At 42.4% G+C, this 144,179-nt stretch overlaps 1 protein-coding gene and 1 long non-coding RNA gene across 3 annotated transcripts; one reads left to right on the top strand and one right to left on the bottom strand.

Moving 5' to 3' along the window:
• Positions 1-23,983: 23,983 nt before the first annotated feature.
• Positions 23,984-139,873, bottom strand: rad50 (RAD50 homolog, double strand break repair protein). The gene is made up of 26 exons (XM_063203177.1): positions 139,787-139,873; positions 138,516-138,679; positions 136,990-137,073; positions 135,931-136,082; positions 134,684-134,869; positions 126,385-126,589; positions 125,731-125,859; positions 120,218-120,383; positions 115,980-116,173; positions 112,851-113,057; positions 110,770-110,952; positions 103,233-103,390; positions 74,466-74,641; positions 59,026-59,269; positions 58,680-58,869; positions 56,325-56,451; positions 55,262-55,455; positions 51,833-51,943; positions 46,833-46,925; positions 46,603-46,716; positions 46,019-46,146; positions 38,590-38,814; positions 32,969-33,054; positions 30,763-30,905; positions 26,140-26,273; positions 23,984-24,513 (listed from the first exon to the last, which is right to left on the bottom strand). The coding sequence occupies exons 2-26, from the start codon at positions 138,642-138,644 to the stop codon at positions 24,327-24,329; spliced, it is 3,945 nt and encodes a 1,314-aa protein (XP_063059247.1). The 5' UTR covers positions 138,645-138,679; positions 139,787-139,873; the 3' UTR covers positions 23,984-24,326.
• Positions 139,128-143,307, top strand: LOC134452674 (uncharacterized). Of its 2 annotated transcripts, none has more exons than XR_010035502.1 (5): positions 139,128-139,453; positions 140,481-140,630; positions 141,078-141,125; positions 141,222-141,383; positions 141,510-143,307. It is a non-coding gene; the product is annotated as an uncharacterized LOC134452674 (long non-coding RNA). The 2 variants fall into 2 exon arrangements; XR_010035501.1 differs by having other exon boundaries at positions 139,128-139,962.
• The last annotated feature ends 872 nt before the right edge of the window (positions 143,308-144,179 follow it).

Raw genomic sequence — 144,179 nt, 5'->3', positions numbered from 1 at the left:
TGAGGATATGCAGTCCTAGTCACAGGCAGCGTGTTTCGCCCCTCGCTCCCCCAACCCCATACCCAGGTGACTGCTATTCTCTGGCACTCCGGTTAAAGCGCAAACGGGGAATGCGGATGGCAGAACCAAGAACCGCCCCCTAAATTATTCATCTCACGCCAGCAGCATAAAATTGCGAATGTGAGCGATGCGCAGGCAGACAGTGGGTTTCAAGTGCGTTATTAGTCTGCTCCTATCATCGTCACGGGCCAAGCCATTTCAGGACTCAACCCAGCCATCTGCACCGCTCCACTGTGCTGCACGCTCACACGGTGAGATTCGGTTACAGCGAAACATGAGGCTAGCCTTCTGAGGTGAAACTGGGGCGTCTTTTCTATGTCCTTGAGGATTTTCTTAAGTTTCTAAAAGGTCTCGAGCCCCCTGTGTGCTTGATGTTTGCTGAAGGCTGAGTGAAAGAAATGTTCAAATTAAAGCCCATTGACTTTTTTTTTTACATATCCCTTTTCTATTAAGCCTATTATAGTCTATGCATGGAATAGCCTATGTGGAAAGCTATGAAAATAGGGCTGTTATGTTTTTAAATGATTTTATTTTAATTTCTGATTTCTTCATATGAATTGCAGATGCACCGTCAGTGCTTACAACGCAAATTCTAACTGTGTGTACTTAAGGACCACTGTAAAAAAAGAAAAAAGGTTTTATCTCCCCCTCTCCCCAAGAACCAACTTAGTAGCCTATAGAAAAGCCATATTAACTGAAAAAGACTGCATTCTAGCGTTTTGATAAAATTTAAGACAATGTTATTATACTACTTACTATTTGATGAACCAACCAAAATCATTGAATATTCATAATGTTTAAGTATGGAATCTGTTTAATGATTCATGGCCTCTTCACAGACTGTCACAATTCGTTTGAGGGTCAAAATTCTGTCATGTGTATTACCGCCAAACTTTTGGTTAAAAAAAGAAAATTTCACCCACCCTTTGAACATTAATATTAAATATAATAGCACAGACAGACTAAGACATTTTATGATATTTCCTTTCAATTTAAACATTTTCAATCAAAGATTGCTTTCCCAACTCGATTGTATAACATATAGGCACTTCTATTAGTACTTGCATCATGAAATCCTAACCAATACATTTGTCAGTTCATGCTTTTGCCCACAGCCACCCAGATTGCTCATTTGGGCAACAGTCATGTAATCATGGCAAGTGTGACTGTGGTAGGGGTGGATAATGCCACGACGCCACGCTACCCAATAATCCTGGGAACCTGTGATATGGTGGCGTGGGTCACAATGCCACCTGTCCTGTCTGCCTGCAGACCTGTCGCAACCAGGCAAGCAAACTAAGCAATGGCCCAGGGGCCCTTAGCTGAAACGGGCCTCCCTGCAATGAGTGGTCATGCCCTTGTATTCAAATGACATCAGTGACATGGGAAAGAAAGGAGTCACTTGTTTTATTGGGCAAGTGCCAAGACTAACGTTTCAATGTTCTCACGTCTTCTTCAGAGTCAATATGGCAAACAGACATCATGCAGTGACAGCTTTGTGACCGTGGCAGGCAGCACCTTTCAAAATCCAATGACCAAAAAGTGAAATGATACTGCTAACGAAACCTCTCCCCCCAAGTCCCCCTTTTGCCAAGGACCCCCTTATACCTTGAAACGACCCTGCCCACATTCTTGCCCCTGCCGACTTGTGTGTGGTGGTGTGGCTGAACTGGCCATCTGGCATATCGGGCATTTCCCCCTTCTGGGCCCCTATTTTCAGAAATGTACTTTTTTTTTACAATTCTGAAAATAGGGGCCCACAAGGGTGCGGTGCCCACCAGTGAGTCAAATCTGCGCTGCTTATTATGAGGGGCCCCTTGAAGCCAAACGTGCCCGGGCCCTATTTCTCCCCCAGGCCAGCCCTGTGTGTTGGTGTGGCCCTCTGCTGTGAATGTGGCTGGCTGGTTGGCCATGCTGCCTGCCTCCATACATTATTTAAACGCTGCCCGTGTTCCCAGCAAGTGTCCATGACAATGAGATGCAACCAGTTTGACATCCACACTGGGACCCGCTCAGCATCACTCCAAAAAAAAAAAAACACACGGTCACAGTAAATTTTTGCAGTGTTAATTCACCACTCAAGAGAGTTGGGCTTAACACTTGTTAAGTTGGGTCTACTCTTTAAATGTTAAATTAACACTACACCATTACCATGCACTCTGTGTTTGCGTCCGTGTGTGTGTGTGTGCATGCATGATTGCTTGTGTGTGTGTGTGTGTGTGTGTGTGTGTGTGTGTCCGTGAGTGTGTGTGTGTGCGTCCGTGTGTGCGTGTGTGTGTGTGTGTGTGTGTGTGTGTGTGTGTGGTGTTATGGTGCTTTCAGGGGGGGCATTTGGAAAATAAGGGCACGCACCTTCCTCTTGCCAATATCTGCTTCTTAAAGGTTCCGCGTCTAACATTTCCCTTCGGTTCTTCATCCTTAGCACGGCCAAGAAATGATGATGCCAACTCAGTCTCACCCCAAAAGCATATGACGCCAGTACTGTATATTTATTATCAGGGACCTCATGCACTTGAGTGGAATTCCAACTGAATCTTTGTGTATGTGACAATCTGCAAGGATGTAGATGCACCAAAAACAGATGCATCAATCCATGCACGTTTTCACATACATTCTCCTGGTACAAGCAATATAATGTAAATTACAGTGAACAAGCACTGTTGAGTACAAGTTTGAGTACATTGGAACGTTTGTGTGAGAAGTTAGGTACGTATAGCTTTCATTGTACGTAAGCAAGGTTTGTACAGGAGGCTCCAGGCGTCAATATACAGTATGAGGCCAACAGGGGCGCTGCAAAAATTTTGGGCCCCATGAAAGATTCAAATTTTGGGCCCCCAAAATGACAAATTATGTTATCAGCATCCTTCCAGGGGCTCTGTCAGTGCTGTCGGGCCCTTAGAATATGTAACACCTTCTCCCCCCTGGCATGAGACCAAATAACTCCTCTTTTGCATCTTGACCCATAATGCCTGGTGGTCTAGACTTAAAGGGACACTGTGCAGGAAATGGCTGCCTATTGCCAAATTTGATCTTTACATGAAAGTTTACTAAGTAATAAACAAATATTTTCTAGTGTGGTCCAAGTACAGTCATTTTTGCAGCTAAAAATGGCTATTTTTGGACATTCAAAATGGTGGACCATGGAGAAGATCCCCCTTTCCATCTATGAAAAGTGCAATTTTTCCAGTCATAGTGAATACTTAGAATTTGATGGTGGTGGTAAGTATTCATGAAAAAGGTAACATTAGTGAATGGGCAGCATGAATTCTGGAAATAAACGACTAAAAATCTCACACAGTGTCCCTTTAAATCTTTCCCCATATTTAATGCTCACTGGTATGCTTGTCACAGTGGCTGCCTTTTGCATTACTTCACAACACAAAGGGGGGTACCTTTGCACGATGGGGGGTGGAGTGGGGCGTACCTTTGCCTTTTTGTGTCATGATGTGAAACAAAGGGGGAACCTTTGGCATCATTTGTTGAGTAGTCCAAGTGTCTGATGAGTTAGGGTGTAAGACTGTAGAGAAAATATCAATGTCCATAGCGTCTGTGTTGAGAGTCGAGACAATACTACTTTGAGGTTATACCGGAGATGTATTAAAGGAGAAGCAGAAGTACTGATAAGGATGCAATTACAAAAATCAGTCCTATGCGATTACATGGTTGCAACTCTGTAATGTGAAGTGAACACCGCTGGTGTGTATAATGTCATAGGAAGCTAATGAGCAGGGCTGGACTGGGGGAGAAATAGGGCCCGGGCACTTTTGGCTTAAAGGGGCCCCTCATAGTTAGCGGCGTATAGTTGATTCATCGGTGGGCCCCGCACCCTCATGGGCCCATATTTTCAGAAATGTTAAAAAAAAAAAGTTTTTCTTGACATTTCTGAAAATAGGGGCCAACGAGGGTGCGGGGCCCACCGGGTAACGCCTGCTATGCCAGATGGCCAGTCCAGCCCTGCTAATGAACACTTCTTCAGCTTTTTATTGGGGCACTTTACCAGTGATTTTAGATAACACACTATTTGTCTGGACAGATTACATTAGCTTCAGGCATCTTTTCAAAACAATTCCATTTAGGTGTCATCATGCCATGTTTTGAAACACAAAAGTAAACTTTTTTTAAAAAGTATTTTAAAGGGACACTGTGCAGGAAATGGTCAAAAAAGGTACTGCAACTATGCTGCTCATTGAAACTGGCCTGCCTATTGCCAAATTTGATATTTACATGAAAGTTTATTAAGTAATAAACACATATTTTCTAGTATGGTCCAAGTAGAGTCATTTTTGCAGCTAAAAATGACTACTTTTGGAAATTCAAAATGGCGGACCATGGAGAAGATCCCCCTTTTCATGTATGAAAAGTGCAATTTTTCCAGTCATAATGAATACTTAGAATTTGATGGTGGTGGTAAGTATTCATGAAAAAGGTAACATTAGTGAATGGATAGTATAAATTCTGGAAATAAACAACTAAAAATCTCACACAGTGTCCCTTTAAGTAACAGTTAACTGAGTGGATACTCTTTGTCTTTAATTAGTTGCTCTGCTATCGTTTCATCTTCAGTAACAATGCTATGTATATTACATGCTAAAATATAGTTTAAAGGAAACCGTTTGCATTCATTTACATGGATTAAAATGTTACTCCAAAGTATTTTTCAAAGAGCATCCTCATTTTTGGGTGGGGGTGGTCAGGGGGAGATTACGCCCTTGTCCTTATCAGAAGTTTGAAATGTAAAGTCGCCTAGTAGTGCTACTGCCCCTGTGCAGGAGGCTATTGCTCACATCCACTCTGCTTTCACCTCTTGCACTCCATCACGTCCATCAGGTGCGTGTCCCTGGCAGCAGGAGGGTGGGGGGCGGTGGAGGTGGTGGCTCATGGGTGTGTGTGTGCTAGTGACACTGAGGCCTTCTGACAGCACAGGGTTAGTCCATAGAGGCGCCTCTGGCCTGTCCCTGGGAGTGGGGATGGGAGTGGAGTGGACCGCAATACCCCTAGACAGGGAAGCTGACAGCTGTTGGGGGCAAAGGAGTCAGTTGTCCCAGGCCCACGGAGAGACAGGGCCCAACATCTGGCTTTTTCATGAAATTGTATCTATTGGATGCGGGGGGGTTCTTACATATGGCTTTGTCCTCAGCTCAGCAAATGCTGTCAGTGGCACTGCACCTAGATGCCAGTAGTTTTCTACATAGGACCCCAGAGGAGAGGGAGAAAGAGGAGGAGTGTGGGGAACAGAGGGAGGAAGAGGAGGGGTATGGTGAGGACGAGAAGTAGGTGAATGGAGAGAATAAGGACTAGGAGGATGGGAAGGACGAGGACGAGAAATTGAGTGGCAGTCGTGTGTGTGTGTGTGTGGGGGGAGGGTCATGAGCAGGAGATAGATAGATAGATAGATAGATAGATAGATAGATAGATAGATAGATAGATAGATAGATAGATAGATAGATAGATAGAAGAGGAGAGAGGCAGAGGATGGGGGGCGGAGCATGGGCAGGTAGGTAGCCTAGATAGTAAATAAACAGATAAAAGAGAAAGGGAGGCGGAGGAAGAGGATCAGGAGTTGGGGGGTGAGGTAAAGACCGGGGGGTGGGGGGCAGATGTCTCCATGGGGACCCATCCGTATCCGCCGGCAACAGTAGCAGCGGAATCTTCCCAGTGCACCGAAAACACCTCCAGCACCTCCCCAAAACCCCCACACGCCCTCTGGAGTACCCTGAGGCAAGAAGCCTTCATACACACACGCACACACACACACACGCACACACACAGAATCTGACAAAGACAACAGCAAAACCGGGAGGATTGGCACACTCACAGAGGGCTGGCTACCGTGTGTGTGTGTGTGTGTGTGTGTGTGTGTGTGTGTGTGTGTGTGTGTGTGTGTGTGTGTGTGTGTGGAGTGTCATGGTGAACAGATTTCCTTTGTTTCTTGTGGCATTTAGGGAAGCTAGAGAACAGATGATGTAGTTGAGAGAGAGGCCAACTGGCAGTGCCCAGGGCCGATAGATAGATAGATCATTTGATCACTTTGATTTACTGCTGAGAGCTCTAAAGAAAACTCAGGTGACGCTTAGTGTGTACCAGGGGGACAGCAGCACAGTACTGTATGCAACACCATGCCTCTTTACAGTACTTCCTGTCACATCATTGCACACGCGCGCACACACACACACACACACACACACACACACACACACACACACACACACACACACACACACGTGTGTGTGTGTGATATGAATAGCAATTATCATAAAAGATTTTAGATTTGTGAAGAAATTCAGTACACAAATGTGCATAATTGTAGTGAGTCTACAGGTATAATGGATAAAACATGTTCTGTTGTAACATCCCCAGCCTCCAAAAATCAAATGACGCCCATGATTTTTGTGTAATAAAATTATTAATGAGTGAAATGAATTATTGAGTGGCTATTAATTATTCATCAATGAATAGATTAATTATAATGTAATTGCAAGAATTAGTTTGCCACCCAAAGAAGGAAAATGACATAAGTTCACAGGAGATGAGTGTATTTGTTTAATATTACAATTACAAATTCCATAATATGGTCACAGTTAAAAAAAATTTTTTTCCCTAATTATATGCTATGAAAGCTTGTTAATATTTTCTGCTGGTGGGATTCTTTTCACTTTCACAACCTTAACATTTTGTGGAGAAACACTGCCCCACATAGGCAAAAGGATGCAACTACATTAGCTGGTGAATAATGCTCGTCATGGTCTTACACTTATTGCTATTTGGCCACATTAAGAAAAGCAGCGACAAACAAATTGAACCGTTGCAAAAATATTATTATAAGGTATAAATAAATGACTGTGTTGCTTTCAGGTTTTCTCTGTGGGGATCCTAGGCTTGGCTAAAATGACACCACAGGCCAGCCTCAGGCTTGAGTTTGACATCCCATCAATGGGAACAAATCAATGGTTGGCCTCAACTGTGTCTCATATGGCTAAGGCACTGTAACGCCTATAGGATTACAGTTTAATTCCAGCCCGAGGTCATTTCCCAACCCTACCCCCCCATCTCTCGCTCACAACCATTTCCTGTCCACCTCTCCAGTGGTCCTGTCATAACAAAGGCAACACCCCCCCAAAAAACAAACAAACAAACAAAAACAAATCAAAAACAAGGGCAATGGCTGGCAAATTATGAATTTCCTAGAATGCACTGCCAATGCCTGCAGTTAAAAATACAGTGTTAATTCAACACTTAGATAATACGCTTGGAGCAAATACCCTAAGAAGTTAAATTGACTCTAGGACTCTAGTTGATGAGACCCACCCAGCACACAACCTGATTAGTCTCCTGCCCTCCGGAAAGAGGTACAGGAGCCTCCGGTCCAGAACCACCAGGCTGGCGAGCAGCTTCATCCATCAGTCCATCAGATTGCTGAACCCCCTCCAGCTCCCTCCCCACACGGACTGCTCCAGCCACCAAGCAGACAGGAAGCTAAGACCCTGCACCCCCGCCCCCCCCAAACACACACACACCAACAGTAACTAGGGTCTTTCGTGAAGTCTTTATGAGAAAAACAGGAAAAAATCAACTTTAAGCCTCGTGGTGCCTTTGCGAATAGCCTCGATTCTCGTGGTTGGGCGACGAAAGGGGGAACTGACAATTGGGTAGTTTTGGTTCTGGGGGGAAGAATAATGCGGACGGACGTCAACAATCAAGCGCGAGTGAAGGCTAACTGGAAACGACGGCAATTAGGGTGGCCATCGGTCTGTTTTTACGACCTGTTTGCGACGTCCGTGTGTCCCTCTCTTTGACTTTCCTCTCCTACTTGCCTTATGCTTGTAGCAACCCAATGTAAGTAGGCTGCCGGATGTGAGTGCCCGGATATCCGCCCGAGTATTTACGTCTATTTTACCTCAGCTACTCGATTTCGGTCGTGTATTTACGACAGTTTAACCTCAGCTACTTGATTTCGGTCCGATTTGAGTCTGACTGAAGATGGAAGGGACATAGGTGCCGTGCGTAAAGAGCCCACAGCACATCGCCGTTTCGGCGACACCAGAGAGTTCCTTGATCTCCCAGTCAAAATAATAGGCCCGGTGACCAATAACATCAAAATAATAAAACAAAAAATAGTAGGCCTAAAATGAAATTATAACTTAAAACCGAATTGATTTGGGTGTGAAAATTAAACTGTCTCAACCGGGCACCAAAAGGGAATCCATCAAAAGATAACGGCATTACTTTCTCGTCGACATTATTTTGTTTTTATTATCCAGGAGGACTGAGCTGAAAACTGCAGCAGTCACCTTGCACCGTTCTAGCTGCTCTGAAGCACGTGCGTGTCTCATCCTGCCCATTCGCAATGTTAAATAAAAAGTTTTGCACAAGACTATAGCCTAAAATAGATGCACTGTCACAGACACTGGCCCGTGTCGGAAGGCATTAAAGTCACGAGTTTACCAAGAGTAAATGTAGCTAGCACTCGGGAAGTTTCTGAATTTTACTCCTTACATTAGTGAAACATAACATCAGGATATCCTACAAGTTAAAAGAATATCTGGGCATAGCCTTCTCTCTGAGTTAGAAAACAGCAGGTATGCCGCATATTGTGTATTATTTGGTGGTGCAATAACAACACCCGAAACCATGCCGCATATTGTGCCATATTATTGGTGATGCCGAAACAACAAAGCCAGATTGGTGACTAGAGCCTGCCTAGTAGGCTACATTTAGACATAGCCTACTGATTTGATTGTGCCATGTACTTTTAAAACTGTCAGTGCAGAATTAAACTGGGCGCTGAATATAAATATTGGAGCCATTCTCCCTCCGTGTCTAGATACAGTCAGAGGCGCGCGCGTACGCTCTTATTTCTGTAGCCTATTATATGAAAATATCCTAAAACGGTGACAACATCAGAGGACCTTCGTGGTGGAGGATACTTACGGACACTCTTAATATTATTGAAGGGACAGACCATGCTCGATAGGCTACTTTACCCGGTCTAAATGTAGCACTCGAAAAGTTATGCATATTGTGCAGATTATTTGGTGATGCCAACCACACTTGAAAACTAGGCACATTGGAGACTACAGCATTAGACTACATTTTAGACATAGCCTATTCATTTGATTGTGCTACGTGAACTTAAAAGTGTCAGTAGCCTGCAGGATATTGTGCAGATGTGTGTGCGCGCGCACAACTAATTTCTCTCCCACCTCTTTGCTCATCAAGCCTCCCATCTCCAAAAAGACACGGGCACTCAGGATAACTGTTTACACGAGATGTCTAAATAATGTGATGCACGTTCTTCATGACATGGCATGGTTTGTGTGCGCGCGCACAACTAATTTCTCTCCCACCTCTTTGCTCATCAAGCCTCCCATCTCCAAAAAGACACGGGCACTCAGGATAACTGTTTACACGAGATGTCTAAATAATGTGATGCACGTTCTTCATGACATGGCATGGTTTGGCCACCCTAAATTCAACATGACTGCATTCGCACATATGGTTTAAACATCCATGATTGTGACTCTTAATGTGCAAGTATTGGATATGAAAAAAGATCCTAAAACGGTCACAACGCCAGAGGACCCGTGGTGGTGTGATGGATATTTGCGGCGGGGGGCGAGGCCGAGTTGTTACGGTAGGCTACAATCATATTACAGAAGGGACAGTCAGGCGACACAGCGCGACTCACATCGGGTAGCTGTGGTACCGCAAAGCATTCCTGATGGTGGAAATGAATGCAAATGCCTGCAAATACTCGGGCGGATATCCGGGCACTCACATCCGGCAGCCTACTTACATTGGGTTGCTACACTGCTTACTGGCCTCGAGATGCGAGGCAACGTCATTGAAACATACTAGACTGACAGTCGCTCGTGTTTCCGATAACTGCGGCCGCCATGTTACTCCAGACTTTGAACAAAAAATTGACTATATTGCTTTAGCCTAATGTCGGGGAAATCTGCACGCGATTTGTGTTATTTGCGGTCCATAGTCTACGTGAAATAACTTGCTTTGACTGAGTGTATGAAAAGTGAAATAAGGTTGCTATAGCCTATTATTGTCTCCTACTGTTTGTTTCCCCCATTTTTTTCCCTGCACTGGCAACGCATGGTGCAAGTAAGTTTGTCCGCTGAATGCATTTACAACGAGGGCTCTCACAACTTTGCAAACAGGGCAAAAACAGAGTATTTCTGCATGTGCGCTTTGTCTGTATTTTGAGCTCGTGTTGTTGCTATGGTTATCCAAGCGTCCGTCTGCATGAAAAAAAAAGTTGACAGAAGCGGTCGCCTCTCGTTTTAAAACACCGCTGATAAAAACACTCCTGACCAACTTTGAGTAAAGTAAATAAAATAACTTGTTGGCTATTATAGGCCCACGCATGCATGACTACCCAAAATACATGAAAACATAGGCCTATTTATGAAATAGCCTAATAGATAACGGAAGGATTTGCCTGCCGTCTCCGATACAACATTAAGTCAGCGGTAGCCTACTGATTACTCCTTTATTGGAGTGAGATAATGACATGCGAAATCCTTCCCAAGTTTTACAAGTAAAACTGTTGTTGGCAGCTGCGTTTGTCTGAGGTAAGATGGCAGCGCTGCTCCCTGATTTCTGCCTACAGTTTAGAATGCCGACTTCACTGTTTTCTCCACGGAGGCGGTGAGGCGGCAACTCGAAGCAATGGGTACGGCGCGAGGACGCAAGGTTAGAAAGTTAAGGGGCGGGGTTGTCCGGCCGAAGTCCGGACAGCTGGTCACCCTAACGGCAATCAAACATTTCAAACAAGTGATTTACGGTTAAGTTTAGGGTTAGGGTTAGGGTTAAGGTTAGGGATAATGTTGGAGGAAGGGAGACATGGCATGAAGCTGACACAACGTCAGCGCTCCCCTCCCGGAATTCACGCTTCTCGCTCACCCACTCTCGACGACAGCGCGCGTAGCCCAAACTACGAAAAATGAGGCTATATCGTAGCGGCACCACAAAGCATGTAGTTCATTTTTTCCCAAGAATGGGCTCCACACACACCCTCTCTCTCTTCTTTCTCTCTCTCTCTCCCTCTCACACACACAACACAAAACTCACACACACGCCACGCCACAACACAAAAACACACACACACAACCTATGGAAATGCTCCATGTGATTGCACCTTACCTGCACCCTCAGATCTCCACTACCAAGAACAGCTTGCACTGAGACTTGCACCTCCAACTATGCTGCTAAATGCTGCTACTTGACCGCTGGCCTACAATTGCCACTTGACTTTTGTATTCCACTATTGGACTGGACCTGCACTACCAACCACACACACACGCACATGCATACACACACATAGGGGTGGGCGGTAACCGCGGTATAATATCGTGTGCAGTATTTTTTCATCAATGATAGAGATTTTGTCTCATACCGTCTACCGCAATAGCGCATTGCGTCCTGTAGATGTAGAGGTATAGTTTTAGATTAAAAGTTTAAAAATATGTTTTCAAATGATTTGAATGACCAGAATTCCCACATAAAAGATAAAACAATGTCTGACCAGTTATTTCCAAAAAATAAAATGCAAAAAAAAATGTGTTTTGGTCATTTTGCCACAAAGCGCTTAATTTTAACATTTTATACACAAATGTACAATACCGTGATATACAGCTCCAGGCCTTTTTATTAGAATACCATGAAAAAGTTGATTTATTTCCATAATTCCATCAATAATGTTAAACTGTCATGGATTGTAGATTCATGGCCCAGTTTTTTAACTATTCCAATCATTATTTTTTTTCTTTTTATATACGTTGGCCTTCCAGCTCAAAAAACCCATGAATTGGGGAATTCGCATTATTAGAATATTGTTATAAAATCACATTTTTCTTCATCAAAATTTGGGTCACATTAAATCAGTTGAAATTTGGTACTTTCTACATAACATGCAATGGTCAATACTTGGTTAGGACATTCTCTGTCTTCATAATGGCCATGATGCGTTTAACATTGAAGTCAATGGCAAAAACAGTGCATGGGAGATATGGAAGCCCAGATATCCTTGATGCTTTGCTGTCAGCTGTTCTTGTTTGTTGACCTGGTGCCTTACACTTCCCTCTTCAATATACCCGAAGATTTCCATGCCACGTTTTGGTGTTAACTCACCAGTTTAATTCTAACTCAACAGAAATTAAACCCCATTCATTTTCAATGGGGTTTCATTTCTGGTTATTTAGAATTAAACTGGTGAGTTAGCGCCAAAACGTGGCATGGAAATCTACAAGGTATATTGAAGAGTGAAGTGTGGGGTACCAGGTCAACAAACAAGAACAGCTGACAGCAAAGCATCAAGGATATCTGGGCTTCCATAACTCCTATGCACTGTTTTTGCCATTGACTTCAATGTTAAACGCATCATGGCCATTATGAAGACAGAGAATGTCCTAACCAAGTATTGACCATTGCATGTTATGTAGAAAGTACCAAATTTCAACTGATTTAATGTGACCCGAATTTTGATGAAGAAAAATTTGATTTTATAACAATATTCTAATAATGCGAATTCCCCAATTCATGGGTTTTTTGAGCTGGAAGGCCAACGTATATAAAAAGAAAAAAAATAATGATTGGAATAGTTACAAAACTGGGCCATGAATCTACAATCCATGACAGTTTAACATTATTGATGGAATTATGGAAATAAATCAACTTTTTCATGGTATTCTAATAAAAAGGCCTGGAGCTGTATACCGTGATATATACCGTGTCTAAAATTATACCGAGGTATACATTTTTGGCCATACCGCCCACCCCTACACACACACACACACAGTACTGGACCTTACCTGCACTACCTCAGTCCTTGAACAATAAGACAATACAACATACAATGCTGCTACTCCAAATCAACTACTTTGATATAGGCCTAACTATAATTATTATGACTATACTATTGCTATTGGTCACTGTTACTATTGTCTATTATTGTAATGTTTACATTCTATATTCATCTTATCTTCTGTCTACATGTTCAACGTTTAATAATTGTTCATTTGTACTGTGGCCTATTTATTATTGATCACTTATTGTTACCAGTCCATCACTGTTACCTGTCCTGTCTTGCACTTTATGCCAATCTGTAAAATGTCAGTATTGTGTATGTCTATGTCTTGGCATGGTATAGAGAGAAAACGTAATTTCATTTTCCCTGTATGACTTATGAAGAAAGTGACAATAAAAGCTGACTTGACTTGACACATTGGCTTCATCACAACATCAGTAGGCCTAGCCTACATGTCATTCTCCCAGCGCTATCTGTCCAGCTAAAAACGATATACAAGTTTGTGGTCATGACAGTGCCCATGTCAAATAACCCTGTCAACGTACACAGTATTTCATGTAACAAATATGTAAACCTTAGTGACTTGAGAAGGAAAAACAAATCGTAGTCGGAAAGCCTTGAATTAAAAGACAATTCTCTAATTTTCAAAGACAATTTCCTTGGCAAATGTTTTTAAATTTGATTTGAAATGAAAGGCCAAGGCATCCCCCTCTTATGCTTTGTTTGATTCCCCATGTTTTAAAAACCTCAGATTTTCAGTAGAGCGTAGTCCATAGGCTCGATTGCACAACACGTGCACAGCACATTCTGCAATGGCTAATCTGAGAACGGAAGTGTTATCTTGAGGATATGTCATGGGTAGCCTAGATGGCCACCACCAGCCATTCACTCATCGAAAGCAAAGATCGCACATTGGCAGTTTGTAGGGGTAGGATATGTTGTAGTCTCAAAAAGAAAAAGAAATCTATTGTGGTTTAGAAATGTGCTTATACTTTTTTTAACGTTTCAGTGCAGTTTACATCTTTGCTTTTTTGACATGATGAGTGAGAATCCTCACAGACAGGTTTATAGTGTTACTACACTGGAGGGTGCTCTTGAGCAGAGAGCCTACTGTAAGGTGTCAGAGATAAAATGGCATCTCCATCAGGAGACCACTCCTTCACTGACATCCATATCTCGCCACTGAGAAATATGCATTTGTACATATATATAATCGTACACCCTGTAATGCAGCACCTACTGTATGTTTTGGGTTTATTATACCCTTGTGGTAAGGTAATATATTTATATCATCTGCCACCTCTACTGGAACGGACGGATGGACGGACGGACGGACACACACACACACACACACACACACACACACACACACACACACACACACACACACACACACACACACACACACACACACACACACACACACACCTTCAATCAAAAGACAAAGTTCTAATATGGTAACATATATTAGACAAAGACAAAGAGACATTAATTGAATTATTTGATGTGCTATTGACTACGCAGCCATGTAGGCACAGTAAATCCGTGTGTAGGCCTACATTCCGGCTATGGTCACTGTCCATCAATCCACCTCGCAGGCACGCCCTGTCATTGCTCAATTCACCTCGACCACCTTGTGGCAGGCCTCGAAATAGCATGCGAACTAACAGACGGACAGACATGCCAACACAGAAATCGGGCGATCACATAACCTCCTGGCGGAGGTAATAACTGTATTTGTATAGCACTATACAGGGCATGCAGCTCAGAGTGCATAACAAATGGGAAAAACATCAATGCTAAAGATGGAATTAAAAACAAAAGTAGAAAGGAGAGACAGAAACAAGAGAGAATAGCAAAAAGACAAAAGAAGAAGACATAGAAAGAGATTGCAGAGGCATAAGGTCCCCATAGGTTGGGCCAAGGATTCTTAGAGGCATAAGGTCCACAGTGGTTGGGACCAGGATAAGTGATAGATAGTCAGACTGATATTGGGCACTCAGATGTGGCCCCTGGTGTCAACAGGGGTGAGGAAAAACTCCCTTTTCACTTGATTCATGGTTTACAGGGGGAAAAACTCAATGAGGTCTGAGAAAAAAAACATATAGCCAGAAAGAAATCTCTGGCAGAGACCAGCAGCCACCTAGGAGCCCCCTGCCAGGGCTGGTTATGAACAGATTAAGGATGCTGTGGCGACTGGGACGCTGTGGCGCCTGGGCATCTAGGAGTAGGCAAGGGTGAAAAGGTGGGTCTTCAGCTGCTTCTTGAAGGAGTCGATGGAGCTGGCTGATCGGATCTCGATGGGGAGGGCATTCCATCTCTTCGGTGCATAACGCACGAACACAGCGTCGCCGATCTTCTTTCGTGGAGGGGTAAAAGATACAACTTTAACATGAAAAGAAAATCTAAAGTGTTGAGTTAAACAGTTAGACATACTGAACGTAATACATATGTTCTTGGTGCTCATCGGTGTAGGGACTCCCAAACTTGTGCAGGACAGAAGAAATCCGAGGCACTTGTGATTTCCAATGGCATTGTAGCCAAGATTCAAGATTCAAGAGTTTATTGTCATTGTCAAAAAAGTCAACAAAATTGTGTTTGACTGGAGTACAACACTCTGTAGCAGCAGGTTTCAAGTAAAGTGCACAAGAGGTAAAGCCAATATCGTCTAAGAGAGAAAGATATGTGCAAACCCGCCCGTCCAATGCAAAGGAGTGCGCTTAAAATTCAGTCTCCTTAGGGGGCGTTGACCCTCCTTCTTATTCTCTTTTCATGGTGTTTGCACAAGACGTACGCTACTGCCATCTAGGACTACAGCGCTAAGGGGATTTATTCTCAACCTCAAGACTCCGAAGGTCTCCCAATCGAAGGTCTCCTAAAGGGGCGTTCACCCGACGTAAAGTGGATACCAGAAAAGAACCCGCTTGATTTATCTCTCTCTCTTATACGATTCTCTGGGTAAAGTGCAACAAAGATTTTCAAGTGCCAAATAAAACGTCTAAAAATGGCAACCTTGAGTGCCACTGATTTCCTCTACCCTGCGATTGTAACAGAGTGGAAAGTTTTGTGCCCCATCATCAATGCCCTCCACAGTTTAAAAGTGGGCCTACATCTGATTTCAGTTGTCATGTACAGTCCTTCCCATACGTTTCGTTGCCTGTCCATGTCAGTGGAACAACAGCTAATTATGGGCAGTCATGGGAAAGCGGTTAGGGCGTCAGACTTGTAGTTCGACTCCCGCCCTGCCAGGTTGGTGGGGGGAGTAATTTACCAGTGCTCTCCCCCATCCTCCTCCATGACTGAGGTACCCTGAGCATAGTACCATCCCACCGCACTGCTGCCTAGCGGCACCATTGAGGGCTGCCCCCCTTGCACGGGTGAGGCATAAATGCAATTTCGTTGTGTGCAGTATGCAGTTGTGTGCTGTGGACTGCTGTGTCACAATGACAATGGGAGTTGGAGTTTCCCAATGGGGCTTTCACTAATTACCTGACTTTCAATTCATCAATTGGCTTCAGAAGTCACTCATATGAAAGTTACAACCCTTCCAAACGAAGTTGTACGTGCTAAAATAAATGTGTAGCACTGAAGAAAAATTGATAATTTAATGAACATGGAAATGACAGATTTGTCCAGACAAAAGATGTGTCGCCCAAAATAAGGTGAAAAATTAAATGCACAAATACCCAGATCAGGTGTCATACTTCAATCACTGAATCACTGTCACCTCCTCAGAAAAATCAGCATTGACCATAGGTGTGTATTTTGGGTCACTGTCAAAAGAGTGACTTCTGAAGCCAATGGATCAATTGAAAGTCATGCTATTGACTGTTGTTCCAACAACATGAATAGGCGACAAAACATAGGGGAAGGACTGTACACTGTACAGTAATGTATTTACTGTAAGAGGTAGCAGAAGACACAACCGATCCCCATCACCAATGCCCTTCACAGTTTAAATCCAGACAGGGTGAAATGGTATTTAGTCATATGCTGCCAAATGCTGGAGCTAGCTTCCTGTCAAAATTACAACTGCCCAGCACATTTGGTTTCAGTTTTAAAATAACCCTTTGAAGACACAACCAATCCCACAAATGCTTTTGAGGGAACGCACACATTTGGTTTGATTTTACTCAGCAGAGCTCCTGCTTCTATGATGTCATTTGCACAGAAGGCTGCAGTATTGATAAAAAATGAATTATTATTATTGTTACAGTAAAATAAAAAAATATTTAATGACTCACTATTGGTCTTGATACATTTCACTTCAAGATTTGCTGTGAGACATTTTTTTTTATTGCAAACAGGGAAACGCATTTGAAATACATAAATACATACTCTCAGAAAGTGGCATGAAATACCATGCAATACATTTTTTCCCCCAAAATAAATTAAAAGTATAAAAGTATTACAGCTACTTAGTGAGGGTGCCTAGGCACACTGCGCCAACATGCCGTGCCATGATAGGGACCCAGGCTTGAGTCATTTTCCCAATGCTACCTCATCTATCTATATCTCTACCCCCCACCCCACAATAATAATAGTAAAAAAAACATTCAGTTGGACACTTCACGCCTCTCCATTATTGAGTTGCACAGACGGTGAACAATTTCTTGGAGCAGTCGGCCACTTTTGACAGGAATGCTTGTACCGGTATCTCTACCAGTGCTGGTTTGTGACTCTCAGGGACAGCAGCACACTGGTTCTGGTAGAAAGAAAATGTACATTAGACAACAACACAAGAATACAGTACAGAGCACATAATGGATGAGCAAATTGCTGCTCTACGTGGCAGAGGAAAGTAGCAGCTGAAGCACTTAAAATGCAATCGGAAATTATTTAATGTCAACCATGAAAACATCAATCATCCATGTCGAAGCAACAATCATTGAGCGAGCTAAAGTGACTTGGCTGTAGACGTATATACACCGCATCACTCGTCTTGCTAGTGAAATAAAAACATTCCCCAGACTATCTCTCTATGAGCAGCACACAACAAATGAGAGGGAAATCCACTTACCCGATGATGATGGCTGTAGGACTTCAAAACCCTGAGCAATCCATTCACCCGTGTGCTATTGATAACCTCTTGTGTCAAGTTGCGAAGGATCACGTTGGCTCTGCATAATGTAATAATCTGTAATGCAACAGAGAATTAATTTATTACTCACACCCACCAAACAAAAACAATGATATGCAAATAAGTGGAACTTTTAAAGCTTGTAAGAGCAATGCAGTCTCTCACCTTACAGTCCAAGTTGTGATCATTTGGTAGCTTCAGATCCTCCACAAACAACTCAGTCACATTAACCTTTTGAAAGAAAGAAAGAAAGAAAGATTAAATGTTGATCAAATCCATAAAATCAAACACTTAATCATTGTTTTACTGCATTTGAAATGATATAAATGCTAAAAAAGGTTCTAATAAGAAATCACTGAACCACAAAAAAAGAATCTTACAGTTTTGCTGTCATTCTTCCAAGCTTTTACTTGGTCTAAGATCTGGTGTAGCAGGGCACAGTCGTGGTGGCGACGAGGGGTCGGTACTCCGCTGATGAGAGCAGCAGTGAGACTGAGGAGGAGCAGACTAATCATCCTGACGCTACTGGCTTGCTGATGGGAGTTGCTACTTTTGCTGGTGGCGGTGGTGGTGGCGGCAGTGTTGTTGACAGTCCCACTTTAAAGTTAAGCAATTCTTCTCGAGTGTGTGTCTTCTTTCTTTCTTTCTTCCTTTCTTTCGTGAGGGTGATTCCACCAAGGGCCCAGCAAGCACTTGCTTTGGTCGTCTGCTTAATGAAGAGTCTTGGCTCTCTTTATATACAAGAGGAGGGAGGGCAGATTCTGCACATCAAAGCATCCTCTCCATCGGAAGATGCTCACAGGAGCATTCAGAAATATCTTGATTGAGATTGTGGTAGATACACCCCAAGAAACCTCAACACAACCGGTGTGCACAAGGCCGGATTACAATGGCCTGGGGCCCCTTGGCTACAGGTTGCTGCGAGGCCCCCCAGAAGGCAAATTTCGTGAAAAAAGGTACTGAGACAGTGTCATAATTACGAGCTAGAAATTCAGGATGACATGTCTACCAATTGTACTACTCAACACGAAGGATGAATTTTTCAATATTGCAACTTGTCACAATTCTGCATTTTTTTTTGGCACTTTTGGGCAACCAGGGCCCCCTGGCAGGTGGGGGCCCTTAGGGTGCAGCCATATCGAGCATGTGCGTTAATCCGGCACTGGGTGTGCAAACTGAGTAACACTCATTCTTTGAACACTGGATCACAGAGATGAGAAAACTACCAAGAGCACACTGCGTCAGGGCCCTGTGTCAGTGTGGAAAGTGTTAATGAAGAAAATAATTGTTTATTGACCAAATTAATTGACAGACTGACTGAAAGTACACCTGCCCTCGAAAAATACAAAACTGTTCCTTGTGGTGCACCTGTGTTAGTAGTAATGGAGTCAGATGTGCTGTTGTGGATTCTAACATGCTGAGGTCTACCTGTAAGGTAGTCAGTGATCTAGCTAACAGTGGAGTTGTGCAAATTAAAACCATTAAGCTTTTTAGATAAAATGTGAGGTTGTAAAGTATTAAAAGCACTAGAAAATTGCAAATTGCAATGGGTCCTGAAAAGCACTGACCTGTGTCCTCAGGTGTCCCAGCACCGTCCTCTCGAAGCACTTCATCAAATGAGAGGTCAAGGCAATGGGTCTCAAGTCTTTCAGGGCCTTGGCATTTGGTTTCTTAGGCACTGGTACAATACAGGATGTTTTCCATATAATGGGGATTTCTGACAGTGACAAAGAGAGGGAATACAAATAAGGTAAAATCCCACACAACTGATCAGCACACACTTTGATGACACATGGCATGATCCCATCCGGACCAGGGTATTTAGCCTTCTTAGCTGAAAGCGTACCTCAACAGTGATGGTTATTGGAGGACAGAGCGATGAATGCCCCTCTTCCTCCTCTAAATGTGCAATGTACTGCGCTGGTGTGTGATGGTCAGTTGTGTTCACAGTAGAGTCAAATCTAGCATAAAACTGATTAGCCTCATCAGGCGTGAATATTCCCACACTCATACTACTAGTGACAGGGCCAAAACCTGTTATGGATTTAAGGCCTTTCCATAGCCCTCTGGTGTCACACTCTTGTAGTTTATGCTCAACCTTGTCCTTGTCCTGTAGTTCCTCTTCCCTTGCCTTATGGCAGCTTTTAGATTCTTCTGTGCCACTCTTAGCTGCTTCATACCTCTTCTGAAAAAGTATATATTAGTTAACATTCATTTAATATAATGCTATTAAAACCTCAGACGGTGTTGACAGTTTATGGTTGGGACAGTACCAATGCCCAAACAAATTAACAAATTGAGGAGAAAATAGTAAACTTACAGGAGCTTCAGTGATGGTTAAGTATGCAGTAGAGCTAAAGGTTTGAAAAGGGGTCCTCAGTATGACCTTGTGCATACCTGATTTTAATGTCTTAAAAAAATCTGACGGCGGTGACGAGTATGCATTACACATTTTGAGCAATCAGAAAATGATGGTAAATATTGTTTTACACTCACTATGTGCATATCTGTAGAACCACTTCAATACGTTCTCCCACGTCACGATGATATTATTCAATTCCACCAGTGATTTTTTTTTTTTAAAGTCAATTGAAATCATGATGTCTGTCCTTGAACAGCCATTTTTACAGGGTGTAAAAATGAATTACAATTAGCACGTTTATTGCTGGAACATGTTTTTGCCAAACTTTCAAAAATGTAAACGTTTTTAATACCTTTTCTAACCTTTTCATCAAGTTGGAAAGTTAAAAAGTAGGTATCACGATATAACTAACTTTTGAGATATGTGTATCGCAAGCCGTGATATCGCGATATCGATACATTTTCGATATATCGTGCAGCCCTATTCGACATAACGTTCCATTGGCACATCCGGGCATTTTTAGGTGAAACTAGCCCCGTCAGTTCAATGGCACTCTATGAGAGAGTCGATACATCACGGCTTTCTACAGAGTGACACAAGATAAGCAAGCAATAAGCAAGAAACGCCACTTAGAGATTACAATAAGTGGGACTTGCTGGGGCAAGCCCACTTAAGCCAGGCTCAAACGACACCGAAAACCCCCCTTACGACAATCGCTGGAACGTTACCCCCCAGGACCATCGCAAGCGATTGTCGGGAAAGATTTCGTCGTCGTGGCCGACGTTCTAAGATAGAACTTTGGCAGCTCAAAGAGTCGCCGATCGCAAATCGTAGAAATCAAACACTGTTTGATATTTGCGACTGGAAATAGAACGTTGGGTCTCGGTGGCTGCGAGCAGCGATAAGATTGACAGTTGCGATTCTCTTCTAATGTGCGGTGCACCCCGATGTCAAAATCGGACACGCAATCGTGATTCGTGTAGTTTGAGCCTGGCTTTACTGCCAGTGTCACTGGGCAGGGACACATGATGGGGGGGATGACCAAAAAAGGAGACAACGGTAACACTTCCAAATAAGGGGCCATAATTAATAGTAAAGTAGCTACAACCTAATACTTAAGTAAGGGTTAATAGTCATTACTTAATGCCACATTACACACATATTAATTGTTATTAATGAATTAGTAAGCAGTTACTTAACTATTAGATAACTGTTACCTTGTGTTACAAGTTAATAGCATATTATTATTTAACTAATAGATAAGTAAGGGCACAGTTAATAGTTAAGTAGCTATCAGGTCATACTTAACTAAGGACCAAAATTAACACTTACTTAATACAAAAGTAAGGCATAACTAATGGTTAATTAATACATAAATATTGGGTTTTGGGACCCTTATATTAGAGTTGGCTGAGGATAACTAATGGTTAATTAATCGATAGATATTGGTGTTTGGGACCCTTATATTAGAGTTGGCTGCGGATAACTAATGGTTAATTAATCGATAGATATTGGTGTTTGGGACCCTTATAATAGCGTTGGCTGAGCATACCTAATAGTTAAGTAATTAATCTACTGTGACATCAAGTTTTCACTCATTCAAATCATTGTAATAGTGGCAACAGGAGCCATTAAATAGCAAGGTTTGGACGTACACTTCTCAATGATGGTGGGGTGATGCGATGTAATTTTTTCATGTACCACTTATTAATTTTAATGGTAAAAACCCTACAATAAATGCAGAACATTATGAAGAGTAATAGTTTTGAAGCGAAACTAAACCATTCCTTTGTAATAATTAAGTTAATGTTTGAGAATATTAGCTCCAAGAAGTGCAGTGCATGATGGGTACGCAATCTACAGACAACAATATTTCGGTATTATTTAATCATTAGATATGCCTTGCTTTTGTATTAAGTAAGTGTTAATTAAGGTCCTTAATTAACACTTACTTAATACAAAAGCAAGGCATATCTAATGATTAAATAATACCGAAATATTGTTGTCTGTAGATTGCATACCCATCATGCACTGCTCTTCTTGGAGCTAATATTCTCAAACATTAACCTAATTATCACAAAGGAATGGCTTAGTTTCGCTTTAAAACTATTACTCTTCATAATGTTCTGCATTTATTGTAGGGTTTTTACCATTAAAACTAATAAGTGGTACATGAAAAAATTACATCTCATCACCCCACCATCATTGAGAAGTGTACGTCCAATCCTTGCTATATAATGGCTCCTGTTGCCACTATTACAGAGATTTGAACGAGTGACAACTATGTCACAGTAGATTAATTAATTAACTATTAGGTATGCTCAGCCAACTCTATTATAAGGGTCCCAAACACCAATATCTATCGATAAATTAACCATTAGTTATCCGCAGCCAACTCTAATATAAGGGTCCCAAACACCAATATCTATCGATAAATTAACCATTAGTTATCCGCAGCCAACTCTAATATAAGGGTCCCAAACACCAATATCTATCTATTAATTAACCATTAGTTATCCTCAGCCAACTCTAATATAAGGGTCCCAAAACCCAATATGTATGTATTAATTAACCATTAGTTATGCCTTACTTTTGTATTAAGTAAGTGTTAATTTTGGTCCTTAGTTAAGTATGACCTGATAGCTACTTAACTATTAACTGTGCCCTTACTTATCTATTAGTTAAATAATAATATGCTATTAACTTGTAACACAAGGTAATAGTTATCTAATAGTTAAGTAACTGCTTACTAATGTTCAACATATGCATTAATAACAATTAATATGTGTCTAATATGGCATTAAGTAATGATTATTAACCCTTACTTAAGTATTAGGTTGTAGCTACTTTACTGTTAATTATGGCCCCTTATTTGGAAGTGTTACCGAGACAACTTCCTCTCATCTTGAGTCAGATGCCTCAAAAAGAGGGCAATGTGTTGCATAACAGGACAGCCGACGCCCAATTTTCACAGGTAAGGTCTGGAAAAAAGTTTTCAATGAGCATAACAACCATATTGTTGTGTGGATATACATGGAGAGACAAAGAAACAAATGATTTGGTGTCCCATTATAGGGGACAGGATAAAGAGCTTCCCAAATAGCGCCTCTGGAGCTTATGAAGCAGGCCCTGGTGGAGCTGGAGATCTGGAGAGAGAGCGTAGCTAGTCCCATTGCAGGCAGTAATCTAATTCAAATCCCTATAGCACTTCATGGGACCTGCTCCACCCTATCGCAATAATATGATTGAGTTTTGTGTCCCATCTAGATGACTCTAGATGACTTGGTGTGTTCACAAAGACTAATTGTTGTGTGGGCTGGCTTCAAACACTGTTTTTTTTTCCTTTTAATTTTGCGTCATCTCAGTAGACGTGACGTACGGAATGATCTTGTTTCTGCGCCACAGAATTTCCATTTCCATAAAGGTGCCTGGGCTCTAATGTGATAACCTACCTAGGAAAAAAACTGATGCTGATAATCTTGCTGCTCGTTCTTCCACTCATTATTGCCAATCAAAATGTATTACCATGGGGGTACTAATGGATCTGATCATCCCTACATCTTGACATAGTGTGGTTTGAAAGTGACCTTCAAGGAACTGAAAAAATACAATTAAATGCATACCAATAAATAAATAAATAAATATAATGCAAAGATCACAGCAGTTTTGTTGCTTGGCTCTGATTTTAATTACCATATAGTAGGAGCAGCTTCAAGCACGTGTTTGACAAAATTCATTATATTCATATAAAATTCATAGAAAAGTTACATCAGCAAGTTAATTATTTCTCTCTGAACGGTGAACAGCTTTGGTTAAATGCCCAACAACAACAAAAAAGGGGAAAATGACAGATTTTCCCTACACAGCTAGGGTTAAACAGAGGACTCTGAATGACACCTGAATGGCGTCAGACAGTTAATCTACAGTATTGCAACGAAGATTAATTATTATTATTATTAGTGAATGACTCTTGGCCAAGGGTGATGCTGCACAGCTTCAGTGTTGTTCTAGTGCAGGTAAGTGTTAACAGAAGAGATGTCACATTTGGTGATCTCTGAGCACTGCTCCACGTTCTTCTTAATGCGGTAGAAGTACTGCATATAGTTTGAGCGACCCAGCAGTTCCACAAAGTCTTCGTCGTGGGTGATGATGAGCAGCTGAAAGTTCCGCTGCTTCTGGCGGATCTTTGTGATTCTGTTAATAACAATAATAATAATAATAATGATATTAATGATAACAATAACAACAACAACAATAATAATAATACATCTGTTTTTATAGCGATTTTATAGTGCTGTTGATGTTTGAAGGGTTTTAAGTTAACAAATGGAGTGATCACAACAAAATGAGCTTCACTACAATAAAAGAAAAGAAAAGAAAAGAAAAGAAAAGAAAAGGAAGCCCTCCACATATGAGGTTGCATGCCCATGGGGCCACAGGTTCAAGTATGGCTTGGGTGATTTCCCATTTGCCATTGTGTGTGTGTGTGTGTGTGTGTGTGTGTGTGTGTGTGTGTGTGTGTGTGTGTGTGTGTGTGTGTGTGTGTGTGTGTGTGTGAGCAAAACGTAGACATGAGGCCCTTTTCAATTTCTTTCGGTGGTACGTATTTATCATGGCAGGGTTGACTGTGAGGGGGCCCTATGGTTCCCAACCAGGGGTACATGTACCACTAGGATACGCAAGCACACCAGGGGGTTAGGGAGACTAAAAACGTTGGGAAACACTGCCCTAGACAATACTATAGTCTAGGCCGGTTCTAAACCTTTTTTTCTTAAAGCAACCCCTTCCCTGTGCCCAAGGCAAGCTGCGCACCCCCAAGCCAAACTTCTACAAGTGTATTTGCACAAAAACTCATGTAAGCGATTCATCGCTTGAGACATTAATCAATATCTCAATGATTTTACTTGGGGATTAAAAAGGCTTTAAATTTGGTTTTGATTTGGCCTACTGTAATTATAATGTTCCCTACCAAAATTCCAACATTAACAAAATTCTGTGCACCCCCTGAAATCTCTGGCGCACCCCAGATTAAAGGGTAACTTCAGCCAATTTCAACATGCAGTTGCAATGCTCACACTACCCTGGACTTGTCAGTACATGAGTTTTTTTCCCCCCAGCCTTTTCCAAGATCCTGGTCATTGTAATGGGGGCAGGTGTTTGTTAACATTAAAAAAAAATTTTTTTAAATTCATTCCCAAAAACCTCCAAAAGGTTATGCAACATCAGCAGACAACTAGCAAACAGTGATACCTTTTGGGAAAATATTTGGAGTAGGCCTATGTTTTTTTTTTTTTCCAAATGTTTTTTATGGGCTTTTATGCCTTGACAGGACAGTGTGAGAATGGGGACAGGAAGCGAGTGGGGCAGAGAGACGGGGAGGATCGGGAAATGACCCCGGCCAGACTCGAACCGGGGTCCCTGTGGGTATGCAAGCCCAAATGTGGGGGGCTTAGCGCGCTGCGCCACAGCGCCTAGTCCGGAGTAGGCCTATGTTAAGATTGTTTTAAATGTACACAAAAGCTGCAATAAATGATAGAAGTCCGCAACACTGTTAATGCTCCCAGTGATTTATTTGCACGACGTTTCGGACCTTCGTCCTTTTTCAAGTGCAACCATTAGAATAGCTCAGATCTTGGAGAGGGTTGAGCCGAAAAAATGTGGCATCACCGGGTACTGACAAGTCAAGAGTAGCGTGAGCAATATGACAGCATATTGAAATTGACTGAAGTGGTCCTTTAAGAACTGCTGCTCTAGGCCCTAAGTTTGCCTATTGGTAAAAGTGTCTGTGAGGAGGATGGGGATGTGGAGTGGGCTACTCACTCGATGAGGGCGTGAGCAAGGGACTCGATGTTCTCGCGGTCCAGGTTGGTGGTGGGCTCGTCCAGGGCCAGGATGCCACAGTTGAGGCAGAAGGTTTCAGCCAGAGCCATACGAATGATGAGGGAGGCCAGGACCTACAGTAGGGCATTACAAAATGAATTCTTCAAAGGTACACTGTGCAGGGAATGGTCAAAAGAGGTACTGCAACTATGCTGCTCATTGAAACTGGGCTGCCTATTGCCAATTTGATCTTTTCATGAACATTTACTAAGTAATAAACTAATATTTTCTAGTATGGCCCAAGTAGTCATTTTTGCAGCTGAAAATGGCTATGTCTGGAAATTCAAAATGGCGGACCATGGAGAAGATCTCCTTTTCATGTATGAAAAGTGCAATTTTTCCACTCGCAATGAATACTTAGAATTTTATGGTGGTTGTAAGTATTCATGAAAAAGGTAACATTAGTAAATGGTAGCATGAATTCTGGAAATAAACAACTAAAAATCTTACACAGTGTACCTTTAAAGTTTCTTTTGTTTCAGGCAAAGTTCTTATCTTTTACCTGACATGATTTGACGGTTACCGTGAAAAGGTAAATAAAAAGATAAAAAAAGATGAAAACTTTTACATGCATGTCTGAACAGAAACTTTAAAGGTGCACTGTGTAAGATTTTTAGTTGTTTATTTCCAGAATTCATGCTACCCATTCAATAATGTTACCTTTTTCATGAATACTTACCACCACCATCAAATTCTAAGTATTCATTATGACTGGGAAAATTGCACTTTTCATACATGAAAAGGGGGATATTCTCCATGGTCCGCCATTTTGAATGTCCAGAAATAGACATTTTTAGCTGCAAAAATGACTGTACTTGGGCCATACTAGAAAATATTAGTTTATTATTGAGTAAACTTTCATGTAAAGATCAAATTGGCAATAGGCAGCCCAGTTTCAATGAGCAGCATAATTGCAGTACCTTTTTTGATCATTTCCTGCACAGTGTACCTTTAAAGTTTCTTATGTTTCAGACAAAGGTTTTATCTTTTACCTGACATGATTCAACGGTTACCGTAAAAAGGTAAAGAATGAAAAGATAAAAGATAAAAACTTGTCTGAAACAAAAGGGTCATTTCACATGAAATCAGACACTTTGGGACCCGACCGACACAGATTTCAATCATACTTGGTGTGCCTGTTTAGTAGCAAGGTAGCACCCCAGAACTGCATTTGAGTGAATCTGACACCAATATTAAGGGAGAAACAGACTAGCAAAGGTTTACATATGAGGGTAGGACACTATACATTCAGCCTTGATTATATCAGTCAGTGTAAGTCACAAAAATATGTCTGTGGTGTTATTTGAAAGCTCTTTTCTGGCTCTACAAATTATACAAACCGCATGGAATACAACAACCCTCAGAATATGAATTATGATAAATTGAAAAATTAAAAATTGAATATAAGAAAAAAACTATATTTTAAAATGGCCAGTTCATGAACAACATCTGAAATGCCGGTGTTTGGTTCTTTAGTCATGTCAGAGATAATGGGACTCAAAAATATGGAATCATACAGATCACCTAGTAATTATATGGTAATACCATAGTAATACCACATGTCGGCATTGTAATCCCTCCCACTGTCTTGACCGTTCTCTGACCACTGACATCATCGTCATCCTCATCTTCATCCTCATAATCATTACCTACGGGTTCCTGAAGGATCTCACGTTTCGTTGCTTTTCTGCCATTCATGTGTTTATTTACTGTTTTTGCTATCTTTAAATTACAAAGACAAACTTTGCCTATCTGGCGTTTGAATCACAAGGCCGCACAGCAAGACAATGCTCTCTGTGCGAAGACGCCAGCTGTTCAAACTCGCCCCCTCTGGGGTGAGAAATTCGACCCTCCGGGGAGAACAGGTATCCAGTTGTTGCGCGTGCACAGGAATACCACGTGCCCAGGAGAGACGTGGGCCAGATGTATTAATATGTGTGGTTTAAACGCGTAATATGATGTATTGAGAATTCCATGATGTGTTTGGTATCAATCTGATGGTCGTGATGCGAGTGGTGGCAAGGTCTTGGTTTTGAAACGGTCTTTAGGCAAATTATTAAAGATTTAGAATCATAGGGGTTCAACGAGGAGTCAGGCAAAGGCCGACCCCTCGAAATTACAATAACACTGCCCAACGAAATATTCGTAGCTCATTGGTTACCTGACCAAGGTGTCCCACGTGACAAATATGCATTTAAGATGGAAGTAACATATTACGAGAGGTGACTGTATTCAGGACCTCCTCAGATATCTTGTGTGTGTAGCCCATTCTTCCTTGTTCAGGTATGCATTAATTTCTTTCAACATTGTATTCTGTCGTAGTCGTATTGCTGACAAAGTAGATCTTGTCTTATAATAAAACATTCATACAAATCTGGGGAAGAATTCCGTTTGGTCTATTCATATGTTTATTGATCTGGTTAAGTAGGCAGTAAGGTTTATTCGCTGTGGATGGAGCGAGGCACACATACTTTGGGCTAACAAAGATTTAGATCCGACGTCAATGGTGTTTACCTAGCTTGAGATATGTTATGAGAACCGAGACAAGTGCGGGGTGACTTAATCTTCCGGTTGCCGTGTACCCATAACCTGTTAGCCTGAGGCAGTCGATCAGGTGCGGGATGTGGAGACACCTCTCTCGGCGGATACGGTACCTTCTCGGCATCATAAACCCCTGCCTCATCTCTTAACGACTTACATGCAGTTAGGACCCCCAAATAAACAATAGTCGCGCGCTGGGAGGTACCGATGTAATAAATTGTTTAACTAGCTGAACCCAGACGTAACAGAGATTGGTAGACTAATCAATTTTAACAGTAATATAGTAATTAAGTACAAATACATAATTACATAGGAACTAGAGAGATCCTACGGCTGGGACTCTAATAATTGCGGTATTGGATAATAGGTTATAATGAAATCTTTTCTACAGTCCAGAGCGGAAGCGGTCCAAGGGCCTTGAATTTCCGTCGTTGGGTTTTTGGCCTTATTACAGCATGTCTATCGGAATATGTGAAGGATGGAGATGGTCCATGAGGATGCAGGAAGTTCAGTTTCATCTCTCCAGTGCTTGGCATACATTCCTCAACACATGATAGCCACCAGTTGCCATCATATACAGCTACAACATACCCTTTCATGCATAAACATTTAAACAATTCCTTTACTGAGCTTATTCTTTCAACCCTGCCTTCTCTGATTGCTGAAAATGCTCTAGCTTCCACTGTGTCCATTGACAATGGGCAGAAGCTGTGTAGTTTTTGAGTACCTGGAATAGGGACAGACGAGGGTGCAGGGCCCACCGGGGAAATGCCCGTTATGCCATATGGCCAGTCCAGTCCTGTCCCTGACACTTCTCTATTAGTACTTTATTACAACTCATTTCAACCTTTATGTCCCATTATCTCTGAAATGAATAAAGAACCAAATACCCCATTTTCATGACCCTGGCCGGATTCGAACCCTGGGTGCAACCCTTGGGCATGCAAGCCCAAATATGGGGGGAGTATGCGGCAGTTATGGAACAGACAGATACATTTTTCAATAATCTATATACAGAAATCTTGGTATTAGGCAACAATCAAAATAACCTTACCTGCTCTCCTGAAGGACTATCCTACTAAACACTTGGATCCCATACAAACAAGCATTGTCTGGTATTGCACCATACTGTACGATTACATACAGGTACATCTCCATTTGAAAAGTACAACGTAAGGAATTACTTAAAAAAAATAAAAAAAATGCTAAGCCCCCCACATATGCTGCTGCTATTCTTTGCAACAATCTGCCCGACCACATCCAGAATGCCCCTTCACTGGCCATGTTTAAGCAACACCTTAAGACACATCTCTTCCTGGAGGCTTATGGCTGCTAGGTCCACAGGCACTTTCACTTACATGCATTCACACACACGCTCACGCACTGACGCACACACACACTCACACTTTCCTACACGATACAGCGACCATGGGTGTTTTGAAAGGCACTATATAAAACGAAAGTATTATTATTATTATTATTATTATTATTATTATATGGGCTTGCATGCTCATGTGGACCCCATGGGGGCCCAAAAAGAACGAAACAGTAGTCCCCTACATGCATTCAGCATTACTGCAGCAATTACTGCTCAACAGCTGCAATACAACTACTAATCAGTAATATCACAGTCTTAAAGTAGTGTGTGTTTTCAAGCACCAGTGTCAATGGATTACTCAAGAAATAAAACAGCTTTGTGTTCAAAGTTTCTTTTTCAGGTTTTGGCTATGCTTATGTACAAGTTAAACAATAGTAGTTTTCCACTTTTGTTGGCCATGAAGTTGGAAATGGATTTGTCACTCGTACAGAACGACTGATAAAAAGACCCTTTAAAAGACAGACTTCATTTGCCTATTACCCAACGGGACTGTCAAAGCCTGTCATGAATTTAAGACCCACTGAAATCATTTTGGCGGGAAAAAAACAATTGCATACCACCAAACTACAACGACTACTAGAGTATTGCTGATAATAACAGCGAGTGTTATGAGCTCTGCCGCTTGCCGTAGTGCCGTACCGTACCTTCTGTCCAGCGCTGCAGCGTCCCCTCATGTCCTGCGCCGTGTCTCCCTTCACCATCACCACGCGGTACTTGTAGACCCGCCGCTTACTCTTGGCAGACTCGCCCTCGTCCATGTCTGAGCGGATCTCCACATACTCAATGTCTGCAACAGAGGAAGAAACGACAAGTGAGGCAGGCGACCACACCTCAGGGCTTTATTGAGCAACACAACAGAATCACAATCATCTCTGGAATCAGATATTAGAATCAGCTTCTTTTTTTTTTGCAGAGTACATCTCACATACGTAGATGATATACAATAAATGGTACATCTCCATGTACAACAGAATTTGACTCAAGCAGAGTTGAGGCGTTAAATGTCAGTGGCTAGTCCGAATGGTTAGTCCGTCACTATGACATGTGGGGATAGTCGTGGCTTTGCCTTGTTATCAGACCATTAATCATCATGCCAACTAAATTGGTTTTTCCTTTTGTAATCATCAGATAACACTAAAATGGTGGCGTACATGTACTTAATAACTTTATTTGATAGCATGTCATGTGAGGACAGCCTCTTCAGCTTATCCAAATGTTTACTTGCTGTTTTTTCTGAATGTTATCATCCAGTTCATTTTGTTGTCCAGTTCATGTAAACCAAGGAGTGTATCGTTGTAAGCATGTGGACTCTCTGCATGTACAGTATACATTCCTAGAAAACATTAATAGGGCTGCTCATTCATACATACAGTAGTGCTGGAATCACACCAACTTCCGATTAGTTTCGCAGCCCTTGATGAGGCATAAATTGTGTGGATTGGATTGGCAAACATCGTCCAAATTGTACTGCACTTAAAAGGGCTGAAACCAATTAAGAAACACACACTGAACCACACACCAGAGATTTATGATTTATAGTAGTAATCGATGGAGGCGCAGCACAGTCTCAATCCATACTGTGTATGTGTGTGTGTGTATGTGTACGTGTGTGTGTGTTTGATTAATTATTCAAACAGAATAAGAAGGTTATGTTTTGACGGCCGTGTATTTATTTGTGAATATGTTTGTACTTCGCATAACTCAGTCAGAACTGAGCCAATTTTTATGAAATTTGGTGGGATGATTGGTCATGACCCAAGGAACAATCGATTCGTTTTTGGGAGTGATTGGGTCAAAGGTCAAAGGTCAAAGTCAAAATGTTTGTTTGTACTTCGTATAACTCAGACAGAACTGAGCCGATTTTTATGAAATTTAGTGGGATGATTGGTCATGACCCAAGGAACAATCGATTACTTTTTGGGAGTGATTGGGTCAAAGGTCAAGGTCACGGAATGGTCAAGGTCACGAAAAGGTCACAAACGTAAATTGAGCCGATTTTTATGAAATGTCCTGGGATGATTGGTCATGACCCAAGGAACAATCGATTACCTTTTGAGAGTGATTGGGTCAAAGGTCAAGGTCAAGGTCACGAAAAGGTCAAAAACGTAAATTGAGCCGATTTTTATGAAATTTACTGGGATGATTGGTCATGACCCAAGGAGCAATCGATTACTTTTTGGGAGTGATTGGGTCAAAGGTCAAGGTCACGAAAAGGTCAAAAACGTAAATTGAGCCGATTTTTATGAAATTTACTGGGATGATTGGTCATGACCCAAGGAACAATCGATTACTTTTTGGGAGTGATTGGGTCAAAGGTCAAGGTCAAGGTCACGAAAAGGTCAAAAATGTTTTTCTTTGCCAAGCACTATATGCCAGAACAACGTGTGCATGCTGAATTGAATAAGAGGTCAAGACTGGGCCAAAAATGTAATATTACGATATTCCGGTCCGATTCCAATGAAACTAACACCAAAATTTGGAGAATGTTATGCCCCACACTCTGAAGATGGCCAGAAAAAAATAAGTGGCGTAGGCGAAGGTTTGCGCTCTACCGAGTGCCCATTCTAGTTCATTAATCAATTAATTAATTAAGTAAATAAGTAAGTAAATAAATATATTGTACAGATGTGGTATAAACCACAGTAACTGAAGAGATTCCCTTAGCTTCGGAAATATATTTCTCAGCATTTTATGTGGAAACTAAGTGTATCTCACCAATACATCTCCATGTATTTTGAGCGGCATTCACCCCAGCACCATTTTTATGTGGGAGCAACGGTGGCCAGGGACTTTCTATTGTCCACCAACGCCCCCTGTAACATTATACTTGCAGCACTGTGTGCACACTACCTTGTCCTCTGTATGTGTTTCTCCACAGATCTCGGATAATCTTGTTGATCTCCTCCATCTTCTTGCTGTGGAACTTCATAATTGTCCTGTGAACAAAACACGCACCAAAACCAACTTAGTGGCCCTGCAAACAGAGATTTCTACCATTCGATTTAGATGATGATGATGTGTCAGGCCCGTCGCCAGCCTTGTGGTAGGGGGAGATCTTTTTCCCCCGAAAGTGGACTTCATTTGGCTCCCTATTCCAATGTCCCCAAATACACGAGCACACTTCAAATATTTTAATTTAGACATATTTTATTCATTATGAGTTTGCTGTTAGTCTGTTGCTGTCCTGAATTGTTTGTCTGTTGTCATTCTTCACATAAATGGACATTAATTGCTTCAAATTACTGCTATCTGACAGTTATTTTCATTGTTGGCCCAGTGTTGGGGGGTTCGAGTGGGGGTGGGGGAGGGGGGGGGGGGGTTCGAACGAACCCCTCGACCCCCCCCCTGGTTACGGGCCTGTGTGTGTTACTCGGACGCAACAAAACCAGGCTGCCATTTATTGATGCTTTTGTACTGTAGCTCTTATTTGTGGCCATTTTAAAATGATACTTCCTTTCTACTACTCACACCTCAGTTACATGATGCACATGTAAATGATGAAGCGAATGTAAAAGAATGAATGAATGAATGAATGAATGATATCACAACAATTTAACACCTCCCCCCTTATATGTCCAGCTGTTTACAACTAACCCCCTTTAACTTGAATGACTTAGGTGAGTTAGGGTCCCACACCCCCCACCCCTTCCAGGTATTTATACCACACCCTCTACACCTGTTCTTTAGCCCGATTCGCACGGGATAAATATTACCTATGGACCCCTGGTAATTCCCCCCGGACCTCTGTAATTTCTCGGGGCGCATTCGGACGGGATAAATAAACGTTGGTTATTTACTCAATTCACAGACATTGTAGGGGGGTGCAGACGTCTGTGTTTCGCCGAAATACCATCGGTAATTCGCGGCGGAATTATTACCTCACAAATCGCGGACATGGCACATTCGCACAGGACTAAGAACTCAGACATTCTACGTAATTATTCTGAATTACCGGGGGCCATCTAAGGCCCACTTGAAAAAGAGGCAACTGCCTAAATGTGTTTTTATCCTAGTAAAATAAAGGAGAAATAAAAGTCCCGTCCGAATCGGGCTATAGTTGCACTTGAAGAAGGACTGAGGCCTGAAACGTTGCGCCAATAAAAACTGGGAGCATTAACAGTGTTGCGGACATTCATCCTTTACTTGAGTTAGGGTCTTCTCATTATAAATAACAATAAAAAAATGAACCCTACTTAGCATCTGCACTTGTTGTTCTGTATATTTCCTGTGCACTTTTTGTATCTGCTAGTGATGTTGACTGATTATGTGCTTGATTGTAAGTCTCTTCTGTTTAAAAAGCATCTGCCAAATATAATGTAATGTAATGCAATGTAACTCTATATCCTGCTCCAAGTTTAACTGGAGGGGAGCAGAGTCATAATCTCAATGATCCACAGCTTGATTTAAAAAAAAGAAAAAAAAAGAAAGAAACCCTCTTTGGAGGCCACAGGAAGGCAGTGTGATACTAATCTACATCACCTCCATTTCTGGCAGTAAGCACTGCACAGTCACTTCCGTTGAATAAGCCTCTCTGGTTTTGATTTGACACGTTATTATATTACATGACATTACACTTGGCTGGCGCTTTTACCCAAAGCAAATTGCAGTTATTTTACAGGGTATTGGTTACAGTCCATGGAGCAATGGGGGGTTAGGCAACATGCTCAAGGACACTTCAGCCATGGATGGAGGTGTAGGGAGAGGTAAGGGTAAGATTGGAACTAGCAACCCTCCATCTTAAAACCACCTACCTAACCATTACCACGTTGTGTTTATGCATTAACACATAAAACAGTATCCGCATTCAAAAATATCCACATATATATAAACCAGCACCTATAAAAAAACTCCCATTGAGGTTGTTAGGGGCCAAGTGAAAATAAACAGCCCTCTACCCCCTATCCCCAGCGTGCCTGCCAACCACAACAGATCTTCACTAGAAACAATTTTGTGCACTCATGATGAATAAAAGCATGTCATCTTTCTGTTAAAAACATAATTTTGCATGCTGATCACACATGAAAGTAGGCAAGATGGATGGAAGAACCCTTCCTGAGTAATGTCGACTTAGTCATCCACTTATTCATCGATTACACAGAGTTCCTCAGAGGAAACGCCTATCTACTGTACGAAGAGCTTTTTTTTTTTAAAGACAATAGATAAGACACGTTCTTTCCCCTTCTGCTCTTCTCTTATTTCCTAGATCCATATTTGGTCAAGCCTCGAAAAAAGGTCTTCACGATGTTCACTATGTTCTTTCACAATAGATTTAAACTAAATATCATTCCAGACATATGTTGATGGAACAAAGTTAAAGAATGTTGAAGAATTTAAATACTTAGGTGTGGTCTTAGATTCTACTCTTAGTTTAAAAAAACACACAAAAAAGCTGGGTAACCGCAGAAATACACCAGCGGCGATCTGAGCGAGTCGAGCGACGGAAGTAATTGACTTTATATTGAGTCGCGCGACAAAAGCGATTCTGGAGACTAGAGCGATTTGCGCGACGAGCGCGACAGTTTGAAGTTGAAATCTTCTCAACTTTCTATGACGCGGTTCGGCGACAAGCCGTGACAGCCAATGACTTTATAGAGGTCAGTGACCACAGCCAATGGGAATGCTTGAATGCTTTGCCTTCTGCCTGTACGGACATACTCTAGTCTCCTCAATCGCTCGTATCGCTTGCTGCTGCACTCTGTCGCTTGAATCGCATCGCGCCTGGTGTATTTCTGTGGTAATACTGTAAAGTATAGCATATCTAATTTTAGACATATTCGTAATTCACTGACTGTTGATCAAGATGCTGAACACTCAACCCACTCTCCCTCCACTGTCAGCCTCTAGCCAGCAAGGCCACTGACAACCCCCCCCCCCCCCCCCCTGTCAGCCTCTAGCCAGCACCCCCCCCCCCCCCCCCCCCCCCCACCACCATATCTGCGACTGAACATTCCACCTGCATACTATACTGCGACTGAACTTTCACCTGCACTACTCACTTGTGACTGCGACTGACACACCACACACACTATACGCACTGAACTCACTAACTCACACACACACACACACACACACACACACACACACACACACACACACACAAGCACACTGCACTTTCTGCACTAAACCCAAACACACACACACACACACACACACACACACACACACACACACACACACACACACACACACACACACACACACACACAACGACACACACCGCACCTTCTACCTGCACTAAAACACACACACACACACACACACACACACACACACACACACACACACACACACACACACACACACACACACACTGCTGCTGGTGTACTTGAACAGACCTTTTATATTTATTTTCTTCAAAATGCTACTATTACCATGTCAGAACGCTATAAAGGACTTTTTTTAGGAAAAGCACAAAACACAACAAATACCTCTTAATGTATGTCCTCTACAAGTCTTCTGTTGTCCAGTCTTGTTGTCTTAAATGTCTTGCACTTAAATGTCTGTATGAGCACTGTCTTAAGTCCATGTCATAAGTCCATGTATAAGTACTGTCTATGTCTATACTGTCTATGTCCTTACCTTAATTAGTCTATGTCTGTATGGGAAAGCAAGAAATGTAATTTCAAATTCTTTGTATGACCAGTGCATGTAAAGAAATTGACAATAAAACCTACTTGACTTGACTTGACTTGACTGTGACTAATGTCAATGTTATGATTATGTCCCACTTGCACTATTGTTTGTCAAGCTGGTTCCAGGCCAACAAGACTGTCTTAAGATCCATTGATTCACTATACAAGCAGTCCCTGAAGGTCTTGGATAGAAGATCTTTTCAGTATCACCATTGCTCTATGCTGGGCAAGTATAACATGCTCAGTTGATAACATCATACGATTTTCTGATCTGTGGTAGGGCAGGGCGATATGGGAAAAAAAAACTATATCATGATATGGATTACTTTATATCACGATAACGATATATATATCACGATATAGCACAATTACATACGTTTTCAGTTATTGTCTTTATTTACTCTTTATTTTTTCATGTCGCAAAACAACCTTTCTTTAAAATTGATTTCCCCCCCCCTTATTTTTACAGTTACATGAACTTATAGTGTGTATTGTGACAACATAAAATGTAATTAAATTATATTAAATTGTATAAAATTGATAAAAATTACTATCACGATATAAACGATATAGGAGAAAGGTCACGATATACACTTTTATATCACAATAACGATATATATCGTCATATTGCCCAGCCCTAATCTGTGGCTAATTCATGAAATCATTCACAATGCAGCACCTCCACATCTAAAAACATTTGTTCAACCCTGCTCTGAACAGATGAGCAGAACCTCAAGATCCACCAGTAGGGGAGACTGTAGTCTCCCAAACAGACAAACTACTTTTGCTCAATCAGCCTTCTCATTCAGGGCAATCAAAACTTGAAACAGTCTACCCAGTGACCTAAAAATTATTACTGATTACCAGGCCTTCTCAAGGGCGCAGGATCACTGTCCAAATCTGGCCAGTGTTGTGATTTTATTTGTCTTGTGGGATCATTTCAAGAGTACCTGTATATTACATTTGGCCCACATATGACTTGAGCCCGAAATTTATTCTGAAGTGGTATGGGTGAGCCAAGGTTAGTGTAACAGAACATACAAGTGCATCAGTAGCGAAATCGTCCTTCTGCAAAACAAAATAATAAATAATATACAAATAATGAATCAGTTATCAGATAATTAATAACAGGATAAATCTCAATTTACATGCACTTACATGTGAGGATTAATTTGTTCCACATTTTACCAACAACAATTCGATTTCAAAAACAACTTCCAATTTATATTTACCAGTTCCAATACTGAAAATTACCAAAGGTTTTAATGTCTGCTATCTGCTATCAAATGGATAAAAACTACAGCAACGTCCCACTACTACAAGTAAGTCCCAGTTCCCAGTTCCCAGGACTCAGGACCTTTCAACCCAGGTGTGTGGGGTCACTGGTGGTTTTTAGTGGCAGACGTATAATGCCACTATTGTATGGATTTTTTGTTGTTGCTGGATTATCTAAGGAGCACATTCATAGCGTGTACAATATGTGTAGGTGTATCTTAATGGCCAACTCTTAATTCATTTACGACCATTAGCTCTGGTTGTATCACATGACATCTGCTACTAAGCAAAATGTCAATGACCCATGCACAAGTGTACTGCACTGTACTGTGTACTGTACTCACTGGAAATAGAAAGAAACGTGTGCGACACCAAGCTCCCGTTGCTCTCATTTTGATGTGACGTGTCGGACAGCATGCCCTTCATCAGTCTCGGCATGCAACGGGAGCTTGGTGTCGCAGACTTTTCTTTCAACTTTCATGGTATTTTTGCTAATTCTGCACCCAACCTTTTTGAGACGGATGTGCATGTTTTTCTCTTTTTTACAATGACTACTGTACTCACTGGTCCAGGGCCTTGTAGTAGATGTCCAGGTCCTTGTTGACCAGCTCGGTGGTCCTCATGACGATCATCTTGTCCCTGAACCTGTCGACGGCGTGGCGGTACTGGTCCTCGCGGAGTTCCTTCTGGCAGCGTACAATCTCCTCCTTGAAGCCGTTCTGCCGCCCTAGTGCCACGCTGCGCTTCCTCTTCAGCTCCTCCAGCTTGTCTTCAAGATCCTTACGCTGCCTGTAACCCACGGCAACGGCAGAGAAGAGGATTCATTAAAATGAGGATAAACCTGTCATTTCTTTCTCGCTTGTAAAAGTTGTTGATTTTCAACACGTTTGCGGCCCTTAGACATTTTTTACTGCCTTTTGACTGCTGACATCAATTTCTAAGCACTTATGGCATGGAAATGGACACTTTTGCACAAACATGAATAAGTGCATCATGCTCCATGTAAATTGTCCATTTTTAATCACTAGTCTTGTAGCCGGGGAAATCCCATGCTGATTTTGCACTATCGTTCCGATCTGAAAGACAGCATGGATGCTTGGCCCAAAGCGCTAGCACTGAGGCTAGGGAGGAAATCTGGGAGTGGAGAGTGGGGAGGGAACTTGATGACACAAATTACTCTACGAATGGAAGCTTGCAGTTTGTTTGAATACATCTGACACGATTGACTATGGGTTACATACTGTATATGGGTAGATGACAGATAGGCTGCAAAAAACATTTTTTTCACAAATCATTGTTTATGAGGGAAAAAAGTATATGTCTACGTAGTGCAGCAATTTATCTTTCAAAAAATCCAAGTGGTCACAATGTTGGTCTATTCATTGATTATTTATTTACGTTGATAAAGCAATTTGCTGAAAATATGTCCTTTGGTGTGAAGTTAAGAAATATATATATATTAAAGGGGTATGCCACTATTTTGGGGCTTAATACAGTTAAAATCGTTGGCTGGGGTTTATAAAGGTGGAAAAGTGTCTTATTTTTCATGTTAAGCGTTGTATTGCTTGAAGACAAGTTAAAAGAGGGAATATGTCGCTAAGCTAGTGAAAGTCAATGTATCCATGTAGCATGCTACAATGCTACACGGATACATTGACTTTCACTAGCTTAGTGACATATTCCCTCTTTTAACTTGTCTTAAAGCAAGACAACGCTTAACATGAAAAATAAGACACTTTACCACCTTTATAAACCCCAGCCAACGATTTTAACTGTATTAAGCCCCAAAATAGTGGCATACCCCTTTAAGTAATGTAGAAATGGCTTGATGGAGTTTTATGAACATTGTTACACTCTTCATATTTATTGCAATTTTTTAAAGTGTTAATTAAATGAGAAATTACCAGTTAAGTATTTTTTTCCCGTTAGAGGTGAGCTTATTAGAAACCTTCGAGGAAATACAGGGATATCTTTCTTTTTAAATTTTCAAAATTGTCCGAATTCATACTAACATTTCAGGGATGATAATTGGTTCTTCCCTAATGCAATATTCAGTGTTTATCAAAAATATTGTTAAGCTCAAACAAATATTTGAGCGTTTAAAAAATGTCACACCGTAGGACATTCATGTCACGCTAAAGGACAGAAATACAAAACTGAGCCAGAAACAAATATATCAACATTATTTTTTTGTTATTGTTTGTCCTTGTCTACTGTTTATTTTGCAAATGCACAGGTGATGGGATTTTTATGTTAAAATATATGTCACACTGCACTGATTTTGATTGGCTGTGTCTCTGTGTCACATGACATGGAATCCATTTTAAAAACATCTTTGCAAGAAGCAACAAAGTTTGCCCTGATGAAGACTGATTGTAGTCGAAACGCGTAGGCGTTATCCATTAAAATAAAGGATTTTTAACTTTTTTCACTAAGATCAGTGTGCCTCGGATCATTCTTCTGACTACCACTTTCAACAAGGAACCTTTTTTTGGACCTTCACACTTTGGAGATAGTCACAAGCCAATTAATGAAGATATCAACATTATTATTTTGTCTTTTGATTATAATGTAATGTTGTAGTCAATATGGACCTACACTTTGCACTTATAAGTCTTTGAATCATAGATTATCAGCCTATCGTAACACTAAATGACAACCATGAGGTCATTAAAGGGGTATGCCACTATTTTGGGGCTTAATACAGTTAAAATCGTTGGCTGGGGTTTATAAAGGTGGTAAAGTGTCTTATTTTTCATGTTAAGCGTTGTCTTGCTTTAAGACAAGTTAAAAGAGGGAATATGTCGCTAAGCTAGACGGATACATTGACTTTCACTAGCTTAGCGACATATTCCCTCTTTTAACCTGTCTTAAAGCAAGACAACGGCTTACATGAAAAATAAGACACTTTACCACCTTTATAAACCCCAGCCAACGATTTTATTTTAATTGTATTAAGCCCCAAACGATTTTATTTTAATTGTATTAAGCCCCAAAATAGTGGGAAACCCCTTTAAATGTTACCTGCAGAGCTCATAAGACTCATACTGAAGTGTGACCTTGGCATGACCATCACACCTCACCCTCTTTGTAGGTATGCTATGACTGTCACACCATTGAACCTGTAGTGTGTAGTGGCCAGTGCCTGTTTGGTATCTCGAGCTGGGAAGCACATTTATGCTATACATTGAGCTCTCCGCAGCATACTTTATTCATCTATACTTCTCTATACTCTCTCACTCATCTTTCCTTCACTGTTACCGTTATATTCTATGGTTTCAAAGCACCACTAATTACATTTTATATCCTTTGACAGTATCTAAAATCAACAGCAAATATTCATCAACAATGCATCAAAGTATAAATTCTAATGGCCAATAAAGGAATAAGCAATTTGAATACACAATATGTAGGCTATCTAGTCAAACAGCAAAACAAACAAAAAATGTACTACCAGTTGTTTCAAAAGCTATTTCTCAGATATCTAGTCCTTTAGTGTGACCTGTTTGTCCTTTGGTGTGATACTCAAAAGTGTCACACCATAGGACTTTTACCATCACACCATAGGACTTTTGAGCTTTTGAGTTAATTTAAAGCCATGCCATTGACAACTGAAATACAATTTCACCTTTAGTAAGATGCATTTTCATATATCAACATAAGAAAAAAATATTACAAATATACAGTATTGTCAAAATGTATTTTATGGCTGTCACACCAAAGGACTACCAAATGAATACATCTTGTGGTAGTAAAACGTAATTGATTGATTGAAGAACTCTGAGAGGAAAAACTAAAATCCACCCTTGCCATTGGCTTCTTAAGGGTCTGAAGTCACAATTTAAGTACAGCTGGAGCTTCAACAATAGACAATTATCCACAGAATTACCCAAAAATGTGATGTCACACCACAGGATATTGTTTTCTGTGACAAAGTTTCACAAGGCCATATGGTCTCAGAAAAACGGGAAAAAAATGTAACATTGACACTTGCCAAAATAGACACCTTGAAAAACATGCCAGGATTGTTTAGAGAAATGACTGAGCTTTGATTATTTATTTAAAAATGTTATAACATGGAGAACCGGGCTTGCCTCAGTCACACCATAGGATAAATGTGACATTTGACTCAAAATTAAGTATACTTATTTAAGCTCTGGATTTATTACACATTACTTTTTCACAACAACGACATTAGTTTAATCATTTAAAGCATTGACAATTTTGAAAGCATGAATTTACTTCATTTTAAGAGCCTGCGACAGCAAAATTTACACGTCACGTCATCTACCCATATACACCAAACGATACATTGGTAAAAGCCAATGAACGCCGTTGGCAATTGTACGCACCTCCCCTGGGAGAAATTCAGTACGTGGTATCTGGACCATGTCTCAATTGCGACACGGTCTATGTTAACCAGGCAAACTAATCATGGACATCATAGATGCATATCTGACTGCAACACTTACTCTGGTCTGAGTGATGTCAAGTGTACCTTTTAAAAAAAAAAGAAGAAAAAAAAGAAACTTCACACACTTGTGTTAACTTGTCTTACCTTGGACGTACTCATTTTTGCTAACTAAACCGCCAGCCTGTTGTGGTTTATTGCTTACTTGGATGACAAAAACCATATGTATTCTCCACCTAGCCAGGCTGTGCCATCCTAGTGACGCAACACTTTCAGCCTTGCAACTAGTCAGGTCAAGAGCAATGCAAGTACTTTCTGAGTTCCCGAAAATACGGGAACTCCTCCCACTTTGTCGGTAAGCAAACAACCATAAGCAAACCAAGGGAGGCGGGTCAACCATTCCGTTTGGGAAATGTTAATTGCTATGCTCTTGGTCAGACCAAGTCTCGAAGAGATTTGAACGTCGATGATAATCAGGCTATTCTCCATCTGCTCTGACATTATCATCGTCAATGTTAGGCCCAGGATATGTTTGCAGTGTGACTTAACCCCTTAAGACACGGCCCCTGTTTTAAAATGAGCTGTTACCAGAAGGGCAATGTCCAAGTCATAATGCATTACTAAAGGCCCTGTGCACTATCATAGTGGTGTAGTCCTAATGGAAGTTTTTTTCAGTGACTATTTGCAATATTCCAGTGGTGGAATGGTGTGTGTTAAGGGGCTACCGTACCTTACCATACACTCACCGGCCACTTCATTAGGAACACCTCTCTAGTGCTGGGTTGGACCCCCTTTTGCCTTCAGAACTGCCTGAACTGCCTACAACAACACTCGGGTAGGCTGTGGCATTCCAACAAAGATAAATTGGTACTAATTGGCCAAAATTTTGCTAAGAAAATATCCTTATGCCATTATATCCCCAGCCTGAAATGTTAATGTAAAGCAGGGTGGGCCCATGTTTTCATGTTGTTGATGCCAAATTCTGACCATTCCACCTGAGTGTTGCAGAAGATATCAAAACTCATCAGACCAGGCAACATTTTTCTGATCTTCTAGTGTCGTTTATGGTGAGCCTGTGTAAATTGTTGCCTCATTTTCCTGTCCTTAGCTAACAGGAGTGGCTCCAAATGTGGTTTTCTGCAGCTGTAGCCCATTTGCCTCAAGATTTGATGTGCTGTGTAATCAGGGATTCTCTTATGCATAACTCGGTTGTAATGAGTGGTCTTTTGACTTCATGTTGCCTTTGTATCAGCTCAAACTAGCATAGCATGTTCATTCTCCTCTGACCTCTGCCATCAACAAGGCATTTTTGCGCACAGAACCGCTGCTCACTGCATTTTTTTTTCTTTTTCGTACCATTCTTTGTAAACCCTAGAGATGGTTGAGTGTGAATATCCCAGTAGACCAGTCTTATCTGAAATTCTCAAATCAGGCCCTTTCGGCACCCACAGCCATGCCATGTTAAAAGTCATTTAAATAACCGTTCTTCCCAATTATGAAGCCTGGTTTGAACTCTATCAGATCATCTCGGCCATGTCTACATGCACAAATGCATCGATTTGCCACCATGTGATTGGCTGATCAGAAATTTACCTCAATGAACAGCTGTAACAGGTGTTCCTAATATAGTGGCTGGTGAGTGTATGTGAACTATCAAATCACTACACAAGAGACTAAAGGGCTCTGCATACTTCACGTGCGCACTTTGGCGCATTTGACGCGAGAGCCATTAAAATGTGGCAGACCATTCAGTCAAAAGCGCCATTAACAGGCTTTCGCTCGCATTTTCGGAAGTGCCCTCTGCTGTTCATGAGAGAAACGGCAGTATCTTTCGCAACTGGCAGCGTGAGTTCTACGGATGTATAAAATAGAAAGCCAAACACGGCTGCTGTAGGGCTACTGAACGTCTGACTTGTGACTTACCACATTGAAACATAGATTTTTGTTGTAGCCTACATTGCCAGATCATTCCAAGACCACGTGAGAGCATTGTTCTGGCGGCAGAATTTATAAATAGATCGCCGAACACAACGTGCTTCTGAACAAAGTAAACAATTGTTTCACTGAACAACATTTAAAGGAGAAGATAAAATAACTCTCTATGACATTTTATTATCCTCAAAATGATGCAAAATCCATTCTGTAGTAGCCTACAGTAGCTGTAGCCTCTCTTCGCAACTCCTGCTTTGTCTGCCTACCTGCATGGTCGCTGGTGGCGCGCGCCAAGTTACAAAAAATGTGGGGTGCACGAAGTCGCGCCGCGCCAGCCGCGACAGGGTCGTGTGACGTCATTTTGGGTCACGTGACGGCGCACGCCATCGTCGCGAGTGAGGTATGAAGGAGGTTAGCGCCAGTCACGACAAGTATGAATCCGCCTTAAAGGTACTACATAATCTAGGGCAGTGTTTCCCAACCAGGGGTACTTGTACCACTAGGGGTACGCAAGCACACTGCAGGGGATACTTGGATGGGCCTATGGAGCTTAGTTACATTGGGATAGAGAAAGCGATATAGAATTTGACTTGGGGGGGTACTTATGGCACAACGAAAATGCTTATGGGGTACACAAGACAAAAAAGGTTGAGAAACACTGATCTAGGGGGCTATCATTAATATTTTTCACAATTGTCCTCATAACCTGCAGCAAATATTTTCCAGGCTTTACCTGAGCCTACTACTCATGGTCAAGCCAGTAGTTTATGACTACATGCAGGGCTCAAGTTGTAGGGGGATGAGGGGTGATGCCATACCCCCTACAATGAAAATGGTCTAAAATCATCCCCCTCAATGACAATGGTCAACAATCATCCCCCTCTAAAACAGACATCCCTTCTTCACTTATTGTGTTAAAATTGCACTTTTAACAACTACTTTGTCAAGTTTTTTGGGGGAGAAACACCCAAACTACTAATCATCAGAATCCATCTCTGACCATCCAACCTGGTTTGATTTTACAACTCGACCACTGACTACATGGATATTGTTTGAGCCAACACCCAGTCACGACGCACACGTAAGAAGCGTGTGCAGTGAGAAGAGGAAGTCATAAAAATGTATTTGGACGGTGGAGTACTTCTTAGAAGATTGATTGGGATGCGCCATCAGCTACTAAATTATGGAAGCTAAATTCACTTGTGGTACTAAATGTCACCGGCTCATAAAAGCACTTGTGGTTCACAACTCTGGTCTCAATCTTATTAACAGAATACGTGATGAATCCATCACTTGTTGTAAAGGGTACAAATTAGATTTGTCATCAGATTGACAATGCTCCTGACGGGTGAGGACCACGAAGTATGGTGCGGCGCTATGTCAAATCTGATATGCTATGCATGCTGCAGACGGCACACGCCGAAATGTGTCTGTGCAATAAAAACACTAACACTGTAATGACTGTATGCAAGGTGCAACCACATGACGTAACATGATGGTTAATTAGTCTGAAATGATTTTGGAAACATGATAAGTATATATAAAAAAAACACTCCATTGCTTTTTTGGCCACATGACGTGCTTATTTGGTTAATCACGGATGCGCCGGAGTACAGCGTTCTGTGATAGACTAGAGAGGTGAACTCTTACTGTCGAAGTTCCATGACTTTCATGCTGCCCATTTCTTTCAGGAGAGCCTCTCGCTGTTTGGAGACTTCCTTCAGTTGCTCGCTGCGCTTCCTGAAGGTGAGATTGTCCTGCAGCAGACGCTCCTGGACCTGAGCAAAGAGAAGAGCGCAGAAAAATAGTCTTCAGGTCATAGTCAGCCGAAGTTGGGGTGCCGTGTGTTATTATAATAATAATAATAATAATAATAATAATAATAATAATAATGCTTCTGTCACAACCATACCTTAATTTAGGCTTTGAACAGTACACTAAAATAATGGTATGACAATTTTGAGAAGTTCAGTTTAGTTTCGGCATGTTACCGTAAAGATATATTAACCCATTGTGTCCTGGAGCGACATAATACGATGCATTCAGGTTCTTGAGATTTGAGCTGTTTTATCAAAATTGTAGGTAAGTTAGAGCTGAATGAACACATTCTAGTGCAAAATGAGTCCTAGCTTTTAAATGCAACTTATTTCATGTTTTATTGTGCTTCGGAGGCTGACATATTTAGGTTTTAATAGGGGGAAAAAAAGTGCTTAGGCTAAAATGGGTTAAGTCACCTTTTGTGTGTCTATGTCTTGTCTGATGCTGGCCATTTCTTTGTTGATCTTCTCCCGAAGTGTCTCTGCTTCATATAGTTTTGTATTTGTGTCTTGAAGTTCTGATTCTTTTTGCTGAAAAAAAGGTGGGAGGTGGAAGTATTAGAAAAAATCAACACATCTTGAAATGATCAAAAACATTTAACACAGAGTGTATTCAATTCTTTGAATGTGATTCCCAGATGTGTTACCTCTTTATATTCTTCTTTTCCCTCATCCACATACTTCTTGATGTCTCGTTCCAGTGTCATGATGTTTCTCACTTTGTCCTTGATAGCATTGATCTGCAAGAAAAGACAAGACAAGAGGGTGTACTGTAAAGATTGGAATTTGACGTGTTCACAGCTATGTAGTATTCCTACTTTATTTGATAGTATTAAATACTATCTATAGAGTTCTTCAGTAACGCGGAAGCATGTAGTAGAATGTAGTCTTTCATGTTAGCATTTAAGGACTTCCTGGTTCGTATCGGCTTCCGGCCTCCATTGGGAATGAATAGGGGTACATTTCAAATAAGCTCCGAGTGCAAGCACGCGCTTAGCGAACCCCCGCAAACTGTCGAGGGTGTTAAAAATAGGCTGTAGGTATGACATGGTTGATCATTTTGTGTCAAACTTCGACATAAATACGATGTTGCGTCCATATGCTAAACCCGGAAGCTTTTGGCGACTACAGAAGCGGCGCCTGTATCTAACGGCATGTACGTGCGGAAGTTTGTACCCATGGCAACCAAAGGAAAGTATGTAGTTCGGAAGTTTTAATGATCAGAAAGGGGTTAGCAATATTGAATTATAATCGTCATGATTTAACATGTGAATACACCAACATGATGATACGATCCGTTCCACTAATGAGAAAGGGATGCGGGGACACGCTAATGTTCGTTGTTGCCGTGCAAGTTATATTTTTCCAAACCTGAATCTCTATGGCGTTTTGCAATGTAAAAAATCGCCATCGAACCGGAAGTCCAAACGCCGCATACAAGTTGACGTCAATGCTGAAGAGCTCTATTACTGTCGAGAGTTGAGTTACAGCAAAGGAGAGTCGAGCAAAGGAGAGTCCAGTTGTTTTCCATTTTCACTTTTACAAAAAAGTGTTATGGGTAAGCGGTTAGGGCATCAGACTTGTAGCCCAAAGGTTGCCGGTTCAACTCCCGACCCGCCAGGTTGGTGCTCTCCCCGATCCTCCTCCATGACTCAGGTACCCTGAGAATGGTACCATCCTGCCGCACAGCTCCATTTCGGGCGCCATTGGGGCTGTCCGCTTGCACGGGTGAGGCATAAATGCAATTTCGTTGTGTGCATTGTTCACTTGTGTGCTGTAGAGTGCTGTCACAATGACAATGAGAGTTGGAGTTTCCCAGTTGTGCTTTCACTTCACTTTCAAGATACATGCTTCAAAAGTCCTGGCAAGATCTATATTAGTGTTTTTACAAAGTTTGAACACCTGGTTGTGTTCAGCCTACACTTAATTTAATGAAAACATTTACATTCACACAGCTGATTGCGTTACTTCTGAGGATTTCAGGATTACTGTATAACCATACAGCATGTGCACCTTTTGCATAGTTGCTTTCAAGTGAAATTAAATTCTTAAAGGATGTGGTTGAGGTGTTGAAGACTGCAGGAAACTGTCTTGAAGGACCAGGACAGGATCTTCAAGAGTCAATACAACTTTCCCTGAAGAAGTGCTAGGTTAAACTGCCTGTGGACTTCCCTCACAAAAAAACAACCTTCCTGAATACTGACCAAAAGTCAAGTGTCCCCTGTACTAAACTGGCTTTGTAATGTAATGTCTGTGAGAAATCAAATGTAGGGCCAGATATATGGGACAACATGTAGTCCTTTATCTCGCTGGCTAAATCGGCAGCCAATGACCCAAGCCACCACATCCTGCTGCCTCAAATTTGCAGATTACGTACTTCAAACATAATGCATGCGATGCGTTATTCACTTCATTATAATCCTATTTTACTGGGCTCAAAATGGTGCGTCATGAGAAAAGGGAAAACTCTGACGTATAGGGTATGGTCCGGCATTGAGAAATTTGCTTTGCCCAAATAACTTACAAGAAGACATGAATCATAGCTGAGCACCAAACTTATCAATGCTTATTTTGCAGTTACAAGGCAAATTTCCTGGTAGCAGTATGAAAACGCTTACACTTAAAATCCTCTCAATTCTCATACGATTTGCAACTACTCACTTTAGCCCATGGGTGGGGAACCTATGGTTCGGGTGTCATTTACGGTCTGTGAGGCCGTCTTATCCGGCCCCCGATATAATTTTTATGCTATGCGGTTTCAAGTGAAATTTAACATGACATTTTGTAATGCAATATTACAAATTATATTTGCAATATAACTGCTATATTTCAAGGGATCTTGTGAAGGTGGGGCCTGTTGTTAAGGTGGCCACCTTCAATACAGGCCTGAAGTACAAGGGGAAATCCTGGTTTGTGTACATTGTACGGCCCTTGAAGTGGCCCTTCCAATGAAAAAGGTTTGTCAACCCTGCTATAGCCTTTCAGGGTGGTGAAAATCCAAAATACCAGTATATAGAAAGTACACCCTGGTTGTTAAAATTTAGCAATTACAAAAAATGAGATGAGGGTGTACAAGTCAGAGTTTGGGGGATTCCTGTTGTGCTAGTGGTTGGTAGTGTCAAAAATTCAGTGAAAAAAATGTGTGTTATCATTCAGAGGGGCTATGGGCAGCCTAACCAGAGCTAGCACACCAGAAACTCAGTGAAAGCACAAAAAACATTGAAAAGAGTTGGGTTAATGTGTGTGGTAATAAGGTGAATAGATACCAAAGGTGTTGTTTCCAATTCAACCCATTTCAGCCTGATGCTGTGTATACGCTGCATGGACGTAGGCACCTAGGGCAAAGAAGGTGGAGCTAACAAGAAGCGACACTCGATACAACGTCCATTGCAACATTCGGCCCCATGACTTTCGGCCGCGGCCGTCATTCTGGAATGAATATCGGACAAATTACATTGGAATGCATTGGGAATGTGTACAGGATTTCTACATAATACGGTAAAACTACATCGATATAACTATCGGAAATTCTTCAGTTATGAATGCGTATACCATCTCATGTGTTTTTTTCAGCACAATCAGTGCAGAACTTGAGTATCTATAAGGCTAAAGTTGACAAAGTAGCAAGCCATATTGTGCTAACTTTAGCATTAGATCTGCTGCCTTTTCTATGGCCAAAGAACGTTGCTATGGCTACTGGTCATAACAGAGTGGCGTACGTGTTCATTCCAGAATGGCGGATTTGACTCAAAACTGACTCAAAACGCCCTCTATTGACTGTTTCCCATAAAAGACCTGAGCGTCGCTTCTTGTTAGATCCACCTTCTTTGCCTAGAGTGACATATTGCTGCATTCGGGTTCTTTAGATTTGAGGATTTTTTAAATAAAAAAATGTGGCTATGTTAAAGCCTGGTTCTCACCGACGGTGCATGTGTGTGCACAAACTACCGTCTGGTAGCGCTGCCGTTAACATGCTCTTCTGAATCAGAAAATAAATGGTGCATTTAAGGTCAGATTAGACTTCTGCAACTGCGCTCGTCAAAACTCGCGTGGGAGTGGCCACAAACCAACATTGTATTCATGCATCTGCGAGTTCTGCGAGGTCCGAGGTCTCGTCGCGAGCCACATTTGAAATTGCGCGATTAGGCTACTTTCACTACATTGTAAGCACTGCGGTCATTATTAAGCAATGTTGCTTTCTATCCCGGTTAGCTGGGTATTTTCACACAAATTGCAAAGGCAATGCACTGATATCTTTATTTGACATACCCAGTCTGATTTCACAAGCAGAGCACAAGCATGTAAAGACAGTTGATTCTGCCGATGTGTGTTTACATTCGGTGGAGGAACGGTAGTAAAACCGCAGGCATTGTGCCGAGTGTTCAACTGATGCATTGTTTGTTACTTAGCTTGTAGCTTTGTGTATTTACACACATTTACACACAAGGCATTAATAAAGTTTTTAACAGAATACAGCTCTGCTCTCGCAAACTACTGGTTCAGAGCTACACACACGCATCATCTGTGAGAACCAGGCTAGGTATGTTCAGAGAACGTCTAACCTATGAGAACGGTATCTCTCATTGGCTCCCATTATAGCCCCGTTGGCGAATGCAGCCAAGTAAAAGATGAATGGGAGCCTATTGGGCTAAATGGCTCAGCAGGGATTTGTGACGGTTCTGTTCCCTGGTTTGTAAAGATGTGTGCACATTCTGTACCTTATCATGGACATTGTATTAGAAGTGAAGTTAAAGGTTCCTGACATAGCTTCTCCCAGAGACGTGTTAGTTTTGTCCTGCAACACGCTAGCATTCGGCTAATACCTGCTGGCTGAGGAATCTCTGCGACTATTCACGACCAGAGCTGACGAGAGACGTACTCTGACTGATCCTCGCTGAGACGTCTACGGTCACACACTTCAAAACCCCCCACCACCGTCCAACATGTTAATTGAAGGTGTCCAAATTCTTAAGGATGAGCGCAGTCATTTCCTTTACCCCATTTACACGTACCTCTTTTCCACCACTTTAAATGCAATAAATAACAGGTGTCCGCAACAATCCTAACATAACTTTAAACACATCGACATCTGAAGTCAGACTTAAAACTCCAAAACAAATGGCGTAGTGTCGTAAAGTCGATTGTCACGTGTTATGTCATTGCTATAGTTGAAATAACGGTCATTTTCACAAATCTAACACTTGACAAGATGCAAAAGTGTCGGCAAATGCTTTCACTTACTCCTATCTACCGAATGCGACTTAATTATTTCCAGGAAAAAAATTACACGGGCAGATACAACTATGAGAAGCGTACAGCCCCATTGGCACCCATTCATTATTTACTTGGCTGCGAGAACATTAGCTGCAGTGCCCCTCCTGGCCACCAGCCAGTGGCCATTCTCATAGACGTTCTCTGGTATGTTGGAGCTGAATGAACACATTCTAATGCAAGATGAGGGTCCTAGCTTTAAATTAAACTTATTTCATATTTTTATGTGCTTCACATGCTGAGATATTTAGGTTTTTATAGGTTTATATGTTGGGAACATTTTCCGAAAAAGGCCATTCAAGAGGCATTTTTTGCAGGTCCCTTAGGCTTAAATGGGTTAAAAAAAACGAGCTAGGTGTGTAAGGGAGCTAGCTACCTTGTCCTGCCCCTCGCTCTGCCTCTGTAAGCGACGCGTGACCAGCTCCTGTTTCTCCTGCTGCAGCTTCTCCAGAGACGCAGCCAGTGGGGACATCTGCTCACGCGCTTCCTGTGGACACACATGGACGGACACACATTTGTACGAGGATCAGTGACGTTTCAGCAGTAGCACACATCAGGGCGGCGCAAAGACCACCATTGCATGGATTTTTTTGTTTGTTTGTTTTTTGTGGACTATCTAACAAGCATATTCATTGCAGCATATCAGCCACCAATTACTAATTAATTTATTTAGATTCAGTTGCCCCACCTGACGTCTGAGCCCCCCCCCAAAAAACTGTCTTTGACCTACAGACAGAGTTCTATGCAAAACTAAAAGACACTGAGTGTCCTAAGGATACATGTGGCACTTGCGTCTCCAAATGAAGAGGCTCCCAATGATGCTGGATACTGAGCAGAATTTGGTCAAAACAAAATCATGTTGTTTAGAGAGTCCACAGGTCTATAAGCCACACACAAACTAACATTTTATGGACATGGCCCAAATTAAAAAAAAATAATACTATTGTGTTCCAGTATTTTGGAGGAAAAGCACCTTTCCATGTAGCTGTTAAAACAGCAACTTATTTCTGAGAGAATAATGGATCTACTCTGCCCACTTAATGTCATATCAGGTGTATTTGGTGAGTAGAAAGGTGTTGCAATAGCCAAACTAATCATACACCGGTGAGGGCCTGGTGGTGAACCCAGGGCAGTCACCGGTAAGCGGTTAGGGCATCAGACTTGTAGCCCAAAGGTTACCGGTTGGACTCGCCAGGTTGGTGGGGGGAGTAATCAACCAGTGCTCTCCCGCCTCCTCCTCCAAGACTGAGGTACCCTGGGACCGTCCCGCCGCACTGCTCCCTCGCCATTGAGGGCTGCCCCCTTGCACAGGTGAGGCATGAATGCAATTTCGTTGTGTGCAGTGTTCATTCACTTGTGTGCTGTATCACAATGACAATGGGAGTTGGAGTTTCCCAATAGAGCTTTCACTTTCACTCTCAACTCCATGCACTGCTCCTCCATCGTCACTGTATATCAAAGTGTGATAGCGCCAGTGTTGCCAGATTGGGCGGATACCCGGAGCTGATACTTCACTATGTTCATTATTTCTAACTGTACACTACCTTTCAGGGCTGTCCCGACTATTCGACGTAATAGATTACGTCGGTTGCGTAAATAAGTCGAAGTGGTCAACATACCGTCGATTACGTGATTTGCAAAAAAAAAAAAAAAAAAAAAGTGATTTGCGCGAGCCGCAAGGTAGACGTGCTAAACAGAAGCGGAGAAAACGGCTGAGGCTGAATGTCAGTTTCAGACGAAGCAGTGGCACCACTAATCAGCCCAATAAAAAAAGTGATTTGCGCGAGCCGTGAGATACGTGCTGAAAACAGAAGCGGGAAAAGGACAGAGGCTGCACGTCCGAGGGTGTCAGTGTCAAACGAAGATGAAGGTAACAATGGCACCACTAATCAGACCAATAAACGGACAAAGAAGTGTGCATACTCCTGCCAACAGCGGGAGATGTGGAGTGAGAGTGCATGGGCCTGATTCAGAAAGGTCTTCCTTCTCGTCCCCGGTGCACAAAGTGCAACTCACACTATTCAATACTGTTTGTGCCGACTGCAGGTCTAAATAAATAGGAATACTATTCTAATAATATCATAATACTCATAATTATGTCGTACAATTACGAACTGGGTCTATATTAGCAACAGAAGGGGGATAGGGACCAGCTGGGTTTTGGTGCGTCAACAGAATGACATGGACAGAGTAGCCTCAAAGTTCTTTCCTCGTAGGCTACTCATAAAATCTCTGGTAGCCTTTACCCTAACCTATAGTGGCCCATAATTTTTTCCACTTTCCTAATACTGTATAACTTAGGCCTCTTTATATATCAGTAAATGTAGGCTAATAAGCTCACTTGATTTGAACTGAAACAAATAGATATTATATTAGGCCTGTATTTATTATAGTCTGTGAATTTATAAAATGTCCCCTTTTTTCTAAATCATTGTCCTAATAGGCCCTAGGTGCACTCTGCTTTATTTGTCTATTATTTTTCAGGTCAAAGCTAAGTGGCATATCACAGTTTTTCCTTTCCAAAAAAATAAATAAATAATCGTTTGATAATCGACTATTCGAAAAAAATTGTTGATAGACTAATCGGAAGAAAAATAATCGTTAGGGACAGCCCTACTGCCTTTGTCTTTCTGGTGCCGTGGTGATCATAAACTACCTTTATGATGTGTGATCATGTACACAGCTGCGATAGCCAGACTACTCATACTACACTGCCTTGATCTCCTGGGTGAGGGCCTGCATCTCTGTTACCGTGGTGTTCATGTGGTGATCGTACACTACTTTTATGCCTCTTCATGGGGTGTGATCATATGCACAGCAGCGGTAGCCAGAGACTAATCACTACACCATGTTTATTTTCTCCTACTGTACACCAACTTGATCTCCCTGGTGAACTACACACACTGCTATGTGGTGCTGTGGTGTTCATGTGGTGACAGTACACTACATTTATGCCTCTTTATCATCATACTACACTACCTTGATCTCGGTGGTGAACACCACACACTGCTCCTCCAGCTGCTTCTAGTGTTCATACACTATATTTGTGCCTCTTAATGGGGTGTGACTGTGATAGCCAGACTAATCATACTACACTTTGTTTATTATTTCCTACAGTGCACCACCTTGACCTCCCTGGTGTTGTGGTGACCATACACTACCTTTATGCTTCTTTATGGGGTGTGATCATGTACACAGCTGCGATAGCCAGACTAATGGGCAGTCATGGGTGAGCATGGGCAGTCATGGGTGAGCGGTTAGGGCGTCAGACTTGCATCCCAGAGGTTGTCGGTTCGACTCCCGACCCGCCAGGTTGGTGGGGGGAGTAATCAACCAGTGCTCTCCCGCCTCCTCCTCCAAGACTGAGGTACCCTGGGACCGTCCCGCCGCACTGCTCCCTCGCCATTGAGGGCTGCCCCCTTGCACGGGTGAGGCATGAATGCAATTTCGTTGTGTGCAATGTTCATTCACTTGTGTGCTGTATCACAATGACAATGGGAGTTGGAGTTTCCCAATAGAGCTTTCAATTTCACTTTCAACTCCATGCACTGCTCCTCCATCGAAGGGCGGGTGTCCCCCCGTGATTGAAAAAAGTAATTTATATATTAAAAAAAGAAGAAGTATGAGGGTGCACCCGAGGAGGTATGAGGGTGGAGCGCCCCTATTTCCCTGTTCAGACAAAGCCCTGAGTTCACTACCTTGATCTCCCTGGTGTTGTTGTGACCATACACTACCTTTATGCTTCTTTATGGGGTGTGATCATGTACACACCTGCGATAGCCAGACTAATCATACTACACTATACCTTGATCTCCCGGGTGAGTGCCTGGATCTCGGTGGTGAACTCCACACACTGCTCCTCCAGCTGCTTCTGCTTCTGCATGTTGCTGCTGATCTGCAGCTTCTCGGCGCGGATCTCGTTCACGCTGCTCTTCAGCGCGTGGATCTGCTCCTGCTGGTCCTGGATCAGCTTGCGCTTCAGCTCCATCTTGCTCGACGCTGCGAGAAGGACAAGGAAAAAGGGGAGGGAAAGGCAGGAATGCGTGCATCCAATAAATGCTCAAAAACACATTTATCATTAAACCCTGGCCTGATTATCATCGACTTTCAAATCTCTTCGAGACTTGGTCTGACCAAGAGCATAACAATTAACATTTCCCAAACGGCATGGTTGACCCCCCCCTCCCTTGGTTTGCTAATGGTTGTTTGCTTCCTGACAAAGTGGGAGGAGTTCAGAAAGTATGTGCATTGCTCTTGACCTGACTAGTAGTAACGCAGGTGTTGTGTCACTAGGAGGGCATGGCCTGGCTAATTAAATCCCACCCAATTTGAACAAAATATTACGGACTTCTATGGCCATACTGTACATTTGCAGAAAAAAAACGGGATTGGGGAATACTTTTTTTTAACCATGATCATTCCTTTTTCAATTCTGTAATTCATGTTTTTTTTGGGTTTTTTTTTGGCCAGGCCCAGTGTTGCTCAGGCATGTGCCTGGAAACACATATACGCTGCATTCAGGCTCCAGACACTTTAGCTTTTTAAATAAAAATGTGGGTATGTTACAGCTGAATGAACACATTCACAATGCACAAGATGAGGGTCTTAGGGTTTAAATGCAATCATGGCCGACAATTTGGCAGCTATCAATCCTCCAGAGGTGCTGTAATTGAAGCTGTCCTATTTAACCATCGGCTCTGATGGGCCAGAGAATTTCGGAACGATTCCCCCACGCTGCTGTCAGTCTAGCAGTGCAAACTCCGCCCATGGATTTACCTCTTAACTTAACCTTAACTTATCCTGAACCAGCTTTGTAGTGTAGGCAACAGGCAGGTGCAGTGAAAACAGTGTCCGTGTCAGTGACTTACTGGTGTCCAGCCTGTGCTGTGCCTCCTGTTTCTCCTGGCTGACCTGTTGCATGGTGCGGCTAAGGTCCACCCCTTGCAGCTTCGCAGCGTGCTGCGCAATCCTCCTCTCCACATCCTTCAGGTCCAGCTGCCCTCAAAACAAACCACACCGTCAACCTTCGCATACACAACAACACATCTTCTCAGGCCTCAAGCACACCGAATGTGGATTTCACAGTACAAAGAGGATTCTTTTTATTGCTTGTCAATGAAAGTGAGCGTGTTCTGTGTTGATTGTCAGCACAAGACGGAAGGTGGATTTTCTGCCTTGAAATTTTAAAAAATCTGCTTCATGTCACAGGTAGATTTTCAGATAGTGCAAAGCAAATTGTTAAGAGAAATCTGTGTTCGGTGTGATCGCAGCCATAATCTACATGTGTAATTCTCCACCATGCTTTACATTGCATTACACTTAATTGAAGCTTTTACTCAAAATGACTTACAGATATTAGGGTATTGGTTTCGGTCAATGGGGCAATGCGGGGTTAGGTGCCTTGTTCTAGGGCACTTCAGCTATGGTGGAGGGAAGAGATTGGTAAGGGTAGGGAAGGATTGAACATGCAACCCTGTGGTCTAGTGCAGTCCACAGGAAGAACAGTGCTCCTGTAAAGGGGAAGCTGATGTGATGTCAATAAACCAATTAACCAATCAACTCCTTAACCATTAGACCACAGCTGCCCCATCCTGTTGGAAATAGGAGTTAATGCTCTAACATGTATGCTTGTCTTGAATGCTTTGTGTCTTTCCGTATCCATAAATCAACCAAACCCACCCCAACCCAACCAAACCATTACTGTTCCCTGGCTAAGATGAAATACTATTTGAAAGGCTAATCCCACAAAAAAACACCTCAGAGAGCGTAGACATCCAACGAGCAATTCACTCATATTTTGTTTGTCAGTTGGACTTCCTCCTGTTAATCCTCAACAACAACAACAAAAAATTCAAGGACTTATGAAAATGAGGTAGTATCTGAAAGGAGATAATCTTTTGCCAGGCCAGTTGTAACACCCACCAACGTAATAACTTCCCACCAATGTAATAACCCTGCCAACGTAATAAAAAAGTGTGTATTTCAAACGCAATAGGCCGGTCAACGTAATAATTTCCTGCCAATGTAATAATTCTTGCCTCCTGCCAACATAATGCACAGCTTCCTACCACCCACCAACGTAATAACTCTCAGGCACCCAAAAGTAGCTTACTATGAAAGTGGTCCATTCCTTGTATCACACTTCTGCAGAACATTAAGGGAGCTTGAATTATTTAACTGTTTGACAGTCCTGCAGTTTAGTGACAAAAAGCTGGAAAGTGTAGAAGGTCAAGTGCATGAGAATAGGCCAGCTTTTCAGGTCCTGACCAGCATACAGACACATAATAAGATATTTATGATAATAAGTATACCATAACATAATGACCTAATATAAGGTTGCATTGTCTGTAATTTTAGTTCGTTTAGAAAAGGGGTGGGGAGGGGAAACATGACACACGTTATTTTTCCTGCCATCAAATGAAATGGGTCAAATTTAGTAAGGAATTTATACAAAACTAAACAAACCCTTGAAGTTTAACTTGCATGTAGACTTTGCCCCCATCAAACTTTGTTGCCTTCACTATTTCTCTGCATTATTGTTCAAAACTATGCCTATAGTTGGGCTATTACGTCTGAAATGCACACTTATCATTACTTTGGCAGGTTATTACGTGGGTGGGAAGTTACTACATTGGTGGGTGTTACACTTCCCACCAACGTCATTATGTTTGCAGGAAGCTGTCTATTATGTTGGCAGGAGGCAAGAATTATTATGTTGTCAGGAAATGATTACGTTTGCCAGGCTTTTGTGTCTGAAATGCACAATTTTTTATTACATTGGCAGGGTTATTACATTGGTGGGAACTTATTACGTTGGTGGGTGTCGCACTTCCCACCAACGTAATAATTTCCCAGGAAATTATTACGTTGGTTTGCAGGAAGCTGTGTATAACGTTGGCAGGAGGCAAGAATTATTACGCTGGCAGGAAATTATTACGTTGGCCGGGCTATTACGTTTGAAATACACTTTTTTGTTACATTGGCAGGGTTATTACGTTGGTGGGAAGTTATTACGTTGGTGGGTGTTATACCGGTCGCCAGTGAGCCCGCAGAGATGTGTAAAGTAGAAGTACTCTTACAGATGTAATTACAACACTAGCAGTATGATAATAATACAAAGTTGAAACCATGTAATATCATTCCATTAGTGTTGTGATTACACCTGCATCTGTAAACAGTACTTCTACTTCTACTTTATACAACTCTGCCACCGGGTGACTCACCAGGTAGCGGTCCATGAGTGAGATGTCAGACTGGCAGGCCTTGGCCGTGTCCTCTTTGGACATGAGCAGGGAGAGCTGCGTTTCCTGCTCCTCGATATCTCCCTTCAGCCGCTCGATGTCCCTGTTGACGCTCTGCAGCTTGTTCCGCAGCGCCGGCAGCTCCTTGTCCTGCAGGTCTGTAATGGACTCCCTGTGGAGACAAACGTAGGACAGTAAGGGTCGACGGTCAGTACCCGGGCTCCGCCCCCTAGTGGTGACGCAACGCCTTCGGCTCAGCTACACTCAGAATCGAGGTACGAGATCTGAAGTCTATGGAAATCCTCATACCTGCCCCCTCCCATCTCACCTGACGGGCTTGAGTGACATCATATCGTCCCGGCGGCGCTCTTTGCGGCGCAGGTCCTGCTCAGTGTTGCGCAGCTTGTCGGGCACCAGGCGCAGCTTGGACTGCATGTCGTTCACCACCTCCTGCAGGTCGCTGTCCGTGGGGAAGACCCGCTGGCACACGGGGCAGCAGGGCTCGCCCTCCTCCGGCTGCGTCAGCTGGCTGATGAACTGGGAGTACACTGCCGTGGCCCCCGCCAGCATGGCTGCACGCCAGAGGAAACAGAGAAAACGGTGTGTTTAAACTCAGAGGATGGAGCCCTGCCGTGGCCAACCGGTAGGGCACTCGTCTGCCATGCGGCCAGCCCGGGTTCGATTCCTGGCCCGGGTCAATTGCCGACCCCTCCCCATCTCTCTCCCCATTCAGTTCCTGTCTACCTCTCAAACTGTCCTGTCAAATAAGGTTGTAAAAGACCAACAAAAAAAAAATCTCTTTAAACTCAGAGGATGAAATGATAAAGCTGTATGCTACACTAATGGGTAAGGTGCCAACGGAGGCGGGGGGTTGGTCAGCAGGGGGTTTTCTCCAGCAAGGCGGGGCGTCAGCGAAGCGCGAGGCCACAACTGCAAGTCGAGGACGGGAGCTAGGATAATGGACTGTAACTGTAGCAGGGCTTGACACTGGCACCTGCCCACCGGCCAAATGCTGGTAAAACTTGGCTGTGGCTAGTAACAATGTCAGTGTCACTAGCCACTTTGACTCATAATCTATTTGACCGCTTTTGTATCAATTGTTTGGTAAAAACTTTTCTTTAACAAAAGTTAAAGAAAATGCTCAGTTACTCTGTTGGTATTTGTTTGATTTATTTCCATCTAGAAAGCTATGCACTCATCTTCTTGCATTAGCAAACCATCTTCTGAAGTTAGATGTACAGTATCATCATGATAAAAAAAAACTAATATCAAATTGTGGCTAGTAGAATAGGTGAATGGCTAAATGTATTGGTAAAACCACTAGCCACAGTGGCCGGTGAGTGAAAAAGTTAATGTCAAGCCCTGAACTGTAGGACCTATAGGTGTTAGGACTGCACTTCGACACTGCTCAGACCTGCAGATCAGACACTACTCGAACACTGACATCCCGTCCAAGAAGGTGTCGGCTGATCTCTGATAGCCATGAGGCCACGCCCTCCTAGTGACACAACACCTTCTGCATTGCTTCTAGTCAGGCCAAGAGCAATATCGTTTCTGATCTCTGGAAAAATTCGGGAACGCACTTTGATAGGGCCAATCAACTTTGAGCAGCTCCAACGGCCCTGGTTAGAGGCATGTTCAAAGGCAGTGACATAGTTTAAGCAGAGACGTTCTATTGGGACTAAGAAAATGTTTGGTTTAAACTTCGGCACAGCCTTTTCTGGCTTCAACCAGTAAACCAAGGGAGGCGGCTCAACCATGCCGTTTGGGAAACGTTAATTTTTATGCTCTAGGTCAGACCATTGCTGTGTCTCATATCGTGCACTTGTGTCAGTGCACTGACAGTACACACAATGCACTGACGTCTTTAGTGCATATTGTCGTGGAAAAGGTTAAGCACTGTGCTGTGAGGGGTGAGCATTACATTAGCAGGCCAAAATATCGCTTGGCTACTGTTTGCGTGTGCAATGTCCAGAAAAAAAAGTAAAAAGTAAAGTTTACATTGCACTGTGTCTCGTGCCTGTATTTACATTTCCTTCACCCCAACTGGCAACTATTCCACATACAGTACTTGGCTTGACATGAAAAGGTTGGTGTCTCAGCAACATTACTTAGACAATTAGGAGACTGTTGACCACACTCTTCCACTGAACTTTCTTCCGTTTCATTAACATGGCATTAACAGCACTGCTTTTTTGGCTGTTCTTAGGGCATCATTCGGGCACTTTCAGTCAGTGCACTGAATTTATCAAAATTTTCAGCGTGAGCGCACTATGTACTGAAACATAGTGCTCGAAGTGCACAAGTGCACGATATGAGACAGTGCAAGTCTTGAAGAGATTTGAAAGTCAATGATAATCAGGCTAGATCTCTAGGCCTACTAAAGGTAATAGAGGTCAGCAGGTGAGCACCATACGCATGAACGGCGTGACGTGTGCCATTTGCGTTACGCCCTTTTTTGGGGGGAGAGCCAATGCAAGTCAATTGGTGGTGTTGGGAAAGACGAAAGACAAGGACCTGTAGACTAGCGTTGTTCTCGCTCAACATGCCGAAAACGTTTTGTGTTGCCGGCTGTTCAAATAATATAGCCAAACAGACGTGGCTGAAGCAAAAGTTTGCAACTGTGCATGCATGTCCTTTCTGTTTGGAGTGCCTGACCCCGCACATCAGAGGAAAAACTCAGAGACCAAGGATGCCCTCTGAAGGAACTCCGAATGAAAACTGACCTGACCAGGATCTAATCATCTGTGAAAAATAATGACTGATAATAGCGATGCAATTGGGTCCCTGGTAAATCGTATGCATTGGGTGGGTGGCCCTTTCAGATGACTATCACACACACACAAACACACAATACCAGGGCGATGGTGTCACCCCCACACGCCTTGGCACCATCAATCACAGGAAATGACGGCTTTTGCATGGGTGAGAACTGAGTATAAATCTCAGTTTCACTCTTTCATTTTGACAGCCAACGTGCTCAGTGAACACATCTGCCAAAGATCTTACTGTACAGCTACAGTACATTCCTCCATTTACACGACACATAAATTGGCTTACATTTCCACAAGCAGATGTTTGTAAAAAATATTATACAGAAAGTGCATTTGTCTTGTTGTGGTCTTTGTGTACCGGCTAAAATACATGTTGCAATACAGAACGACACACTAGTTATTATACAATCTATCAACCTTACTGTTCTGCCACAGTTTTCTATGGCCATTTTCACTACAAGCAACGGGCGTGTAGCCATATTGATTTTATGTAAGAGTTACATGTAGATTAGTGGGCATTTTCTTCAGTACAGGCCAAAAAATCTCACAGGTTAACTTCTCAGATCTTCTCAGGTAGTCTCCTACAGTAAGATGCTGCAGTTGACCACCCCATAATGCTTCCCAACAGTCTCCATGGAGACAGCCAGTCTAGACCAGGAGGCATAGGACAGGACACACAAACAGACAGACAGCTGACCGCATGCATGTCTTACCACCACCACCACTGTTCCTTCATAGTGAAGAGGAATGTGGTGCCTTACCATTACCGAAGCGAAGCCTCATCTTAACCAACACCTGCTGGCCACCTGCGGACACTGCAGGGGGGGCTCACATTAGCACTGGGAGATGAGCAGACTGACAGGCTGGCTTTGATGAAAGACATCTGAAATCACAAAGGACTGTGTCTATGTCTGACTATGACTGTGTGGTAATATTTTTATTCTTATATGATTCATATGCAGATTATTATATGTACATGTATATGCAGGAATATAGATATATGTCTGTGACTTTATGTATATATCGTTCCAGTGTGTCAGCATTGTAATCTGTGTTGAGTGCCAGCTCAGATGAGGTGTGGTCAAGCTAATTTGCATCTGTAAAGGGCCATGGGGCTGTGTGGGCCCAGAGGATAAAAAGGCCCTGGGATGACACAGGCGGTGTGCAGCATACCTAAGATCAGCGAGAATGGTGTTCTATCGCTAGGATGTTGCCCTGTTCCAAATTTCTCTGGAGCAGTAAGAATAAAGAAATCTGCAGAAAACTCACCGGACCAAAAGTGCTTGTCTGACATTAATAGAGAAGAACCCCACATTTAATGGTGTCAGAAGTGCGATGATGATGGAGCCGCAGACAGGGGAAAGATGGATTATTCCAGGAAGGACAACATCTCAAAAAACTTGGCCAAGTAAGAAGTGGAAGGAACCTACTGGAAGAAGTTCATCAAAGACCTGCCGACGGCAAAAGTTACTCTGGGCCCGGTGCGTAGATTCCAATAACGTCAATTATTTCAAATAATTGTATTATGTTAGCTAACGAAGTGGGAAGTTAAGCTGAAGTGTACAGTTGTTTGAAATGATGAGGTTGGATAAAATAAAGAAACCAAAAATGGATGATCCAGCATATTACCGAGAATGAGGGGGTGTTTGAGTTATACAAATGGCGGGCACTGCACACTTTTATGTGGCCTATTAGAAGCGGTGTACAATATGAACGGCGTACGTGGTAGGTGGTCGATTTCAAGGTCTTAGGCTGGACAGGCTCATATTTGGATATGATTTGGACGATCAGCAAAGATAGATGCTCAAAATATTGTTCTTTCGGTGAGGGAGAGTTGCGTACACTAGGGTAGCACACTGCACACTGAAATATGTGGCCTTAAAAGCAGTGTTTAAATTCTGAAGGGCATTCATGCGAGAGGTGGTCGATCCCAAAGACGTATGATGTGCAGTCGTATTTTTGTGAGAATCGGGCCGAATGAAGCGCTGATAGTTATGGTTTCGGATGATCTTATGTAATATAATTATTGATATAGGACAGGCACGAATCCATGGAAGAGAGATCTCGGTGTGTATGAGTGTAGGCCTACTATGTGTGTGTGGTATTACTCAAGGAGCAGAGGAAAGAATTGTATGGACAGATGTTTGGCTTTTTCCCCGTCGGAAGATGAAAAATAATTTTAATTATGGATCAACCTCTGGTGTAATTTTAATAGTGGAAGTTAATAATTTTTGCTGTATGTGAATTTGGGCATAGAGGAAGAGAGAGAAATAGAGAGTGAGTATGCCAGTGTGTGTGTGTGTGTGTGGATCCACGAGAATGAAGTGTGTGTGTAATTTGTATTGAAACTAAAAAGAAAAGAGAAGGAAAGGAGAAGGAAAAAATTAAAAAGAGAGAAAACATTGAGTGGCTTGTAGGTAATTATTGGATTGAAAGATGAGAAGAAAGTATAGAGAATTAAAAGGTTTTGAAAGTGTGACAGGATGGAAAGAATTATTTCTTTTGGATGGAGTTATCTAGTGTAGAAGGAACAGGTCAGGTAGGGATAAAAAGCAAAGGGCTGAGAGGCCATATAGACTGTGTTGGCTGGAATTATTTCAGTGTATAATATACATGGCAAGATAGGAAGATAGCCTACTTTGAAACTTGGAATAATAATGGAAGAAGGAATAAAGAGGAGAACAAGGTAACTAAAGAGTGGGAGCTAACAGAGTGACGACATGGCGAGAAAATTGGTTGGTGGTTGCGGCGGTATGTGACATCTGTTCAATAAGCTTTAACTGTGTGTTGAATGTGAAATCATATAGGCTAGCAGGAAGTGTGGAAGTCAGAATGGCTATGCAGAAATTTGAATTAATGTGAAAATGCATGCAGTGTGAACCAATAAGGTATTTTAACATCGACGAGAAAAAGTAAATTTCTGTGGATGTGTGTTACTTTGTTTGGCCACTAGAGAGAAGCTTAATTACCATGGCAATGGTGAGAGATGCGATGGAAACTGAAATGACTATTTAGAGCTGGAATCCGGGATTAGCTTTTAATTTTCATTTGAGAAGAGCGGAATGGAATGGAATATTCCTTGTGGGAAAAATAAAATAAATTAAAATAAAATAAAAAAGGAGAAACATATGGGCAAGAAAGTAAGTGTTAAAGAGATTCACTGAACAGAGAGTGAGTGCTTGGTTTGGGTGAGAGAGATCTGTGTCTGCCCAACATGGAGGGGGTAGAGATGTCTTTTAAGATGCTAAGAGTGTGTCAAGGAAAGGTGCCGATGGTCTGGAAGGGAAAAAATTAACATGTCTGATCTTAAAGAATTAACCCTCAAGCGACCGGCCTGTTTTTGCGACTAATCTGACCGAGCGGGGTCATTTATGACCCCAAGGAGTTTAGAATTACCACTATATAAATTATTTTTTGGGGTTCATTCAAATTTATTTACATCTTGCACATACTTGTCCCTCATCTAAAGCAAAAAAAATGTGAATTTGAACATTTTATTGTTTTGCTAAAAATTTGTCAAACTTACATACGTATATGCTAATTATGATGTATGCCCTCATTTGCATATGTAAACATCAAAATGAGAGACCACAGGTGGTGAGAATGGGGGGGCGGGTGTCCTCTGAGCTCACAGTCAGTACGGGATCTCCACAAGGATGCTGCCTCAGTCCTAAACTCTTCACACTGTATAACCATGACCTTCTCTCAAGCCATGACAACACCATCATCATCAAATATGCTGATGACACTACCATCCTGGGGCTCATTAAAGAAGGGGACGAGTCAGGATACAGGTCTGTTGTGAATTACATCATTGACTATGGGGAGACAAACGACCTCATCCTCAACACAGACAAGACGAGGGAAATTATAGTGGACTTTAGAAAACATCCTCCTCCCCTACAGCCTCTGCACATTAAAGGGACAGAGGTGGTGAGGGCTGAAAGTCATAAATTCCTAGGCATGCTAGTAACATCAAACCTGAGCTGGAGTCTGAACACCAAATCCATCGTGAAAAAAGCCCAGCAAAGGCTGTACTTTATTAGGATGCTTAGGAAGGCTGGACTGAACTACCGCCCTCTTACCCAGGCCTACAGAGGACTTGTAGAGAGCATCCTCACAACAGGCATCACTGTCTGGTATGGCAACATCACTCAGGCTGAAAGGAAGTCTTTGCAACGAATAATCAAGACTGCAGAGAGGATTATAGGCACAACACTTCCCTCCATGGACTCCATATATGTGCAGCGCAGTCATAGGAGAGCAGAGAGAATCATTGAAGACCCACTCCATCCAGCTAACTCTCTGCTCAAACACAAGAACTGCACATACAAATTGAGACACAGTAGAGCGGACAGCATTCCTACCAGAAAAGCAAGATTTTTCAACAGTTTCTTCCCAGCAACAGTGAGACTGATGGCAAAAAAGAACATTTGATCCACCTTTTTTATTATTCTTTTGATCTCTTTGATTTTATCACTTTTTAATGCATTTTGTCTTCCTATTTTTCTATTTAATTCTATTTATTGACTCAGAGGGCCTGCACAAGAGTTCCTATGTGCGTGGACTACTAGTTTATGCACAAATGGCAAATAAAGTACTTTGAACTTTGAAAATACAAAAAACATCCAATACATTTTTTCTTCTCTCATCATCAGTAATCAATAGGGCTGTAACGATATGCTCAACTCACGATTCGGTTCGTATCACGATTTATGATCTACAGCTCGATACACCTCACGATTTCACATTTGCCAACATTATAAAATAAAATTATGAATAAAAACTGATAGTTAATTGCTATAATAGGTTACAAGAGGCTACTAATACTTTTTAAAAGTTGAAATTTAATGCTAATGATGATTTGAAGCTTGGAAGCAGTATCACTTCATATCATGTGGTTGTTTTCTGGACTGATGGTAGAAAAACTTTAAAAGGGCGCATCACGATACTGCCTGCTTGTATCGCGATACAGTATCGTGACTCTGTGTATCACGATTTCTCGGTTCGATACAATATCGTTACAGCCCTAGTAATCAGCTGAGAAAGTTTCATGGTGATATCTATCATTTAATTTTTTAGCCAATTCACTTGTAGTAGTCTTACCGTAATAATACAGTGTATTTATGCTAATTATGGAAATGTATCAAAGTGAAATTTTGGGAAACCAAGCTAAATTCTATCCATTAGGCCCATAGATGATATTTCTGCAATACAACTTTAGGGTACTCAACATTTCTGGGTTCATGAAATCACAAGATCAGAGAATATGGTAATTTACATAGACAAAACCATGTCTCAAACATATAACCTTATGCACACTCAAAATTTCTCTGAAACTTTTTCTGGACATTGTAGCTGTGAAAAGGTGTCTTCCATATATATTAGAGCAAAGAAATGATTCAATTGATGCTTCAGCCTTTGTATAGCCATATAATAAGGAAAATTCTAAAAACGCCATTGATTTCTACACTGATGACTTGTTTCCTCCCTCTTTGTTCATCAGGATGACTTCCATTTCATATTCTCATCATGTGTCTTGGACCACTGTGCCATGATATCAACAAATATGGAGCAATAACAGACGAAATGCCACCTGGGTGCCCTCACAATATGCTTCGTTGGCAATCGCAGGGGTGCCCTATTTATTTATATAATATACAGTCCCACCAGGAAATTGCGGGCATTTTCTCAAAAAATCGCGGTCGGAATTGCCAGATGGTGCACGAGGATTTCCAGAAAATCGCGATAAAAGTTGCGGAGCTTCTTACTGTGTTGTTGCGATTTTGTTGCGGCATGAAGTGAAAGGTGCGATTTTTGTTGCGATTTTTAATGTGTTTCCCCACGCTTGAAAGTAAAGGACACTGCCACATTCCAGTCCTCTGGTGTTTTTATATTATTTCCATTTTTATATTGTAATTTTGGTTCTTAGGCAAAGCAGGGAAGCTGCCAGGGCGAGTTTTTAGCCAGAATGTCGTCGTGAAAAGTTCCATCTCTTTCATGCTGCCATTACGACACCCTTCATTACAATGCTGTTTATGGCCGTTTGACTCTGTTTTAAATGTCATCACCGTTTCAAATTGTAAGCATACAAACTTCGTATCATGTCGATATCCATTCCTGACTTAAAAAAGTGGATACATAATTAACTATATTGGGCATGTCATAATATAAAAATGGAAATAATATAAAAACACCAGAGGACTGGAATGTGGCAGTGTCCTTTACTTTCAAGCGTGGGGAAACACATTAAAAATCGCAATAAAAATCGCACCTTTCACTTCATGCCGCAGGCGACGTGGTGTTTTATAGATAACAATGTCGTCGTTATAACACCACGTCGCCTGCAGAACGGAGGTCTCAGCTGTCAATCAATAGGCTACCGTCAATCGCGCAAGGAAGAGAGAAGGAGAGGGAGAGACAGAAAGTAGTTTTCCAACTTACTCCCACAGCAACGTGTCTGCTCTGGTTTTATTCATGTTCAGTGTTCTTTGTCCGTTTGACCGCGCCAGGTTAGTTAAACGAAAGTGATTTCACGACACGGTCACCACGGTCACCAAGTGCTCGTATCCAGCCATAGCCCAATTTGCGCGAAAGAGATTACTATATCGGCCAGGCACGCACGCAGCATTCACAATGAAGGATGGAAATTACTGCTTTGTTGTGGACAAGGCATTTGCGCATCTCAATTCGGAGGGAAAATGTTGCCTTCTGTATGCGCACAAGTCAAACACCAAAGTGGTCCAGCAGGTGGACCGCTTTAGAAAAAAGAAAACACATCTTGTTGTAGGAGCCCTATACTTGGCGTAATGTAGATGACTGTCATGAAGTGTTAATTATATATTTATGTAGGCCTACCACATTTTAAAAATGTAGGCCTATTGGTTATGCCAGACTAGTCATACATTTTCCCTCCTGTGACCATGCAAGCAGACGCGCAATGAGAACATGGCGTTTCCTACATTCGTATTTATTAGTTTTTTCCCCCTCACCGACAACTTTGTACATGCATAGTAAAGTGCTGGGACTGATTGATAGTTTACTTTTTTATTGTATTTTTTTTATTGTATTATCCTTTTTGAAAGGAAGTTTGTCGACGTCAGTGAAGTCAGCGCAACATGGATTGGTTCAAAGTGTTCAAAGTTGCGGGAAATCGCGGTGATTGGTTAAAGTTGCGCTCTCGCGCAGAATTCGCGGGAATTCATTGAAGTTGCGAAAAACGACGCAATCGCAACATCGCGATTTCCTGGGGGGACTGAATATATTATATTTTAATACTATAAATGTTTATATTATGAATATTTTAGGTCTGCTGACCATGGCCTGCCCCAAGACACAAAATACAAAAGCCAGAGTTTGAAAATTACAACAACAATGGACATTATAATGTTGAGTATCTCATGGATCCTCTCGGGGTCATAAATGACCCCAGAGGTGTTTTGATTATAAATCCTATATAGATGGTCCAAATCTCACAAAAATCATTCACAACATGCACAACATATGTATTGACAAACTCCTAGAAGGACACGTTTTTCTGATGAAAATTGCAGAAATGGTGTATGAAAATATGTGCCCGGGGTCATAAATGACCCCAGTCGGTCGCTTTAGGGTTAAGGAAAGCAATCAGGGGCGGAGTGGCCCACCTTTTCCCACCGGGAGAATTTTCCCCTTGGCGGCCCTCTTAAAAAAAACAAAAAACAAAAAAAAACAAAGCGAACAACATGGTTTCCTAACCAAAAAGACAAAAGCCACGAAATCTGCAGTCGTACTACATGTGGACATTAGTGTTGTCAAAATATCAACCTGAAGTGGAGAATTGTAGCCTAGACCTTGATGAAATGCACAGCCAGTGGTGTAGTCTACGTAAAACGCAGGTATACGCACCCATTTCAAAATTTCAGGGATTACAGTATACCCACTTAAAATTGATTGATCCATTATTTACAATAGCACAAATATATACAGTAGACTATACACACATCAAAAAATGCTCAAATATACAGTATACCCACTTCAAAAAGTAGACTACACCACTGGAGCCATCATCACAGTCCAAAGCATTCATAGGCCTACTAGGTTAGGCTACATCACGCTACTGTTCCATGCAAATGTGCACTCCACTGTCATTTTGACAGTTTGAAATTGAAATATCGTTTAAGGAAGACAGGATGAGCATGGGCACAAAGTTTTGAGTGTGGGGATTTTTAGAAGAGTAGGCTTACAAAATATAGTATAGTAGCCTAATAGCTTACAAAAAGTCTGTCTACATTGTGCAATAAACCCACCATGCAGCAAATAAGCCAAACCTAATAGCTACTTCAAACCACAACCATAAGTCAACAAAATGTATAACCAAACGGTGTAGGCCTACCTTAAAACGCTGTCTTCGTCGCAGCAAATGTCTTTGTTTCTTGCAATCACTCTACTTTAATCCACAGCTTAGGCTACACACCCAGCACTGGTCACATCAGAATCTTGTGTGGTAATTATTTTGTTCCATTTCTTCAGACATAGGCTACATCCTATATGTACCACATATAAATATATGCATGATAATAATATTATTTCGACTATAAGGAGATATACTGACGGTCTAAAAAATCAAAACAAAACCCATTGCTTCTGTTAGGCGCAGTTCTCTTCCTTACCACTTGGTGGAGTCTGTTCGTAACCCAAGTCAATAACCACAGAGCAAGTGAATGGACTGGAAAGACTGTAAACTGTAACAGTCGTGTGGAAATCGGAAAATAAATCATAATTTATTAATATTTCCATCCTTTGGTAACCAATATACATATCACAGGTTCTTCAAATACTGAAAACAAAACTGTGTTACTAAGATCTTGTAAACTTCCGCGATCTACGGTGTATGAAAATTATCAGTAGAGAAGGGGTGTGGCCAATTTACTGTTTGACACCGTCAGTGAGGTATTGCCGTCTGGTATGCGGTATAAATACTGGCTAGTCAGCTATATTAAACTACGGGGAAGTGGAAAGTGGGAAGTCAGTGCTAATAAGTGCATTATCAAAACGTAAGGGCCGGTTGAGAACGCAGAGTGGCTGCATTATTACATTTCACGGCCGCGGCCCACCGGGACAAGTCCCCGATTTCCCGACGGCCACTCCGCGCCTGAAAGCAATGGATGGTAATGTGCTGGCAACTGAAAGACTAAGTTGAGAATGCTTAACATATATTTGCAATGCATTGATGACCAGAGGGCAAGGAGTGGTTGACAGCCTATGAGGTGTGGAGACCCAGTGTGATTTAAAAGGGTGTGTGGGAACTCCCAGACTGGCTGGGGGCCTGTGGGCAATTGTTTTATCACTGGTCTGAAGTGGTTCTTAGACTTTTAAAGTTGGCTGTTAAACATTTGAAAGGAAGAAGGGACTGAAACAGCTCAAAGTTAACAAACAATTTAGCATGGAGTGAATGAAGAAGACAGGAAGGTCTTAGCTTAAATTGGATTATGATAATGGGCTGCGATGAACAAAGGGTGGAAGTGTTTATCTTCTGAGGGAAGAGAGAATGGGCCAACTTCAAGGCTATGATCAATGCACCAGTGTAGACAAAGGTAATTGACTCAGCATTTCTTGGCAATAAGAAAAGATCAAATAGGCTAGTGACACATTGGTAATGGGCGTAGCAGCATTGGGTGGATTTAAGGTGAGAGAACATTTGGAGTGATAAAGCAAAATACTATAACATTTCATGGATAGCATAGAAGTGCATTAGGCAGCACAAATTCAGGATACAATGCTCACATTCAAAGAACTTATTGTCTAATAGGTTAACATGTTAGATAATGGTCTGAGATAAGAAGCTTGTATGTATGAGAGTGGGTCAAATGCAATGAGTGAAAGAGTGAAGAATGACTGTGGTGTGTCAGCAGAGAGAGATGGATATTTCTGTGTATGCTTGTATTAAATATGCCAAGTTTAAAAATATCAGGAACTATAGAGGAGTGTAATGAATTTGGATATCAATCTATAGCACGGGAATTGTATGGAGAGAATGTGTGGAATAGGTGGCTGAGAGAAATGTGGTTTAGAAAATGGAATGCAAATATGAAAGTGAGTGAGATTGAATGTATGAAGTACAATTTGAATTGCTCAATGGAGTATTTGGAATTACCGGATATTTCTCTGGAAGTGGAGGACAGATTGGTGAAAAGGAGCTGACATTTTAAATGGTTAATCTGACAGCTGTGTGGAATGGGAAAGGTGAACAAAACTTGCAAATTGAATAGTTGGTCTGATATAATTGGTGAAAAATTAAAATAAAAATCTAAACGATGCAGAAAACTTTGGCAACTTCAAAAAGGAAGCAAATTTGATTGGGAAGATTGGCAGGGAACGAAGAGAACAAAGGGGAAAAATTGGAAATACAGGGGTGTGTTTGCAAAACAAAAGGGGTTTGAATCATTTCAATGGAGTTATAAGCAACCAAGGACTGACTGAACGAGACAGACTGACAGAGTAAATGTGTTTGAAAACATTTATAAATACAGCAGTTGGAAACGCCCTAATGCATGTCATTTTTTGCATGAAGCTATGAAGCATATCTAACACAATTAACCCCAACTAACATCTTAATTAACAAAAGGTAATGTTTCCCCACTGAAACTAACAATGGGTCTGTTTCCAACCGCTGAAAGAGGAATCCAATGAACAGGATTGTGAGAAGGCTGAAGAAACGGAGTTACAAATGTAGTTTTCACAATTGTAGTTTAGGCTACAAAAGTGAAAAAGGGGGGTGCATAGGTTGATTAAACATAAGAAGAAAAAATAAAAGATTAGAAAATTGGCATAGAAAAGTGGAAAATTGACAGGATTTAGAGAAAAAAAATTGAAGAAATTTGACATTTATAGTTGAAAGAGGTTTTCATAATTCAGGAGGTAAGGTAAAGGAGAGAATTTAAGAAAATTGCTATAGAATTTGACTAAAAAGTAGAGAACAAATTGTTTAGATTGATGATAAAAGTGTTAGTAGATTAGACAGGAATTAAGAGTGTTTAGAGATTGAATTGTGTGAGAAATGTGAGAGTACTAGTTAGATTGTGTATGTCTGAGTTTTGCTAATGAATGAGAATGAGAATAATGATACAGTGTATGCAAAATAATTGATTCTGCTTTTCTGCGTATGTGTGTCCACAGGCAATGTGACAGAGTGACAGAGGTCGATCCCAGGGAGGAGACAGTCGTCAGCCAACAATGACGAGGGGAGTCAGCTGTGAAGAAACCAGACGGTGTGGCCACCAGACCACAGGAGGCCAGTACACAGGAGACAGGAGACCACAACAGAACATCAGTCTACCCGTGGGCTGAATCGGGGGATCAAGTCAACAAAGGAAGGCTTCACATCTGAGGCAAAATTAGGATGGATTCAGAGTGAATTAACAAACCATCAAATAGACTGGGCACATCTACTGTCGAAATGGGGGAGCTGTCTTCGAAGTGGAAACGAAGGAACACAACATCAGACAACGCATACATTTCAAAGGACTTCAGAAATCCTTAACACATGAAAGCAACTGAAACAGAACACTTTGGAACACAAATATTCAACCGCGAAAGGAGCTAAGACAGGATTAAAGGTCATTAACACCTTAATGACAAAAGACACAACAAGCAACAGCAAGCCAAATTGCATACATCAGAGAGAACAATAGACTCTGGGATACTGAGCCATGGAGGATGGAGCAGTGACAGAAGCAAGAAATCACATGGGCATGACAGTGAATGAAATTGTGTAACTGTGTTTGAACTTTGAAAGAGCAGGATGAATCAGTTAGGAATGTTATGATGAGAAAGTTGAATAAGTTCTGACACAGAGCTAGACGAATTGCCATATCATTCACAGTTAATGTACAGAATGTCAGATTCTTGCCACTTACACAACTTGATTATTTAGCAATGTAAACATGAATCATATAACAACAGAATAATTTATTAGAGGTCAAATCACGGCAATAGCTGAGTGGAAACAGTGTGATATTTCATATTCATTGATAGGATGACAAAGTGTGTGCAATTTATTTGTGAAATGATATGATTGGATATTCCTGGTAGTCTGAAGACAGTAAATTGATAAGCAAATAGCGAAGAGACATATAACTAGTCAAATATTTAGTGTAACTCAAGACAATGTAGAATGGTCAAACAGAATCATGGGTTAATCACAGATACATAAACCATGATGTAATGTGTAACACTGTAACACGGTTAAGGGGTTGCAGATGGCCTACAGTACCCAGTTAAAATTCTAAGGCAGAATGGTTACATATTCCATGTTAAATCAATTCTTAACTGAACATGGAGGGCTGTCATATTTAATATGAAGCCATCGTGGAATTTTTCCTTCACGTCTTGTTTTTCCCTTAAATTGGCAGAATGGGGTTTTTTGCAAGATGAAGGTTTTCGCCACGATTTAAGAATTGAAATTTGAAGATTGAAGATTGAAGGCATATAAGATAAAAAATTGTAACCCTTGTGAGTCTTTTTGAGACTCAAAATGGGGGATTATGTGGTAAATATTTTTATTCTTATATGATTTATATGTAAGATTATTATATGTACATGTATATGCAGGAATATAGATATATGTCTGTGACTTTATGTATATATCGTTCCAGTGTGTCAGCATTGTAATCTGTGTTGAGTGCCAGCTCAGATGAGGTGTGGTCAAGCTAATTTGCATCTGTAAAGGGCCATGGGGCTGTGTGGGCCCAGAGGATAAAAAGGCCCTGGGATGACACAGGCGGTGTGCAGCCTACCTAAGATCAGCGAGAATGGTGTTCTATCGCTAGGATGTTGCCCTGTCCCCACAACTGTGACTATGACTATGTCTGACTATGCCTATGTCCTGGGTCCGGCCAAAGCGATCAACAGCCCTGATCAGGGACTCACACACACACAGACACACAGACAGACAGACAGACAGACAGACAGACAGACAGACAGACAGACAGACAGACAGACAGACAGACAATACCTCTCTGCTTGGAGCTCTTCTCGATCTCCTCCTGCACCTTGTTGAGATCTGTCTGCAGGTCCTGGCTGCCGCACACGCTGAACAGTTTCTCCTCGTAGCTGCTCAGTTGCTGCTCCTTCTGCCGGATCTCCGTCGCACAGTGGCTCTTGTTCTGCTCCCCCGAGGCCAGGTCTTTGCTGCACGCACACACGCACACGCACACGCACACGCACACACACAGACAGACACACACACACACACATACACACACACACAAAGACACACACACACACACCCACAAAGACTTGTGATAAGGCCAAGGGGACGTTTGATTGAGAACCACTGAGATAGCTGGTACCATACGATTGAATTGTCACTGCCAGCTTGGTACTACTGTAAGTAATTTCATACAGCCTCAGAGGACACCTGAGAGAACAGGAAAAAACTCAAACTCCATCATTAAGGGGAGCTGGAGAATGAGCACACTTCCAGAAATGGTGGAATACCATGAACGGATGCATCAAGTCCCAAGGTCAGAAAAAAATACATTAAGTAAATGAAAGTAATATTTGTAGTAAGCTTAGCTTTTTCAAGCACTCGTGAGACCCATTCACAAATGGTACCTTTTTCGCACATAGTTAGCACCACCATCAAATTCTAAGTCTTCAGCAGCATCCATCATTTTTGTTAAACCGCCCAACCTCCAACTACTTCCAGTAAAAATCCATGATTCTGACATCAGCCAAGTCCCATCCTATAATTATCTGGGTGTTATGATTGACCAAAATCTGACATGGACAGACCACATTGACTTCACTTGTAAAAAAAATACAGCAACGCATTTACTTCCAGCGAAGATTAAGATCCTTTGGTGCTAGTGCCCAAATCATCTTCTTATTTTTTTACATCTGTGATCCAGAGTGTTAGGCTTTACTGCAGTACAGCTTGGTTTAATAGCCTCTCTGTAAAAGATATAGCAAAACTCCAACGCCAAATTAAAATCTGTTCTAAGATCATTGGGCTGCCCATAGCAAACCTATTCCAGAGTGCTCGTAATAAAAGTATGCTCCGACTGGCCACTTGCATCTCTACCAATATCACACGCACTCTTTACCAAGAATACCAGCCATTACCCTCAAGTAGGCATAACAGACTTAAACATGCCTTCATACATCAATCGATTCTTTTGTTAAATCAGTCGTAAGACTGCATAGTGCTATCACTCCATGTTGGTAAGATCTTCAAGTTATGTGGGTTGTATGTAATGTACAGTTGAGGACAATATTATTAGCCCCCCTCCTGAAATTAGACATCTCTCTTGATTAATCATTGAGAATGATCATTATTAATACATCTATGTTATTCTGGAAACTAATACACCATGGAGATAGTATCCAATAAGTTGAATTTGGTCCAGTTTTACAATGAGTTTAAACAAAAAAGGGTGAAAATGGCAAGGACAAAAGTATTACCCCCTTATCATTAATAGTCAATACAGTGCCATTTATTAACAAAAAAATGACACCAGGCACTTTGATTAGTTGTTAACTATGTTGGCACATGTCCTACCAATTTTGGCCCATTTTTTCATTGCAAATAGTTAAACTGGTCCAAACTGCATGGATGTTGAGGATGGGCATTCATTTTCAGCACTCCTCTAAGACTATCTAAAGGATTGAGGTCTGAACCACTCCATGACCATGGTTTTAGTATCCTTGAAGAACATTTGAAATATTTTGGATTTAAGTTTTGGGTTATTATCTTATTGAACGATCCAGTGAAGATCTTAGCTTCCTCTATGAGTATACATATTTGTGCATGGTCACCTTCCACATTCTATCATAATCTTCTGATTATTTGGTGCCGTACGCCCAAACAAGGTTTCCTGTGGCTGAGGCTACCACAGAATGATGCTTCCACCACAATGTTTAATTGTGGAAACCATGTTAAAAAAGGTTAAAGGCCTATTCCTTTATTCACCTGACAGAAGCAGAATTCATTCATCAAAGCTGGTGCAATTGAATCTCATCAGATGAAAGCAGAGACCTTCAAAAGTCATGTTTGACCTTCAACTGTTCACAGGCAAATCTCAATAACACTCTGATATGCAACGTCTTTAGTAAAGGGGTTCTTCTATAATGATGGCCCGAAAGCTCAATATGATGACAAGCCCTAACAGCTGTCGTTTTTGAAATAAAAACTCCAGGTCAATTACAATCATCTAGGCAGGTGTGCAGTGCTTCTTTGGTCTAATGAGACTAAGCAGTTTCCACAGTTACACATAGTGGTGGAGGCATCAAGTTTTTAGTCTGTTATTCAGCCTCAGACACAGGGAGTGGGTCTGGATCTGGATTGCTGGGTCTTCCAACAACATTGTAACCCAAAGCATACATTTAAATTAGTTCAGAGGTTCTTCAAGGACACTAAAACCATGATACTGGAATGACCCGCTCATAGTCCAGTCCTCAATCCCACTGAGAGTCTGTGATGAATGTCTATGCTCAGCATCCATGCAGTTTGGACCAGCTAGAACACTTTGCAGTGACGAAATGGGCCAAAATCCCTAGTGGGGCATTTGCCAACCTAGGTAACAACTTATCAGAGCCTGTTGTCTGGGCTATTCTTTTTGCCCTTTTTTGTTTAAACTCATTGTAACAATAGGAAAATCCAAATTCTACTCATTGGACATTATCTCCATCAGTGTATTTGTTTCCAGAATAACAGAAACAGTAAATAATGGTCATTCTCACTGAGAAATCAAGAGAAATGTCTAATTTCAGGAGGGGGGCTAATAATATCGTCCTCAACTGTATGCATGTATGTCTGTGTCCTCTTTTTTTGTCAGTAGTGCAATAGTCTTGTGGTGTGATGTTATGTGTATGTCCTGTCTTAAACGAGTGTTGCTCATTGAATTTCAGTGAAAACTGACAATGAAGTATAATCGTATCGTATCGTATCGTATTCATTATGACTGGGAATATTGCACTTTTCATACATTAAAAAGTGACTCTTCTCCATGTCCGCCATTTTGGATTTCCAAAAATAGACGTTTTAGCTGCAAAACCTACTGTGATTTAGTCACATTAGTACATATTAGTTTATTATTTAGTAAATATTCATCACATTTGGCAATAGGCAGCACAGTTTCAAGGAGCAGCATAGTTGCAATACCTACTTAGGCCACCATCCTACACAGTGCAGTGAACCTCTAATAAAAAATTGTGTTTATCCCTTAAATCTGAGCTAGCAAGCAGAAGGGACTTGTACCTGTAGAAAAAGTTTAGTTTAGTTTAGTTCATTAGGATCCCCATTAGCTGGGCACAGCCTTCCTGGGGTCCAACAATACAATCACATATAGTTAAAAGTTCTAAACAAATCTGTAGATTCATTTAAGCACCATACATTGAAAAGAAAGAGCTGAGACTTCTTTGGTTCCACGATGCAACTCAAACAACCAACTCAAGGCAAACAAATATCTGAAAATGAATCATGTCGTTGTAAGACCTAATCAACCAGGATGCTAAAACAAACTTTATCAGCCATATTTGTAACCTCAAGATGTTTTTTTTCTGGTAAGGTTCTGGTTTTAAATCTCCACTAACCAACCCCTTACTGGCATATAGTCTAAAATAGCGATGAATGTTGATAACACACACACACTTTTCTAAACATTTTTGAATCTAGTTCCTCCCTTCCTTCCTGTAGGTTGTGGTCTCTTGCCCCGGTGTCACCCTGCTTCCATGGAGAAAACAAGAACCACAGACCTGTATAGGAAGACTAGATACAGTATGTCATCGCGTATTGCAGCACGTCCGCACAGGTTGGCCATATTAGCCAAGCCTAAACTCCCCACAGACTCTCCGTTACACCTGAAGTAAACTGAAGTATTGAAACATTGAGGTGCGGAAATGTGTATTTTGTGATCTCGCTGAAATATTGTGTGTACATACATACATGTATGTATGGTACGGCTCCTTTACCCATTTTAGCCTAAGCCTTTTTTGGGAAAGGGTGCCCTCTGCCTATTAAATCCTAAATATCTCAGCCTCTGAAGCACATATGTACATGAAATAGCATTTAAAAGCTAGGACCCTCCTTTTGCATTAGAATGTGTTCATTCAGCTCTAACATACCCACATGTTTAATAAAAATCCATCAAATCTCAAGAACCTGAATGAAGCATATATGTGTCTCCAGGCTAAAATGGGTTAAAGGGGCACAAGGTAGGATGACGTCGTTTGCTCAGTGCCCGTGGCATGCCTGTCTCAAAATCTACACCGTAATGAAAAAATGCTGTTCAAATAAACTCGCTGTGAGAATATTTTTCATCACGAAATGCCAGCAGTAGATACAAATCTGAATACGGTATGTAAAGCGATTTTTCGTATGAAAAGAGTTTCCCACGACACTCGTTCGGACCGCTCTGTCAAAAAGTAGCATTTTCGGGGTTTTCTGACAGCGGACTGTGGAAGTGGTCGCGAGAGTCATCGTTCACTTACTAATGATTCACATAAACATCGGCTGACTCGGGAGTCGGGACAGTGATTAATTCAACTTTTAATTAATTTACACTTTAAAGGGACACTGTGTGAGATTTTTAGTTGTTTATTTCCACAATTCATGCTGCCCATTCACTAATGTTACCTTTTTCATGAATACTTACCACCACCATCAAATTCAATGGTCAAATTCAGTCAAGTACAGGGGTGGACTGGCAGTATGGCATACCGGGCATTTTCCCGGTGGGCCGACGCCCCTCGAGGGCCGATGCCCCTCTTAAAAAAAAAAAGAAAAAGAGACCGGCGGCCCACGGTGTCATGTTGACGGCCCTCGGCCAGGGCGGTTCTAAGGGGTGGCAGGGGGTGGCATTTGCCAGAAATATGATATGCCAGCCCAGGAGCTCCCTCAGATATAATAGACTCAAGCCCCGAAAAAAACGCGTAATAGCGAACGAAATCGCAAATAGCGGTTCAACAAAACATCGTTTTCCCCACACACACTCTTTGATGCATGTTTGTATAGACATCATGGTTGTGAACTGGCACATGTGGGGTACCATTCGAAAGCTTACATTCTCCTCTTTCCAGTGGTATGCATGCTATTCAGTTGCCATGTACATTACGACAACACTAACACATAGAAGCAGATGTGTGCTTTTATATGCCTATCCTGAGGAAGACAAAGTCTCAGAGACAATGCACTGTATTTCATTATTTTGGTTTTCCTTTTCCAAGTTGAATGTGTACCAATGAAGATTTGTAAGTATATGCCTATGCTCTATAGTCCATGTGATAAATATATAGATTTGTTATGATAGGCTAAATGGAGATTAATGGTAAACGTTATGGTTAATTCCTGAGACTTCATTTTATATTCCTCCTGTACATTCTGCTCATTTTTAAGGCCAAAATATTCACAGGCATGTGCTAATTGCTGTCTTTGTGGTGGAATGGTGCTGTCTGTGATTCTGTAGAGTAGCCAGTGAGTAGCCACTAAGCATATTATTGTTACTACCAATAAATATTTCAAGAACACACCTCTGTGGTTGGGCTGGTGGGGTTGTCATTCAAGTGTAAAGAAATCCTAAACACTGTCCATTCCACCAACAAACTTTAATACAACATTTCGGTGATCTGAACTTCTTCAGAAAAAGTTTGTTGTAGGAATGGACAGTGTGCAGGATTTCTTTACAACTGAATACCAATAAATATACATTTGAAATTAAGTTTAAGTGTTGTATTATTTGTAGTTAATAATTTATCCCTCTGTTCTTGTCTTGTCAAGCCAGACTGTTGAGGCAGAAGTTAACTATTTTTGCCTCCCAGACTGTACATTGCAAACCTTTTTAAACCACTATCTGAAGCAAGACGCTCCAAACCCAATAGTGAAGGTCTACAGTATGTGCCTAACATTAGAATAAGTATGTGCCCCCCTCTCTTTGTGTGCGTCCAAGGAGCTGACTTGACTGAAGGGTGCAGATAAGGGCAGTTCATCCCCATCTGTTAGGGGCTCTCTTCTCTCAACTTCCAGGTTTTCTGCCAGCTTACATGACCAATTCATAGATTCATTTTACATAAACAATTGAACGTGAGATCACTGCACGTATAGTGGCGTTTTTTGGTACCTGAAAGAGAGGGTTTTTTCCGTTAGAAGACATTAGTTATGTCAATTTAATGGCGGCGCTCCGCTAATTATCGGTATGTGGGGCCGGTCTGAGGCAAAAAATGCCCGGGCCGTTTTGTTGTCCCAGTCCAGCCCTGGTCAAGTATTCTTTATGACTGGGAAAATTGCACTTTTCATACATGAAAAGGGGGATCTTCTCCATGTTCCGCCATTTTGAATTTCCAAAAATAGCCATTTTTAGCTGCAAAAATGACTCTACTTGGACCATACTAGAAAATATGTGTTTATTACTTAGAACACTTTCATGTAAAGATCAAATTTGGCAATTGACAGCCCAGTTTCAATGAGCAGCATAGTTGCAGTACCCTTTTTGACCATTTCCTGCACACTGTCCCTTTAAGTGTAAAGTGGGGTAAAACACCCTGGAGAGTAATACGCTTCCCACCTATTTGTCCAAAAATAGAGATAGGCCGAGAGCAAATACACATTTTAGCCATTACTGTGCATTACCTTGGCGGCAGGGATATACTCATTGCACCAAATAAAGATGATAGAGACAACATATTGGAAGAGAGATTTTACATTGCAAGATCATTCATTTCTGTGCATGCCTAAGCATTAGGACTCATTTTGTTCACAGGGTGGAGCTGTCGAACCCAAAGCAGAATGTATATGGGAGCGTTTATTTGTTATTTTACTGAAAATATAAAATATTTTAAAACAATTTTAGGTTATTACAATATTCTAATAATGTGAATTCCCCAGTTCATGTTTCTTTTTAAGCTGGAAGGCCAAAATATGTAAAAATGAATGACTGGAATAGTTCAAAATGTGGGCAATGAATCTATAATCCATGACAGTTTAACAACATTACTGATTGAATTATGGAAATAAATTAACTTTTTCATGACATGATATTTTAATTAAGTGGCCTGGAGCTGTATATATCGAATAAACCTGATGTTTGTTGTCACAAGCAACAGGGCAGGATGTGAGAGGAACTAGTTTGACCCCATGAGTTGTGTCCTGAGTCCGGACCACATGGACACTTCATCATACAGTACAAGTGTTCCACAACCTCCATCAGATGAGGATCTCATGGATGCATTTAAGAATAATGCAAATGCAAATGCAATGCGGTCAGAGCCCCGGCCTACAACCCCAGAAACTCTGGGTTCGAGTCCCAGCTGGGCAACTCTACCCCCCTTCGCTACAATGGCCATAACACATCAGGGATCATAAACCATTTACTCTCAATGTGGGTTGTTAATAATTTACAAACAGAACAGATTGTACACATGATGTGATCAATCAGATACCATTTCCTGCACTTAAGATTTGAATTCAAATGGGATTCAAGTGAGGATGCCTGAAATGTCCAGGCTTGCAAAAAGAACACTGATTAATATTACAAATGAATACAACATAATAACTAATTAATATTCTTGTTGAAACACAGCACACAACCTTAAATGTTCATAAATAGGTTTAATAGCCTTGTTAACTCAGTTCTGGATTTTTTTTTTAGTGCTGTCAAACGATTAAAATGTTTAATCGCGTAAATGCCATAGTTAACTCGCGATTAATCACATTTTAATCGCATAATTGTGTCTCATAGAAAATCATTCTAATACTTCTATCAATGTACTTTGTAGGCCAACAAAAATGAGATTGGCTAGGTTGGTGCAAATAGTCTTTTTTAAAATGAAAACAATGAGTGTTAGACACCCTAATGGCTAATGATATTACAAATAAGGGGGAGAAAATAATAACAAAACAAAAAAAAATCATAATTGGCCTATGCACCAAACACACAGCAGATATTTAGTTTCCAGTGACAGGAGGGGAGATAACCTATATGCAGACTAGCCTACTACATTCATAAAGATTTATAATAAGCCTGGGGATGACACTTTTCAAACAAAGCTAGAACGTTAGCCTACTTATGACAGCTCTGGCATTCATAATGAGAAGTTAGGCTACAAGTGTAGTGGACGCAGGGAGGAGAACCCACAGATGTTCTAGGTAGGGGCTGTAACAACATCCCTTTATGTCAACAAGAAAATGGCACATTTGATGCTATGTTGATCATATGCAACAGCCAATAATAACTCTTGAAGTTGCTTAAAACTTTGTTTGAAATCTTACAATGGATTTAGGATTCAACACAAACTATTTGGGGGCTGTTTAAAAGTATGCAATGTTTATAAAATAGTTAGTTTTAGAAATGGCATTAGTTAGCTGCCAGCAGAGATAAAAGCCATCAACAGTGTTAGCAGCTAGCTACAGCTATTGTTCAACCAATCGGGTCCTTCAGCACACTGTTTGCAACAAATGTTAGTCAGTCCATTCAGGAATTCGCGATATTGCGATTTGCAACTTTTTCGCAACAACAAATGAATGCCCGCGAATTCTGCGCGACAGCGCAACTTTAACCAATCACTGCGATTTCCTGCAACTTTGAACCAATTCATGTCCGTAACGTGTTGCGCTGACTTCACTGACGTCTATTATCTATTGCTGTCATCTATTGTACATCATTGGAGCACTGAGCTAGACTATGGGTGTGACATTGGGAGCACAGAAAAAAATGGCATCTATTCTATAGGGTGCCTCAATACGGTAGTTTGGCAGTCTGAGCTACAGCAGAGAACACCTCTACAATAACATCTAGCTGTCCAAGTTATCAAAGAAGCGTTTGTAGTGTAAAATGAATCACTCATCACTTAAATTGTCTTGGGCCGATTCAAAACTTGTGCGTGAACATGCTGTGAGGAGGAAAATTCGTATCATTCATTATAATAGCCTGACCAGAGGCGTGTGTTCACCGAACAGCGTTTGTATCATACACTGACGGTTCCTACAAGGAAGAGTGCAGAGACTGGATAAAATTAACTCCTAGAATTTCTGAAGAGTGGACACGGATGCTTATCTCGATGGTGAGTGCTCGCATTTTAAAGGAACATTGGTGGTGTAAAAACCCGGTGGCAGGTGGTCTGATGAGCTATACTCTACTTTCGTAGCAGGTGAAATAAGGCAGGTCTGGCTATCTGGCAAGGCAGTGAGGTGAATTTCTCCACGCTTTTTATCTGAAAATTCTGGATGGTGTAGTGCTCGGCCATTAATGGCATTAAAAAAAAGGCCTGCCATTATTTTATTGTTTGAAAGCCTGCTACGCAGCTTATGAGGTCTTAATGGTGTAGTGCTCGGCCATTAATGACCTAAATAAATAGGCCTGCCATTATTTTATTGTTTGAAAGCCTGCTACGCAGCTTATGAGGTTACTACCTAGGCTACCAAGCCTACCTCAAAAATACCAAAATGACCACTGAAAATAATATAAAAACACCAGAGGACTGGAATGTGGCGGTGTCCTTTACTTTTAAGCGTGGGGAAACATATTACAAATTGCAACAAAAATCGCACCTTTCACTTCATGCCGCAACAAAATCGCAACAACACAGTAAGAAGCTCCGCAACTTTTATCGCGATTTTCTGGAAATCCTCGTGTACCATCTGGCAATTCAGATCGCAAATTTTTGAGAAAATGCCCACGATTTCCTGGTGGGACTGGTTAGTCCATAACTTTCAAAAACGAGGCATAGACAGCTTTGTAAATCATTTATTTACAGGCTGATTCCGTTTGTGCTGTCTACCTCACCGCAATGCACAGACTGAAAGCTCCCGAAGCAAAGCAAGCAAGCCGAGCAGAGCCATAGAGAAGGAGAGTCGGGCAATCTCCACTGTGTGCTAGGGCCCACTTCCGCATTAGCAAAATTAGCATTTTAGCGTCTCAGAACTGGTCAGCGTTGTGAATGTTAGTTCCTGGAAGTGGGCTTAGCACACAGCAAATGCAATGCAATGCAATACAGGGAACATGACAAGACTTGCTGTTCGTAGTAATAACTTCAGATAAACATCACAGATGGTAAAGCTGTTGTGATTTAGCCTGGTTCCTACCAGACCTCCGTGTGTGTGCTCTGGAGCCCCCTGGTGGCACTCCAAACACACACATCGGTCTGGGAGCATGTGGCAGGATTCAATTTCTGGACTCAAAAAATAATGCCGAGCATTTATCACTTCAATATCACTGGCAGCTCACATTGAGGAGTCACAGGTCATATTATAGACCATATTGACGCTTTAGAGATCAACAGAAAATGGTTTTGAAAGAATTTGTTGATATTGAAGCAATAAATGCTGCGATAATTTTTTTGAATGTAGAAATGGAATCCTGCTACATGCTCCCAGATCTAGTAGTGGAGCTCACAAAGCTGTGCGGAACTACAGGTCAGGCAAGAGCCAGGCAAGTTGTGATTGTCATTACCGAGTTGATAGTTTACATATTTGTGGTGATTTCCCCGCAGTATAGTTCGTTAGTCCTTATTTTTGGCTTTTTATGTGGTGGTTCTATGTTAAGTCTATGGGAAGACAGCCGCTTTAGGCACAACCTCGATCTCGTTGAAAGGCGGGGCTGCAATTTATTTCCTGGTCATCCATTTGCGCAACTCTCCTTCTCTATGGCTCTGAAGCCGAGTAGGGAGAGACACAAGGGGGAGGGGGAGGACCAGGGGTGCACGAGGCTCTGCTATCGTCTTCTGTAACAGGGCATGCTGGGAATTGTAGTTAAGCTATCGCTGCAACCAGCGATCGGCCAGTTTATGAAAAAAACTTCACAGGGTCACATCTAGCATTAATCTCGCGCTAAAAAATTATCGCTGTTAAAGAGGGGTTGAGTTAACGCAATAATAATGCAATAATTTTGACAGCACTAGTTTTTTTCCCAAGTCATGAAAAAATTGTGTATGGGGTCCACAGAAATTTGGGATGACAAAATGGGGTCCCGAGCCAAAAAAGGTTGTGAACCACTGACATCATCAGGACAAACCAAATCCCAACACACTTCATTGCATAAAGGTTCAATACATCGAATGAGGGTCTCCATAACTGAAATTGCAGTTTTTCAAATGAAAACTTTTTTTTCTATCTCTCTCTCTGTATGAGTTGCAATTTTGTGATTTCTCAGTTTAGTTTAACCCCAATCGAAATGGCCAGTGGAACCAGCCGTGTATGCAAAGTGTGTGAAGGTCTTTATTTCACCTGGTGAAAGGTAAAGCAAAGCCAATGAAAAGACAACTTAATAACTGAACTGAACTGAACAGTGCTTTGAGAATGCACCCACAGAATCATCAAAGTGCTACATTAATTGTGAAGCACTTTACTTTGAATCATAAAACATGTTATATGACTTGTAACGATTTAGTCATAACATATCCCTCTATTTAACCTTCTATGAATTGCCATCCATATAGTAGATATGGTCTTTCCATTGTGGCATGCTTTCTAACGATTTGATGATAAAGTCTTATGTTTTCAACACCACTTATTTTTATTTCTATATTAATTAAACCTACTTCTTGGATGCACTTAACTGCCTTGTTGTACATGCTTTGCAATAGCAATAACTGATCTAATGCACACCTTACACAGCACTACCTGCTAGTATTGGCAACTCTTTATTTTATTTACAAAATGTGCAATATAACCACAAATAAATGGAAATATACACAACTTTAACCACTTGGATCTTTTAAATTGGCGGTCGGAATATATTTAGAATATATATTAAAACAAATCCAAATGGATTTTGTAATTTCAAAGAAATTGCACTTCTCTGGTGGAATTCTCCCCCACTCTTCCTTTTCAATATGTTCATCATCTTGAACAGGTACAGCATTCTTTCTCCTAATGACAGATTTCACATTTCCCCCACGATTTTCAGCTGGATTTACATCCGGAATCGTTGCTTTCCATTTTAGAACAGAGCTTTTTTTGTTCATTTTACAACCACTCCACTCTTCTTTTGGATGTGTGCTTTGGGTTTTTGTATTGCTGGAGTGCACATGACCTTCACCCCAAACCAAGTGTTCTTGCATGGGTTTAAACATTTTCCTGTAAATTATGTACCCGTGATACCTGCCATGATAACTAAATTAAATGATAATTAACTTTTTCCATGATATTCTAATGAAGTGACCTGGAGCTATATTCATTTTGTTGTCACAAGCAACAGGGCAGGATGTGGGAGGAACTAGTTTGACCCCATGAGTTGTGTCCTGAGTCCGGATCACATGGACACACTTCATCATACGAGTGTTCCACAACTTCCATTAGATGAGGGTCTTATGGATGCATTTAAGGATAATGCACATGCAACGCTGCATGAAATGACCATAACACATCAGGGATCATAAACCATTTTACCATACACTCAATGTGGGTTGTTAATTATTTACAAACAGACTGTAAACATGATGTGATCAATCACATACCATTTTCATGCACTTAAGACAGTGTTCCTAACACTGTGGTCGGGACAACATGTGGGGTCGCCTTGAATTCAAATGGGGTTCAAGTGAGGATGCCTGAAATGTCCAGGCTTGCAAAAAGAACACTGATTAATATTACAAATTAATATAACATAATAACTACCGTAAATCCTCTAATATTGGCCGGGGCCTGTATTTACTCAAGTGCATCTTGGACCAGGCCATAATTGGAAGGAGGCCAGAATTAGAGACAGGCCTGTATTCCTATTTGAGCAAAACAGACTACCAGTGGAATGAATAAAACCATGTGTCTAACGTATTTTCAACCAATAAAATACATGGTTAATTTATTGGAAAAGTAGGCTACAGTTACCATAACAGTTACGATATTTCTTACTCACGAGGCGTGTGTCCCTCCCTCCTCTGTTTGTCTTTCCTCCTGTTCTCGCCTTGAGCTTATGGACACTATGCGGCAACTGTCATTGGCATTGACGGTCGTATTTCCAATATCTGCGGCTGTTTCATTCCCTATTTTACTCCAGACTTCACAAGGCAAACTGTTTCTTGCTGCAGCCAAATGTCGGGGAAATACACATGCAATTTCTGTTATTTCCGGTCCGTAGCCTGATGTGAAGCACGTTACTGAAATAAGGTTAAGCGAGGTAACCATATTATTGTCTAATACTGTAGCGTGCCTCCTATTTTTCCTCCACTGGCAACGCATAGTAAAAGTTTGACCGCCAAATGCATTTACGACGAGGGCTCTCAACTTTGCAACCAAGGCATCTCTTACTGTGTGTGCGCGCTCCCTCTGCCTCTGGCTGTATTCTGGGCTCGTGTTGTTGCTAGGTGACCCAAGCGTCTGCATGAAAGCTAGAGAAGCTGGCCGAAGCGGTCGCTCTCACACAGCTGATATTAACACACTGCTGCTCACATGTAATAACTAGACTTTGGCGTGTGCACCGTTTGTTGTATAGTAGCAAATTAGTCCTTTTTCGGAGTGAGGAACTATGTCTAATGTTAACCAGCTTAATGATTAGGCTACAGTTGTGGATTTTGAGAACAACGTGAGATATCCGGTAAAGGGGAAAAAAAACATTGATTCTATTTTTAGACCCGGCCTGTACAAGAGACCGGCCCCAATTTACCTCCGCCGACAGCGAGACCGGCCAATATTAGAATCCCGGCCAGTAATGGAATACAGGCCACAATTAGAGGATTTACGGTAATTAATGTTCTTGTTGAAACACAGCATACAACCTTAAGGTTTCATAGCCTTGTTAACTCAGTTGTGGGGTTTTTTACTTTAGGTTTTTTTTTCCAAGTCATGAAAAAATTGTGTATGGGGTCCCCAGAAATTTGGGATGTCAAAATGGGGTCCTGAGCCAAAAAAGGTTGGGACCCACTGACATCAGCAGGACAAACCAAATCCCAACACACTTCATTGCATAAAGGCTCAATACATTGAATGAGGAATCACCAACTGAAATTGCAGTTTTTCAAATGTCTCTCTCAAATGTCTCTCTCAAATGTCTCTCAAATGTCTCTCAAATCTCTCTCTCTCTCTCTCTCTCTCTCTCTCTCTCTCTCTCTCTCTCTCTCTCTCTCTCTCTCTCTCTCTCTCTCTCTCTCTCTCTCTCTCTCTCTCTCTCTCTCTCTCTCTCTCTCTCTCTCTCTCTCTCTCGCTATGAGTTGCAATTTTGTGATTTCTCAGTTTAGTTTAACCCCAATCGAAATGGCAAGTGGAACCAGCCGCGTATGCAATCAAAGTGTGTGAAGGTCTTTATTTCACATGGTGAAAGGTAAAGCAAAGCCTATGGAAAGCCAACTGAACTGAACTGAACTGAACTGAACTGAACAGAACAGTGCTTTGAGAATACAGCCACTGAATCATCAAAGTGCTACATTAATTGTGAAGCACTTTACTTTGAATCATAAAACATGTTATATGACTTGTAACGATTTAGTCATAACATATCCCTCTATTTAACCTTCTATGAATTGCCATCCATATAGTAGATATGGTCTTTCCATTGTGGCATGCTTTCTAACGATTTGATGATAAAGTCTTATGTCTTCAACACCACTTTATTTTATTTCTATATTAATTAAACCTACTTCTTGGATGCACTTAACTGCCTTGTTGTACATGCTTTGCAATAGCAATAACCAGGGCTCTAAATTAACTTTTTCCACCACCAGCCAATTTGGCAAGTGGACATGTTTTCTTACCAGCCAAACAGAAGTTCAACTAGCCATTTTTTTTTATCTCGCCAAAATAAACTATGCTTTAGGCTAATTTTTAAAAAAAATTATGGCCATTTTGTTCAACTATGTTTACAACACAGATAGGCCTACACTATAGGCCTGCATACTATGCCTATGTAATAAGCATATTATAGGCTATTTTTTCATTATTTTTTAACTTCTGCATTATTTTTTACTTTCATTACTTAGGCCTGATCAATTTCATTAGTTTTTATTCAATTCCTCTGAAAACAGTGAATCACATCTCAAGCCACTCACATAACAGACCTTAACATACAGTAACCAAACACAGCCAAACACTACAAAACCTCACATACGCACACCCTAAGGAAGGAGCAGAGATGAGAGGAAAAGGAGAGGAAAGAGGAGGAGCTCTTCTCTACCATGCGCAACAAAATGACAAGAAGCCTATGTTTAACTAAAAGTAAATAATATCACGGGAATCTTCGCTTCATTTGTTACTTCCATAGCTTCGTCGTTAGTTGCTTTTTTGTTATTCTTTTTCTTTCCGATGGCGTGGGCTTTCCAACTTAGTTGCGCGCGCAAGGACTCGGAACATTTCAGAAGACAACTGACAGCTACGCTCACACTACTCTGACAGTCAGCTCTCCTCCTCTGCCCTTGTCGCAATTTCGTTCCACAACCACTTTTTTAACGTCACTACTATTACTGTTACAATTACTACTGGCATTCACCAATACAGAGAACCTTGCTCTAACCCCCGCCACATTCTCATCACTCGCACAAAACATACAGAACAGAAGTAGCTCTATGCATAATCTGCGTTAGTCCTGTTATTGAAACGGTCAGGCCCATGCAGCTTCAAAAAGGCAGCCTGTTACAGCAAGGTTCATGCTAGTAGCAGTAGCAGTACTAGTGACGTTAAAAAGGTTGTAGCGAAAGCGACGGGAGCATAGGAGGAGAGCTGCCTGTCAGAATAGTGTGAGCGTAGCTGACAGAAGGCTGGTCATCTGAAATGTTTTCAATCCTGGCGCGCGCAACGGCATGGAGTTGCCGCTCGCTGCACTGGAAAGCCCACGGTGGGAGGCGACGTCATGACGCTAGTGTCCATGGGTAATGTAGGAAATCTCGCCGTCTAGCGTTTGTCATAGCAGCGGTTTACCGTTCATACTTTACCGTACTCGGGCGCCACTAGCCAAATAGGCGGGTAGGTATTTTTTTCTACTAGCCAAAATTATTTTTCACCCGTGTTTGGCGGGTTGGCGTGTGTTAATTTAGAGCCCTGGCAATAACTGATCTAATGTACACCTTACACAGCACTACCTGCTAGTATTGGCACCTCTTTATTTTATTTACAAAATGTGCAATATAACCATAAATAAATGGAAATATACACAACTTTTACCACCTGGATCTTTTAAATTGGCGGTCGGAAGATATTTAGAATATATATTAAAGGGTGATTCCGCCGAATGGCCATAAAATCATTACAATAAGAATTACATGCATAATTTTAAAGCAAAACATTGGCATGTATTTTGTCACCAACCCGATCTTAAAAATAAGGCACTTTATTGTTATTTTTTCATTTTAAATTACTTTTTTGTGGACAAATGGGGATTTTGGCCTGTCCCTCACAGTAAAAAGTTGTCTTTCAAGTTGTCTTTTATATATTAATTATATATGGAATCATATTATTTTCACATTTTTATGCTGCTCTAGGAGTAATGTAGTAGTTAGCAATGTTGTCAACATGCATGAGTGTCATATCTATATTTTTTTTCATTATTTTGCAGTGTCCCCTGAGTTGGTAACAGAAATGACATTGAGATAAAGAAACCCCTGTAAAATAATGGTTAATTCCCCAAATTACACAATTTCCAGGAGGCTACATCACTCACAGGAAAAGGATTTTCAACACATAAAAAGAGGTAACATACAGTCTTATTTAGCCTGGAATTTTGTTGAAATTTCAGGCTTATTTGCTCCTAGTCAAATAGTTTGAAAGGATATTTTGCTCCTAGTCATATAGTTTGAAAGAATATAACATGTGAATTTGGTGAGTATCAACATAAAAACCATATCTTTTTAAATAATGGGTTAAAAAATGGTAATATAACAGGAAGGACACTGTAAATGTCACCACCCCCAAAATCCCAATAAAATAACACAATTCCATGCTAAATAAGACTGTATATTACTTCTTGTTATGTGGTGAAAATAAATCCCTTTCCTGTGAGTGATGCATGCGGAATCACCCTAAAACAAATCGAAATGGATTTTGGAATTTCAAAGAAATTGCACTTCTCTGGTGGAATTTTCCCCCACTCTTCCTTTTCAATATGTTCATCATCTTGAACAGGTACAGCATTCTTTCTCCCAATGACAGATTTCACATTTCCCCCACAATTTTCACCTGGATTTACATCCGGAATCATTGCTTTCCATTTTAGAACAGAGCTTTTTTTGTTCATTTTACAACCACTGTACTCTTCTTTTGGATGTGTGCTTTGGGTTTTTGTATTGCTGGAGTGCACATGACCTTCACCCCAAACCAAGTGTTCTTGCACGGGTTTAAACATTTTCCTGTAAATGATGTACCCGTGATACATGTCATGATAACTAAATTAAATTATAATTAACATTTTTCATGATATTCTAATAAAGTGGCCTGGAGCTATATTCATTTTGTTGTCACAAGCAACAGGCCAGGATGTGAGAGGAACTAGTTTGACCCCATGAGTTGTGTCCCGAGTCCGGACCACATGGACACACTTCATCACACGAGTTGCACAACTTCCATCAGATGAGGATCTTATGGATGCATTTAAGGATAATGCACATGCAACGCTGCATGAAATGGCCATAACACATCAGGGATCATAAACCATTTCACCATACACTCAATGTGGGTTGTTAATTATTTACAAAGAGACTATTGTACACATGCTGTGATCAATCAGATACCATTTTCATGCACTTAAGACTTGAATTCAAATGGGGTTCAAGTGAGGACGCCTGAAATGTCCAGGCTTGCAAAAAGAACACTGATTAATATCATAAATTAATATAACATAATAACTAATTAATATTCTGGTTGAAAGACAGCATACAACCTTAAATGTTCATAAATATCTATAGGTCTAAGAGATTTGTTAACTCAGTTGTGTTTTTTGTTTTTTTTTGTTTTTTTTAAAGTCATGATATCCAGACATAAATGGAGATATACACGACTTTTACCAACAGGATCTTTTAATTATTAATTAATTTAAAATACATATATATATTAAAAATCCAAATAGTTTTTGTAATTTCAAAGAAAAAAAAGAGAAAAAGGGCATGTACAGAAATATTCGCACCCTCCTTAATATTTGGTTGCACACTCTTAGATAGCAGGTTGGTTCCAACAGCTCCTTTATATCTGTTTTGATTATGGGGTAGAGTAGGGCTGCACGATTAAGGAAAAAAAATCGTAATAACAATTATTTTGATCAAAATCACGAGGGCCCTGTACCGGGTCCAATGACCTTTGACTTCAACTTGATCTTCATTCCGCAATTGTTTGTAATCCAGGTGGTGCAATAAAGCCAGGAACATTATACAGTGCCCTCCATAATTATTGGCACCCCTGGTTGAGATGTGTTAAAAGCCTTAAAATAAATGCAGTGTTTATTGCAGAAGAATACTGTCACACTGAAAATGTTAGGAAAATGTAGCCTTCAACTCAAATGAATTGTAGGAAAATAAAAAAAATCCCTGACTAAAAAATAATTATTTTTCATTAAATCACCTGTTCCACAATTATTGGCACCCTTAACAATTCCCAGGAAATAAATATAATTGAAGCATTTCTGTCATTTCTACAGTAGTTTACAAAGTTTACCAGAGTATGTAGGAACATTTAATTAGTAATTCATCACTTCCTGTTTCCCTGGGGTATAAATATGATGTGACACCGAGGCCATTTCTCTTATCCACTCTTAAACATGGGAAAGACAAAGGAACACAGCATACAAGTGAGGCAGATGTGCGCCGACCTTCACAGGTCAGGCAGAGGCTACAAGAAGATTGCCACTCAACTGCAGCTGCCCATATCCACTGTGAGAGGAATAATTAAGAAGTTCAAAACAACTGGGACAGTGGTAAACAAGCCTGGACGAGGACCCAAGTTTATTTTGCCACCACGCACAGTGAGGAGGATGGTAAGAGAAATCAAAAGATCTCCAAGGCTCACTGTTACAGAATTACAACAAATGGTAGCATCCTGGGGTCACAAAGTCTCCAAATCAATCATCAGGCGCTGTCTACACGCCAACAAGCTGTTTGGGAGGCATGCACGGAGAAAACCTTTCCTCACCCACAATCATAAACGCAAACGTCTGGAGTTCGCCAAGCGGTATTGGGGCTTCAACTGGGACCGTGTGCTTTGGTCAGATGAGACCAAGATTGAGCTTTTTGGCAACAAACACTCTAAGTGGGTCTGGCGTGCCACGAAAGATGCGCATGCTGAAAAGCACCTCATACCCACTGTGAAGTATGGGGGTGGGTCAGTGATGCTGTGGGGCTGTTTCGCTTCCAAAGGCCCTGGGAAGCTTGTTAGGGTGCATGGCATCATGAATGCTTTGAAATACCAGGACATTTTAAATCAAAATCTGTTGCCCTCTGCCCGAAAGCTGAAGATGGGCCGTCACTGGGTCTTTCAGCAAGACAATGACCCTAAACATATGGCCAAATCTACACAGAAATGGTTCTCCAGACACAAAATCAAGCTCCCCCCATGGCCATCTCAGTCCCCAGACCTCAACCCCATTGAGAACCTGTGGGGCGAGCTGAAGAGGAGAGTACAGAGGAGAGGACCCAGGTCTCTGGATGATTTAGAGAGATTCTGCAAAGAGGAATGGCTGAAGATCCCTCTTTCTGTCTTTTCCCATCTTGTGAAACATTATAGGAGAAGATTAGGTGCTGTTTTGTTGGCAAAAGGGGGTTGTACAAAATATTATATAATTATAATAAGTATAATTATATAACAGGGGTGCTAATAATTGTGACACACATTATTTGATGTCAAATAATTATTTCTTTATGTGTGATTTTTTCCCCACTGAATAAATGCACTTGTATTGAAGGTTGGATTTTTGTCTTTTTTCCATTAAGGTCCCATATTATTTAGAAAAAAAAAATAATAATTGGAAGCTAAAAAACACATCTCAACCAGGGGTGCCAATAATAATGGAGGGCACTGTATATCATTTGAAAGCTTAGACCCTCAGGAATACATTTATCACTACTTTACAGAGGTTTGAACATACTGTGTGCTTACTTACTTACTTAGGCCCATCACTCCCAATGGAGCATAGGCCGTCCACAACTTTTCTCCAGCCAACACGGTTTTGGGCTGTCCTTTCTGTCTCTGCCCAGCTGGTTCCCAACCTCTTCAGTTCTGCCTCGGAGTCCCTCCTCCAGGTGTTTTTAGGCCTCCCTCTCTTCCGTTTCCCCTGTGGGTTCCAGGTCAAGGCTTGGCGTGTGATGCTGTTTGCTGGTTTCCTAAGGGTGTGCCCAATCCAACCCCACTTTCTTCGTAGAATTTGTTTCTCCACCGGCTCCTGCTTCCCTTTCCTCCAGAGTTCCTCATTACTGATTTTGTTGGGCCACCAAATCCTAAATATCCTCTTCAGGCAGCTGTTTATGAATGTTTGTATCCTTTGCAATGTCTTCTTCGTCATCCTCCACGTCTCCGAACCATAGAGGAGGACAGATTTGATGTTGGAATTGAAGATACGCATTTTGGTGGTCATGGCTATTTCCTTAGAGGACCAGATGTTATTTAGGATGATAAAAGCTGCTCTTGCCTTTCCAATTCTGGCTGCTACGTCTTTGTCAGTGCCACCCTGTTTGTTCACTATACTGCCGAGGTAGGTGAAGGAGTCCACTTCTTGTATATTTTCATCCTCTATCGATATTGGTTTGTTGGTCGAGTTGTTGATCCTCATTATGTTGGTCTTCTTCTTATTTATCCTTAGCCCTACCCCTAGAGATGTATCTGCCAGCTTGGTGGTCTTGTCCTGCATCTGTTTGTGGTTGTGTGCCAGTAGAGCCAGGTCGTCTGCAAAGTCAAGGTCCTCTAGTTGCGTCCACAGGGTCCATTGTATGCCGTTTTTCCTTCCTGCCGTTGTGGTCATCATGATCCAGTCGAGAGCTAGTAGAAACATGAAAGGTGATAGGAGGCATCCTTGCTGTACTCCGGTCTTGATCTCAAAGCTGTCTGACACTTGGCCTGCATGTAGCACCTTGCATGTCATCCCCAGGTAGGTTTTTTAGATCAGGCTGATGATCTTCTCTGGTATTCCATAATGTTGCAGTAGCTTCCACAGTGGATCCCTGTCCAGGCTGTCAAAGGCTTTTTCGTAGTCTATGAAGTTTACATACAGGCCAGAGTTCCATTCGATGTATTGTTCCACAATGATTCGAAGTGTGCAGATCTGATCCGTGCAGGATCTATTGCTCCGGAATCCAGCTTGTTGGTCTCGCAGGATGGGGTCCACTGCTTTACTCATCCTGTTGAGCAGAATCCGGTTGAGAACTTTACCGGGAACTGAAAGTAGAGTTATACCTCTGTAGTTGCTGCAGTTGGTAAGGTCGCCCTTCTTTGGTATTTTGATGAGAATTCCTTCTTTCCAATCATTGGGGATGGTCTCTTCCTCCCATATCTTCGAGAAAAGACTGTGCAGCATATCAACCGCAGTCCTTACGTCAGCTTTGATGGCTTCCGCTGGTATACTATCTGGTCCTGGAGATTTTCCATCCTTCATGGACATGATTGCTTTCTTGATCTCCGCTTTGCTGGGCTTATGTGAGTTTATTGGCAGTGCTGTCTCCGCTGGTCTAATGTCTGGTGGGTCGGCTGGAATAGGTTGGTTCAGTAGTTCAGCAAAGTGTTCCGCGCATCTTCTCCGCTGATCTTCATATGTTGTGAGTGTGTTTCCGTGCTTGTCCTTTACTGGTTTGTCTGTCTGTTGAAATTTGCCTGCCAGCTTTTTAGTGATCATGTAGAGGTCTTTCATGTTGCCGTGGCATGCTGCTATTTCTGCTTGTTTGGCCAGATTGTCTATATGATCCCTTTTGTCCCTCCTAATACTTCTCTTCACCTCTTTATTGACTTGTGTGTAGTTGTTCTGTGCCCTTATTTTTGCAGATCTTGTTGTACTTTCATTCAATTGGTCTTTCTTCTCCTTTCTTTCCTTCAGTTTCTGTTGTGTTTCTATGGAGAGCCATTCATTGTGTTTTTTCTCCTTTTTTCCCAGTACTTCTTCACAGGTGTCCTTCCACAACTTTTTTGTGTGCTGCCATCTTGTCTCTATGTCCGTGTCTATGTCTTCTTCATGTTCCTGTAGTTGCTGGTATCTGTTGGTAAGGGTGATCTGGAATATTCTCTGTACGTCTTTCTTCCTAAGAAGTCCCACGTTGTATCTTGTTCTTCCACTAGGAGTCGTGGAGTGCTTTTTCAGTCGTACCTTTGCCGTCATTAGCAAGAGGTGATGGTCTGAGGCCACATCTGCCCCTCTCTTGACCCGCACATCTTGGCATGATCTCCTGAACTTTCTGCTGATGCAAATGTGGTCTATTTGGTTCTCTGTGATGTGGTCCGGAGATCTCCATGTGGCCTTGTGAATCCTTTTGTGGGAGAAGATACTGCCTCCGATTACGAGTTGGTTAAGTGAGCAGAGGTCTGCAAATCGTTCTCCACTTTCATTCATCCGCCGCAGCCCATGTACGTCCATGATGTCTTCATAGCCGGTGTTGTCGTCTCCAATCTTAGCATTGAAATCACCCATGAGAATGGTGATATCCTTTCCTTTCTGTCTATCTATCACATATTGTAGATGTTCATAGAATTCAGCTTTCTTTTCCTCTCCTGCGTCGTTTGTTGGGGCATAGCATTGGATGATATTCACTTTGATGTTATTCTTCTTGGTGGCAAACCTGGCAGTGATGATTCGTGGGCTCACTGGTTCCCAGCCAATGAGAGAACGCTGTGCCTCTGGAGCCAGCATCAGAGCCACCCCTCTCTGACACTGTGTGCATTATTATCAATTTATTACACAATGTCACCTTTCACATTTGACCCCCTCAAAGACCCCCAGCCTGGAGTCTCCCTACCTTCCTAGGATGGGTGGACATCCAAACATGAACATATCCTTATCAGCATGGTCTCAAAATGTCTGTTACAATCCAAGGTTTATGAAAGTGTATTCTTTTTTTACTATGTTTTTCCCCCCTCAAAAATTGTGCTGTTTTTGCCTACACTTCCATATTTTTCATATGATCAATGATATTCCACGTGATCCCCAGACTCTGCTGATTACATTGGCACCACTGGAGTGACTCTGTGACATTCCTACCCTGAAAGGCAAGCCTTAGAAGAGAAGTAGGCAGGGTCCTGTTTTACGCAGCTTTGTGTTGGCTAACTTGATTTCAATGACTGCAGCTCCCTCAAAGCAAGAGCTAGAAACTCCATTCAAAGACTGAATGATAGCCTACAGTCCACGTTTCCAAATGAGTCATATAGCTCTTCTTTATTACACCCAGGGACAGAGGAATGTCAAATCACGATTACCCCCAACTTCTGGGGTAGCCTAACACAAAATAACAGCTTATGTTTCTGAATATTTCAGTTATGTAGTGAATATTAAAATAAGTAATGTCATAATGTCTTCACCTGACCTTAAAACGAAGGTTATCTATATAACCACGGTTCGATGTGTTCCGAATGATCGCCAGACGCGGTGCTTTCAGCACATGAATATTCATCTTACGGATCAGCAGGTCGAGAATTAATATCAACAAAGTAACACGTTCTTCTCGAATACACTCCGAGTGACTGCCAAGCTCTGGCGGTCATCCGGAACTCATAGAACCGTGGTTATATACATAACCTACGTTCGATTTCGTTCCTCCAGACCGCCAGAGGCGATGCTTTCAGCACATGGATGACTAATACCAACAAAGTCATGAGCAGTGCCTACCCGTCGCCAGCGCTACTGAGACGGGCTTGAAGCCATCACCACAGTAACATGTGGGGCAACATCAAGAAAACCAAGTGATGGTGCAGCCTGACGCCGAGGAGGCTGTGCTGCATACGTCCTCGCACGTACCAACGGTCACATGAAAGTCAGTGTAACCTAGCCCAAAGGATCCACGAGCTCCACGAGTGAGAACCACGGGGGGCAACAAGTAAGGAATCATAGCAGTTGACGGAGAAGCAAAAGGCACACACGTGCCACCCCGTAGCTTTACCATACCGCCTGGTGCCACAAACGGGTGGAGCCACAATGGATGAGGCGAACCACAGAAAATGTCAACAACAGGGCACTGGACGCCCACAAGGAAGTTGCTCCCATGCCCATCAGACTAGTGTTGGCCCGAAAGCAGCTGCTGCAACAGGCCCAGAGAGGGCAAGGACTCAAGGCGGGATACATGGCACACGACAGATGAGCCGCCCACTCCAACCAAGACCGCAAGACCGTTCAGAGAATGTTTGAGGGCAAAGAGGCCTCAGCAAGCGGAGGCCAAGAGGGACAACGTGGGATGCCGAGGTCGGCATGCCCAACACCTGGAAGGAGCGGAGAGCAAGGAAGGAGCGTCTCCACTTCCAATGCCCGCATGTACGCTGGTCATAAGCAGAAAGTGACGCCTAGAGACACCAGGCCAGGGGTCTGCATGTCGAGAACAGGGCAAAGCGTACAGGGTCGAGAACAACAGCGTGAGCGAAACAAAACCACATGCAGCATCGGCCGCACGGCCGGGGCGAAATAAAGGTAACCAGTAGTAGGTACAGCCGCTGCAGCAGAGACGCGTAAACAGTCCAAGCGGCAACAAGTCGGGCCCAGCGGGAAAGGGGCGCGAGACGACACAGGGCGCAGACGACTATGACAAGTCAACAGCGATGCCCCTGCAGCAGACAGCAGAGCATGAAACTGAACCAGCCAGACACAGAATCCACAGTCGTAGGGGCGTGTTTGCTTACCGGTGCCCATGTGAGACCATCCATAGCAAGGCCAACAGAGCGAACAGTCGTAAGCCACCGAAAACTCGAAGGGAGAGTCCGGAGTGGGGTCACTCCCTTACAGCAGTAGCAGTCAGAGTGGCATCCTCACCCCCTGACATCCCACACATGAAGTGGGGAAACATGAAGAGCAACACGAGAAGGAGCGGTAACGCTCCAACATACCAGTAGCACCCACAGCTGCAGTGGTGCGGGTGTCAATGGCACTCTTAAGTAGCCCATGGCGAGTTCACGCATAGCCCAAGAGCGGCCCACGTTCCACAGTCGAGGACAATGAAGGAAGCACCCGGGTCCTGCACCCAGGGCAGCAACGCCCACATACACATGTACCAGTCACAGAGGCGTAAGCCCAACGGCACACTCCGCGAGCCAAGGGGTGAAAAAGTCACAGGCCCCACCAGGTCAGGAGGACGACGACATGCCAGACGGAAGACAGTGGGGAAAGGCAGACAACAGGATGCAGAGCATAACTTGCATACTGAAGCCATAGCAGAAGAGGCGACGGCACCAACTGCAATCACAACCGTCCACGGTGAAGCCGGCCAAGGCCAGCAGACTCCAGACAGTCCCGCAGGAGTGCCAAAGAGCATAAAACAGGGTATGGAGTGACACCACTCACCCAGAGCAACAGCAGTCGTAGAGGCGGAAACGCTAACGGTGCATGCAAGGAGCTGACTGGTGGAGACACCCACGGTCAGCCAAACCCAGGAGAATGACCAGAACCAGTCTACACAAGCTACACAGAAGGGCATGGATCGGAGCAACACACGCAACTGTAGCAGCCATGGCGGTTGAGGTGCCCCGGGCGTCCACAAGAAGTCGCTGGATGAAACAGCCGACAGCAGGCAACAGGAGAGCGACAGACAGTCGCAGGACGCTGAATAGTAGAGAACAGCAGAGGAGCGGGGAGCACACATGCAGTCTCATGCAAGTCATGCAGCCATGCAAGAGTGCAAGTACGCAAGCATGTGAAGCAACCGAGCAAGCCATGTAAACATCGGAATAACAGGGTGCTTATGGCCTAGCGGCACGCCGTGGCAGCTGTAGTAGCCGTGGCATCAACAAGCATTCCACAGGGTGGAGGCCATCGGTGGCCAGAAACCCACTCTGGAGCAGTAGCCGGTGTGGCACTCACAAGTAGCCGTCGGGCGAAAAACACCCATGGCCAACCAACCCAGAAAGGGGCCAAGCATCAGTCGCCAGATAACAAATGCAATGCAAGAAGCAATGCAACTGAGCTGTGCCGGCGCCTCCCGAACAGAGGGCATGGCGCGGGCATCGGCAGCAGGCGACAGCCGTGGTGGCGGTGGTCGACAGCCGTGGTGGCGGTGGTCGACAGTCGTGGCGGTGGTGTGCGACCGTCCGGGTCGCTGGCAGGCAGGGCACATGTGAAAACACTGTCACCGTGTGCCAGAGGCTGCAAGTCAGCAAAACAGGGCCGACAACTCCAACAGGCCAGTCGACAACTTGTCTACCCCTGAGGGCAAGGAGTCTGGGCACATCCGCGACGTTTCCAGGAAGCGCGAGGTCACCCCATGGCACCTGTTTGGCCTCGCTGCAGCAGCCGGCATCATCTACAGCCCCCCATGGCCAGCGGAACGGTAGGCCGAGGGCCAAACTGCGCCAGTCCGGCAGTAAGTACACTCGCACGCAGACCTGAGCAGGCAGCACAGGCCACATCTGTCAACCTCAGCCGCAGGAGTAGCACAGCGATAGAAATGCAAGGCAAATATACACTTCTGGGGCGAAGACACCCCAGGTGAAAACAGACAATAACCAAACAGTTAAGGAACAACACAACCGGGCAGGAATAACAACCAGGGTGAGCAGAGTGCAGCCAGAGAGAGTAGAGAGAGACTGTATCGTAGATTGAATCTCTGGAGCAGCGTGACAGCATCGGTGCAAGGGCAAAAGCGGAACACACTGGCCCGTGGAGCAACCGTGCAGACAGGCTACACTGTACAAACAATGAAGCCGTAACGTAAACACAGGCACGCGAACACAAGTAACCGAGCTCGCGTCGAGTGTCACAACAATCGCCCAGAAATAGTAACATCCAGCGGCGAGAAACACCGCGAAAATAAATCGAAATAGTAAATGGTAGTCCACTTACCCAAACCATGGCCAACACTAGGCAGGCAGTCGTTAATACCTAATCCAAACTCGAAAGCGCATCACGCCACGAGACCGCTCGTCAAATCCAGTTGCGGGAAACACCACTGAAGATAACGCGGTAGCAGGAAATACATGAACAGAAAACGGCATACCTTCCACGGGAAAGGCCGGTGGAGGCCAAGTTATTAGCCTCCATTCGGCGAGAACATTGCCTCAAGCCAGGGGCTACGCAGGCTAGGTAGCCTAGCCAGCCCTCCTCCACCGAGCGGGTAACACTCAGTCGAACACATCGTAAATGTGAAATAGATACTCAAAGGAAAAAGCGACCAACGCCGTTTCATGGGGGGTGGAAAACCCACAGCCCCAACCCTATGGGTGCGAAACGAACAAAGCGTCAGGTCAATCCCAAAATCTCAAACAACAAACTCGAATCCTGCAGTCGAGAAGATGAAAGAGGTCACTTCCTGGGTTCACCGGTGTTTTAACCCCTGACATGGGGTCACCGGGTGACGTCACCCAGGTCACGTGTTACTTTGTTGATATTAATTCTCGACCTGCTGATCCGTAACATGAATATTCATGTGCTGAAAGCACCGCCTCTGGCGGTCAGGAGGAACGAAATAGAACGTTCTTAAAAGGACTGTGCTTTCCCTATGTTCTCTTATACAAACATCAGGTGTTCCCTTTTATTACTTTTATTGAGATATTGACTACCAGGCGTTTTAAATTTCAGCCCTAGACTCCCAGCCAGTTTCATCAATTTTTTGAGATTTTTTGAACAGCCACCATGTAAGGGCTTGTTCGGAAACTGAGAATCCCAGCTTTCTACATGTGAAAACGGCATGCTTCTATCTTCTTCCATTCCGAAATTATTAAACTTAAAGTGAGGGTTAATTTAGCTAAAAATTGTGCTTTCCTGCATTCGAATGGAGAAAAGCCTTTTTTGTCAGGGATGCGCTCTTTGACTCTCCGAGTTTAAATTGAGGATTGAGGAAATATATTTTCACACCCCAAAGAGAGGACCAGTAGCTTCGAAGTTAACTATTTTAATGAAAAAACACCTGAATCACTTCTATTTACAGCTAATATTATCATCTGAAGCGCTAGTTACTAGTGTATCCTGATGGTCATGTGTCATTCAAGTACAGAAAAAAGTAGATGCGCCAAAGTACACTCTGCACTAGTTTCTGCTGCTGTGTTGTGCTGTTTTTTCATTCAACTTCCATTTTCACACCTAATTTGGTGACGGCAAAACTCCTTACCCTTCTGTAGGCCTGTGTTTACGATTTGCTAGCAAAGACCTGACAGGACGCTAGGTAGGTTTTGATGACTCAGGCGACTTGATGTGACGTGAACAGGAAGTGTGCATGATTCATTCGCTGTAACAACACTCAAATACTGAGTTGTGATAAGTTGCACAGATGAAATATCCACATTGTGACCTTGTAGGAGTTGATATAGGTGTTTTCATGATCTATGTCAGTTCTGTTCATCAAATAATTATGAAAATCACACAGAATGTGCATTAGAATATGTAAATTCGGAATCCACAAAAAACCCTCAAAAACAGGTTTTCCTGTTATGGGAGCCATGGAAGGAAAACAGGTTTTCCCCTGATTTGGTAGTCAATGTGTTAAGCAATAAGGTCTGCCTTGGTCTCCACCCGAATCAGAATTTGAGGGAAGCTGTCTAAAGAAAAGCGCTTCCACTCTTTTCTTACACCCTGGCTGACTAAAAACAACGTCCTGTGTCCAGAATCGTGAGCTATAAAATATGTGAAAATAGCGTATGTTATTATATTAGTACCAACATTTTCCCATTAGGATCACACACGCATGCACGCACGCACGCACGCACGCACGCGCACACGCACACGCACACGCACACGCACACGCACACGCACACGCACACACACACACAGGCACATACTTAAGCTTGGCGAGTTTTTCTCTCGTGGCGTTGATCTCGCGGGAGTTGGAGAAGATCCAGTCCTCAAGCTGTCTCTTGTTGGGGAAGTGACCCATGAGTGACACCAGCTCCTCGCTGTGCCTCGCCTTGATCTTCCTCACCTGGTCCTCCTTGTCCATCTGTAGTGGAGGAACAAAAACATTTCATGTACAGTTGGGTAGGGAATGTCATGGCCCAGAGGTTAGGGCATCATGCTGGACTGAGAGTTGTGGGTTTGATTCCCGACACTGACAGATGGGATGGGTGTCAATAACCAAAGGTGTATCTCTCTCTCTCTCTCTCTCTCTCCCGCTCTCTCTCTGTCGTTCCATGAGTGATATCAGCTCCTCGCTGTGCCTTGCCTTGATCTTGCCTTGCCTTGTCCATCTATTGAAGGAACAAAAACTTGTGTATCAGGGCCAGCCGTGGCCTAAAGGTTCGAGTCTCTTTCACTCCCTATCACACTCCATGGCTAAGCTGCCCTAGAGAAAGGCACGTACCCTCAATACTGCTCCAGGGACTGTAACCAATAAATTGTAAATAACTGTAAGTCGCTTTGTATAAAAGCATCAGCTAAGTATAATGTGATGTGATGTTATGTGTACATTTAGGGCCCCAGTAAGGTTAGGGCATCTGGGGTTCATTTCTCAAAAGCGTAGTTGCTAACTCCATTAGCTACTTTGTTGGAATGCAATTTCCCAATTGGCAACTACCGAAGTTGCTAACTGCTAACAACTACGCTTTTGAGAAATGCACCCCAGGCTTGTAAGCCTGAAGGTTGTCAGTTTGATTCCCGGTTCGACACCAACAGGAGTCCGAGTGACATGTGGAAAGACCAACCTAAACACTCTCACCTAGTCCTTCTTGGTCATAGACACCTGGGTATGGTGACCGGTCGCTTAGGGGTGCCGGTTAGGCCACTGGAGCTGCCGTTTATGCCACTTGAGCTGCTGTTTAGGCCAGCATTTTATTATAGTAATTTACCTACTGCATAGGGCTTTGACTTTTGTCCAAACATCATATTCGAAGATCGATTCTAAATTAAAAACCAACTTCGGATATATTCCAATATTTATCCATATTTTTTTACCATTAAAAATCCTTCGACACAGGGCGCAGACGCCCATGACAAGTCAACTGTGATGCCCCTGCAGCAGACAGGAGAGCATGAAGCTGAACCAGCCAGACACAGAACCCAAAGTCGTAGGGGTGTGTTCGCCTACCGGTTCCCAGAGCACTCATGTGAGACCATCCATAGCGAGGCCAACAGAGCGAACAGTTGTAAGCCACCGAAAACTCGAAGGGAGAGCCCGAAGTGGGGTCACTCCCTTACAGCTTAGCAGTCAGAGTGGCATCCTCACCCCCGGACATCTCACACATGAAGTGGGGAAACATGAAGAGCAACAGCAGAAGGAGCAGTAACGCTCCAACATAACAGTAGCAGCCGCAGCTGCAGTGGTGCAGGCGCCAATGGCACTCTTAAGTAGCCCATGGCGAGTCCACGCATAGCCCAAGAGCTCAGGGGGACGACGTGCAGCAGTCGGCCTACGTGCCACAGTAGAGGACAATGAAGGAATCACCCGGGTCCTGCACCCAGGGCAGCAACGGCCACATACACCTGCACCAGACACAGAGGCGTGAGCCAAGGGGCGAAAAAGTCACAGGCCCCACCTGGTCAGGAGGACGACGACATGCCAGACGTACAACAGAGGGCAAAGGCGGACAACAGGACGCAGAGCATAACAGCTATCACCTGTTGCCGATGCCCGCGCCATGCCCTCTGTTCGGGAGGCGCCGGCACAGCCCAGTTGCATTGCTTGTTGCGTTGCATTTGTTGTCTGGCGGCTGATGCTTGGCCCCTTTCTGGGTTGGTTGGCCTGCTACTGCTCCAGAGTGGGTTTCTGACCACGGGTGGCCTCCACCCTGTTGAATGCTTGTTGATGCCACGGCTACTACAGCTGCCACGGCGTGCCGTTGGGCCATAAGCACCCTGCCATTCCGGTGTTTGCATGGCTTGCTCGGTTGCTTCGCATGCTTGCATACTTGCACTCTTGCATGGCTGCATGACTTGCATGAGACTGCATGTGTGCTCCCCGCTCCTCTGCTGTTCTCTACTATTCAGCGTCCTGCGACTGTCGCTCTCTGTCTGTCGGCTGTTTCATCCACGCCCGGGGCACCTCAACCACCATGGCTGCTACAGTTGCGTGTGTTGCTCCGCTCCATGCCCCTCTGGGTAGCTTGCTTCTTTTCCCTACATCACGACTGGTTCTGGTCGTTCTCCTGGGTTTGGCTGACCGTGGGTGTCTCCACCAGTCAGCTCCTTGCATGCGCCGTTGGCGTTTCCGCCTGTATGACTGCTGCTGCTCTGGGTGAGTGGTTTCACTCCATACCTTGTTTTATGCTCTTTGGCACTCCTGCGGGACTGTCTGGAGTCTGTTGGCCTTGGCAGGCTTCACCGTGGACGGTTGTGATTGCAGTTGGTGCCTTCGCCTCTTTTGCTATGGCTTCAGTATGCAAGTTATGCTCTGCGTCCTGTTGTCCGCCTTTGCCCACTGTTGTACGTCTGGCATGACCACACCACGCACTGATGAAGGCTTGATAGCCGAAACGCGTTTGCTTTTTGGACATGGTGGTAATATAAATAAATAATGAGACGCAGTTTTGTGAGTGCGGATTTTTCTTCCTTAAGTTGATACTTTTTATCTCGCACCCAAAGACTTTCGTTTTTCCAAGAAGTTGAGCGCGTCCTTTGCCATAACTTGAAGGGCACAAGTGAAAACACTGTCACCGTGTGCCAGAGGCTGCAGGTCGGCAAAACAGGGCCGACAACCCCACCAGGCCAGTCGACAACTTGTCTACCCCTGAGGGCAAGGAGTCTGGGTACATCCGCGACACCTCCAGCAAGCGTGAGGTCACCCCATGGCGGTAGGCCGAGGGCAAAACCGTGCTAGTCCGGCAGTAAGTGCTCTCGCACGCAGACCTGAGCAGGCAGCACAGGCCACATCTGTCAACCTCAGCCTCAGGCGTCCCAGCTCCAGGCAGGAGGGGCGACACCAGTCCCAGGGGCCTAGACGGCAACGCATCAGTCAGGCAGGCAGGCACACAGGGCGAGGACACCCCAGTGGTAGCCGAGAGGGAAGCCAGCAGTCAGACAGTCAGGGCCGACAGGCAAACAAGGCAATACACACAGCAGGGCAAAGACACCCCAGTGGTAGCCGCTGGAAGCCAATAACCAGGTGAGGCGAGAGCTCCAGGCCAACTGGTGAATACCACACAGAAGGGGCTGGGACATCCAATGGCAGTCAAGAAGAAATCCAGTAATCAGGCAAGACGAGGGCCCCATGTCAGGAAGCGAACACTGCAACAAACAGAAGGGAACAAACAAGCAATACATACCCCAGGGCGAGGGCACCCCGGTAGTAGGTAAAAAGTAGGCAGCAGGTAGATGACACTACAATGTCCAGCAAATACTGCAAATATAAAACACAAGGGGCGAGGATGCCCCAAGTGTAGCCAACAGGAGCCAGCAGCCAGGCGGCAACACAAGCTGACAAGCAAATAACTTTGGACAGGAACATTACATTGCAATGCAAAAGAGAGATTGTCTTGTAGATTGAATCTCTGGAGCAGCGTGACGCCAACGGTGCAAGGGCAAAAGCGGAACACTCTGGCCCGTGGAGCAACCGCACAGACAGGCTACACTGTACAAACGATGGCCAACACTAGGCAGGCAGTCGTTAATACCTAATCCAAACTCGAAAGCGCATCACGCCACGAGACCGCTCGTCAAATCCAGTTGCGGGAAACACCACTGAAGATAACGCGGTAGCAGGAAATACATGAACAGAAAACGGCCTACCTTCCACGGGAAAGGCCGGTGGAGGCCAAGTTATTAGCCTCCAGTCGGCGAGAACATTGTCTCAAGCCAGGGGCTACGCAGGCTAGGTAGCCTAGCCAGCCCTCCTCCACCGAGCGGGTAACACTCAGTCGAACACATCGTACATTTTTTTTTTTTGGTATTATTTCTCCTTTATTTTACTAGGGTAAAAACACATTGAGGCAGTTGCCTCTTTTTCAAGTGTGCCCTAGCCAAAAGAGCAGCAAAAACGCAAAACGCACTCCATATGACACACAGTACAGACAGAAACAAACAAGTCACAAAGACAACATGTCCAGACAGCAAAGCATAAAAGATTGAGACATAAAAACATGCAAGACATTACCATAGAGAAATATGCAGGACATAACAAAAACATGCAAGCAAGACAAACAGCGTGCATCAATAAAATACACAACAAGGACATAACATGAAGCATAGACCAATGCAGACACGTACAGGATAAACACAAGACATGCTACGCTGATTTTTTTTTTCCCTCCACTACAAAACCTCAAAAACACTCACACTGATACGTGCCTTAAAATCAGACAGTGGAATGAAGACGTCTAGTCCTAGCTGTTTCTGAAGTTCATTCCAGGTTGAGGGGGCATTGTATTGAAATGCTAATTTCCCAAGGTTGGTTCTAGGGGTAGGTGGGTTAAAGACAATAATATCCTTTGATCTAAGATTATCTATTTTTTGAGGAATAAAACAATGACAAGTAAGAGGGAAGCAGACCAATGACTGCTTTGTAAATAAAAGTAAGCCAATGAAGCTGCCTACGTACTGACAGTGGGTGGCAACCTGACAGACTATAAAGGTCACAATGATGGGTTGAGTATTTGGCTCCAGTAATAAAGCGTAATGCTGAGTGATAAACAGAATCTAGAGCCCGTAGCACAGATTTAGAAGCATGCATATAAATAATGTCACCATAGTCTAATACAGAGACAAATGTAGAAGTGACTAGCTCCTTTCTGGCTCTAACATTAAAACATGCCTTATTTCTATAATAAAATCCTAACTTTATTTTTAATTTACGCACCAAATTGTTCACATGAGAATTAAAAGTTAGGTCTTCATCCACTAGAAAGCCTAAATATTTGTAACTTGACACTCTTTCTATTACCTGTCCCTGTAAAGTACTTATTTGAGGCAAGATTTGAGTGCGAGAATTTGTAAATAACATGTATTTGGTTTTATTTGAGTTCAATACCAGGTGTAGCTTGAGTAGATTTTCCTGAATTTTTATGAAAGCTACTTGAAGTTTTGCTAATGCCTCAGAAGGAGATGGGGCATAGCAGTATAAAATAGTGTCATCTGCATACAGATGCACATTTGCATCTACATATGCACAGATATCATTTATGTAGATGGTGAACAATAATGCCCCCAAGATAGAACCTTGTGGAACGCCAATTTTAAAGCTCTTCCTGATGTTATACCATCACAGGAGACACATTGATGCCTATTTGTAAAATAATCTTTAAAACAAAGTAAAAAAAATTCAGACATACCTATGCTGTGCAAAGAATGTAATAAAATACTATGATTTGCGGTATCAAATGCCTTGGAGAGATCTATAAACAATGCTGCACAAGACTTCTTTCCATCAATGCAGCTGATGATGTCATTTACTACTTTTACAGCTGCAGTGATTGTGCTATGTTTCTTCCTAAAGCCTGATTGAACTGGGCTCAGAATACTATTTTTAGTTAAAAACTCTTTTAGTTGATCACTAATTAGAGATTCAAAGATTTTGGCCAATACTGAAAGCTTTGAGATTGGGCGATAGTTATCTAGCATAGCTGGGTCACCATTTTTTAATAAAGGAGCTACATGTGCTAATTTCCAAGAATCTGGAATATAATTTTGTGCCAAGGATAAGTTAAAAATGTATGTTAAAGGGTCTGTAATAATTTCAGCTGCAAGTTTTAGAAGTGACGGTTCAAGTCCATCAGGACCAGCTAATTTTCTACTGTTTATGTTTTTTAGAGCTGTTAACACTGACTCCCTGCTGATTGGTGTAATAGAGAATGTAGGCCTATTTGCCTGTCTCATAGTAGGAGACAGAGGATCAGGCTGTGATTGATTTGGAAGGGGCCTGAAGAGAAGTCCTGCTGAGGCAAAGTGTTGATTAAAAGCATCAACCATTTCTTTTTTGTCAGTAATATGTCTAGAGTCCATTTGTTTGGGTAATGCAGATGCTGTAGAGTTGGACTTTAAAGACTTAATTGTTTTCCAGAATTTAGCAGGGTTTTGTAAATTCCTTGCAGTTTCGTCTAAGTAAAACTGAGATTTAGCATTACGGATCTGTGTTGTACATCTATTTCTTAAGCATCTAAAAAAAAGTCCAATCCGAGTCTAAGCCAGATTTTCTCGCCTTTGCCCAGGCATGATCTCTCTCCTTTATAAGGCTAGATAGTTCATCAGAGAACCATGGATTATCTCTCCCTTTAACCTTGAATCGTCTTAATGGGGCGTGCTTATTAACAACTGTGAAAAAGATACTCAAAGGAAAAAGCGACCAACGCCGTTTCATGGGGGGTGGAAAACCCACAGCCCCAACCCTATGGGTGCGAAACGAACAAAGCGTCAGGTCAATCCCAAAATCTCAAACAACAAACTCGAAACCTGCAGTCGAGAAGATGAAAGAGGTCACTTCCTTGGTTCACCGGTGTTTTAACCCCTGACACGGGGTCACCGGGTGACGTCACCCAGGTCACGTGATATTAATTCTCGACCTGCTTGATCCGTAAGATGAATATTCATGTGCTGAAAGCACCGCCTCTGGCGGTCAGGAGGAACGAAGTAGAACGAACATTACATAAACATAGCAGTTCTCTAAAAACATGCTAACAAACACATAACCTGGAGTGTGCCTGATCTGACACCCAGACCAACGAAGCTAATTTAGTCAAAATCCAAAAAATAACTAGTTATTATCTTACTCTTGATGTAATCACAGGTACTTGTGGATTGAATCACATAATTCCAGAAACTCGTCAACAACTCCAGAAAGTAATGTGATGATGCTTTGTTTATTACTTGAATGGGACATGCGGCTCTGCACTCATCTGCTTATGCAGACTGTCTCTGGAGGAGACTGTTGCCGCAAGTGTCTCCTGCTTGGAATATGGAACACAGATGAGCCACGCACGCGACTCTCCTCAACACAGCTGTAGCGATTAACCAGCCATGGAAAAAATAAATTAAGACTGAATTGCGCTGTTCACAGGGAAACAATTTTAATAAATACCAATGAAATACCCAACAAATCAATACCCATGTCAGATTCGAATATCAACAGCCACTTAATATTCGTTCGAATATCTCGAATTTTCGAAACATCAAAGTCAAAGCCCTACTACTGCATGTTGGTTACTAACAAAATTACCAACAGAGCTGATTTCTGTCTTATAATAATGAATGTATAATAATAATAAAAAGCTGGCCTAAACTGCAGCTCCAGTGGCCTAACCAGTACCTCCCCATAAGATGGAAAACAAACCAACTAGAGCAAGAGCAGGCCAAATGTTAATCTTAATACGCACACGCGCACATACACTGACTACACACACACATACACACACACACACACACAGACAGACACACACAGACACACAGACACACACACACCTTGTCTTTCTTGAGCATGTCCATCTGTGTGCGAGCCGTGGTGTGTGCGTTGAGGCTGCTCATCTCCAGGTCCAGTTGCCGCTGGCGACGGTCCAGCTCCGCCTTCTCCTTCTGGAGCTCATCCAGCTCCGCACGCATGCTGTCCACCGACGAGCCCCGCACCGCACCGTCCAACTCATGCTCCTGGACACACACACACACACACACACATCAGATACAGAAACACACGCATGCTGTCCACCGACGAGCCCCGCACCGCACCGTCCAACTCATGCTCCTGGACACACACACACACATCAGATACAGAAACACACGCATGCTGTCCACCGACGAGCCCCGCACCGCACTGTCCAACTCATGCTCCTGGACACACACACACACACACACACATCAGATACAGAAACACACGCATGCTGTCCACCGACGAGCCCCGCACCGCACCGTCCAACTCATGCTCCTGGACACACACACACACACACACACACATCAGATACAGAAACACACGCATGCTGTCCACCGACGAGCCCCGCACCGCACTGTCCAACTCATGCTCCTGGACACACACACACACACACACCAGATACAGAACCCCCCCACACACACACGCACATCAGATACAGAAACACACGCATGCTGTCCACCGACGAGCCCCGCACCGCACTGTCCAACTCATGCTCCTGGACACACCCACACACACACACACCAGATACAGAACCCCCCCACACACACACACACACACACACACACACACACATCAGATACAGAAAGACACATCAGATACAGAAACACACGCATGCTGTCCACCGACGAGCCCCGCACCGCACTGTCCAACTCATGCTCCTGGACACACACACACACACACACACCAGATACAGAACCCCCCCCCCCCACGCACCCCCCCCCACACACACACACACACACACATCAGATACAGAAACACACATCAGATACAGAAACACACGCATGCTGTCCACCAACAAGTCCTGCACTGCACTGCCCAACTCATGCTCCTGGACAAACACACACAAACACACAAACACACACACACACACACACACACACACACACACACACACACACACACACACACACACAGACATACACACAGACACAGAAACAAACAAACAAACACACACACACACACACACACACACACACACACACACACACACACACACACACACACACACACACACACACACACACACACACACACACACACACACACACGTCATAGAAACACATACATGCTGTCCACGGACGAGTCTCACACTGCAGCTGAGAGCTGGAGCTGAGGCTCCAGTTCGTGTAGACGGCTGGATGACCCCTCCACCCTCCCACACTTTAGTGAGCTTTGTCTTCAGCTCATGCATGCATTCTGAGAACCCATCTAACCTCTACAACTCCACCTCCTATTCTCTCTCTCTCTCTCTCTCTTCATCCATCCATCCATCCTTGCCACTTTAGTGAGCTGTGCCTAAAGATGACCCCTCCAGACTCTGTAACGTCCACCCTCTATTTTCTCTCTCTCTCTCTCTCTCTCTCTCTCTCTCTCTCTGCCTCCACCCATTCATCCATCCACCTATTCACAATTTGGTGGGCTATGCATGCATCCTGAGGAGAACCCATCCAACCTCCACAATACCTTCAGTTTCATCTCCTCACCGCTTTAGTGAGCTGTGCCTCCAGTTCGTGTAGTCGTCCTGACGACCCCTCCAGCCTGTGTAGCTCCTGGTTGACGCTGAGCAGCTCCTGCTGCTTCTTGCTCTGCAGGTCTCTTCTATCTTCCTCTCTTTCTATCTCCCTCTCTCTATCTCCCTCTCTCCATCTCCCCATCCATCCATCCGTCCATCCATCCATCCATCCATCCATCCATCCATCCATCCATCCATCCATCCTTTTGCCTGCAGTTTGTACAGCCGTCCTGATAAACCCTCAGGCCTCTAAAATGCCACCTCCTATTATCTTTCTCTCTCCTTCTCCATCCATCCATCCATCCATCCATCCATCCATCCATCCATCCATCCATCCATCCATCCATCCATCCATCCATCCATCCAACCATCGATCCATCCACTCACCGCTTTAGTGAGCTGTGCCTCCAGTTCGTGTAGTCGTCCTGACGACCCCTCCAGCCTGTGTAGCTCCTGGTTGACGCTGCGCAGCTCCTGCTGCTTCTTACTCTGCAGGTCTCTCTTCAGCTCGATGGTGCGCTCCAGCCCTGTGCGCTTGTCCCGCAGCTCATCCACCTGCTGCTGCTTCTGGCCCTCACGCTCCTGCAGATCACTCTGGAGAGAGGGATGGAGAAAAAGGGAGAGAGGGGTGGAGGGAGAGGGAGAGGGAGAGAGCAGACTCTAAAGGGCCGTACACACACATCGCTACTAGTTACTCGCTCAGCGAATGAAGTCAATAGAATGTCAATGTGTTCCAGTGAGACGAGCAGGCGGGTACTGTACAAGCGATGCGATGTGGGCGGATCCCGCGAGGCGAGTAAGCGAGTAACCAATTGGAAAGCAGAGTTCGGTACTTCTCGCCTGTACATTGGCAGTTAAAGCCGCAGGAACTTTCAGCGAACGTTCCGTGAGAGAGTGGCGAGTAGGCGAGCAAGCGAGAAGCTAGTAATGTGTGTGTACGTAGCTTTAGTTACATCTGTTTTGACAATTAGTGGCTGAACAACATGCCACTAGAGGGGGGGGCAATATGTATCGTCTGCGATATGATCATGAATGTTGCTTTGACAATGTGTAATTTTCCAATATCGAGATATATTTATCAATTATTATTATTAAGTCGCCAAAAACAGTAGGCAAAAAGTGTAGCGACAGTGTTGCTTATCGGCGCCACAGCATGCCATGGAGCCAGCCTTAAAACAAAAAACAAAAAGTACTACACACCATGTACACTATGTACATACCCATATCTATTTCATAACTTTCACAACAATTTTTAGATGCGTCCCAGCATCTCTATAAGAGGGTCTGTCTGTCCGTCCGTCCGTCTGAAACGCATTCCCTCAATTGTTCCTTCCTGTTGCCACAAGGCGGCAGAGTTGGCATATTGGGACGGAGCGAATACGTGCAAGCCAAAACGTATATTATATATATATGATATGTTACCAAACCGGCAAGACTAAGCTGATTGCATTGTGAGACAACTGAGGGGGGCATTCAATTTTCGGCATTGTTTTGCGTTTGGACAATGGGAGGCAACTTTATTTTGGTTCGTCAGAAACTCGCGGAAATGAACGATTTAGAAGTCGACAGGCAGTTTTTGACACAGTTGGTTGTGCTCGTATAGAGGGGCGTTTGCATTGCGTAACGCTCCACGACATGGAACCGTAATTAGTTGACAGGCGACCCGCAGCGCAGCTCTTCCTCTAAACGTGGACCTAACATTTGGTTAGCTTTTATTTTCTTTCAAACATTCACATTTTCCTCCGCTTTTCTCCAGTCCACAAACTCGGGTTCAGACATCTGTGTGTAGCCTACAAGCCTCCCTTTTAATATTCCCAGCGAGTTTACTTCTGCCTTTTCAGTGAGTAGTCAGTGTGCGCTGCGCAATGAGACAGCTGGGCCATTTGACATACAGTGTGTTACTAGTACATAGGGAGGTTCTTTCGTTGGCGGGCTCGTACCCCACGGGTGCTTTCCGTTGCGCTCAGAGAGACCACGGGAGAGAATGCGTCTTTCGTAATTGCTTTGCAGTCATGTGAATTTGGTAAACTCTGGCAAGGAAGCTCACTGCTTTGTGCCTTGACGGTGAAGCTGGTATTGAAAAATAAGCGCATAATTCACCTAAAGGGTGAACCGATAAGAGCATGATTCATACAAAGGTTTTATTTATTTATTATTTGTCACTGTTTAGATTCTTTCCCACATGCACATGATGCTGAAATGGCGTGATACTTAAGGTTGATACTAATACATGTCTGGTAATTTGTAATGTAGCCTACTTGATCTATGTGAAATTTGAAATCATATGGTTCTTTTCCAAATCCAAGAATGATAAGCTTATTATAGCCTGAACTGCAAAAAATAAAGCCATGTCTCGCCATGTTGCTGCCTGCCACATTATTTGGAGTTTCCATGGGCAATATGACCATTAAACAAAAAGTACATCCTCAGGGGGGCAATGACAGGTTAAGGCCAGGGGGGCGTTTGGGGGGAAAAAATGGCATAGTTGGAACTGGCATAGAGGGACGCATCTGTTGTCCGCCTGTCGGCCTTGTTTAACAAGTAATTAGTAACTATTGTGATTATATATTTTTTTAATATAGATATATATTGTCAAAATATCGTTATCGTTGAAATAAAAAAAATATTGAGATATTATTTCTCTCCCATATTCGCCCACCCCTACATGCCACTATCACTTTTTTTCTCCTCCATTAAAGGGACAGTTTGGTCAATTTCAACATGCAGTTGTAATGCTCACACTACCCTGGACTTGTCAGTGCCTGAGATTTTATTTCTTCTTCTTCCTCATTGTAATGGGGGCAGCTCTTTGTTTACATTTCAAAAAAACATTTTTATTTATTCCCAAAAACATCCAAAAGGTTATAAAACTTCAGCAGACAACTAGCAAACAGCAGTACCTTTTGGGATAATATTTGGAGTTGGCCTATGTTTCATTTTTTAAAAATGTAAACAAACGCTGCCCCCATTAGAACTATCTCATATCAATGGGGTTTTATGTCAGGTGAGTTAGAATGTCGACACCACCAAAGCACCTACGCGTTGCCGGCACTGACCTTTCTCTCTCTCCCAATCATTTCCTGCCTACTCTCACACTAGCCTGCTGCTGACCATCCCATAATACTTCCATTTCATTTCGTATTCATGGTCTGGAGGTTGTTCGATCTGACGCGATTGCAGGAAGCTTGAAGGACATTTTTTCAGAAAAAAATCGGGATAAGTTGTTGAACAAACATGTCTGACGTCTATCTTTGGCAATGTAGGACCGTTTAACAGACATGTCTGACAGAACATCCTACCATAGGATAAAATTACAATGTAGGACCGTTTGTCAGAACACGGGCGCAAATCCTACTGGTCAACATCGCTCCACAGAAAACAGGTACCAGACGTAGTGCGGAGCTAAGTCTCTTGGTGCAAGTGCGTAGGATGGTGCGAGAGCCTACTCTCACACTGTCCTATAATAATAAAAGGCAACCCCCCCCCCAAAAAAAAAGAAAGGTCCCTAATCCTTACCAGAGCCTGTGTTAGGGCCTGGGTCTCCTGGTCCTGCCTTTCCTCCACCTGCTGGTAGAAGCTCTGGATCTTCTGCCGGCTGAAGGGCGCCCTCTCGTAGCCCTCCAGCTCCAGGGAGGACGCCAGGGAGCGCACCTGGGCGTCGCGGTTCTTCAGGTTCTGAGCTTGGCGGTCTGCCTCCAGCTGTAGACGACCTTGGAGAGGAGGACGACGAGGAAGAGGGGACACTTTGTTAGTTTGTTTAGTTTGTTAATTGGTCAGTTTTCAACAGAGTTTTATCACTGGCATCTTTTCCCTCCTCCTAAAAACTGCATTTATTTATTTGTTGTTCATTTTGAATTTGAAATGTGGAAGAAAAATGTTGAGCAGTAATGGTAAGCAGTAAAGCTTTCTTTGAAGTTGTCTTCATAATCAAAAGTGACCTACGCAACGGAAGTCATTACTTCTCTAAGGAGGGTCAGCGAATAAAACATCCACAGCGAATTCGCTGGGAGCGAACTAAGTCACCTGGGAAGCTACAGCGAATATCAGCAATTAAAAGTCAGCTAATATTATGGTAATGAGCTATGTCACAGTTCAGGGAAAACCCATTTGGAATGTTCAAATCTTCGACTGTTCCAGGCTGACAAGCCAGAGCCATTATGTGATTAGCTACATTAGGGTTGTGCCGATAGACGATGTCATCGTCCATCGGCGATGGACAGCTGGCATCACGATGGACAGCCAACATCGTGATGCCAAGGAATTTGTATTTTTGAAGCCGCTGCTATTGCCATCATTACGGTGCTTGGCATTGCAATAAACTGAAACATTACCGTAAAATCCTTAGTAGCAGCGGACTGCGCAGGTAGCAGGACTGAACGGACCGAGGTTGTCAACACAAGCCTCAAGCAGAGTGAATTTTATAGCTACGAAAAAAACCGCAATGGAATAAAAAAAAAAAACTTGTGAACTAAGCCCTACTATTGTTTGCTGCATATGAGTTCAAGTAAGTGTCTGATTGCCTACATTTATTTATGTGACCCAAGTTTCTACAACGGAGAGTCATGAGGCATTGGTTCTCCCTCCGGAGTAGCCTAAAGTGAAAGCAACAAATCGTTCAGCAATTGCGACAGTTTACCATTTCATGTTTAACGGAAATTCGACTCAAAATGTTTAATCTCTCCGCGATGGAGATGTCTTGTGAAGTAGCCACACAAGATTGTAAGCTACACTTCTGATTAGCCCACTGCCAAGAGGGAGGGTAAGCGATTCCATGTCTGCCCGCGTCTTTGTGGCTTCACCGCAATTGTTTCCATTGATGCATTAAAAAGTCTCGCCGTGTGCTTAAGAACCATTCGCGTCGGGTAATTTGCTAACTCGGGCTAAAATCCATTGCAAAACCTCGAGAAGGCATGCGTGGGTTCTCATCTCTTCCATTTGACAAACGTTCTGGGCTTCCCTGCATGGCTAAAGTTATGTACCGGTATGCAAAAAACGCCATGACACAGCTGGTCTTGAAATAGAACTATGCCTCGCGAAATATACAGAAAATAAGTTTCCACGCGGTGGAGTTTGGAAGAGCGGGCTTAAAGCAGCTGATGGTGACACGAGAGACAAGGGCGATGGGGAGGGGTCGGTCGGGGAGAGTCGCTCTCTCAGACAGCAGAGGAGCGACCATCTCTGTTGCAGACAGTAGCGCAGCTGGAGGAGGTTTAAACTTTTTTTTTGTAAGAATTTAAAAACTAATATATTTGACTTAGGCCTACTCTTAAAGCAAATATATTAAAATAATAGCTTAGCGAAAGCCAAAAAAACGAAACATATGATAATTTAAAAAAAAATGTAATAAAACAATATCATCGTCCATCGCATCGTCTCACTGTAAACATCGTCAGCTGCCAATTAGGGGGACATCGCCCAAGCCTAAGCTACATCAAACATGTTAATGTCACGTCCAGAGCGAAAACAGCAAAATCATGGCGAAACTTCTTCCAATGACCTCAGCTACACGGTAGCTTAGGTCATTTCTGGTGTACACGCACAGTAAGGGGGGTGTCAAATAACTGTCCTAAGACTTACCTGACTAATTAATAATTAATGACAATGACTAATGTGCTATTAGTTTTTTTCAAATGTCACTCAGACATTTGATGCCGTTTTATTTTCACACATTAAGTTCAACACGGCCGACAGGCGGACAACAGATGCGTCCCTCTATGCCAGTTCCAACTATGCCATTTTTTCCCCCCAAACGGCCCCCTGGCCTTAACCTGTCATTGCCCCCCTGAGGATGTACTTTTTGTTTATTGGTCATATTGGCCATGGAAACTCCAAATAATGTGGCAGGCAGCAAAATGGCGAGACATGGCTTTATTTTTTGCAGTTCAGGCTATAATAAGCTTATCATTCTTGGATTTGGAAAAGAACCATATGATTTAAAATTTCACATAGATCAAGTAGGCTTCATTACAAATTACCAGACATTTATTAGTATCAACCTTTAGTATCACGCCATTTCAGCATCATGTGCATGTGGGAAAGAGTCTAAACATCGACAAATAATAAATAAATAAAACCGTTTGGATGAATCATACGCTTATGGGTTCACCCTTTAGGTGAATTATGCGCTTATTTTTCAATACCAGCTTCACCGTCAAGGCACAAAGCAGTGAGCTTCCGTGCCAGAGTTTACCAAATTCACACGACTGCAAAGCAATTACGAAAGACGCGTTCTCTCCCGTGCTCTCTCTGAGCGCAACGGAAAGCACCTGTGGGGTACGAGCCCGCCAACGAAAGAACCTCCCTATGTACGAGTAACACACCGTATGTCAAATGACCCAGCTGTCACCTGTGTGAAGTTGGCACCCCATATGTTGCAAATATGAATAAAAGTATTTTGATTCGTTTGTGCATCGTTTGTGCACGATTGTGCAGGCAAAATGAGCGTTTGTGCACAAACCGTCTTTAAGATACTTAACTTTTAAGACTTAAATTACATAAATAAAATAGCAAAAGCAAACAAAACAACATACAAATGGTTTGTAAACAAACATTGATGTTGCCCACACACGCATGCACAAACAATTCCAAGCATTTTTGAGTAATTTGGATGTTAACGGGTATTGCGTCACCTATTTCCAAAAAATTACAAGTTAAATTATATAAAAACGGTTTGTGCACAAACATTAATTTTGCCTGCACAAACAAAGCACAAACGAAGCACAAACGATTCCAACCATTTTCGAGTCATTTGGATGTTAATGGGGTGCTGAGTAACCTAAGGTCAATTAAGGTTACAAAGTTAAATATCTTAAAGACGGTTTGTGCACAAACGCTCATTTTGCCTGCACAATCGTGCACAAACGATGCACAAACGAACCAAAATGTTTTTATCCATATTTTCAACATATGGGGTGCCAACTTCACACAGGTCCAGCTGTCTACTTATAGTTCGAGCACCATGTTTCATTGCGCAGCGCACACTGACTACTCACTGAAAAGGCAGAAGTAAACTCGTGTTGAGTCATCAACTGTCATAGCCAACTTTTTTCTGTCTACCGAGTTATGTTTAAACAACCTGCATATCACTTATTTTCTAATGTCAGCTTTAATGTTTCTTCAGTGTTGCTCATTACCCAAACTACTGTCCACTATCAAAGTGTATGGATAAGTAAATCGGGCACCGCATTGTCAACCGTCCTTTCAATAAAACTGAAAAAGGTGAAAAGCTGTCTATGTTCTGCATGTGAAAGGAGAGTACCGTGCCCCACCAACAGTAGTTAAACAGAACCCTCCCTGAGTCTCTATCCAGAAACTAAGCCAGTTTAAAGAGGCACTAGGTAGGATGACGTCATTTGCGAGAAGCCTGTGGCATCTACACCGTAATGAAAAAATGCTGTTCAAATAAACTCGCTGTGAGACTGTTTTTCATCCCGGAATGCCAGCAGTTGATACAAATCTGAATCTGTATGTAAAGCGATGCTTCAAATGAAAAGTGTTTCTCACGACACTCGTTCGGTACGACGCTGTCAAAAATTGCATGTGGGGTTTTCTGACAGCGGACCGTGGAAGTGATCACAAGAGCCATCGTTCACTTACTAAAGACTCGCACAAGCATCTGCTGACTCGGGACCGTGATGAATTAAACTTTTAATCCTAACTGCAGCCCCTTTAAGATTGATAGATTGATAGGTTGACTGACTGACTGACTGACTGACTGACTGATTGTGCTCTGCATGTGAAAATGGGAATAGTACCCTGCTCCACCAGCAGCTCTGACTTGGCGTTGGTGAGCCTCTGGCACTCGCGGCCCGTGCGGTGCAGCTCGTTCTGCTGTTCGCCCAGACGCCGCTCCTTCTCCTTCACCAGACGCTGGTGGTTCTCATACATATCCTGCAGCTCCATGTCTGAGCCCTGGAACATCTGCACACGACACACAGGGGAAACGAAAGAAGCAAATGGACTTACTACTAGAGTAGAGTAAAGTAGAGTAGAGCAGTGTTTCCCAACCACTGTGCCGCGGCACACTAGTGTGCCGTGACAGATCGTCAGGTGTGCCGCGGAAAATCCTTGTTTTCAAAAAAAAAAGAAAAGAAAAGAATTCATTATTATCAGCAAATAATGCCTATATGTCATTATCTAGTGTCTGCTGTTGACTGGCGTCCTAATCATGTAATAATCAGAGACAGTTTAGCTCTTCCCTAATAAAATCTCTGTAATAATTCCTTATCACTAGGTGGCAGCAGGTAGCGAATTGCATTGTAGTAGCTGTCAAAAAAGGCAAATGCCGTGCCGTGAGCTCGAGTCGATACAAATATTTCATTTGGATTTAGGACTACCGGTAGGACTACTTGTACGTGGGATGCGACGGCACCGATTCCATTGTGCTTGGTATGTAAACGAAACACCCTTCACAAAACAAGAGTGCAGGCTATTTTGTTGACCTGCGTAAGCAAACAGAGAACCAAGCAACATTTATGAGGGAAAAGGTAAACGGGAGAACCTTAAAGCTAGCTACCATGTAGAAAGCCATTGTAAATGAGATGCTTGGACCTGAAGCGGTATAAGAAATAGCCAAAGTCCCACTCTCAAATAACACAATTTCCAGACATTGATGACATGTCTGCTGACATCGAAAATGTGGTTTTGGAAAAGATCCGAAATTTGCGTTGCAACTTGACGAGGCTGATATGTGGACATGCGCAACTCCTGGCCAATGTGCGTTTTGTGGCTGGAGACGCAATCAGAGAAAGCGTTCTATTTTGCAAGGCATTGAACAGAGATTGCTATCAAACATGCATATTCATATTGTAACAGTGAAATCTTTCCTAAATATCATTGCTACTGTCAGAATAGGCATTATTTTCTGTATTCCTGAAAATAGAATGCTTTTGGACAGAATAACAATTTGTAAATAGTAGGCCTAGGCTCAAGTTTATAGCTTCCTTAAGAAGGGACATGTTAAGTGCACTTTTTATTTGAAAGAGGAAATTTAAAAGATGATTAAAATATTGTTAGGCGGCTACTATAATTTGTTTTCATTATTTCATCATTTTTGGTTGGTGGTGTGCCACGAGATTTTTTGAAGGGAAAAAGTGTGCCCTGGCCCAAAAAAGGTTGGGAAACACTGGAGTAGAGTATAATAGAACAGAAGTAGGATAGAATAAGAATAGAATAGATTAGAATAGAATAGAATAGAATACCATAGAACAGACTTAAACAGGACAAAATGTCAATGCCCGAGATCACATGGAATAGGTTTCAAAGTTATCTACCTTCTACAGTAAAATTAGAATAGAATCGTCAACTCTGTTACAATTTGCCAGTGTTGCCAGATTGTGAGGTTACCCGCCCAATTGGGCTGCTTGGCATGGCCATCTGCGGGTAAAAATGGTAAAACAAATGTTTTCATGGCCTCAGAAATCAATACAATTTGTTGAAATTGGGAAGAGCACCTCCAGGCGTTTTTTGAGGACCATTTGAGCTGGAAATGGTCAGACAATTCTGGCAACACAATATCAGAGCTAACAGTGTCAACTTTGTTATGTTTGTCCCGTCAACTCTGTTACAAAAGTTGTTTGTTTTTGTTTTTAAAAAAGATCATTAAATATGTTTTCTTGTTAAGAAATACACCAGAGGCCATAACAAAGTCAATCATTACATGAAATTTCAAAGTATTTAACTGATTTTTTAAAGCTATACATGGAGAAAATGTAAACACAGTTGGCAACTTTTCACTGAAACGTCTCTATGTTTTAAATCCTGCAAAAAGAATCTTTATCATAGAAAACTCAAAGTTAAATTAATGGATATATGGACAAATATATATAACAGATATATAGACGTGATTTTTACATGCATTGCACTTGTGTACAGTTGATATTTACCTACTTTGTCTGTAACAGAGTTCACAAAATGTACTCTTAGTTCACTGATTTTTAGATAAAATCATACAAATCATATGTTATGTTTTTGTTCAGGGTCATCTTATCATTTAACCTTACCAATGCGGAAACATTGGTAACCTTATCAATGCAGACCTGGATGTACAGTAACTCCAGTACAAACGGCAGAAAATGATTAGATGTGTGTGTGTGTGCTATCATCAAAACCTTGCAAAGTTATAATGACTATGTGTCTTCTAGGAAACATTAACAGAATACTGTATACCCACGCTTGACATCTATCATTCCTGTGCATGGAGGGCCAAGAATGCAGGCACTGAGGTGGACGCAAGTGTTCCATGCACACAAACAGACACAGACATACTCACCGTCTACCACCTCTGACATCTGACGTGTCACTTGGAAGTTGGACGTTTTTTTTCACACTGTGACCACAATGACATTTTCACGTCATAGGTTAGACACCATACTACATGTCATGAGTATCCCACAACTGACGTCAGACGACTGACTATCTGGGCAGATGCTGGCCCACTCACTGCAACACTAAGCAGCTTTCCTCTTCATATGAAAATGCAAATAAACACATGCAACCATTAGAATGGATTTAATAGGCCCTGCCGTGGCCAACTGGTAGGGCACTCGCCTGCCATGCGGCTGACCCGGGTTAGATTCCTGGCCTGGGTCCTTTGCCGACCCCTCCCCATCTCTCTCCCAATTCGCTTCCTGTCCACCTCTCACACTGTCCTATCAAATAAGGTCGAAAAAGACCACAAAAAAAATCTTTACAAAAAAAATGAATGAATTTAATAAAGGACTGAGCAACAAAATGCTGCGTCATCACACTGAAAGTGCTGCGTGAGTACCTGAACTGCATGTTGAAATTGGAATAAATTCTTCATTAATCATATGTTACCAAGGGGCCGGCCACGACAAAAGGCTTAACATGACAGTCAACTTTTTCAGCTGGGAGCAGGCTTAACTCTTATTAAAATAAATTGGGAGAATGCTGGCCCAAATTCTCAGAACTCATTTTTTCAGAAACGAACGTTTCCAAGGAACAAGTGATTAAATTCTGGTAGTGATCCAAATCACGACCCAGAACCAGAACCTTTTAAAGGTTCTTCACCACTGCTCGCCTATAAATCTAGATGCCCCTAGTGACCGCAAATTGAATTGCGGGCCAGGGCAAAGCATTCCAGTTTCTAACTCCACAAAAGAAGGCAGAAAGAGAGGGTGTAATATAGTCAAATGTTCCATCAAGCAGCTTTGAGTGCTTCTAGTTTCACAGGTGCATTCCGACTGAAGAAGAGTTGTTCGTTTTTTTTGTTTTTTTAAAAGGCTGAAGGCTGCAATATCTAGCTATCTCACCAAGGGTTTGATTTGGAAAGTGGCGGGAACATATCGTCCCGGGTTAATATAATAGCCATCATCTCAAAAGTGGTATGGATGGACATGTCCCCACCATCCAGCCCATAAACTACACAGAATCAGAATCTGCTCTAGATCATCGGGCTGCCCATAGCACTTTTACAGTATTCCAGGAAGCTCACAATAAGGGCCAAAACATACCAAGGCGGAACGGAACGGTCGCAGGACGAACGAGGTCTTTCTGCTTAGTTTCGGCCGGCGTGTTTTTCTCTACCTTTCACACTGACAGCGTCGGCGTATGCGGCCAGTCCTGTTCAAAACCCTCCCCACTGCCAAAGCTAGCATGCTACTTTTCCATTCATTTGATTGAGACACCGCCGGTCGCCGGCGTGAAAAATACGCTCGAGTTCTATTTTCCAAATGCAGCGCGGCGCGGAGCCGGCTCCCACGCCGCTGACGCTCGACTACCGCCGGTTGGTGTGTAAGGACAGATATGTTTCAATGTATTTTCACCGACGCCGGTAAAAAACGCGGCCGTTCCGCGACGCTTTACCACCCTGGTGTGTAAGACCCCTAAGAGTATGCTCAGACTGGCCACATACATCTCCATGACATCAAGCACATCCTACACCAAGAATATCAATTATTACCCTCAAATAGGTGTTTCAGGGTTCTCTTCCTCAACCACAACAGACTTAAACATTCTTTCATACATCAATCAATTATTTTGTTGAATCTGCAATCTTAGAACTGTATAGAACAATCACCCCATGGAAAAATTGTCCTCATGTTATTCATGTCTGTATGTACTGTATATGATGTATGTACCGGTATGTCTGTACCTAGGCCTGTGTCCCCCATCTTGCCTATACCTGTTATCTGTGACTGTGGGTTACTGTGGAGTCAGGCTCCATGTTTTGTTTATCTGATGGTTCTTTATGTTCCACATGCATGGCACTAATGTACAATAGTCCTGTGATGTTATATGTACAGTCCACCGTGTTTCAATAGTAAATTGTGTTCTTCTCTGACCTGACATGAGCTCCTCCCGACCTGTCTCGTCTTCGGACGCGGCCCCAGTCAGCAACGCGCACAGCCCAAACTCGTTAGCATTAGCTTGGCTCAGCTTTGCAGACAAGCAGCATGAGGTGCCTTAAGTTAGAAGTGACCAAATTGTTCCACGTGTTCCCTATTTAAACATCCCTGCACGACTAGTAAAGCGACCCAAAGGTTGTTGCACAAAATGAAACATGGAGATTTCCTACCACCTAGATAAAGAAATGGCACTATAATGACAGGCATAGTAACACATTCGGAGTACTTAGCCTTCGACGCACGAAGGGAGAGGTGAAGGGGGGGGGGGACTAGGAGTGAAACATGGTGGACTTCCTTTAACACATTTTAGCCTAAGCCCTTTTTGGGAAGATATGCCCTCTCCCTATTAAATTCTAAATATTTTAGCCTGAGTCTTCATTTTGCACTAGAATGTGTTCATCTAGTGTTTCATACCCAGTTTTAATAAAACAGCTCAAATCTCAAGAACCGGAATGCAGCGTATATGTCGCTCCAGGACACAATGGGTTAACCCATTGACGCCTAAGGCACCAGCAAAAAAGGGTGCTGAATGCCTGAGCCCTTTTTAAGAAAAGCTGCCCTCAGCCTATAAAAACCTACATATATCAGCTTCTGAAGCATATTTAAAAATATGGTCTAAGTTGCATTTAAACGCTAAGACCCTCATCTTTCATTAGAATGTGTTCATTCATCTCAAACAAACAGAGATTTTTAATAAAGTTGTCTCAAATCTCATGAGCCTGAATGTTGCGTGATGACGCTCCAGGCGCCAGGGCCTATGTTGCGCAACGCAACATCAGGCATCAATGGGTTAAACAAGTCTTGTTCAGGGATGCAAAATGAATTTCAGTGAAAACTGTCAAAGTGTAATTGCATGTACAGTATCTTATCGTATCATATAGCACACCCATGGGTCTCACCTGCTCCATCTTCTCCTCCAGCTCCTTGTTGTCCTCCTCCATCTGCCTCTTCCTGCTGTCCAGAGCCCGGATGTTGTTATCCAGTGACATCACCTTTCCCAGCTTCTCATCGATCTCATGCAGCTGGTTCTGATAGTTACATACAATAGGTGGGAAAAATGAAGGAGGATCATTTCGTGAGCTTTTTTGTGCTTGTGCTGTTTTTTTGTTTGTTTTTTTTTAAACAAATCTTTATACAAATATTCATATTATATATAATATACATATAAACATTTGGGGAGGTCGCTCATTTTTACACACACTCATAGACACACAAGCAGATACACAACAGAACAAACACACAAACACTTTAGTGATCTGGCTGGACAAACACACACACTCGCACACTAAACTCTTTCTCTTCACCAGGCGGATCTGGTTGGCAATGCACTCCACATTTTCTATAAAATATACTTATTTAGCTTAGCATTACACACACACACACACTCTGCCTCTCTTCCAAAGGTGATCTGGTTGGCGATACACTCCACATTGTCTTCAGCATTACACACATCTCTCTCTCTCTCTCTCTCTCTCTCTCTCTCTCTCTCTCTCTCTCTCTCTCTCTCTCTCTCTCTCTCTCTCTCTCTCTCTCTCTCTCTCTCTCTCTCTCACCTCCAGAGGAGTGACCTGGTTGGCGATGCGCTCCACACTGTCTTTGGAGACGGCTAACTGCTCCTCCTTGCTGGCGAGCAGGTCCTTTATCTCCTGGGCCTTCTCCTTGTTCTGCTTCAGGTACGTCAGCTCCGTCTGGCACCCCCGAACCACCGCCGCCTGGTCCAGACGTAACTTCCTCAGAGTCTCCAGCACCTTGATGTACCTGCAGCAGACCAGCGTTTGGTCACAGACACATTTAATGCAAAGCAAGCACTTCCAAATCACAGACAACTGCTTCTAATGCAAAATTAATTCATAAGTTACAATCCAGTCCAGAGCCACATACAATTGGACAGGTTAAACAAGGTTACTTAGAATATGTGGGACTAGATTGTAACTAATGAATCTATTTTGTCCATCACTGGACCTTGATGTATCTTTAGGGGACCAAAGAGTGATCACAGACACGTATGCAACGCACACACGCACTTTTACATCGCTGACGCCTGCTTCTGTAGCAACATCCTCAAGGTCTCCAGTAGGACCAGTGATGGATCCATTAGTTACAATCCAAATCCACATACAATTCAGCCAGGTGATTGGCTGGTTGAATGATCATCTGGTTGAATTAGACAAGTAAAACAAGGTTATTTGGAATATGTGGGACTAGATTGCAACTAATGCATACGTTTTGTCCATCACTGGACCTTGATGTACCTGCAGGGGATCTGACTGTCGTCACAGACATATGCAACGCACATGCATGGCATGCACACACATACACAAACACACACTTCCAAATCACAGAAAAATCACACACACATATGCAACACAAACAAACAATCACACATACATGGAACTCTCTTAATCATAAAGGCCAATATAAGGGCCAGTGATGGATGGCTGTTGATATGTCTGTATTTTGTAATTGAGTGGTATTACTGTATGGCAAATGTTTATGACATCATTGGGTCATTCATCACATGTGTGCGCAGAAGACTCTGCTTTCTCTGAAAATGTAATTATACAAACCAGTATAATGGCCAGTGATGGATGTTGATGGATCTCAAGTCTTTGGACTTGAGTAGTAGGCTGATTACTGTGTGGCATCTTTTGTATTTCCGGGGTGTGATGAGTTGATTTGCTTACCAGCGCTGAACGTGGACGTCAGCAAACACTAATATGGTTTTGGCCAGTGTGAGTGACCCAATTCTTCATGTATTGTAATTCATCTATTGTGATATTGTGCAATTTCATTTCATCATTGTTTCTTTATTCCTTTTTGTACTTGGGTCGATGACGTGACGTATACATTTTGCTGTAACAGGCTCTTAAAATTAAGCAAATTCATGCTTTCAAAATTGTCAATGTTTTAAATGATTAAACTAGTGTTGTTCTTGTGAAAAAGTAATGTGTAATAAATCCAGAGCTTAATTAAGTATACTTAATTTTGAGTCAAATGTCACATTTGTCCTATGGTGTGACTGTCACAAGCCTGGTTGTCCATATTAAAACATTTTTAAATAAATAATCAAAGCTCAGTCATTAGTCTAAACAACCCTGGCATGTTTTTCGAGGTGTCTATTTTAGCAAGTGGCAATGATTAATTTATTTCCTGTTTTTCTGAGACCGTATGGACTTATGAAACTTTGTCACAGAAAACAATGTCCTGTGGTGTGACATCATATTTTTGGTTAATTCTGTGGATAATTATCTATTGTTGAAGCTCCAGCGGTACATAAATTGTGACTTTAGACCCTTACGAAGCCAATGGCAAGGGTGGATTTTAGGTTTTTCTCTCAGAGTTCTTCAATCAATCAATTATGTTTTGCTAACACAAGATGTATTAGTTTTGTAGTCCTTTGGTGTGACAGCCATAAAATACATTTTGACAATACTGTATATTTTTCAATTTTTTTTCTTATGTAGATGTATGCAAATGCATCTTACTAAAGGTGAAAATTGTATTTCAGTTGGCAACGACACGGCTTTAATTTAACTCAAAAGCTCAAAAGTCCTATGGTGTAATAATAATAATAATAATACTTTCGTTTTATATAGCGCCTTTCAAAACACCCAAGGACGCTTCAGAGTGTTGTGTTGGAAAGTGTGAGTGTGTGTGCGCGTCAGTCTGTGAGCGTGTGTGTGAATGCATGTAAGTAAAAGTGCTTGTGGAACTAACAGTCATAAGCCTCCAGGAAGAGATGTGTCTTAAGGTGTTACTTAAACATAGCCAGTGATGGTAAAAGTCCTATGGTGTGACAAACAGGTCACACCAAAGGACTAGATATGAGAAATAGCTTTTAAAAGAATTGGTTGTATTTTTTTGTTCATTTTGTTGTTTGACTAGATACATATTGTGTATTCAAATTACTTTTTCCTTTCTTGGCCATTGGAATTTATACTTTGACGCATTGTTGATGAATATTTGCTGTTGATTTTAGACAGTATCAAAGGATATAAAATGTAATTAATGGTGCTTTGAAACCATAAAATAGAATGGTAACAGTGAAGGAAAGATGAGGGAGAGCGTATGGAGAAGTATAGATGAATTAAGTATGCTGTGGAGAGCTCAATATAGCATAAATGTGCTGTCCAGCTTGAGATACCAAACAGGCACTGGCCACTACTACAGGTCCAATGGTGTGACATTCATAGCATACCTACAAAGAGGGTGAGGTGTGATGGTCATGCCAAGGTCACACTTCAGTATGAGTCTTATGAGCTCTGCAGGTTAAATTTAATGACCACATGGCTGTCATTAAGTGTTACGCTGATAATCTATGACTTAAAGACATAAAGTGTAGGTCCATATTGACTACAGCATTACATTATGATCAAAAGACAAAATAATCATGTTGATACATTTGTTTCTGGCTCAGTTTTGTATTTCTATCCTTTAGTGTGACATGAATGCCTACGGTTTGACATTTTTTAAACGCTCAAATATTTGTTTGAGCTTAACAATATTTTTGATAAACACTGAATATTGCATTAGGGAAGAACAAATGATCATCTCTGAAATGTTGAACATTTAAAAAGAAAGATATCCCTGTATTTCCTCGAAGGTTTCTAATAAGCTCATCTCTAATGGGGAGAAAAGTTATTTCTCATTAAATTAAGACTTTAAAAAAATGCAATAAATATGAAGAGAGTAACAATGTTCATAAAACTCCATCAAGCCATTTCTACATTACTTAATATATTTATTTCTTAATGTCACAACAAAGGACATATTTTCAGCAAATTGCTTTATCAACGTAAATAAATAATCAATTAATAGACCAACATTGTGACCACTTGGATTTTTTGAAAGATTAATTGCTGGGTCATTCCATGTCAATTCACACGCCTTCCCCACATGACCCTCTCCGATTTACCCGATATCTCACATACAGGTACCTTTTGATGTCAATTGAAAGAATACCAAGTATTAGCACCCTACGTCCAACGGTTGCGGAGATGAAGCCCTCCAAAGTTGGGGTGCCATGCCCACTTTTCAAGCCTGTGAATTGCATACAAAATTTACAAGCAGATTTTGACACCCCTGGTTTTAGTTTGAAGGGAGATACAGGCCTAAAACATACATGTCCCCTCAATATGACCCTGTCTACCAGATGATGTACTTAGAAATAGCATGCCTTGATTATTTTTGGCTATATTAAGCCTTAAAAATTGAATTTGTGAAAACCGTGATGAAATGTCTTGCCATTTTGGGGTTCCAGATCTTGGAAACTATGTATGCTTTGGGAATTATAATTGATTTTCCATCATATTTGGGAACTGTACAGTGTATTCCAAAAAAATTAGGGCACTCAGACTTTTAATGATGGAATAGGAGGGACTCAAAAACAGCTTTTGGACAAAATGACCTTATGGTACCCTCTACTTCAGGCCTCAAATTAACCATGTGGGCACTTGATGACTGGAACGCCCTTTTAACCCCATGTACAGTAGCACTGTATCAAACATTCAATCTTGGAAAAACTTTGTTTTTCAAAGTTCTTCATGTTAATCTTGGCCTTCAAAGTATATGTTTTTGTCTATGTCTTATCACAGTGTCTGTTTTGTCTGCTGCCATCTGCTGGTCAATGAACGCAACAACAGTGCCATGTAAGAAAACAAAAGGGACTGAAAATCTTGCCCATAATTTAGCAATACAGTAACCTAGAAATCTAGACGCCCCTAGTATAGGGGTTAAGCTCGCTAGGCTACCAATAAAGCACTTTAATTCTACAGTATATTGCTATATATTAATTATGATTTTAACGAGCATTATGCAGAATGCTCAATCATGATTACATTTCTACCAGGATACCTCCACCCCCATGTCTGGTAGAAATGTAGTACAGGGTGAGGCCGTCTTGGGACTGGCATCATGATTGAGCATTAAGCAGTCACACTTAGGAAATTATTTGAACTAGAAATATTCATCATGCTTGTTTAAATCGTAATTAATATATAGCAATATACTGTATAATTACAGTGCTTTATTGGTAAATTATGGGCAAGATTTCCCAGCCCCTTTTGTTTTATAACATTACGCTGTTGTTACTTTTTTAGACCAGCAGATGGCAGCAGACAAAACAGACACTGTGATAAGATATAGAGAAAAACATATACTTTGAAGGCCAAGATTAATATGAAGAACTTTGAAAAACAACGTTTTTCCAAGATTGAATGATTGATACACTGCTACTGTACATGGGGTTAAAAGGGCGTTCCAGTCATCAAGTGCCCACATGGTTAATTTGAGGCCTGAAGTAGAGGGTACCGTAAGGTCATTTTGTCTCAAAGCTGTTTTTGAGTCCCTCCTATTGTATTTTTTAAAATCTGAGCGCCCTAAATATTTTGGAATACACTGTACAGTTCCCAAATATGATGGAAAATCAATTATAACTCCCAAAGCATACATAGTGTCCAAGTTCTGGAACCCCAAAATGGCAAGACTCTTCATCACGCTTTTCACAAATTCAGTTTTTAAGGCTTAATATAGCCAAAAATAATCAAGGCATGCCATTTGTAAGTACATCATCTGGTAGACGGGGTCATATTGAGGGGCCATGGTGATTTGTAGGCCTGTATCTTCCTTGAAACTAAAACCAGAGGTGTCAAAATCTGCTTGTAAATTTTGTATGCAATTCACAGGCTTGAAAAGTGGGCATGGCACCCCAACTTTGGAGGGCTTCATCTCCGCAACCGTTGGACTTAGGGTGCTAATACTTGGTATTCTTTCCATTGACATCAAAAGGTACCTGTATGTGAGATATCGGGTAAATCGGAGAGGGTCATGTGGGGAGATTCTAGGGAATCATGTGAATTGACATGGAATGACCCTGCTGCATTACGTAGACATATACTTTTCCCCCTCATAAACAATGTTTTGTGAAAAAATAGTTTTTTGCTGCCTATCTGTCATCTACCGACTTGCATTGCTTGATGCATGGTGTGGTAAGTGAAACGTTCACACACAAAGAAAGAAAATAAGAAAGGAAGAAAGGAAGAAAGAAAGAAAGAAAGAAAGAAAGAAAGAAAGAAAGAAAGAAAGAACAGACAGACAGACAGACTGGAAGCACTGGTATGAGTGCCTTCATTAGCTTTTTGTTTTTTAATATAAAATGTGTATACATGAATGTGTGATGTATTGTTTTATTGATTTGTGTACTGTGTTGTGTCTCACCTCGAGCCTGTAATTAAGTTTATATATTGTGAAACAACAGTGTTCAGCCTTTTGAAAATTAAGTAATTGTGCGGCTAGGTTGCAACCTCCCTGCTCATAGAAATGTCGCAAACTGACGAAAGTGACATCAAAACACGGCTCCCTTACAAAAAGGGCCCTCAAGTGATATTTCCGGGCCTCACGTCTTTTCCGCAAACACCAGACCAGCTACCGAGGTGCTCCACACACTGAGATTGGCAGGAGCCGTGCAAACGCTGACCGCGCACCTTTAGCTGAACATTATCGGGACCGGATGATCAGATGTCATGCAACATGACTGGGAAGGAACTGCATCATAAAATGTTGCACGCATACACAACACACAGATGAAATCGTCTTATCGCAGCTTCCAAAGAAGCTCATTTCAAATGACTCAAATCACGAAATTGGTGTCATGGAACAGTTGCAGGTGGTTTCATGAGAAGCACTGTCATATAAAACCACAGACAGACTTTGTGGCTGTACATTAAAGGGTTTATGAAACGAAAACAAACGGTCATTCCCATTAAAGCCTTGTTTTTTCTGATAGCATCGATGAGACTTTGAACCCAATCATCCTGGAGGAACTTGTGAAAATGGCAATTCAAAGTGTGAATTCTGTGAAATTTGGTGTGACTAATGAGCTGGGCTGTGACATCAAAGAGGAGAGTCCCTGGTTTGCTAGTATGGCGATCTGAGAAAACAACACACATTTGATGGACCCACATCTTATAAAGGAACCAAAATTCTGATACAAACATCAGCGTGTCGAAAAAACCACACATCCAACCTCATGAGAAAAAAAAACAGCAGCACAAATCTATTTCAGAGGCACTGATACATCTGCAGAAAGTGACATGTCTGACGATTGTTGACCTAGCCTGACAGTTTGTTTTCTTTATGGTTACGGTTGCTAAGGGCGCTTTGCCATGACCCAAAGATGACATGGCGTGTGTATTTGTTGACAAATGGGGGGCATTTTGATTCAATTGCGCGATATAGTGTGATTGAAATGCATGTACATGCAAAAATATTATCAACTAGAGAAAAAACTGAGGTAATAGGCTGTTGGAGCAGCCCCGAAATCCTAAAAAAGAAGAAGAGAGAAAAAAAGTAGGCCTACTCTATATGCATCTCCGTTTATTCGCTAAGCAGTAGCCCAGTCTGTGAGTTGGCTGTCCTCGACCGAGAGCACCATGGAGGCTGAAGCGCAGATATCCCAAAACCAATTTATTGACCAGTTGAATGGCAATCAACAAAAAGTGCATATCCCGAGAGCATTTGCACCGGTTTGGCATGTAATGTGCATTACCCTTTCCTGAAAACAACATACAAAGCAGATGGACAAGGTAAAACGTAGCCTAAAGCAAAGCAGTGCACGAGCAGTTACAGGGGCAGTTTCAGTCTGCACGCCGGCGATGTCAATTGTTGGAACTGCTTGAGACAATAGCATTCTCTTCAGTCCAACCATGCCCGTGATCTCCACATTTGTGGTGAAGCACGAGGGGTGGAAATGTGCCGAGAACAACAGTGACCATGAGCTTGCTTCAAAACCACGCCGGTGTGGCAGCTTTTGTGATATGCACCGGAATTCTCATCCACATGTACATCTGCTTGTACGAGGCTATGGCAAGCGATGTGGGACAAATGTATGGCAGGAAGCGAATGTCAACATAAACAGAGATTACACAATCTTCGATATGGTCAGCAAATGTTTTGGGGATGTCATTTATGTTATGCCTACACTTTGGAATTAGATCAGAGTCTTGTTGTTACACAGGCATATTTGATTTAGCCCAACTGTACCCTATACTTAACTTTACTCAGTCTATCCTACAAGCAGATAGCCTACAGGGCGGATGAGAATCCGGTGCATATCACAAAAGCTGCCACACCGGTGCCTGCGTACGAATTGGATCCACAGAGCCCTTGTTTTAGCCTTCTCCACAGTTGGCCACAGTTCCATCATTCTTCACAGAAGGGAACTTGTGCAAAGATATTCCTTCTGTCAAGTAGCCATTTTTGCAGCTGGCACCGTTCGGCCCTCCAGCAACACACTGCTTGACACTGCGCTTTGGTTTGGTACTAGCCGCCATTGATCTGAACAAGGTGGAATGAGGTGAACTCCCCCCTTTTATGTCAGGCATTTCATTTGCATAAAATTTGCATGTCACCAAAAAAACCCGAACATAACACTTTTTGGGAACGTTTTAACATGACTTTTAGGACAAAATATCACCCAGACAATATCCCATTTTATTCACAAGGCTTAGAACTTTCAGAATCTGTCCCGGAAATGGTCAAATTCCTTTACTTTGTTTTCGTTTCATAAACACTTTAATATCTCCAAACTTCTGGTGAAGGCTTTGACCTTCATTTAGCTGAGAGGCGTTATTCCTGGAGTAGAGCATACTTTTTTATTGACTTAATTCTTAGAGATCATGAACAGGAAATTCGTTTCATCTTTTGGTGCCAATTGCCAATGCCAATTTTGCTTTAGCAATTGGTATCTGTATGGAACAGCTTCAGGTTACTTAATTAATAATCGGGATAGACAAGGAAAAGCCATAAAGTAAAAATAAAATAAATTAAAATCAACAAGACAGCAGGCATACATACTTTGTTGCGGCGAATATGTCATCGAATTTCTGTTTGAGTGCTTTGCCTTCGCTGAGGGGCCAGTTGGACTCCTCCTGGTGGCAGAAGATGACGTTATTGAGGACGGCTTTAGAGACTCCGAGAGCTGACACCATCTCGCGGTCCATCTCCGCACACTTGGAGCTGATGCTGACCTTCTCGCCGTGTCTGGGAGGAAGAGAGGGTGTGAGATAAGGGATAAGTCTGATGAAGCTGGTACATCCATCGAAACGTTAGTCCCTATGTTGTGCACTTAATTACAAGAAGAAAAGAATCGCATCAGCGGGCTAAGCCCCCCACAATTGGGCTTGCATGCCCACGGGGACCCCAGTTCGAGAACGGCCGGGCTCATTTCCCGATCCCACCCCATCTCTCTGTCCCACTAGCTTCCTGACACCATCTCAGACTGTCCTATCAAATAAAGGCATAAAAGCCTCTAAAAATATAATTGTTTTTTTAAAGAAAAAAAGAATCTGTGCTGCTCCGGTGTCTTCTCTCCAGTTAAGGGTCAATGGGTCAATGTCAAGGTGGTGCAACCACAGCTAATGGCACTATTGTATGGATTCAAATCAGATTATTATTAAATTAGTGGATCACCTAAAAAGCATATTCATTATCATACCATAATCACCAATCACTAATTAAATTATGGGCATTAGCTGTGGTTATACCACCTGACGCCAGAGCCACACACGTCAGTGAGAGAGAAGCGGTTTAACCCATTTGTCTGAAACACCTGCAAAGAAACGCCTGCTAAACGCCTAAGCCATTTCGGGAAAAGGTACAGCCAGCCGATAAAAACTTAAATATCTGGAGCTTTGTGGCGCAGCACGCTAAGCCCCCCACATTTGGGCTTGCATGCCCATGGGTTGCACCCAGGGTTCGAATCCGACCTGGGTCATTTGCCATCCCTACCCCGTCTCTCTCTCCACATTCACTTCCTGTTGCTCTTCACTGTCCTATCTAAAATAAAGGCGAAAAAGCCCATTAAAAAAACTTTAAAAAAAAACAACTAAATATCTTATATATAATATATTCTTTATCATTACCATTATTATTATTATAATTATTATATAACTATTATATAATATAACCTTTGCCTTCTTTCTGAGGAAGACATTTTCTACTTTATTTCTGTGGAAGACGTTTTAGGACTTTTTTTAAAGCACAAACAGTAGTTCTCCTCATACATTAACCGAAAAGAAAAGAAAACCTCTACGACGTCTTACTTCATCCTGGTGATGACACCCTCTAGCGTCTTGAACTCCATCTTCTTCCTCCTCTGGGAGCACATCATGGAGCGTTGCACGGCCACAAACTCCCCGTTCACATCCCGGAACTGTAGCCTGATCTGGGCACGCACATCCGTCTCCTGTACCTCCTACAGGGGGGTTAGGGGATACGAGAGGGGGATACGAGAGAGAGAGAGAGAGAGAGAGAGAGAGAGAGAGAGAGAGAGAGAGAGAGAGAGAGAGAAAAAGAGAGAGAGAGAGAGAGATAGAGAGAGAGAGAGTTGAGACTTATGGCTGTGTCCCATTTACCTCACTCACACTTCCCTTTGTTTTCATCCTCCACTCTGTTCGTTGTGGGACTTTCAGCACTTTCCCTCACTCTTGAAAGTATTGGGACGCACTGCGCTTTTATCGTATACATGTAAAAGCAAGTGATAGGGGAGAGAATGAGTGGACGTGGGAGTAATGGGACAGGGCCTCTAAGGTTTTCCTCTGTTAGTGTTTGTCAGTGGGCACGTTCGTGATGAAGCAGTGCTGCTTTTGCTAGGTAGCGTGCATGCGCACTTTGCCAGTTTGATGCATTGTGGTTAGAAAATTATGTGATCCTGATTGGTTCTACAGCAGTGTTTCCCAAACTAGGGTACGCGACGTCATTGCAAGGGGTACGGGAAAAAAAATTGGAATGTAAAAGAAAAAAAATGCAGGAAGAAAAAAAAAATCAAATGGCAAAGAATAGTGGCAACGTAGAATCTACTGCATTTTGATTTGGGAGCAAGGCAAATCCAAAGGTCCTCCAGACCCTTGTGTGAGCTCACAAACCTGACATAAGCCACCATACATAAGGGTATGGGGAGAGTCCGGCTACAAAAAAATGGTTAAAAAGCTATGGCATCACATGAAACACACAGAAAATACACAATACACATTTTAGCAATTCTGATGGAAGTGTTTAGAATGATGTAATGAATGTATAATTTCTCATTGTGAAAACCCTTATTTGTCACTGACCCATACAGTACGTGTAAACAAGGTTGCATTGGCTCTTCATGATCTTACCTTAGGATCGTGCACAAAGTTTGCGCCCTTGGCTCCTGGAGGGAAATCACCCGAGGTGATGTACTTCAGGCACTCGATGATGGTCTGAGAGAGCAATGAAAGTGAAAGTGAAAGACGACATTAGACAAAATGGTAACTTATTTATTGTGCCTTTATTGATAGGAAAGGAAAGTGGAGATTATGACAGGAAAGGAGTGTGGGGAGAGAGACGGGGATGGATCGTCAAATGAGCCGGGCCGGAATTGAACCTAGGTCGCCAGCGTAGCAACCCAGCGCCGTACCGTTAGGCCACGGCAGGGCCTAGACAAAATGGTGATTAAATTTAAGGAAAGTTAAGTGATCACACTGACTGAAGTTAACCTGCAGGAAATGGTAAACCTGTTAATATATGTCATGTGCCGTTTAGTTAAGAAAATGAGGACTCCAAGCTGTTCTATTAGATGATTTACCACTACTTCAAGGTCAACTTAATTTGGTTAAACTCAGTGATGCCTAAGGCACCTGCAAAAAACACCTGCTGAATGCTTAAGCCCTTGTTGGGAAAGTTGCCCTCAGCCTATAAAAACCTAAATATCTTAGCCTCTGATGGACATAAAAACATGAAATGAGTTGCATTTAAACCCTAATTTTGCATTAGAATGTGTTCATTCAGCTGTAACATACCCACATTTTTATTAAAAAAGCTAAACTCACAAAAGCCTGAATGCAGCATATATGGGTTTCCAGGCACCTAAGGTCAAACAACATATAAGAGTCATCAGACAAAAATGGGTTTACTACTTAGGCATGTTACTAGAAGACCAACCACGGCTGGTAAGTAGGAAGGTGACCTCACCAAGCCATGGAAATACAAAAGAAAAAAACAAGGAAACGAATGAAGGAGGGAATCTTGACAATAGATTAATGACCTAACATCAAGAATTGGGTCACTCACACTGGCCAAAACCATGTTAGTGTTTGCTGACGTGACGTCCATGTTCAGCACTGGTAAGCAAATCAAGTCACCACGCCACGGAAATACAAAAGATGCCACACAGTCATCAGCCTACTACTCAATTCTAAACACTTCAGATCCATCAACAGCCATCCTTAACTGGCCATTATACTGGTCTGTATAATTCAGTTGCAGAGAAAGCAGAGTCTTTTGCGCACGCATCGTGATGTGGTGATTGACATTTTTCCCCAATGATGTCATAACATTTGCGTATGCGTAATACCACTCAATTACAAAATACAAACACATCAACAGCCATCCATCAATGGCCCTTATATTGGTCTGTATAATCAAGAAACTTCCAGAGTGCATCTCACAGTACATTTTGTGATGAATCGTGATGATTGGCTTCATTTTCCATTTGGACAAGTCAGTGAAAGTTATGGAAGTTATGTAACGTGTGTGTGTGTGTGTGTGTGTGTGTGTGTGTGTGTGTGTGTGTGTGTGTGTGTGTGTGTGTGTGTGTGTGTGTGTGTGTGTGTGTGTGTGTGATATTCCCAACAATAACATTATTGACTCAGAGTAGGCATACCGTCTTGCCCGCTCCGTTCGGTCCGACCAGTACAGTCATGGGGGTGAAGAATGTGATGACCTGCTTGTCTTTGTCCTGCACCCCAAAACTCCTGACTCCCAATATGCTCATCTTCTCAATCTTGGACATTTTTGGAGTGCTTCTGCAGCCCTGTCAGGCTGACACTGTTGAGGGAAAACAACAACAGTGGCGACTTAGCATGGACAAAAGAGTTTTATAGCCGTTTACTACATCCTTTCACATCAACCTTACATCGGGTAAGGTGTTTGATCTACCATTGTTGTTGATGATCTTTTTAGCTGAGACATATTCATGAGAGCTCACAACTCCTGTGCCAAAACAGTGAAAGCTTAAAATGATGAGCACATTTCTTACACTCTTCTGATATTAAGAAAAAGCTGCTATCAGAGCCCTTTAGTTATGTTGATAGAACAGTCATTAGGCCTACTTTCACTGTGGCAGTCCGATTGGTGCCAGCATCACAGGTTAGCTGCAACTGGATTTACTGAACTAATTCAGGGCATAAAAGGTTTATGGTTGTAATTATAAAGGGGCAGTCAGTAATGCAATATATGATGCGGTAACGACATACATTTAACAGTGGAATTTACCAAAACAAATCGGACGTCCCACTCAGACTCCCAAAGTTGTGCATAGGCCACGTCGTTTACAAGTGGACAACTGCAACACTGTACCCACGGTGCACTTGTGGTGCGTAACGTAGGCGCACACATTGGTGCAAACTTCGGTGAGGCCAGTGATTGCTCCACAACTTATTTAAACGTCAAAAGAGCTTTAAACAAGTGGGTCAACTTAAACTACCACGATGTCGAGAGGCGAGACACTGAGAGGAACAGCAGGTTGACTGACGAAGGTGTCTGTCTTTTTCTGGGCACTACTGAACGGTGAACTGCTAGGGTGACAGAAGGGAAACTCAGGTAAGAGATGATTAGCAAGCCAAGTTAGCGGTTGGGGAGGGAAAAGTAGCAATACTCTGACAACACAAGTTATAAACCTCCGGGGATAAATCGACTTTGAATGTGAACATTGTAGTAACGACAGAAGCGTTTAAAATGATTTGGTGGTCGCCCACACACTGAGTTGACATGAGTGGTACCCCGCTAGCCGAGCGATGTTAGCATTTTAGCACAGGCATACTACAGGCATTGCTGGTATTTGCAGCACTATGCTGAATTACATCTTCCGAAAAGACACATGCATTGTAAAATAGACACGCTGACTGGGAGTTCTGCTTTATGTGGATAGCCTACCCGCTTCGGACTGAAGGCAATGCAAATAGTTCAGGAACAGGTTACTACTTGGCGCGTACTGAGTGAAGTCACTGACGGGAAACATTGCGCAAGCGTACAAATCAAGGGGGCGTGATTGTGACCCAAAGTCAAATGTTGAAGAAGACCGCTACAGGGTGAAGTTTGGTCATCGTAAGGTAACTTTACGCAGTTTTTTTCTGACGTGGTCATGCCGTGTTATTGATTTGTTCTCACTACACAGAAACTTATACAGTATCCTAAACGACTTTGTAAATAACGCAGATTGCAATTAGATGAATAAGGTAATTGGCATAGGCCTAATTGAAGAGAAAAACACAGCAAAGCAGATGGAACATCGCAAGTGTTCACATCCATTATTATAGAACAGTTAATAAGTTGTCAGATGTGTTAGATAGAGCCGTCTCCATCAATAGCATTACTCGAGATAACTTGCAAAACATCATTTAAGACAGACAAAACTACAAAAGAAATGTAATTGCATGGTATGCAATTTTGTGTTTTTAAATTAATGTCAGTCTATATATCATCCTACATACATTTGAAAGGGGGCATATAGCAAAATGTCAATGCAGCACACACACGCACACACACACACACACACACACACACACACACACAATTTGTTTAATTGTCATGTTTAAATCATGTTTAATTGTCCCTTTTGAAATGACAGACAGACCCTGCAACACACCAGAGGCGCACCATGCTGAAGCACATTGTGGTTCTTCTGGCTCTTGTGTATTTATCAGAAGCTGAAGACACAATAAAAGAAATACTATTCCTCCTAAGAGAAGTGCGAGAACAGCAACATCTTCTCACATTTGTGAGTAAGCAATACGATTTTCTTATGATGGCTATTAGTCTGGTTGCATATGCTACTTATTGTGGTGCGCTCTGATAGGCCTACCTCACATCGGGCAACAAAGGCTGTTGCTTAACTGACATTCTGGGGCCTATAAAATCTAGTGTAATATTTCATTATGGCCCCATGCATCATCGGTGAGAACTTGCTCCTAGGCCAGCCATGAACAAATCCTCAAAACTATGTATTGTGCTTCCAGAAAATAGCCTATGCCAAATGTGCAACGGGTATTTTCAAAATTTTGGACATTGTGTCTTTCCATGCACTTTTATTGGTGATTTCATTCACTTGTTGTACTTACTGTGTTGGGAATGAGCACTTCTCATGGTTCTAGTTTCAGTGTGTACTGCATGGAACAACACTGTTTTGCTGATGGCTATTGCTGTATTTGTCCCCTTTCCTTTCTAGGTTTTAGAGAACTCCTACTATCCTGGTGTAAGAATCCACTGGAATATGGTAAGAGCAGTTTTAGAAAAGTGTAACTGCATGAAGACCCAACAATAGAGATTTTTCATCTGACCAAAAGCATTGTCTCCCCTTCTCTCTTGACAGATCCAGTGCAAAATGGTTGTTGGGTATGAGCTATTAAAGGCATTGGACCATGTTACAATAACATCTTCTCCCAATACACACAGTCTTTGGGACACGGTGAGAAAATTGCAAATCAACGTTGAAGGTTTGCTGGAAGGGGAGCGCTCAAAAAGCACAATAACTGTGAGTATATTTTAACAAGACTCCAGATGAAAAGACTGCCAAAGTTGGCAGTTGTTTATTGGATCTCTTTATTTACGGGATTTTCTGATATTGATTTAAACAATTATTGTTCTTTCCCCTTTTAAGGTGGAAGATAGCTGTACCAAAGACAAAATCATGTTTATCAAGACATACAGCATGTCAAACTCAGTATTCATAGAACATTACATAGGATTCTTCCAAGATTGGCTGGCAAATACATCATGAACTTGACTTCATCTTCACATCTAAAATTATGAACCGATGACTGGATGTATTTCAACGTGAAGTATGGGATAAGTGTGTTTCCAACAATTCATGTTGCATTGTATTTATTGTATGTAAATATGTATTTACAGCTTTATTGAACTGTATTTTTTTGGAAGCTTTTCAACACTTTTATATTCTAACTGTGATGAAATGTCAATGTTATTCTTTTTTTCTTTTTTTAAAAAAGCGGAATTATGTAGAGTAAGTCAGTTTTACAGTATGCAATATATTGTGTTGAATGTATTTTCATTTGTAATTATTTATTTATAGTAAATTGAGTACCAAAGAAGAGCTTGTTATGATATACAAAGAGCTGAATATTCTGTCTCGATGCATGCTGTGCCTTATAAGAGTAGGGCAAGGGGACGGGGGAGTCTGAGGATGGGGGGGTGCTGGCTCCACTTCCTGCGTCGGAGAACCTGGGGAGGCACATCCCTCCCCCCCGTCCCCTATGCCCTGATGGGAATTCTTTACTTACTGGTCTTCTGACTGGATGTCAGGCATATGTTGCAAGCAGCCTGTAAAGGATGGTGCAGGTCGCATGTACGGACTGTCACATAGGTGCAAGGCATTTCTTGCCTCCTTCCCTCTGTCATCCATCCTTGTTGCACACTTGCTATAGTTTTATATTGGACAGTCGTTTATTATTCAAACTGGACATGTGATCTAGGAAAGGAAATTCGCCGTATATGACACATGAGGACATGTGTATGTCCATGTCTATGGCTATGTCTCAAATCATGCACTTGTGCACTTCGGCACTGTTTTTCAGTGCCTAAGGCGCTCACGTTGAAAATTTCAGTTGAGCCAGTGCACTGAAAGTGCCAGGATGATCTCCTAACAATGGTGGGAAAATGCAGTGCTTGAATGATGGGCTGAATCTCAAATGGTGCACTTGTGCACTTCAGTGTCCATGTTTCAGTGTGTATGCCGTATTAGTTACGCACTGAAACATAGTGCCTGAAGTGCACAAGTGCGCCATTTGAGATCCAGCCATGGACACTGCATGCACTAAACGGCGGCCATGTTGACAATGACATGGAGGAAATGTGGCATTCAGTTCAGTAGGCCTAGAAGAGTTTGGTCAACAGTCTCCTAATTCTGTAAGTAATGTTGATGGTGCACCAACCTTTTCATGCCAACCAAAGTATTGTATGTGTGATTGTTGTCCTTTTGGGTGAAAGAAATGGAAAAACAAGCACCAGACACTGTGCATTGTAAACAGTAGCCAACTGATATTTTGGCGAGCTAATGCCATGCTCAGCCGTCACTTCCAGCGAGGGCACAGTGCGTAGTGCTCAAGTTTTTCCACGACCCTATGCACTAAAGACCTCAGTGCACTGTGTGCACTGTGCACTGACTGTCAGTGCACTGACACAAGTGTGTGATTTGAGACATAGCCTATGTCTTGTATAGTTGGTTTGACAACAAGTGTTATTTTTCAGATAACACATTTGTATTTGAAATCTTAAAAGAATTTAAATACAAAACTTGAGTCGACAACAAGGACAGAGGCAAAACGACTTGCACCTACACTGTACAATGCAGGTTTTCAAATATTGTGATATGGAGAAATTCCAGCAGGGGGCAGCATTGTCCTAACTCATCCACCGTATCTCAAAGGTGGATCATCATAAGCCCAGTCATTTTCTGTGCATTTAATAAATGACTTGACAGAACCCACAGTGGCTGTGACATTTTCTTAGTCGCCATAAGTGACATAAGGGTAGAAGGCAAAATGTATTTTTGATCCCAGGATAAAAAAAACCACATTGACTTCCTACACTAAGGGAGTTCATTTATTGCAATTGATTTAGGGTGAGAGGAAGGCAAAGAACGATAACATTCAGAAAGGATATCCTCTTTGGAAGGCCTATTAGGAAGTATCTACGGTACAATCTACGGTAGCAGTAGAATTCAATTTCATGACCGAGTTCTAAGCAGCTGTTTGCCTTCATGTTGCCCTCCTCCATCCCGCCATTTTTGACCTTTTTTGCATTCCAATATACACACTCCCGTCCTTCACTTGTGCTTGTGCCCTCACCCCTATACGTGGAGAAAACAATAACGTTTCCCAGCTGTCAGCCTAGCCGCAACAACTTTTGGGGGACTGCTTTTCATTCAACATCACAATTGCAAATGAGAAAATGATATTAGAATTGTGATTTTGCAAGATATTGAATTCATTTTCTGTCGTCAGTGACATCCTCATGAGGTCACAAGCAGGCAAGTGAGCAAGGGAGGACGGAAGTCCACAGATTGGAATCCACCCACTGTTATGTGTGATAACCACAAGGACACAAAAGGTCTGATAGGTGGGTGTAGTGTTTGGGTGATTTTTTTTTTTTTTTCAGAAAAAATGCTAAACAAAAACATCTCCTCTGCTCCCTGAACAGTTTGTACTGTGTGTGTGTGTGTGTGTGTGTGTGTGTGTGTGTGTGTGTGTGTGTGTGTGTGTGTGTGTGTGTGTGTGTGTGTGTGTGATCAATAAATGTACTTGAGGGGAAA

This window comes from Engraulis encrasicolus, chromosome 7, assembly GCF_034702125.1.
Source record: "Engraulis encrasicolus isolate BLACKSEA-1 chromosome 7, IST_EnEncr_1.0, whole genome shotgun sequence".
Lineage (NCBI taxonomy): Eukaryota > Metazoa > Chordata > Actinopteri > Clupeiformes > Engraulidae > Engraulis > Engraulis encrasicolus.
This window is presented reverse-complemented; position numbering and strand designations above follow the sequence as displayed.

Coding starts and splice junctions, on each gene's coding strand:
- rad50 (XM_063203177.1), bottom strand. CDS start 138,644: ATGTCCAAGATTGAGAAGATGAGCATATTGGGAGTCAGGAGTTTTGGG. Junction 59,270..74,465: donor GAAGAGCTCCAAGCAGAGAG/GTATTGTCTGTC, acceptor TCTGGCGTGCAG/CCATGCTGGCGGGGGCCACG. Junction 46,717..46,832: donor GAAAAGAAGAATATAAAGAG/GTAACACATCTG, acceptor CCTTTTTTTCAG/CAAAAAGAATCAGAACTTCA.